The sequence below is a fragment of the Gavia stellata genome, chromosome 7 (assembly GCF_030936135.1).
Source record: "Gavia stellata isolate bGavSte3 chromosome 7, bGavSte3.hap2, whole genome shotgun sequence".
Lineage (NCBI taxonomy): Eukaryota > Metazoa > Chordata > Aves > Gaviiformes > Gaviidae > Gavia > Gavia stellata.
This window is the reverse complement of record NC_082600.1, coordinates 19,348,235-19,492,413: the sequence shown is the minus strand read 5'-3', so window position 1 is coordinate 19,492,413 and position 144,179 is coordinate 19,348,235. Positions and strand designations below refer to the sequence as shown.

The window sequence follows — 144,179 nt, the reverse complement described above, 5'->3', positions numbered from 1 at the left end:
CCTTTAGACTGAAGCGATGACTTGCTGCAGGATGTCAATAACCTGAAGGTAAAACACATGAAATCTTCAGAAGGGATACGATTGTCAAATACGTAGTACAGTTTTCAGTAAGCTGCCTTTTCCTAGCCCTAAATTTTCTTATAGTCTTTGATAGATGATAAAGCCTGTCTGGGAAATCATGATTCATATGAGTCAGTCCTAGTACAGAAAATTTTATGTCCAAGAATTCCAAAGCAATTTACAAACATTTGTCTTTTCAGCTTTATGAGTATCTAAAAGGTGAACAAATACCATCTCTCTTTCACAGATGAGGCACAAAAGTAGTAATCTGATTTGTCCAAGATGGAAAAAATGTCTCTGGCAAACCAGCAGACCACTCAGACTTCCTTAGAGGATGCAGGGTGCACAAAACAGTTCATTTTTAATGTCCATTTCTTAAATTCCCTTTAGATACAAGATACCATGGAATATGTAATTCGACCCATCAGGATGAAAAAAAAATGGAATTTTTAGCAGTCTTACAGTTACTTGTAAGCACAATCCTGAAAGCTGTCTTTCTCTGTCAGAAGGACACTGTAAAAATCTGGTACAATGTATCCCCATGGTCTCAGTCCTACAGGATATGCTATTACAGATTCCATATTTGCCATCGACTCTCAAAAACACTTATTTACTGTTACTATCTATACTTTTCTGTCTTCCCTTTTCATCATTATTGAATATGAGTATAATTGTTTTCACCTGAAGAATCTTCTATAATCCAAGCATATACCCATACAAACCATTCCTATAGTATACTACTACTATTGAAGACACTTATAAAAATAACTGCTGAAAAAGGGTTAGCACTCGGTTCAACTAGGACAAGCATTCAGCCTAGAGCCAGCTCACAGTAATTAAACCCTAGACTAAACGAAGCATTTTATCACTTCATGTGAAATATTCACATTGGCACAAATGCTCAGGACTGGAAAACAGCGGGGCAAACTGTGCCCAGTCTGAAGGGGATGTGTGTTTTACCTGATGATGCAGAACAGCGAGACTGTATTTCTCTCAATCTTCTCCCAGAAAATGCATGGTTGTAGTTAACTTCACAAAAGTGTACACAATTTGTGTACTCTTCCTACAGCTTCAGTTAATATGGATTCAAAAGGAGACAGAACTATCAGGGACAAAGATAAGGCCTTGTTGCTTTTTCCTGTTTACTATTCTAATTTATATTTTTGTCAGAATCATCTGTACTGTCTAGGAACATACAGGTTTTTTCCAAGGTACCTCTTATGAAAACATGACCACACTACAGTAGAATTACTGTCAGCTGCAGCATCGGAGGATGTTACTGTCAAATAATTTTTTTTAATAAATGTTTTTTTAAGTAGTGGTGGGCTTTACTCCCGTAGAAATTTAAAAGCAAATCACTTCCTTTGGGCAAGAAAAGAATTGCCTGGCTGAAACAAGTAACCAAACCTGCAAAGGCTTTCAGTGTTTAGCTTCAACCAATGTAGCACAGTCTCACAGAAATCACAGCAAACTTAAGGACACATGTAAATATTTAAGAATTAGAATGTGTTTTTCATTCCTTTGCTTCTCCTCTTTTTCTTACCAACAGACAGAACATCAGCCCCACTTTTGGTGGAAGTATTCTTGAGGATCTCAGATACCGTCAGTCATGAAACAATAGGCCAACATAGGCTCATCTCTCTCAAAACTTCTAAATTCATTGTCCAATGCAGCTTGCGTGAAAGACCGGTCAAGTCTAGCACAGCGCAAGCTCTGCTCTCCTCCTCTCGCTCTCACACAGCTCCTTTGGGGGTTAAGAGATTCACGCCCTCCGCTGTGGGTGGCACAATAGTTATTACAGATAAATCAAGCACAGCAGGAGAATGCTGCTTAAGGGACCCACTCACAGACACCTATGGTTCAGTTTGCAGTTTTCTCCGAGAGGCTGCCATAACCTTCCCACGGAATAACCATGATAATGTTAGCAGCGCAGATGCGTACAGCAGAAATTAATCACTAAAGTTACGTACAAATTTCCCAAAGGACTGTTACTTAGGGGCTGTTAGCTATCCTGTAACACTATCCAGTTTCTCAATGGCTTCATAACCATCAGGCAGCTCTTCTGTCTACAGGAGACCTGGCTCCACGTCTGCAAGGACAGCGCACAGAATCTTTGCCGAGGCAGGTTTGATAACCTACCTACCCCACCTCACCTATTTCCAGTCCAGAATGCCAAGCCAAGTACAATTGTATTTGAGTTTGTATTTGATACCATTTCATTTCTGTGTAATAATTGGGTGACTTTTACATGTAAGAGTTTGCCTGCGCAGGATGATTAGCACACCTAGTTATAGCCTAAAATGCCTAAAAATCTGGGATCTGTCATCTAGTCTGCCAACTAAAAGTGTCCAGGCAGTGTCCAGGTCCTGTTGATGAGGGCCAAATAGTAATTCAAAAGCTGTCAACAATTTTGAGAAGTCAGAACTCTCTTTATATGTCTAGCATAGTTCAACAGTGCTGACTTTTGCTCAGCGTTACCCAGTGAGTCAATACAGATCACAGTTATGAGAAAAAGCAGATGTACTCTACAGTTGCACTGTTTTTTGAAAATGTTTCTTTTCCTCTAAGAACTCAAAATGTTTTTATTAAATTATGTTTATGTCATGGAGAACATGATCGTAAAAATAATTTCTGTTTAGATTAAAGGCCTTGCCAGAATGCAGAATGTGAAGGAGACAGCAGAAGTCTTACTGATATGACATTATGCTAATATAATATACTTATGTATATTACCATATGTCACTTATGATTACAGCAACATTTCCTGCTCCCGGAGGAAGAGCTGGAGTCTGCTGTTTCGGGGGGCAGGAAGAGAAGGCTGGCTGTTACAAATCACTTTGCCTTGTGCTAACAAACCCTCCCCGATTTCAAAGACGGGGATGAAAAACAAAGGTCCAGATTCTTGCTTGTGCAATAGCTGTCTTACACCGCTCTTCTGGTCAGCAGCAGCAGTGAGCCTGGAAATCCTTTCCTTGGTTCAGTCTCCTCAGTGCAGGGGCTCTGGGACACCTTTGTGCCCTGGGACACCTTTGTGCCCTCTGACCCCTCCTGCCTGGCTAGTGACAGGCTTGGTAGCCAAATGGGAAATATAAAGGGAGTTCACCTTTCTCCCAGCACCAAGTATAGGAAACATAGCTCTGCACCAGCCAGGAAGTGAAACTATGCTTTTTCAACAAACCTGGTATCGAAGTACTGCAATGGCAGTGTTAAACAGATGGGTGCAGAAGAGCCCACCCTGTTATTAAGAACATAATACACAATACCTTACAAGCTGTCTGGAAAAGTGGAAACTGAAGAAAAGGTGATGCAGCGTATGGACAAGAAAAGGCAAATAGCTCCCCCATTACTTAGTGACCTCATCTGGGTAGTAGGAGGAGAAAAATGAAAAACGTTGCTGTATGAAAAACATCTGGGACGCAGATAATCATAAAGCTGAAAGCAGTTACAAATGGGAACACACAGGCATTCTTTTTAGACAGCTTTAATATGGAAATAGTGCAGCTGTGTGATTTTTTAGAGCATAGTTTACGTAATACCTTCAGTATCACGAGTCTGCAGACATTTCCAGGCAATATTTCTCTCTCATATATGCCCATGTCTTTTAGATGATAGTCATCTAAACCCAAGTCTTGGAAACAAATTAGACGAGTCTCACAATCTACAGGAGTTCTAAACAATTCTCTTGTTCACAGAATCACAGAATCAGTACGGTTGGAAAAGACCTGTAAGATCATCGAGTCCAACCTGGGGAGGAAAAAAAAAAAAAAAAAAAACAAACAAACAAACAAAAACAAACAAACAAAAAAAAAACACACACAAAAAAAAAAACCACCACAAAACCCACGCCACACAACAACAATAACAAGCCACAACCCACCCAACACCACACAGCACCATGTCCATCAAGCTACATCCCACAATGCCACATCCACACGCTCCTTGAATACCTCCAGGGAGGGTGACTCTACCACCTCCCTGGGCAGCCTATTCCAGTGTTTCACTACTCTCTCAGTGAAGAACTTTTTCCTAATGTCTAGCCTGAACCTCCCCTGTCGCAACTTGAGGCCATTTCCTCTAGTCCTGTCACTAGTCACTTGGGAGAAGAGACCAACACCCACCGCTCTGCAACCCCCTTTCAGGTAGTTGTAGAGAGCGATAAGGTCTCCCCTCAGCCTCCTCTTCTCCAGGCTAAACAACCCCAGCTCCCTCAGCCGCTCCTCATAAGACTTGTGTTCCAGACCCCTCACCAGCTTCGTCGCCCTTCTCTGGACACACTCCAGCACCTCAATGTCCTTCTTGTAGTGAGGGGCCCAAAACTGAACACAGTATTCGAGGTGCGGCCTCACCAGAGCCGAGTACAGAGGCACGATCACCTCCCTGCTCCTGCTGGCCACACCATTTCTGATACAGGCCAGGATGCCGTTGGCCTTTTTGGCCACCTGGGCACACTGCTGGCTCATATTCAGCCGGCTGTCGATCAACACCCCCAGGTCCTTTTCTGCGGGGGAACTTTCCAGCCACTCATCCCCAAGCCTGTAGCGTTGCCTGGGGTTGTTGTGGCCGAAGTGTAGAACCCGGCACTTGGCCTTATTGAACTTCATCCGGTTGGCCTCAGCCCATCGATCCAGCCTGTCCAGATCCCTGGATGAATCCTGAATGAAAAATAAAGCCAAGGATCACTGGGCTTCAGAGAGCTTCGCTTTTACTTGGTGTAAAAAAGCCAACTTTCGTTACTCACTGGACAGTTCAACAACAGATTCTTTTCTTTCCGAACTCCTTTGTGCCTTAACTGTTGACAAAAACGTGACTCCCCCCTGCACCATGAGCAGCTCATGTGTTAAGCGCTGGCTGCTGGCAACAGCACAGGAAGTATCTCAGAGCCACTTACAACAACAGCCTCTTCAGCTCGGACTGAGTACTAGCATGGAGCCTGGGTGGGCTTTTAGTTTCTATGAACATTGCTACAATTTTCCTCATAAGAAATCTGTCTCCAATTAGACCTACACATTTTTAGCAGAGACAAATGGGACTACACCAAAGGACTTCCTTGTAGGCATTTGCAAAAGTTATGCACACAGCTTGTCTCATCCACAAAGCACTCGTTTCCTTCAACAGGGAGCGTAATGTGGTCGTGTGCCTTTACGTGACAGTAGCTGTCTTGCTGTTTAATCTGTCCCTGCATCTGTCATACACTGCAGATAGGCCTGAGTCACTTGACTGTCATAGCAGGACTTGGACTGCACTGCGTATCTCGGAACCAGAAACCTGAGGTTGTTTCAGTTTAGGATTTAGTTCAGATCATTACCTACACAAACACCAGCCCTTAAATTCACACACTAAGCTTCTCCCGACACTTGAGGGTTTTTCAGCTTGGTTGATCCTGGTTCCCAAAGCCTGGAGGAATACAGTCAGGTAAAGAGGCTGGGAAGCGATGACCAGCAGAAGGGACTAGGGACCAGTCAAACAATATAAAATGGGCAGAAACTGGCTAATATCCTTACAGCAAGTTTAAAAAAAAAAAAAAAAGATGCAGAAGAAAATGGAAATCAGAGTGCATGACTGAGTATCAGGAAATGCCACAATGATGTTTGGATTCAACTGGAAGAATTATGATGTCAAAGAAGGACCTGTTGGAGCAGGTCCAGAGGAGGGCCACAAAAATGGTCAGAGGGATGGAACACCTCTCCTATGAGGAAAGGCTGAGAGAGTTGGGGTGGTTCAGCCTGCAGAAAAGAAGGCGCCGGGGAGACCTTATTACAACCTTTCAATGCTTAAAGGGGGCTTCTAAGAAAGATGGGGACAGACTCTTTAGTAGGGCCGGTTGTGATATGGTAATGGTTTTACACTAAAAGAGGGTAGATTCAGACTAGATATGAAGAAGAAATTTTTTACGATGAGGGTGGTGAAACACCAGAACAAGTTGCCCAGAGAGGTGGTAGATGCCCCATCCCTGGAAACATCCAAGGTCAGGTCGGATGGGGCTCTGAGCAACCTGATCTATTTGAAGGAGTCCCTGCTCATTGTAGGGGGGTTGGACTAGATGACCTTTAAAGGACCCTTCCAACCCAAACTATTCTATGATTCTAAAAGGGTCACAAGCAGAAACAGCCATAAAAGGCAACAAAGGATGTTTCTATTAACACAGAAGAAAAGGAAGGGAAGAGACAGACAAGTACGTAAGAGACACAAGCACAAATTATAGATCTAAACATAGCTGAAATATTTGTTGTTCATTTTTATTTCAACCTTTAGAACCAAAATTGTGAACCAGCATCTAATAAAAGTGTTTTTAACAGTAGGATGGGGGCATAGAAAAATTAGATAAGCAAAGGCTAACAGATATTTTGAAAGCTTCTGTGCACTCCGAGGGACCTAGCTAAAGCAATTTGTGAACTATTGCTGATGATATTTCAGAAATTATGGTGGATTGGGGTAAAACAGACATAACAGCTGTCTTGTGAAGAGAGTAGCTGGAGAATTATACACCAGTCAGCCTAGCTTCAACCAGAACCAGTCATCAGACAATCAATATACATATTTGTGCATTTACAGAAGTGACTCACAGCTGTGGAGACTCACCCCAAGTGAGTCCTGCCATACCTCAGGAGTCGATGAAGTTGGGCTGGGGTTGGCAGCTGCATTTACTTCACACCCTGTCTCGGAAAGATGGGAGAAGCTCTGGCCTCAGTCCGACCTGCTTTCTGCAGAAGGACCAGCGCAGGCATGGATGGGCCCTATTTTCCCTGCAACATGCAGCCTTACCAGGCTGCAGATCATGTTGCTGTTCCAGTGAGCAGAAAGCAAAGGAGAGTTGGAAGGGATGAAAGACAGTAGTGGAAGCTGGTTAATCCATGAACCCATTGCCTCCCCTCCCCTGCCAATGGTCAGTCCTGCCCCACACAGCATCACACCAAAATATCAACCCAGTCATGTCAGTACCCCAGCTACCAGAAGCTGCCTGCCACAGCTCAGTGCCATCCCAGTCCTCACTGCCCTGTCAGCCTGATTTCAGACATGACAGCTTCCTCCTCAACAGCTTTCAGCTCCCGTGATATCCTAACAATTCGTTTCTCACACAGAACCCCCACGCACCAGGGCTATCGATTCACAGGGGGAAGGCAGGACTAGAGAGGGAACAGAGTCAGCAGCTGCATTTCAGGGCTGGTGAAAGCCAGGGAAGGAACAGGGGGAGAAGACGTAGAGGCAGCAAGGGCAGCAGCACTGCAGCCAAACAGCTTGGGAGGCTGCTTTAGAGATGCTGCTGTAATGAGAGACACACGATTCAACAAGAAACAGTAGTGTCAGACCAATCTCATTTCTGTCTTTGATGAGGTATGCGGCTGAAGCAACAACTGTAATACATTTTGATTTTATGAAGACTTTTGACACATCCCAATGTACATTCTCATTAACACCTGGGAAATTGTAAAGGCATGAGGTACTGCCGGATGTGTTACACAACCACACTCAGAAAGAAGCCACCTGTAGTTCACTATTGATCTGGAATGATGGACTGAGTTGAGTGTGCAATAATCTGCCCTTTTCAGGATGCTAGTCAGTATTTTTGTTATTCATAATTTCATAGTTTCTATCCCATTCAGAATGGGATAGAAAATGCACTTACTAAATCAGCAAATGATACTGACTTGGGAAGGCGTATATAACACAAACAGGATTTAAGATGATCTTGGTCTGAAAACAAAACAAAATCCATTGAGGGCAAATGCAAAATTACTGTGCTTGGAAAGAAAAAAAATACCAGATTTTCAGTATGCAATGGGGAATATCTGGCTATGCAGCAGGATGGATAACAATGCACTTAGGTTCACTCTGTTACTGCTGAGAAGAAAAGAATTACAGTGGGATGCAGTACTTAAAGGGCACAAAGTTAGGTGCCCTGTCTACTCAGCACTGGTAAAGTCTCTGGAACCTTTTGCACTGTAAGAGATACACAGGCAAGTTAGAAAAAGTCCAAATATTTTGGGCAACCAAACCGTGCAATCCCCATTTCTCTGTTTTCACAAATTCAAAATTAGGTTCCCTTACAGACAGGAGTTTCCTGAAGGTTAAGTTGGTAGTGCTTGTGAAGCCCTCAAACGTCCTACCAATGACTGCTGTAGATAAAACAAACAAATGGACGATAGGCACATTTATTAGAGGTGGAAACAATTCTAGTAACATATTTTATCCTTGTTCATCACTTGGGATAAGGCAACATATTACACAGCTACCTTTAGGAGCACAATGCAAAGCCAAGGAGATATACTCAAGCTAGCACTGACTGTTATTTCAGGGACCAGAAACAGCAAAGCTGCAGTGGTGTGATACTTGGCCTGGCAGATCAAAGAAAAAGGGTGCAGGAAGAGAACCAAGCTAATTCCAGTCTACTGCATTATGTTTCTACAAGAAAGGTGCTCAGATTTGGCTCAAGCATCTCAGCAGGGCACTGGTTTTATTGAGCTCAGAAAGAGTTGGCATGGCTCATATTGAGACAAAAGTCCAGTAGAAATAACGATTCTACTCATTAAAAATCACAGCCTGGTTTGAATATGCAAGCGGGCTAAAAATTAGGTTGCACTAGAGACCTTAAGATTTCTAATTCCTGACCCCAGTGTACTTGACCTTGATGCTCACTTTCTTTTAGTGCAGCTCGTTTTATGTGCACCATCAACATATCTTTTCAGGGCATGGGATTAATTTCTCAACTGACCATATCATGTATTTTTTAATTGGATCAGTTTCTAAACCATTCTCAGTGAATCTGGAATTAAACATATACCACTTTAAAGACAGATACATGGTCCCTAAGAGTATAAATTATAAGTCACTAACAACAGAAAGTGTGCAGAAATTTTGTTTTTGTCAAACCTCTGCGTGAAGAGCAGTTGGCTGCAAGGACTTTTGTTTCTGTCTTCTGCTGGTTTTGTTGTTTGTAAAGCAAAAAGGCTACCCCTCTGCTATACTTACTTTCCATTTTTTTTTCTGTCTGCTTTTTTGCATTAGAAGAACAAACTCTGTATGTCGTTCTCTTTGCAAGAGAGTCTTACCGGAAGCATACAGTAAAAAAGTGGACTGTATCTTTTTAAACCTCTGAAACCACCTTACGTAAATTGGAAAAAAAAAGCAAAAACTCAATTCCTCCTTAAACTGAATTCCCTTCTAAAGTTAGTTAGGTCTATACACAGCCCGTTCAGTGTTTGTTAACCTGTGAGTGGACCCTTCTAACGTGAACCTCTGTGTATAATAATTATTACTCTGTGTATCTGTTTCAGTGGGAGGAAACCAAAGAAGTATTCTGCAAATTACAAATCACTTTACTTTTGTCATTATTGTATGACTCCATTTATAAACCTATTGTCAAAGAAGGAAGCCAGCAACATTTTTTCAGAACCCACATAAACAAAAGACTAATTAGTCACTTTGATATCCCGGGAATTTGTCCCAACTTCGTCATTTCTGCTTACTAAATTTCTCCGAAGTCTGAAGTAAGCTAGTTACATTAAATACTTCATCACTAAAACTTCAGATGCCATCTGGCCCACAGTGATGGAGTAGCTGAGGGTTTCGTGCCCTCAACTTGTAAATTCGTCATTAGGAATTGATCATGTGGATTTGAGTAGCAGGTTCACGTTAAAATACTTGAATCATTAATCTTTTTTTCCTCATGGTGAATTCGATGCTTGTTGAAAGCAATAGATTGGACATCACCAGAAGCTGAGAAATTATGGCTGTGCAGCCTAACATAAGCAGTGTGGGCTGATGAACGTAATGCAGCTAGAAGCCAATGAAGATAGCCCATGTATATTAGCCACGTAATTAATCCAAAGAATGTCATGACCTCTAAATCTAGTTCCAATGCTCATTTCCCATCAGTAATGACATGGTAGTGTAGTTTAATCTTACAAGTGCCCTGGCCTGGAGATCATGAAGCTCTGTAAGGAACAGCTGAATCAGTATGGATCACAAACCTAAATGTTCTATGTTCAACCCACTTCGTAAGTCAAACTCACTCTCAATTAAGCATGAAGCCACCTAGAAAGCAAGCAGCTGAGCGCTTCTGAATGGCCGTAAGAGAGCTAAGGTACCACACACCAGTAACTTGTAATAACACATTACCCTGTAAGCTACACTGGGAGAGGTCACAGGGAGGACTTGTTGAAACACAGAATTTACATTCCTGGAAAATGTCAATATTTCAGAAAAAAATGCCCTGAATAACCCAGGAGATTATCATCCTAGGCTCACATCTGTCATTTTAATTAGAGCACCAAGTATCCAGCTTCTTTCTTACCTGATGTGCAAACTGCTGTATACAACATATTACATGTTCCATATGATATGAGAAATCAGTAATAAAGCATATCCTATTTTACAGCAGAACACTGGGAAGGATGTGGGGGTTCCGGGGGTCACATACTGAACTGAAGTCAACAACACACTTTTATAGAACAACTACCCCCCCCAGCATATCACGCTGGGATGTCTCAGCAGGCTGTAGGTACCACCTCTCCGTCCTGTGCACCTGAGTAAGGCTCTACAGAGGTGCACGGATCCTCTGGGATCTGCTGGCTGTGGTCAGGAGAAGTCCAGGGGAAAGGTCAGAGGTCTAGTAAAGCCAAAGACTGAGGGAGGCAGACTTGTTTAGTCTAAAGAAGATCTGATTGAGGGCAAATACAGGAACAACCTTCAAACAAGTTAAAGATTGTTGCAAAGATGAGAGAGGCTCAGTTAAACACCATGAAAAACTTTCCACTAACAAAGGCAAGTGGAGCACTGGGATAGATGGTGCATGGGATGTAGGGCTATCATCATGGAAGGTCTTCAAGTTTGGCAGACAACTTGAGAATGGTTCAGTTGATGCCCCTTCAAGGCAAAGAAATGTTTGGGGAGCTCTTAGGACTTTCCCATTCTGTTCTCCACTATTGTTTTCCCAGATGACATGACACAACTCATCCCTCTCAGCGACACGCAATAGCGTGGAAACAAATTGTATAAATCTGACATGAAGTAAAATAATTTCCACAAAGGAATTTTATTTTTAAACAAATCATCATTTTCCAATGATTTTTCATGAAATGTTTTTCATTTTGAAAGTTTTTTCCTAGAAATTAAAGCTATATCAAAGTGAAATCTATATGACTTCACACGCACAAAAACTAATACAAAAAATCCATGTTCTGCTCCTATACCATTTAATTTCAGGTTTTTATGACTTTGGGCTTCTTAGGTGACACCTGCACATATAGAGGACAACTTGACATGAAGGGTAAGGAAGGCAGATAGTATAACAGGCACAGTTAGTCCACTATCACAGACTACTACTTATTCTTTATCTAGGATTAGGGTCTTTTTACCAAATGCAAGGTCTGAACAACTGGCTGAGCACTGGGAAGTGCTGAAAAGAAACTATACTTTGGAAAGTCCCTGTTTATGGTAATAAGAAGTTCATGCAATGTGTAATTCCAGGCAAGCAGTCCAAGTGGTATCAGGGAGGTGAATCACATAACAGGAATTAGTCATGCCATAGTTGCCTCAAAGCTTTTAAAAATGACCCTCATCTGCCCCCTCCTTCCTGCTGTTAAAGATCAGCCAGGTGGATGACACGACCCTCCAAATACTTCACCGCTGAGCTACTGTGACTCGCTCCTACCCACAGGGGACATCTCACTGAGGCTTCGTGGCTGACTTGCTTCAGTACAGGTCAGTGGGTGGAGGAAAACACATCACACCACTTTCTGCAGAAATCTTAAATCTCTCTTTTCCTCAGAGAACAACTCCAAATCTTCCTTTCCACTCAACTAAAGCCTCAGCCAACCCAACCTCCCTCTCCCGCACAATCCTCCTTGACACAAAGCCCAAGCCCTGTCCTGTCTCTATTGCACAGGCAGCAGGCACATAAGTAATGATCAATCACAGACAACAGAACTCCTTATAATCCTAAATCTGTGCGCTGATCCTTATTTAAAACGACAATGCAAGAAAAGCCAAGATTACACAGGTCTTACTGATTAGAAGCCACACAAGCCATGATCAATATGCAATGTTACCAGTAAGGAACAAGGACTGGAACAACTGTGTTGTAGCCTGGGATTGAGAAATAGGAACTTCACCCTTCTGAATTAAATGAGTTCTGATTCATTTTACCATCTACAACCTTGGGGAAAATCACTCTTCTGACTCATTTTCCCAGACTCTGCATTACTGCCTCTTTTGATGCTGCAGCCTGCTCTGACACCAGCACTGTGCTCCATCAGGCAATGCCAGATGTCTTGCATAGAAATCAGTGACTTAAGGTTTAGGTCATATCTGTATTGCATTTCAATGATTTTTTTACTTACTTGGTTTGCCAGTGTGCCCATCTACCCCCAGCACTGCCATACAGCCCCTGCTTCACAGAGCGACTGCCCAAAGAGAGCCGTGGCCCCGTGGGAGTCTCCCTACAGATTTCTCAGCAGCCTGAGCATGGGGACCCAGTTACAGCACATGGGCCATAGGACACTGCTGGCACCCCATACCGGTCAGCATGCATGAACCCAGGTCGGGCAGAGTGAGTCAGATGTTAGCCTGTACCTTTGCCCAAATGCTTATGGCACTATACAGACATAGCCAATGTGTATATTGAGAACAACTTGCTCTCTGTACCCATATGCTCTCACAGAAAGGGGAAGCAGTGCCAACAACATGCAAGGCAGTCCCTTCTGTCGAGCCTCCCCAGCATCATTTACTGGTTACAAGGGAAAAATTGTGTTTGAAAAGCTAAGCAGGGACCAAATTCTCTTTCTGCTTGCATCTTTTATAATGCCACTGCCTCCAGACAGAACAAGGTATAATTAAACTCAAGTATCAGCACATCATGCCCTCCAAACAGAACTATCTCATTAACTGAAAGTAGTTTGGAAAGCAACCAAACATCCATCTGTACAATTTTTTTCTCCTCCTTTATTGATAGTTCAGTGGATAGAACTGATTTTGCAGTACTGCTGACAAGCGGTAGCTTGGGACACCAATAATCAATGTTTGACTAATAACGTTTGACAAATAGCAAAGGCTGTCTGAGAGAAAAATTTTGCTTGCTAGGTCTAACTGAAATGTGGTTGACACTCTGCCATGTCTAAAGAGATTGAGCACATCCTCTGTTCAAGAAGAATGTTAACATTTTCATTATTCCATACATCAGCAAATAATGATACATTCAATAAAGTCATCTCTCTTTTAAATGATATTTTCTGCATATAAGATTCAGTATATGATTCATTTTGTACAGCAAAAGTTTTGAGACACGGTAAAGTGAAAAGCTGTTCGCAATATTTGGATATTTTTCCTTTCCTCCCCTCACTTTTCTTTGACCTCATTCTTTTTCTTCTGTTTGGATTTATCACAGAATCACAGAATCATTAAGGTTGGAAAAGACCTGTAAGATCATAAAGTCCAACCATCAGCCAACATCACCACGCCCATTAAACCATGTCCCACAATGCCTCGTCCACACATTCCTTGAACACCTCCAGTGATGGTGACTCCACCACCTCCCTGGGCAGCTTATTCCAGTGTCTCACCACTCTCTCAGTAAAGAAATTTTTCCTAATATCCCGTCTAAACATCCCCTGGTGCAACTTGAGGCCATTTCCTCTTGTCCTGTCACTAGTCACTTGGGAGAAGAGACCAACACCCACCTCGCTGCAACCCCCTTTCAGGCAATTGTAGAGAGCGAAGATTCAATCAAAGAGATGAAATTCAGCATAGGATAGGAGCCTGTTCAACTGAAGCACCTAACATCACGTGCACTGTCACCATTTAAAACTGGAATAATTCTTTTGTGCCTTTGTACTATGTTTGTGTTTCTGGCTTACACTGATCCCCATTGTGTATTTCAAACATGTTTCTGTTCTAGATCCGATTCTTTCTAGTCTAGCACACCACCCACCCTTCCATGCACTGCTATTTAGCTGTTCTCATTTCCTTTCAGACTCGGTTGAGTCTTTTTTGGCCCCTGTTCTGTATTTCTGTATTTCTTCCTTGGATCCAGCATTGGGGTGGGGGTAGGGGTGTGTGTGCGTGCACATGCATTTGTGCATGTCTTCAAATAGTCCCCTTCTAAGCCTGTAGAGATATAACTCTTCTAAGCTATCCCTTTTTGCTGCCTTTCATTAAGCTTCCTCCTTTTTTGCAGTTTCTGTTTTGGAGATTAACGAAGTTTCCTGTAGATCTAAGTCAATATTTTCATGTAAGGCATGTTCTCCAATGTTATTTCTCAGACTTCTCAGGATTGTGTAGAAGCAGCATGCCTTGCAGAAGGTTTTCCTCTGTGCTCTTTCCCTTGTTGCTGCTCTCACTCCCTAGACGGCTATTGAAAACTTCGGTCCTTTGTGGTTTTTTTTCACTTGAGGATACAGGACTCCAACAACCTAGTCCCCAATAGATAAATCATTCTAAACAAAGTGCTGGCATCTGGATCTGCAGGCTTGCTTACATTTTCACAGAATCACAGAATCAGTACGGTTGGAAAAGACCTGTAAGATCATCGAGTCCAACCTGAAAAAGAAAAAAAAAAAAAAAAGAAAAAAAACCAAAAAAAACAAAAAAACCCAAACAAACAAAAAAAAACCACAAAAAGAAAAACCACAAAACCCACGCCACACAACAACAACAGCAAGCCACAACCCACCCAACACCACACAGCACCATGTCCATCAAGCTACATCCCACAATGCCACATCCACACGCTCCTTGAATACCTCCAGGGAGGGTGATTCTACCACCTCCCTGGGCAGCCTATTCCAATGTTTCACTACTCTCTCAGTAAAGAACTTTTTCCTAATATCCAGCCTGAACCTCCCCTGGTGCAACTTGAGGCCATTTCCTCTAGTCCTGTCACTAGTCACTTGGGAGAAGAGACCAGCACCCACCTCTCTGCAACCCCCTTTCAGGTAGTTGTAGAGAGCGATGAGGTCTCCCCTCAGCCTCCTCTTTTCATTTCCTGTATTTTAATTTCCTCAATTCCTTTAGTTTTAATTTAAAAATCCTTTTAGTACTCACATGATTTTAGGTGCTAGTGTCTCGCTTTCATTAAGTTTAAAGCAAAGTCTGGCCTTCCCATACTCCTCGGTGCCCTCATTTCCCGATGTATATGAGCCCGTCTTCCCTCCTCCATTTTCTTTGTCATACCTTGAAACTGCCTCTCTCTGTCAGGCCTTGCTTATGCTGTGAGAGCCTTCCTCAGCACAGTGCTGCGGAATTCCTGTACTTCAGCATCCTGACTAAGAGCCTAAGTGTTCTTTCCAGCACCTCTCCATCCCACCTTTGGATGACATGGGCATCCGCAGGAGCAGTGACTGCCTGCTTCCCCTGTTACAGACCCCCGTCAGGTTTGCCACCTCTCTGCTGGGAGACAAATCCCAGCATCCTGCCTGGAGGCACAAACTCAGCCATCCATATGCTTGAAAACCAACTGACCCTTCTCTAGTCTTCTTTTAAAGAAAGCTGGGAGGAACAACGTGCCCACATTAATGGTATTACTCTGAATAAAAGAGGTTCAACACAAAAATTGAAAAAAAAGTTGAAGAACCATGACCTTACAGAAATGAAAAACCCCTTCTTTTATGGTATCAGAGAAGCAACTCAGAGCAAAAGTAACAACCTTGCTGTAAACCGTTCATGCTTCCCAACACGCATCTGACTAGAGAAAAGGGAGAGAATCAAACACTTCTTACAGGGAAGTTCTGATGAGCTCTTGGACAGGAGATGGAAAAGCTGGCACAGGAGATGTGGGATTCCAAACTTGAGAGCTGTTCAGAAAAACAGGTCCTGCTCTGGGATGGAGGTGTTAGACCATCTCTGTAATTTGGACACGAGTTCAAATTCCAGATAATAATGTCTTGACATGATAAGTTAAGGGATCTGAGTTTAAGCCTCTTCCTACTTTAAAAGACAATTCTTATTTTGAAAGCTATGTCTGATCATTTCTTAAACGTGGAGCATAAAACAGATACATCCTCTAATTAGATATGCACATAGACACTAAATCATTATCCATCACAGAGTAAAATTTCTCCTTCTTCCTTTGGCAGATGGAAGACAAAATGTTTCCAGATATAAAATGATCAAATTCCAATTGTTACTAAAATATTGAGTTATAAGAAAGCCAAACCAAGATCTCTGTAATAATATTTCCATTCTTCCCTAGTGATGTTGTCTATTTCAGCATTTTATTCAGGTGTCATTGCAGTGACTGAAGTTTGATACTTTGATTGCATTTGCAATCATTTTCATTTGTAATGCATTCATTTTTTATCTCCCCTTCCACTGTTAGCTATCTAACCTCTCTTCAAAGCTCATGCGTCTTTACTGTCGACCCATAGCAAACAATGTGAGAGGAAGGAAGCTTGGAAGCTTGTGGAATAAAGCGATGATGTTCAGAAATGAGAGACTCAGCTCATCCTAGCAGCAATAGCTGTCCGTAGCAATTTCTGAGTGGAGAATGTCAGGACAACATCTCTCGTGGAGCAACAGTAACAGCAGCAGAGTGCCTTCTCCGCTACCTGTAGACCCGATCAGTTTTGCATTTCTATTCGCCTCTGGCACGGTGACAGATCTGAGCCTAAGCAAACTCCAAGACAACCCAGCTGGAAACAAATTTGTTGCCACAGAAACAACTTTTGGCAAGAGGGCTCCATGGAGAGGAACAGAGTATACTTTCAGGTGAGCCCGTTTCTCAACCTCCCTCTAACAGAGTGTTTTAAACCTATTATTTAGTCTTTTTTCTTTTTTAGACAGATTAGCTACAGCGTCCGGATGAAGTGCCTAAAAGGTTCTCCGTTTGCTGCCCGGCAGATTAACAGAGTTCAGAGTGTGGCTGCTAGTGGAGAAAAAGGAATTACAGTGGATACATCCCTCAGGAATAAACTGCAATGTTCTTAGCTGCTGCTGATTACTAATACCTTTACTTAAAATTATTGGCCAGTTTCTTCTAAACATTAAAACTGTTCTGTGTCTTTTCAAAACCAATTTTCATCAGCTGTCAGGGACAGCAGCTCTGCAAATGCTTCAGCTGGCAGAATAATTCATAACAAGCATTAAAAGCCACTCAGAATAAGCTTTATAGGAAAAACAAACCTCTTAGAGGACACATTCAGCTAATTATAAGGTAATGAGCCTCACAAGACCACCATGTCTGCAGTTCTCTTTCCACAGTTCTTCACTTAAAAACAATGTGCATGTTGTGTAAATGTCCTCATGAGTCCAAAATAACTTTTTCTTTGGTTATCACCACACTGACACAAGAACGGTGGGAGTGAAGCCCCAGGGCAACACGAATACACCCTCAGGTCAGGTCCCGAAAAGCGGGCAGGGAAAAAAATTTCTTCTCCATGCGGTGTTCAATGGGCTGCCAAGAAAACTTGCAGTTACAGCATCAGCTGTTTAATCTGGGTGACAACATCCCCAGGGCTGCTCAGGGGAGGAAAACTGACATTGATGCCCACACCTTTGTACACCTGGCCCCGTGCAACTGTCCTCAGCCACAGGGAAGAATTTTCCAGTCTGCCCAGCCTCAGGAACCAGCCATCCCCCAGGCTCACTCTATCTGATTGCATCTAATATGATGACACCTATGTACATCTCTATGACACCTAAATACATCTCACTGCAGATGTCAAGTGAGGTGAGGTTTTTTAATGAGATACTGGAACTGCCACATCTTTCTTCATTTAAAACTGTGATACTCAAAACACAATGCTGTGACATAGATATTGTCACCCTGCCCCAGCTGCACCCCACTGTCACAGAACAGCATACTGGTCTGATCCTATAAACCCAACATTTTCTCGTGGTGTACTCCCCAGACCCTGCAAAGACTCCTAAAACTTTGGGGATGTACCTTCTATGTTATCATCTAAATTACAGCTGCATAGCACTGAGCGTAAAATGAGCTGGAAACAGCTACCTTCTGCCTCTTCCCTCATGGAACAGAAAGACCTTACAATTGCACGTGTAGAAACGGTATGATATGGGGGAACAACAACATACTAGCAATAAGATGGGGAGGCAGGAAGGACAGGGGCGAGGACAGTAAAAAATTTTGTTTCCTCAGAACAGGAATGGTGAAGTGGGTGTTAAATACACAGGATTGACTCACTTCTAACTGGCTCCTTGATGAAAGCAAACTTGAAAGAAGAAGTGGTCAGACTTCTGGAGCCGGTGTGAACACAGGGTGCTAATATGGAAAAAGTCACGGAGGGAGCTGATTAACAGACTGCTCAGAAAGTCCCGTAATGCTCACAATGACAGTGTCATGTCTTATGAGCCTACGTGTAGCTATTTTTCCTTGCTTCACTGTTAAGTTTCCGTAATTTTTAATTAATAAATATCTGCATGTGTTCTGAACAGAAAAGGACAGGACAAGGCTGTTACATTCTTCTAGATTCTCTATTTCTCAGCCCCCCTCCCCATGCACACATAAAGCTGATTGCTCAGTGATCTACTTTTCTCGTCACTTTACAAAGACTGTCAAGAACCAGAAAAATGTACTCATAACACAGGCAACCTACAATAATGAACAAAGGTTTTTAATCCTATTTAAAAAAAAAAAAATAGATTCATTTCTGACCAAATGGATTTCATTTCACTAAACAAACCTTCACATTTCAAGTTTCCCAAGTCAGGTTCTGAACAGCAGCAAAAAAAGTAGCTTAATGTTTGGAAAATATAGTAATGACGTACTTTTGAGATACAAAGACGAAGCTATACAGGTGTACGCAGAGCACCTACACACCAAAGTATGTAGTTCAGCAGTTTCTGTTAGGCATAACTTTTGGCTTTTGTTCTCAGGGGAAATTAAGAATTTAAATCACTTATTACTCATTCAGAATAGCTTATATCTGGTCAACTTGTACAGTCCTACTAAGTTCTCTGAAAATGACTACTGCAATTTATCTACTGGCTATTGCTCTGGTTCCCCCCTGCAAACATGAAACAGTTTCTCGGTTTCTCTTAACAATTCCCTTTCATCAATACAACTTCAACATTCAGCTCTCCTTGCACCTAAGTGGAAAGAAAGTTTTTTTGGAAGAACTTTTATTCAAAGTTCCCACTAGTGGGAACTTGCCAAGCGAATTAATTTTGAAGTTGTGAATTTTTTTTGACACATTGCTTTGGACTTTTTGCTTTTGGACTGCCTCGTTGTTTTGCTTTAACAACCTAGCCAAAAAACTGTCCTGCCACCTTTCCAGGGGCCATAACCTGGCTCAATGATGAAAAATTAACTTGCTTTTAAGAATGAATAGATAAAAATGAAACTCACCAGTGAGTTTATGCGAAGAGGTTTTCCCTGCAGTGTGAAGAGCACAAAACTTCCCTTCTCCCAGCTCCTGCTCAGGTTGCTGGTGAGGCTGTCCTCCTCCCAGCTGTGAGCAAGGCTGTCTGTGAAACAGCGCAGGGAAGGAGGAGGAGGAGATTGTGTTTCAGCTCCTGTGCTCTTTATGGTTCAGCTGCGAAGGAGTCAGCCCAGCCCAGCCCTCTCCTCCCTCACCCACTCATTCACAAATGAAGGAGATGAGAGTGCCAAAAGCAGACACTAAATACGGAGATGACAACGCACGCAGAGTGGTGTTCACACCCATACCTACTGTCATAGACATGAACCAGCAGATAACCGCACTACGATCACAGCAGCTGGTGCAAAGCCCAAATACTGCTGCTTACAGCTTATCTAAACACACACAGATGTTGCCTCATGCAGGCATATTACAAAGTATACAGAGCATTAGCATTGTTATTAGTATTATTTACAGTAGGTTGTTCCTAGAGCTTGCTGAGATCAGACCTTCATTATGTCCAAACACAGCAGAAGCTGATCCCTGCACAAGAGAGCATCTTCTCTGAGTGTGCAAGAGGAAGGGCTGCGAGAGGGGAGTTTTCTTCCTCTCTTGTCTGCACAGCAAGACAGACTGAGGCATAAACAGATCAAAGGGCTTGTCCAAGGTCATTCAGGAAGACCATAGCAGATGTAAAAGCTGACCTCCTGCTAACTCATGCCACTACTCTTATTCCGGCAGGAGCAAAAGCTGCACCATGGGATGTGCATTAAAGTGTCTGTCATTCAAACTGAAATGCACTACTCTTAAAAAACCAAATAGCTATGAATTACAGCACTGAAGCTGGAAACAAAAGCTTACCAGTTCAGGCTCTGGACTGGTACATAACTCACGTGATGTAGCACCCTGCCGTGCTGCTGCAGGAACACCGGTGACCCTGTGTGCTCAGTACAGCGCCCGGTGAGAGTTCCCGTCTGCTCACTGTAATGGGGTGACAGGGCTCCAAGGGCGGCCAGAGACAGTAAGTCTGGAAATAGGAGTCTTCTGTGGGGTACTCCGAGACATGTTGCCCATTTCCAACCTGGTGGAAAGCAGAGTGACATAATCACAGAAAAAAAAAAGGGGGGGGGGGGGGGAAGAACCAACAGGGAGAGGATACAATGACATTTACAAAACTTGGAAATACTCCAGGAGTAGCCGAGGCTAACGTCAGAACCAACATCAAAAATAACTCATTGTTCCAGACACAGGCAAAGGGCTTTTCAGGTATGACAGGCTACCGGATGGCAGAGCCCTTCCTCTGCCAGGGCCTCTGGCAGATCAGAGATCTAAAATTATCTGCAGGGTTAAGGGACCTCTCAGAGTTTCTGAGGAGGGATGCAGCAGAAAAAATAGGAAATTCTTGAACATGGCCAGAAAAGGCTGCAAAAGGCATAGTACGGTCCTCTGCAGGCTCATCGTGCTGCTCCGAGGATGGCAGAGATGCAGACAGCATACCTGGCTGAAGAGGCAAGGCACAGGCTCCTGGGAGCACAGCCAGAGGCTGAACACCCTGTGCAATATTAAAGAAGATCAAGGGTCGGTATCAAATTTATCAGGGCTACTTGGAATGCTCCCTCCTTTTTTTTTTATATTAAGTACTCATTCAGTATTTATTTAGTATTTGTATGTATTTTTATATACATATATAAGAATACATCTATTAAGAAAATCAAACAGACTGAGATCTTTCAGGAAGCAAAGCAAAACATTTGTTCCAGTGCCTTTTAATCCACAGTTATGTACCCTTGGATATTGCAGCTCTTTTATTAGATTTAAAGACTTTCTAAAAGATTATATTAAGCAAATGAAGTGCAGCTACTTCTTTTGTAGTTTGTGCACAACTCTTCAATAAGGAGCAACAGGGGATGATATTGGACTGCTTGCCATCCCCAAGAGCCTGCCGGGGCAGAGATCACTTTGGTATCCAGGTCTCATTGGCTGCTACAGGGAAAGCATTTCCACCTCCTGCAGGGTCCAGGCTGCAGGTGGGGAACAAGTCCTGAGAAGACCCACAGACAGCGATTGCCCCCGTGGGTGCCAGGGAGAGCAAAGGCACTGGTGGAAGTAACATTGTGGGCAGTATCTCTTTCCTAGTTCCCACCTTGGCTGCAATTCTCTGTCATGCTGAACTGCAAACATGCTCAAAGAGGTGTGAGACAGATGTTAGATACAGGTGATCAGAAGATCCAGAAAGCAGAGCCTTGGTCGTCTGACACAATGTATGTCTAGCAGAGTGTGCTAAAAAGGCAGCACTTGACCAGTGCAGCTGGTAAATCAGGCCTTGCAGGTGGAGCAGCAACAGTCACTTCCACAAACAGCCTTTTCCAAAAATTGCAGAGCAAAATGAACTCCAGAAAAATCCCAGTTTGCTTTTCTTTCATCCAGCCATTATATTTTGCTTGTGTCAGCATGCAGATGCTGTGAAGTGGGTCGCTGAAGTATAGGGATTTTGTGGCTTGGGTCACCCCCACTTCGTCACTTCCAAGGGGGCAGAGAACAGTGTCTGTTGCAGACCACAGCCTCTGTCACACACACTCAGCAATCGAATGTCGGGACGTATTTAAAACTCTAAAAATGAAAAGAAATTACAGTTTTTGTAGCCTTTTATCTCCATGAATTATACAGCAGCTATTAAAGCTGACAAATAGCTATTATTTGGTGCAAGTGGCGATTCTTGCTTTTCGTTCGCTTTGGTCAAATCATTTTAATGCGTGTGATGATTAAGTAACTCCACTGAATTGAATAGCTCCTGGCTTGCATATGTAAAAAACAGAAGCAGCAAGCTTCAGAAAGAATGGAGCTAAACTGGTGCTATAAATGTCACAGATGCCACAGAAATGCAGCAGGAAGGAGGTCATCTAGACCATCTCTTTACTTGTGAGACCCAGTAAGGAAAACTAGACTACCACCTCCAGAACTTTAGCTTGTTCTCTTAAACTGCTGTTGAGGAAGATTCGGCCTCTCCTCTGGCAATGACTCCATCCCCTGGCTAGGCTTGTTCTTAAAAAGCTTGCACTAATATAAAAATCTTCATTTTTCCATTTTTCTGATTAATTCAATTTTTTCTTGTCCGTCTGTGAATGGACATGAAAAACAGTCTATTGCTGCCTTTCTCAGTGTTAATCATTTAAATGTCTGAGGATTAATCATGCTGTCCATCTTAGACCTTTCTTTTGGAGACTAAAAACCCCATTTTTTCAAGCCTTCTTCACAGACCATGTTTTCCAGACCTCTGCTCACTCACGTTGGTCTCATTTCCAGTCATCAGCATCCCTCTTTAAGCGTATTCCAGCGGAGGCCCTTTCTGGCAGTGTTGGCTCCATTTAATACCAATTACCTAATCTACGCTTTACGTATAAGGGTCAACTTTCCTATGGAAGTTTGATTTAAATCCTCTCAAGCACCCATTTTTGTGAGAATAGGAGGAAAATAAATAACTTCTCTGTTTCTTTTGCAGTGATAATCCACATGCACATTCCCATTTTGTGTAGCTGAGAAACAAGGACTTGCTGCTGCTCTTCCTTCTGTCCTGGTACCATCTCTAGAGCCCTTGCAGGTCCAGCCCTTACACTGCACCGAGGGCTGGCTATGCAATGCAAGGCTTCACTTGTTTCAGCTGCCAGAGCAAAAGGGAACACTGCCGCAGATTTCACTGCAGCGCAGGCATCTTACTTTCTTTATCTATTCTCCTCTTCTCTTCTCTTGTTTCTATTCTTGTCCCAGTCTTCACTGCATCATGTGTTATTTTTAACCTTTCCCACAGGTCTCCGTTTTCACTCTGCAGGGCACACGCACAGCCCTCAGATCTGCACTCCAGGTGCTTTGGGAAGATGCATGAACCAATGTCCTAGAATTTATGCCCAGAATGTGCCCGAAGTGGTGAGCTTGGCTTCAAGAGTTCCCAGTGGAAAATGTCATTGCCTAACACACATCTCGCAAATAAGCTCAATCACTCAGGCCACCCTTCCACCTCCAGAAGAAACTTCAGGTTTCTGCCCTTGTTGCTGTGCTGGCAGCTGTCAGGTAAGACCCACTCTCCTCCCTCTCAGCGTCTGATTTAATGGGATTTCCCAGCTTCCCTTCAGAGCCTGCAGGGCTCCCATTCCCCCAGGCTCAGTCCAAGACCTACAGCTCAGCTCTGTCTTCCAAGCCAGCAGAAAAGCACCAAGCTTGTATCCCCAAGAAATGAAAGAAAGGAAAAGAGCCAAAGTGCTCACTGAGCAGAGCACCACGTCCATCAGTGTTCTGCCAGCAGCGTGAGAGGGCTTTGGCAAAGCCAGCACCGATGAAAAGCACTGGCTTAGAGAAGTGCTGCTGACACCATGACAATATGCAAGACCTCTGGCTGGGGTCACCTGCAAGCAGCACCTTGATTATCCTCCTGAGGTCTCTCACATCTGATGCTGGCTATTTGGGAGCTTCCATCCTTCAAATAGTGAATCTGTGAAGATGTACCCAATCCTTAACAATTTTGAAGACTTTCTTTTCTGCTAGTAATGTCTGTTGACCAGACTTTTATCCCATTCACTGTCATGCCCAAGAGAGGAAGAGACGGAGTCAGGACACGCACAGGACCCCTTTCACAGCCTCCACTGCCAGTGAGCAGAACCTTTTGGCTGACCTGGTGGGTTAGTGGCTCAGCTCTATCTCACATTGGCTAGCACAACGCTGGCCAAGTACCAGCCAGGCTCTGCGGGGCTAGAAACGCAATCTGGGGCCAGGTAATTTAGCTTGGGGTACTGATGCTTTCATAATTCAACTTACCTTATCCCTTTTCCAGGGATCCTCCTTGTGAGACCATCCTTCAGCAGGTATAAACTCCAAACTGGCTCTAAATTGGCACCTTCAGCAGCTACTTTCTGGAAGGTGGAAAAACAATTGGCAACTCCTTTGGGAACTCAGAAAAACTGAGGATCTTCTGCCACAAATTAAAGCTCAGCATGGTGACACAGGCTTGTCACAGGAGCACGTCCACACCTCGTAACCAGCAGGAAATTCTCTCACTGTCCTCACCATGCTGCTGTTTCCCAAGGTCCTTCAACATGTAAATTCAAAAATGCTCATAATTTCCTACTTCTGTCCACCTCAGCAGAGGTAGGAACCTGGAAGAGCAGTAAAGACTCAGTAAACTAGATGTGGACAACAAGCCATCCCCACAGGTTGTTTTTTTTTTGCCAGATAGCATATACCTCTCTAGCTTCTTCTTGAGGCAGGGAACATGTTTCATTTACACCAAGAGCGTAATTTAACCATCTTTTGCCCTAGACTGCAAACATACGAGACAGGGACTTCATTTCACACACTAGAAATGGGCTTCATGTGGCTGAACTTGGGGCGATACTAAGACTAAACAATGTCTTTGTGTGGATTAGCAGTCATCTGCAGAGGATTAAGGACCTGTAGGGTGAGTTGGCTTGTTCTAGAGTGAGCCCCTGTGGTACAGCTGCAGGTACCTGGTTCTCCCCTTTGCCTAAAAAGGGAGAAAGGCCTCACTCTGTAAGAGTGAAGAGTGAGGCGATATGAATATTACATAGCTGTCCAGGAGCTCTGCCTGTTTCTATTCACAGTACTGAACAACACAAAGACAGACCCAAAGAAAGTTGAGAATGCGGGAATTTCTATGCAGACTATCAGAATGAATAAAAAGTTTTGTCAAAATCTAGGCGACAGGGCCAGTGAAATGATAGTCATCACAGCTACTCCAGAGTCCAGGCTAGAATATCTCTGTTTTTGCTGTCTACAGAACAACAGACTCAATTTACCCTTTCCCCAGTTATTATGCCACTAAAGAGACACTGGCTTTGATGTGTGGCCTTGCAACTACTGGTTGTGTGAAGGACCCATGGATGACTGCGGATGTATTGGGAGTAACCAGCTGGACCCACTACGAATGCATGCATGAACTTCCATTCAGATATGGAAAAAAAAAAAAGTTGGTCACAGGTAAGTGGAGTTCTTCAAGATGGATACCCATCTGGACTTGAACTCCTGTGCTGCTGCTCTTCCCCCTATTAGCATGGATCTGGGAATTTTAGTTTGAGAAGAACTGTGGTCATAAGGTGGTCCATACACCAGTGCCCCGATGCAGTGGGGAAGGTGGGGTCTAAATGCCCTTTAACCAATGCTACAAGGGCAAAAAAATCCCTGGTCTTCAGTAACTGCAGTAGATGGTCAGTCAAAGTATGAATGTACATAGTTCTCCAGATACTGGTGTTTCCCAGAAAACATTGCTACAAAGACATTGTGCTAAAAACAATAGGCTGGGGTTACTGAGTTAGTTCACTTTTTGCTTTTCTTCTCACTTTCAGGTTTAGATTCGCTTGTAAGTATATTCTTCTTTTCCCAGTAAACGCTGTCTCTTAAACAGATACAACCTGTTAGAGTTTAACACATGAAGGGAACATTTCTTCTGATTTTGGTTACAAAACTTTATGTGGGTGAAATTTGATCCAATAAAGTCTTGTTAGTATCTGTTTTCATTCATTTGGCTGATTACATAAGAAGAAAACAAGCACGTGATCGTATAGGATAGGGTGGGAGACTGAAGGGAATTCAGGATCTGCCAAGTGTGACACTGTTACCATTGATATGGCTGATTAAATAAACAAGGAAAAAGATCTGTGTTTGTGGGAGCTGCACGTGGGTAACAGGACTGGGCTTCAGGAATTCAAGTTTTTTCAATTAAAGAAGCCAAAATAAACAAGGAAGGAAATTCTAAAACAATGAAAGTGATGTGGAAACTCATATTGTTAAAAATACTTAAGACTAAATAGAAACAATATTGCCTCAATATGCACAAAGTAATACAGACCTTCTTAGATGCATCTATCATTGTATCAGCATTTTTAAGCGCTAACAGATTCTCACAGAACTTTAATCATCAAAGATATCTGCTGGGCCTAAAACGTATAAAAAGCTTAGAAATTGTTATAAGATCATGCATTAAAATCCTGCTAGGAATGATAGAATTCTGTATTTATTGTGATGAATAAATGTTTGAAAGACATCCCAATAACTAATAAGTAGATTCTGAAATTTGAAAGCAAGACTATCACTAGACTTCATGCAAACGCGCATCTTCTGCACTACAAACCCCCTCAGTGGTTTGTAGCACAGGGCGTATTTTCCGCTTCAGGGCTTGATCATCACTTGTCACAAACACAGAGTCAAATGGAGCAACACAAATGAGCTAAAGGAGGATGTGGGGAAGACACACGATGAGAAGACAGTGACTGTGGTGTACGCTATGGAGGGATGTGAGGGAGGAAAGGCCCCTTGATCTGATGGCACTGGTGTATTTGGGCAAAATGTTCGAGCAGGACGAACAAGAATGAGGCAAGGGAGTGTGGGGAATGTTTGAGACAACAGTGGATGAAGAGCTAAGGAAGCATCAGGAAGCACTGAGAACAGATACTGAGATCAGGACTACCAACTGATCTCAAGACTTGAGAATGTGACTGCATAACAGAGAGTCTGGCAAGGGCAGAGATGTACAAAGAGATGACAACAGCAAGAAAAAATGGCAAAAAGGTGAGAGCTCGCTCATAGATGACTAAAACCTTTAGCAATGGAAGCAGGCATGGGGAGAGTAGAGAAAGCTGGAACTAGATCTGGAGGGAAACAGGGTACAAAAAGTGAACTCAAGGGCAGGAAATAGTTAAAGACAACACTCTGGGTTGAAGAACAGAAAGGTCTCTAGCGCTGGAAAGGAGAAGTTGTGAAGGAAGGAGAGTTGCTGGAGATAAGGTGGGCTTGGCCAGACCGCGGTAGCTGGTTGCGCTGTTTGAACTGTAGGACAGGGTCTAGTGAGAAGGCTCCTTTGTTTGCATGTTTCATGCAAAGAGCTTTCTGCTAATATACCATGTGGTTGCTCTTGGAAGAAGTGGTTTTAAGGGCGTACCGAAACTTAAAAAATACACTGTTCTCCATCAAACATACATTACCCACCTCCTTTAAGCCTCAGCTATCCAGGAGCAAGATACTACTGTGTGGAAACGTAAGTAAGGGAAAGTAGCAACAGCAGAAGGTATGAAGTATGAAGGTATGAAGAAGGTATCAATGAAGGTACCAAAGCTGCATTCTGGAGTGTACATACTGGTGCCCTCATCAGATGCTGATTTAAACCTTTTGTGCCCTAACTGATCTAAAATTAGTCTACATGGAGGAGGAACAACTTTACCAGACAGCTGGGAGGTCTGATGGAAATGGAGTACATAAGATGTACGGTCCTTCTGTTTATACAATGCTGTTAATAAAGCTCTCTGAAGCATTCTACCCCTTCAACTCATCTACTTATGGACCAAAAAATCTGTGAGCAAGCTCAAGATACTGAGGAAATTGAAGGTTACCAACTTTAGCTTAATTGTAGTTAAATCTCAACTAAATTGATACAAGGTCTACTCCACACAGCTTGTGCCTGCCTGTTTTCTCCATTAGCCTGTTCATAGAATCAAGAATATCTTCGGTTGGAAGGGACCTGTAAGGATGATTGAGTCAAACTCCCTGCTCCTCGCAGGACTACCTAATGCTAAACCGTATGATGAAGAGTGTCATCCAGATGCTGCTTGAACTCTGACAGGCTTTTGCACTGCTATGAGCAAGCAGTCCTTGTTCAGAGGATCACTGTTCTAGAAAAAGTTCCCAAGATTTTCCCTTCACAGACATTTCCCTGATTCTCAGTATTTCTTCTGCTTTCACTCACAAATAGCCAAAAGAGTCCTACAGCAGCACTCTCAAACTGATTGGGAGTTTTCCATCTTTGTAGAAGGCTGAGATGCTACAGCTGAACATCCCCAGGTAACCAGCGGCTCTGAAACACACACATCCATGGATTCAGTATTTTATGGGCTCACAGTGCACACACATGCAAATACCAAGTTTTGGATAACTAGAGAAAAAATTCCTCTTGCAAACATGCAGGGAAGCATTTTCCTTGGTTTTTACAAGAATGGGATAATTTTAGCCAGAGATATTTAAAGCAGCAAGGGAACATAGACTTCCACATCCCATAACCTTCAAAACACCCTGCTGAATGGTAAAACAATCAGACTAGAAGCACTACAAAATGCTCACTTCGGTCCTTCGCAGGCATGCTTTCATACTTACTTCTTGCAGAACACTCCCTCTTCCCTCCAATGCAAGTCGCTAGAGATGCCTCAGCAGTCCACTGGGGAGTTGTGCTTCTCCAGCTGGAATATCCTTCTCAAACTCTCGTGTTCTTCCTTAGCGGCGTGTTCCCAAACACAAACTGTGCTTTACTTGCCATTAATGTGGCTCACATTTCCAGAGCATGCCAACTGCTGAAAAAGTGAGTGAGGTGACCTTTGACTTGCAAATTTCAGGGGTTTTCACATGGAGGTGCCCACTGTCCCTAGTGTGCTAGCCCAGCTCCATACTGAACCTGAAGGCAGCCGGCACCTGATGTTGGAGAGGAAGGGGAGCCTCTTGTATTTTACCTGATGTTTTCTCAAAGCAGAGGCTGTTTAGTTCTCCCATAAACTATCTCAAACCATAAATCAAAAGCATTAAAACACTAAGATATATTATTAATCTATTTGATTCCATACAAGCCTGGTGCAATGAGTCTCACCAATAGTTTTTCCCTTCCTAAGCACTTTCCTTTAGCATGACTTTCAGATCACACCATAGGGTGTCACTCACTGAAGAGAGAGCTGGGCTGCTTCTGTTTTCCCTTTGTGCAATACATGCTTTTCACAGGCTAATGCCAATGCTTAGATCTATTGCTACCTCCTATTCTGGTATGCAACGCACATATTACGTACTTTGTCATAGCCTCACCATTAGAGCCACATAATCCTCAGTTATGATAATCTTGGGTTAAAAACATGCAAGTATTTTAACTAGAGCTGATCAGAATAGCATCTGGGAATGATAGAGAGCTGACATTAGTTTCCATGGCATTCTGTGTTTTGTTTTGGACATGTTTTAGGTTCCTAGTTTCTGTGGAACAACCGCATTTTCATTGTCACGTTCTCAGTAAAAACCAATTTTGCTCCCCCACCACTACCCCCCCAAAAAACCCCACGAGTCAATAAACTGTCCCTTCCACAGCTTCAGCAGGGGTAGGCACAGGTAGTCTGCCACTAGGTTGCCGTTACTCTTTAATAGGATTCTTCACAATCCTCCAAATCTGAATTAACCTCAACTTTGTGTCACACTTTGTCAACTCACATCTCACCGTCTTTAGGACCCAACTTAGCCTTTTAAAGACTTTCCCATTTGAGAAGCTTTTAAACAGGAGCTCTCTGTTGTCTATTGTTCTCTTCATATTTTTGAAGAAATCCTTGTGACTGGAAAAACACCATTTAGTTTTGCAAAACTTGCCATAGCTTCTCCCAGTCACCTTAAACTCCTGCCAGTATTCTCTAAATGATAATTTTTTTCACCACTTTCCAGCTGATGCCATTCTCTCTTGGTTCTTACGACAGCCTCTAGTACCAGCTTTGAAGATAGACCTTCACAGCCCAGCCTATTTCTCCAGTCTAGCAACCCTTCATAATGATAACTTCATTTGTTATTTTTCGTAACTAAACTATTTTACTTTGCACTGTTAGGTCAGGTTAATTCTGCCTGGTACTGGTGATCTGTAAGAACATTCCCAAGTTTTCCACCTTGCCTTGAACGTCTTCAGTGCTGCCAGGATCTGATATTCCACGACTCTGATAGGCAGAGAAGCAATTGTTACAATAAAATTTTTTGGTGAAGCTTACCAAAACCAATTTCCCCCTCCCCCCTTTCATCTAAAAATGCAAAACCACAATTCAAATGCTCTCAGCACAGCTGGTTTCACATTTAAAAAAAAAAAAAAAAAGCATTTCTCTCTTTACATCCATTTAACATCCAGGTTATAGTCATTTCACATGAACTAACGATTTCTGAAGCATTTCTTCCACATTCTGTCTTAAAGTCATTTCCCTTTGGCTGAACTTCTAATATGCCCCCAAACATCTGGATGATCAGAAATAATTTCCAACCACATGGTGTTCCTTGATGCGTCATTTTTGTAAGCTAAGTGCTAGCAATTTTTACAATGCACTTACACTTGGAACTTCCGTTGTTACAGGAAAAAGTAAATTCTATTTTTTTAATTCTTCTTCTGGAGTTTTTATGTTCTGAATTCAATTAACTGAAATCAGAAAAGGTCTTTTCATGATCAGCTCCCAAGTTTGAGGAACAGTGGGAGAATATATAACAGGAAAAAGGTTTCCATGACATGGTGTCTCTGTAAAGGACCTGGGCTTCAGATTTCTTGGTAAGGAGATACTCTGTCACTGTAGAGCACACAACTCCGTAGAAGCAATTTCCAGAGCAGCCATTTCTTCTACTTCAAGCAAATACCATCATCATGCAGTGCATGCAATTTTAAGCAAAATTTGTTTCCTCATGTTAAACAATTTCACTGACTTCAGAGCTTGAGCATGCTGCAGGGAGTGGGTGTTGCCAAAGGCACAGCCCCTTGGTTTTCTCAGAAACTTAGCAGCTACTTAGCTGCCTCCTTGGGATGGGATCCCCTTCAAAAATCTGTCCTTTAATAGAAAAGATGATCTAGAGAATTAAAGTTTAACAAACTGAGGCACTCCATTACTGAACGACGTTACTTCACAGAATCACAGAATCACTAAGGTTGGAAAAGACCTGTAAGATCATGAAGTCCCACCATCAACCAACACCACCATGCCCATTAAACCATGTCCCACAATGCCTCGTCCACACGTTCCTTGGACATCTCCAGTGATGGTGACTCCACCACTTCCCTGGGCAGCCTGTTCCAGTGTTTAACCACTCTCTCAGTAAAGAAATTTTCCTAATATCCCGTCTAAACATCCCCTGGCGCAACTTGAGGCCATTTCCTCTTGTCCCGTCACTAGTCACTTGGGAGAAGAGACCAACACCCACCTCTCTGCAACCCCCTTTCAGGTAATTGTAGAGAGCGATGAGGTCTCCCCTCAACCTCCTCTTCTCCAGACTGAACAACCCCAGTTCCCTCAGCAGCTCCTCATAAGACTTGTGCTCCAGACCCCTCACCAGCTTTGTCGCCCTTCTCTGGACACGCTCCAGCACCTCAATGTCCTTCTTGTAGTGAGAGGCCCTTGAAGCGTTACGCCCAGAACCATGCACAGCATTATTTAGCACACACAATTAGCAATCTCCAGAGAGCACATGCTCCCCCGCGTGTCAGGAAATACCAGCGTCCTACAGCCCTTTGCCAGGCAGAGCTGGAAAAGCCCGTGTGCTGAAGCCTGGGGCTCCCAGAGAGAGAGGTCCCTTTTCCCCAGGGCTCAACACGTACCTGTGCACGGCTGCAGCTGGCGGCTCGCCAGATTGCTACTGGTACTCCCAACGGCCGGGCCCAGCTGCCTGCCCACACACAGCAGGTCTCAGCAGCCTCTGAAGTTGTGCAAATTGAAACAGCTGCTGTTTCATCGTAGTTCCCCTTTTCTTCTTGGAATCGAGAAGCCCGAAATGGTCCGGCAGCTCCGCCTGCTCCACTTTTCCCTCACAGCAAAACCTCTCCTGGCAGCTGCTGCCGCCTCACGCAAGCCGGCGCCTCACGGCAGCTCCACCTGCCCAGCTCCACCAGCACGAAGGTGGGAGGGTTTGCTGATTATTCTCTCTCTAAACACAACCGACTTCTCTCCCGGTGTTAGCTTCGACACACAGAAACACGCATTTGTCCTACCGACGACTGCTCTGGGCACCCCAGAAAGGCAAAGAGCAACAGCACCTTAGCTGCAGGAAAGCTTTGTTCTCCCACCCACCCTGTCTATCACCACATCCATCAAAGAATAGTTGAAAACAATTAATTAATTGAGCAGACTGCAAAATGACAGCACCTGCCACAGCAGGACACACACCTACACCAAAATTTTCCTTAATGTTCTCAGGAAGGCCCAAGCACCACAGCATTGTGTGCTTCAACAGTTGTTCCAGGTTATAACATCTGTATTTAAAATTATCCCATACTTGAAAGGTACTATGTAAGTATTAAGTACATTTCTATTCAAACTCACTAGAACTGAGAAAGTAAATAATTGTAAGTAACTCGGAAAATGACAACTAAGGTGTAAGTGACTGGGCATGTATTTATAGCAAAAGCAGATCTACAGTAACTGACAACTCACAGATCAATTCCTCAGCAGTCCAGCCTGCAGAGCAATTGAGCATATGCCTCCAAAAAGGAGCTGAAACAAGGGAGAAACACCAGCCTTTCACCTTTAGTGGTCTGGCCAAGAATCAATGCTGAGAGGGAATTTCTGGAAGAAGAATTTCAGTTTACGAAAACAACTCAGTATGTTCTAAAATTGCAGTATAGCACATAATTTCAAAATTGTTGCAAAACCATGGTTTGCAATTAAAGTAGCAAAGAAGGCAGAAAGTTCCTTTTGCCATTCTCTTCATGTTCAAAGACGAATAATTTCTCACTTCTGTAAAGCATCCTGAGAGTGAAGCATGAAACATTATACAAAATGCAAGCTTGGTCAAAACTGACAGCATGCTTGGCATTGTCTGAAGTGGTCAGAGAAGCATAAAAATCTAATGGCCTGATTCCACAGTGACCTGGAAGTCACTTAATTTGCATGATCAATCCTCCTGAAGTCTTCAGTGAGAAGGTTACAATAAAAGAAAGATTTCTGATACGTCTTTTGTGGCAGCATTATAAAAACAAACACAACTCTGCCACACAGAGATGCCAATCAATACTGAGGCTTACACAAAGCTATTGCAGACAGATCTCAATCCTGCACCATGAACTGTGGTGGTGTTCTTCTTTTCCCCTGAGGAAAAAAAAAAGTAAAACCACCATCTATTTTATTTTAATCTTTATTATAAACAATTTTGTAGTTTCCAGAATGGGATTACTACATACTAGATAACAAAAACATCCTCAGCTGAATCAGTTTTAGCTTTTACTAGATTAAATCAGAACCAGCAAAACGAGTATTATTTTTTTAAGGATTAAGGCTATTGCAGGAAAACCAGCTTTACAAACATGGAACAGAATTCAAGACACACATTTGATCATATATACATAAGTAGCTGATGACACTCTAGACAGAAACATACAAGGAACTTCTTTGCACATAAATAGATTTTTAAAAGTATATTTCTTTCACATGTATACAAAATTATTTTGCTTTCTATACTGAGTAAGGTTCTTGGAGACATAAACAAGGATTTCTAAGAGACAAGATCCCATATATCGCTTCGGATATGGGCTGCCATGCACACAAGGATGTAATAATACAATTTACACAGCATTCCTATACAATACTTGAGCTTCTTATATACATACTTACAAGACACTTTTGTACATGAGATGCCACCTTTGCAATTGAAATGGCATCTCCCCTGAAAGGCTGCATTAGTTCCAGTGTTTGTATAAAAGATAAAACAAGTTTCAAAAGGCAGCACCACTTGGCTTGCAGCGTCAAGGATCCACTGAGCTGCAGCTATAGTGAAGGCAGTGGGGTAATTACACTGGCCTCTCTGTGTCTACACAGTACCAGAGGGGAAGGTTGAGATGTGACCCTTGAAGTCTACACATTACCTCTGTAAAATGTGGCTGTGTCAAGAAGAATTGATTTTAACTGATCCATGGCTAAAGCCACACACTTTTGCTCTTCAGCTTTGTCTTTAAGCTACTTAAGCCAAATACCTGATTCTGTCTTTGGGGGAGAAGTTTGGGTTTTATACGACCTTTTCAGTATGGTTAAGTTATTTATCAATGGTGGGGCTGGGTTCAGCACACACACATGACCTGTGAAACTCTTCTTTAATGCAGGTAGAAGGGGTGCCCAGTGCAGCAATGAGAGAGGACCCTGCTAAGCTTCTCCTGGAGTGGGGAATGCTCAGCACCTGTGAGAATCAGGTGCCAAGCCTGCTGTGAGATTAGGTCAGGCTTCCACTTTGTTTTAGGCACAACAGTGTCAAAAGAAGGGCTGGGGTTTTGCTCCTTGTTTCTCTTAATCATACTTTGTCCAACTAGAAAACAGTACCCAGAGAACACTCAGAACAGCATGCAGGTGATGCCTTTTAAAACCTGGCACAGTGTCTAGACAAATGCTACCCAGATGTCAGCAACGCCAAACACAGATACTACGAGCTGCCTCCGTGGGTTACACACACCCATACTCATACCAAACTGTCTGCTGATCGCCCTGGGAGTCCGGAGACCCAGGAGTGCTGTTGGAGCTGCTTCCTCTCATGGGCTCCTCCACAGTCCCAGCGCTGCCTTCTGGCAGCTTACCCTGGCACTTGGTAAGTAGGGCATCGCCCTGGCCTTGCCCTAGGGAAATATTTCCCTCAGTGCTGGTGGAAACAGCTCTGGCAGCAGCCACTGTGGCCACCTCCCCAGTACGAGGGGCTGGCTTGGTTTTGACTTTGGCGGGAGTGTGCGATGCGGGTGAGTAGTGCTGCCCAGGGTTCACGTGCTCTTGTTGCTGCATGTTCAGATTGCTGGTGGATGCAGTGGGCGAGGCAGAGAACTGATGGAAGGAGAGTGGCCTCTCATCTTTTGGTGGGGCCAGGGAAAGGCGCCTGGCATCAGGCTGCCGACAGCGGGAATCGACAGCTTGCAAGGAACCTGCCACCTTTGCAGACTGTGGCCTCTCTCTTAAGGTTGCCTGGGAGGTCATTGGTGCAGAAGCCCTAGTCGTCTGACTGACAGCTTCCTTGCCCCCACGCAGATCTGCTGCTGACTTCTGAGGGCTCTCCTGTCTGTACGTGTCCGGGCCGGTGGCTCTGAGGAGGTCTGCAGAGGCTAAGCTAAAGGCCCTGCTCAGTGATGTACTCCTCCTGCTCGCGGTTCCGGGCTGCTGAGGCTGTGCAACCTGTCGCATCCCACTGGCAGGCTGGTGCTGTGGTGTGTGAGGAAGCTTAAGGGACCCCTGGGAGTTTGCCAGAGGCTCAGGTTCGACTTGTCTGAGGTTTGGCTTCATGTAATTTCCAGGCTTAGCTGTTCTTCCTTCTTCGTTGGCGATAGCCATCTTTACAGCTGGAGCAACAGGACTAGTGAGCATCTTAGCAGCCTCCTTTCTGGACAGCCGAACCGGCAGGTTCCCAGTAGCTGAAGGTTCATTTGCTTTCCTAAAATAATCGCTGAGCAAGTCATCTCTGTTACTGGAAGTCTCCTGGTGTGAGAAAACATACACGTGCCACGTTAACACTTTTTGTTTAAAGAATCATGCAGAGCTTTGTGTTCAGATAATCTTCCTTCCCACTTAATTAAACCCAAACACAACCATAGATTTTATATTTACAGTGGGGAACAGCAGATACAAATGTTTACAACGGGTATAAATCCAAATCAAGGAGTAACATGCTCATCACAAATAGATCATGACAGCCTTCTTTGCCAGATTAATTATCATAAATTTTAAAAGTCTCATTTCACTTGCAACCTGGGCAGCAGCTCTTTTGCTTCCTTTCACATCAGCCACTGCCACTGTAACATCAATATCATATTAATGACATCAGCCATTGGTACCAGCGGATATCAATGATGGTCTGTCATCTTCCAGAATACAGTTCATCTGGATAACACTCTGCTGTAACTTCAAGGATGTAACAGGAGAGAATACCCTGGGGAGATGCGCTAGCATTACAGGAATGTTTCATTGCTTCTCCATCGATTCCCTTCACCTCTCCCAGTCAATATATGTTAAAAGCTGCGTGTACAATATAATGAAATGTACAAAAAATCATTACAAAAATGGAGATATGATTGCTTGCCCAAAATTAACTTGCAAATGTCAAGTCAGACAATTAACCTGGCAGTAAAAGAAAATATACAATGAATATTTCATGGGGACGGTCCATGCAATCCAAAAATGGTGATGTCTCATCAGCTGTCATTGGACTATTAGTACGAGGCATGCTCAGAATAGTTAAGGGGCATGCTGTCTTCACAAAAAACGTGCTGAAACAAGCTCCTGGAATTTATTTCTTTACTTTTCTCTAGGCAGTATGTTAAAGCTTAATATATTAATTTCACTAAAGTTCCAAACGTTTCTTCCAATCACAAAACTCGTTTGCTAGAAGTGAAAACCACCAATGGTAATAGTGCATCAGGAAGATTTCTATGCTCAACTAAAAGTTAAAGTGTTAGAGTTATTTTTAACTTCACTCTAAACTGCTGTTACGCACATTAACATTACAGAAGGACTAGTCCTCCAATAACACGCAATTTTATGATCAAGCACTGGAAATACTTTACAAGCAATTAATGCAAGTGATCTGGCAGCCTTTAAAGTAAGAGCTAAGAGTTACAGTATGCTTCTATAGGTATTAATATGCTAGCAAAAGCTGTGGTAAGTTGGGAGTTGTTGCCTTCATAGCAAGAACAACGGATACCGTGGGGATATACAGTGAAGCAGATCTCCTATTTCCCCTGCCTGTTCTGTGCCTCATGCTGTCAGGACACGAATGACTGAGGACCGATTCGAGTGACTGCCAAGGTTCCTGACGGAGGGAAGTAGTACATAGGGAGTAGCAAGAGGGATACAGTGCATCAGCTTCTAACAGAAATTGGTGCAATGAAATAATTTCATTCTCATTTAAACTGCGCCGACGCTGAAAAGGAACAAGGATGACAGAAAGAATGAAAATGGAGACATGGTCAGGTAGTTACACACACTCACAAAAAAATTTTAGACATCTCTAAAAGCTAAGAATTGTATTTAGGATAATGAGGGAATAGAAGGTGTATTTAAATATTGCTCTGAAAATTCAAGGACCAGAATTTACTGATGCCATAAAATGGTATAGCTCTGTCGATTTCAATACTGTTACCAAGGCATTCATGAAACAGAAACATCCGTTCACTTACACTATCAATGAATTGTTCTTAAGATATTAACATGCTCAATACTGCACTGCCTCACTCCTGTACAGTATATCTGAGCAGTAAAAGACCAATGCCATCTAGAAAACAAACATTTGTGACAAAGCACTTCAGCATGCGACATATTCTTGCAGTCACTGAACCAACAGCACAGTGCCAGTCAGAACGCAAACATGCAGCATGGTGAAAGAATCGAGACCTTCCTTTGTCCAGAAAAATATTCTCTCTCAAATGCAATGATGGTATTTTCAGATCAGGAGATGGTTTTAACAACTGCATATTTTGCACTTCAATTGAAAACTACTGTTAGGTTTCATTTCTAATTACTTGCCGTAGCTGCTACACCAAAATAAATTAGCAGAGTGCTGTGCGAAAGTTAATCTTGCCTTAATTGTTGGAACTGTTTCATTCATTTTGCAAGATTCAATAGTTCTCTGCAAGTTCCACACGTATGAACAAGGATCTTCTTGTCTTTCCTTGTTTCTCTATGCCCTCATCTCCCTGAATCAGGTTTGAACAGTTTTTTGACATCTGAGATGGGCCATCTAGCTCTATTTACTTACACTTGGTGGAGACAGCCTGTTGCTCTCTTCCAAGAACTCTTCCAAGGTTACCATCTCACTGCCAGGTGAGGCAGATCGTTGCCTGCCTGTGTAAGACTGGGATGGAGTACTCCTCTGAGGTATATCATAAGAGATCAAACCATTCCTGTGGGAGGACGACTCATGCCTGCTGCTAGGGCTTAAGATGGCAGAAGCAGAGTGAAAGGGATAGGTGTCTCGGAGTAAGGCTGGTGCTTCTCTGCTTGGCACCGTATCTTCACTGCTGAGGCTCTCAGTTCTACCATGGATATAATCTAAGGAACCTGAGGAGAAGCATAAGTATTATTAAAGACACTGTTCTTCCCTTCTTTCAGTAGTTTTGTCACTGAGGTACAAACTTAATCATCCAGGGCCACTTCCACACAGACTAGGTGGCATTTTTGACCTTACTTTCTTCTCCCACAGAACTCAAGGCAGTCAAAACTTCGAAAAACCAGGACTAGTAAATGTCTTACAGCACATACTTTGAGCCCCTGTGTTAAACAATTACAACTATTTGTCCAAAGAACGGGAATAAGACAGGTAGTAAGGAGGCCTCTTTATGACCTCTCTGCCACTAGAAGATCTCCCAGTCTTGGTTGTACGCGATCTGAGAGCCAGAACCTGCCAGTGGGAAAGCAGAAAGTGGATTTTTCCACAGTGTCAGGTCTCCTGGCATCCTTCAAGGATGCACAATTTCAACAAAAGTAAATCTCCAGAGCACACTGATTCCATACACAAGCTGTGTACAGAATAAGAACAGCAGAGACCTGTTGTTCTGTTGTTGTAGAAGTCTAAGAACGGCTGATACTTCCCCACAATATGATGCCAGTCAAACTGAAGCAAAACTAGACTGCCTGCCTTAAAAGCCACCCCTTGCCAGAATCAATCTTAGAAAAATACTTCTTGCCAGCAGTTTTGATTCCCAAGACAGCCATGTCCAGATTGCATAATCATTACAATTTCAAAACAACTGTCTTCAAATTTAATTGGAAGGAAAGCAGCATTTTTCACACAGTTTCATGGAATTTCACTTCCTGTTTGTCAGAACTCAGCTGGAAAAGCTTTACCTTTCAAATTGAGAGGTGAACTACTGCTGGAAGCATTTCTACTGCTCTCTAAACTGTTTGGCCTGGACACTGAAAAACACAAAACAAGTATTGAACAAACAGATCTTAAGTGTCTCTGATTCTCTAAAAGGCTTGGCTACAGTCTGCCTTCTGAAAATAGGACCTGTGCAACTAAGTCACTCTGAAAACATCAACAACATCATATACACAGGATGCCAAAGTCTGGACAGAGTAGAAGCCATTTTCATTTTTCAAGTCAAGTTGTTCAGGATCCATCTTGTTTTTCTCACTTATTTTTTGCACAAAGAAATATATTCCGGGTTTTGCTTTTACAGCAACTATAAACAAAGTAATGTAAATACTGAAGAAGTTCAACAATAAGTTGCTGTCTCTTTCTCAGTTTGTTTCTTTGAAAGGAGCTAGTAACCAGCCTGCAAATTAAGTCTTCCACAAATCTCTAAGCAGGCAGTGCTCCTGCTGCACCAGTGTTCCCGCCGTGCACCCACACGCCTCACCCTGAATTTCTTTTCTTGCTGATTCACTCCCTTAAGGAAGGAATTGAACATTGTCCAGAAAAATCATCAACAAATCTGTAGGACATGCATTAAAGAGTCTGTTGCTGGGGCAAGGCAACTTGTCTCAATGTCAGCATTGTTTTTGAAAATTTATTTTGGGAAAACATTCATTAAAAGCTTCTCAATAGAAAAACTGAAGTACTTAGACCCACATTCCCAAAACGGTGTTGCATTACTACATCTCATTCTATTACATTAATTTAACTAAAATGCTCCAGGAAAGTTCACGTGGATGCAATGAAACAAGTTTTAATGTAGAGGTTTAAAGCATTCGTATATGCTACAAGCTTACCATGCTGTCTAGTGCTTGCAAACTCCACCTCAGGGGACTGTTCACATAGATTATCTTCTGAATTATACCCTGAAAAGAACGAAAAAACTTAAAAGGTAATATTAAACACAGGAAGGTTAATCCTTCAGGTCAGTCTCCAATGCATTCTAGCAGTGTAGAAGACTGAGGTGATCAAGAGCGTTTTATAGAGCCAACATTGTAAGAGCAGCCATCTTCTAACCACTGCTGTGAACCTCTGGGCAGGGAACCACGGGAGAACTGACATCCGAATGTGGTCTGTCAAGTTGATGACATTACAAGAGTAAGGAAACCCTGTATCCGATCAATTAAACCATTAAGCAGATAAAGTAGGAGTGAAAATACTAGTGCTCTGTTTTTGTACTTGAATGCCACTAGAAGCCATGTTTCACCCAAGCAGGAACTACAAAGTAGCCTGACTTGTACTAACAGCTGGTACATCAAATGCACCGCACACCTTTTGGTCTGCTCTGGAGCCTGGAGATGGGGGTGGAAGCGTGCAGATGAATAGCTGAGGTCGAGTAAGTCCTAGGACCCAGTTCCACACAGCAGTGTTTTGTCTCAGAGTCTGCTGAGATTTCAACATTATCATTGCTGCCTCCGTGATGGGAATTCCTCTTTTGCTTTACGTCCAGTAGCACTGAGGGGGAGAGAGGTAAATAAATACAAGTCAATGAAAAATAGCATTAGGAGATTTGTCCATACAAACAAGGCAAGCAGGCACAAAGAAACTGCACAACAGAAGTGCTAGTTTTGCAAGCTTTTCCATAAACAGTTCAATATTGGATAGCAAATTTCTGCCACCAGTTTTTCAATCATGTGTGCTCTATGTAAAGTGTGGGAGTGACAAGGGCTGCTTAGTGCCAGTGGGAGGGTTGATATTATACATGCAACAATTACTGTGAAAGGAGGAAGAAAAGGAGCAAAGACATGAATGCAGAAAAGATAAGTGAGGTGTGAAATTCCCGTAACATTATTCCTTGCAGGTATGTTTTATAAGCAGTAATACTTCAGTAATAAAATAGAATAAGGAAAGAGTGACAGTAGTCACGCTCTTATTCAAAAAGAAATAATGCTGATTTGGAAATTATCTAGCATGATCTGCACACTAAGCTAATCGCTTTCAGGTTTAGATCTTTGCTGTGGGGTAAGAGCTCAGTCTCTACAAGGTTAAAACTGATGCTCTTAGGACGCTCTGGTGCAATGATTTTTAAGTGGAATTCCCAGGATCTTAGCATGACAACAACAAAAACCACCTGCTAGAGTATTATTTAGATTCAGAAAGCTGAAGACATCTTTCCTAGTGACGAGGTAGGTTAATTGATTTCTTGTAATGTGAATGTAATGCTTTAAGGCACACAGAAAATAGGACAAAATTTAAAGAATTTACTATAGGAAACACCCTTAATGAGATCCAAGATTCTAGTTTTCTACATATTTCTATGGAGTACTTGCTTAGCTAATAGTAACTAAATGTTGAAAACACAGCAGGGTGCAGTGGTCAAAATAAACAACTTGCAGAGACAATGGACAGACAGTTAGTTCAAAGCACAGAGCCGCAGCAAAGCTGTATTAGAGAAATGGAGTGAGTTACTGTCATCTTAGATGACTCCTGGAAGCTGACTTCAGAAACTATGTTTTCTCCCACAGTCTGCGTGGGCTCTATAGCACAGGGCTGGCACTTTCTCTCAGAATTGAGGTTTATGACACGCCTGTAGGGGCAATTACTGGCCAAAGCTTGCCATGCAAATCTGTATGTCTAATTGACTTTGTAGATGCACTTAACACCTTCCACAGATGCCAGAATTATTAATTGCCCTAGAGACAAATGTTCTGTACAAATCCCAAAATGAGCATCAAGAGGCTGCTGTGCCAGTGTGCCTGGTTGTGCCACATGGGGCCAATTCTCAGAGTGAGAAGGGAGATGAGATCTTTTGGCCTCTCTGCTGAGCTCCCTGTAGCATATTGCCTGTGCTGCATATGCTTCCCTAACACAGAGTGGGGACTGGACCCACACATTCATTTCAGAAGCCACCAGGTCGTGACTATCAGGCAGTAAGAATTCTGGGCAATGGATCCATGATGAACGTTATTCCCAGTCTTAAAAAAAAAAAAAAAAAAAAGAAATCTGTCAAAACTAAAGCAGCAGAAACTGAAACTAACTCAATTCAAGAGGAATTTTCATACCTGGAAGTGTAAAACCTTGCTACACAGCAGGTTTGAATACAAACGTCAAGACACTTTGTGGAGAAAAAATGTCCCCATAGCTTCCACTCTATATTCAAAGCTAGGTTACTTAAAAGCAGACAAAGACGTTAAAAAAACCTGCCATTTTAAACTTTTAGTGGCACAGAATATTGGAAAAATCTCCAGGGTTTGAGACTGCTTATATATTAGATTTCTATTTTAGTAGGAAAACATTGTAGAAAGCATAGCAAAAGCAAATCAGTTCACACTTTAACTGGACACGATGCAATTATGTGATCGCAAGAAAATGTTGAAACATATAGCAACTTCACTTACTTATAACATGCACCACAGCCAATATACATACGCAAACTGTATGCCATGAGGTCCCCTAAAAATGTGCTGCATTGAAGAAATGTTCCACAGTGTGCAATAGTGATTCATCTTCTACAGGAAAACTTAAGTCCATGTGCACTAATCTGTGCTTGTATTTAGAGTATTGTAAAGACATGCTGAGTGTTTCTATCAAGGTGTGTGTTCTTTTAAGGCATGTAGGATTTTTATTTTTTTTTTTTTCCAAAATATTTGTCAGAAATAAATGAAGATAAATGCTAAAGAGAAGGTGTTAGAAATCTCCCAATTCCGGGAAAGAAAGAGGTTCATTAGGAGAGGATGGGATGTCGGAAGAAGACCAGAACCGGAGCCGATTAGAGAGAGACTGATGATTCGATGGAGACTTAGGAGACTTTTCTTTATCCTTGATTTTGCTTCTCAAAAAGGCAATCTTTTTGCGCTGCGCAGCTAAATTGTTATCACCCAGGTATCCCAAAAAGAAGAAGAAAAAAAAAGTAAAAAAAAACCCCTCGTAAATAAAACTTAAGTGTCTTAAAACAGACTAAAGACTACACAACCAGTAAAAACAAAAAAGGCTAAACAAAGACTAACACATATATTTGGAGGACTGATTAACGCATAGTTAATCATAGTTAATCTGACTCAGATTAATGCTTATACATAAAATACAAACAAGTCGATTAAGAAATTACTGTCAGATCACCCAAAATGTTTTTTACTTAGTAAAGTAAAATCAAATAGGTGTGCATGTTACTTGGTGATAATATACTCAAATTCCTATGTCTTCTAGGCTTTAATACTGACACTTATCATCTCAACATAAGCATGTTTCATATAACATCAAAAAGAATGAAGCCCCAGAGACTTTCTGTTATCTCTGGCACTCCACGAGGGCCTTGTTCTGCGGAAACCCAAGCCCAAATTCCCAGGTTGAACTTTGGATGCATGTTAAACACTTAACATCTCCTGGAATCACATGGGTGATCTGAGATACGCATTTTTATTTTAAGTAATTCAACAACCTTGAAGAATTAGAATGGAGAAAGGGAAATATAAACCCCAATCAAAACAAAAACTTCAGCTAGACAGACACTTGTAGTAGTTTATAACAACAGTTCTACCCTCCTCAGTTGCCTCCCTTCTGTTTCCCACACTGCCCAGTAGGAAGACAGGAATTATTATTTAAGGATTAATTTCAAAACTGCTTCTTGAAAAGTATTCCTGGAGGACAACGATCTAGATATAGAAGCTGACAGAAGTGATCTCAATAGAATAAGCAAAGCTTGAGATATCGATTACCTTTAATAAAAATCAGAGAGTATTTATTTTGAGGAGCTTTCTTTTAAATTTCCCGTAATTAGGAACACCTGATTTACTGTATGAAATAACTAAACAGAAAAAGAAATCATTCCATCTTCCTTACGTTTGCCTTAGAGTGCTCAAAAAAAATGATTTAATCATTTTACGTTAAGAAATTCTTAGCTTGATTCAAAGTCAAAACATGGTATCATCCTCCAAAACAATTAGATTACAATAAATTAGCATTTTCTGTTATTTCTTTTGCATGTGCGCCATCTCCTGGCAGTGGCTATAAGACCAGCTATTACCTATTTGAAGAAAATAGTTGCTAATATTATACGGTCCAACTTTAAACTGCTTTGTTGCAAAACCCCAGTAAATGAAGTGTTTCCACCAACTTACTCAATAACACACAATACATTCAGGCAAACCAAGAAACCATATACAAAAGCTGAAGGGAGAAGTAGTAGATAAAAGGAACAAACCAAACTAAAAACAAAACAAAAAAACCCCCACCTTTTAGTTTATTCTGCTTTTTAATTTAGGGTTTTTTTGCTTATTGAAAGTTTTAGTTTACTAAAAAAGGGGATATAAAACATAACGTGATGGAGTATTAACATATCCTATATATTAAATCTTTTCAAAAAACACTGTTCAGCCCATGAATTTAGTCTGGGCATTCCTTACCTTTGTTTGAAGAACCACCAGGGTTGTCTCTCTCTTCCACAGAGTTTGACCCTTGAGAGGTATTATCCTGAGTCTCTTGTTGATGTTTTGGTTTTTGGGAGGCAGATGGAGAGTTTACCACCTCTGGGGATTCAGAGTGCCATGGAGGGCTTTCTGCCGCTGGTTTCAACCGCTCCCTTGTAGTCTCCTTCTTTGGCTTGATTAGTTTGACTAAGGCTCTGGCTCCAATCCAGTGGTTTTTCCTGAAAAAGCAGGTTTTGTGAATAGGATTAATAAAACACTACAAGAAATATTCCCCAAAGAAGTTTACAGCTGTGCTAAAGGCATCAAGCCATCCTGCATTCTTATTTGTTTACTGTCATGAATTGGTTGGAAAGATGCAGCATGAATTTCACAGAGCTTGAGATCCATTTCTCTCCCAAAGTCAAAATTATTTTACAGAAATATTTCTTCAGCATGAGAGATGTGATAAAGACAACCATTCCCTCTGCTAGAAATCTAAACTACACATATGGATGCATATAAAACATTTTAACAGTGTGAAAAGCTCTACTACAGGAACAGACTGAAAGAAGCAAAGAAATGAAAACTGCTTTAAAGATTAATCCCTCTCTTTGCTAAGGCTATCAGGCAGAACTATGTGTGATGGAATTAGCTTGGCTCTTTTTTATTGTTCTTAAAACAATTTTTTAAAGTCCTTTGATGGACTGCTTATCCCCTTTGAAAGAGCAGCTCTGGAAGCTCCTACTGCTGCTTAGTCACCATATTGGGGGTCCCTCCCCCCTCTTAGGGATGATATTCCTTAGGGCAAAGTGGCTCTTTTCCAATTAATACTGTTTCAGATTCCAGTAGTAAAACAGAGGGCCCCACATGAGGTTCTGTGTTCTATATTAACACAACCTGCTGCTTCAGGGAATGGCTTGCGGAGTGAGAGTGAAGATGACACTGTCCTTACTGCAGATGAAATTTCTGTTATCTCCAGTTACGGAGAGCTCTTTCTCACCCTCACAAATCTACCATAGCAGAACTGAACCCAAATGGGACTTACTTTTTTGGAGTAGGATCATAAAACTTGTACTGATCCATTATCTTCTCTTCAAGTTTTTCCTTGTGTCTCCTTAAGGCATTCAATTTATCACTGTGAGGGGGGAAAAGCACATTCTGAACCATCTGTACGAAATTAAGCATAATCAAAAAATTGAAGACGAAAAGCCACCACGAGAGGAAACAGACTGAAATATCTTCCTATCGCATAACCTTCAGAATCCTACTGAGCTCATTCACTGTCTTTTTAGAGAGGGCAAATGCAAAAACCTACCAAACTTGCTAATGGGTGATTTTTGTGCAATAAGCATGAAAGGTGAAAGAACAGTAGCTTTGTGCTAGATTACTCACTAATAACTCAGGTAGAGTTTGTTTGGTGGGTGTCAAGATTAATCTTATTTTGTTTTTTGAAAATTCGTTTGCTGATTGTTCAGTCTTATTCACAGACACTGACAATTACTCAAGGTTTAAGATCCTTACATAGTTCGAACTTCTTGTCTATGTGATAACCGGGTATTTTATTTCTGTTCTGCTTATTCTGTTGTAACTACAGAAATAAATAATGTTTGATCTTTTTAAGACTACTTTGGTATTCTGTGAGCAGTGTCAAAGCACTTTCAGCAGTGCCATGTAATCTTACTATTTTTTTTACTCATTATTTTTAACCTGCACAGCGGATGTTAGCAAATCTTTTTTCATTCAAGTAGTAGGTCTAATGTACCTCCATCACAGAACTGTCAAACACCTGGATAAATACGCTTAGAGTACATTTGAACTGTATTCAGCCAATTTCAGCAAACAATTTCTACCATTTCAACCATATAATTCAGTACTGAAATAAAACTCAGTCAGTAACTCCCGCATCACCCCGAGATGCTTAGACTAAAATTCTTGGGAACACTTTTCTTCCTTCTTTCATAGCTATAAGAGAAATTCACTGCAGTGAGAACAGGATTCTTTATAAAATGTACAATATATTTAAACAGAGTATCTCACTTAAGTGTGTCACCCCGTGCATGGGGGACACAGTGATGTATGTTGACAACCACATCCTTAAAAACAACATTAAAGGCAGTATTTCTTATAATGCAAATGACAAAAACTACAGGAGTATGAATATTTGCTATTCCTCAGGAATCTAAACATAAAAATGACTTTCATAAAACTAAATTTTTGTTGCAACTCAGCTGTTTTCCCAGCTCTTCAGAAACCTTTGAGAAGTACCACTGGGTTTAGCATTACATCTTTTATAACTAAGTTTTCCACATGGGTTCATGTACATTACTTGAAAAGAGCTGTGCTTGTCCAGGTGTTTCCTGAACACTCCTATGTGGTAAGGCAATGTGAAGAAATTTTGTAGCTTCTCCCCATTACATATCTCCTCCTAAACATCTACTTCTCTAGCCAGATATCAAGTAGACCTATCACTCGCCTGCCTGTCCTACTCCTGATAGATGATTTGTATTCTGTGTTTGTCTAGATGACTTTTTTAGATTTCACAATTCAAATCTCTAGTTTCTTACATGTACTGTTTCTGTTCTTCATGATACTGCTCCTTGTTCTCCATGTTCTGCTCCAGTAACATTTGATTCTGCTGGCTCAGCATCTGAATCTGACTCAGGAGATGATGGTTTTCTTCTTCCAGGTTTCCCTTTAGACGTGACAGCAGCTATTAAACAAAATAGATTAATCTCTCCTCTGCATCTGCCTTCCCTGGAAGTGCACCATAATCAAGCTAACACAATAGTATAGCAATCTAGGATACGAATCGATAAACTTCAAAATATATGGGGGTGTTATGACCACATAGCTTGACCTTTGGCATACTGTGCCAAAAACTTCACACAATGAATGTTAGCACTAACGAACCCAGCAGTATACCTGCCTATAGCTACTCACCTCACAGTGGTTATCCAGCTTGGTCAGAGAAATATCCATGGACTGATGCTGTTCTTTCAGCTCATCATAGCGAGCCTGCCAACGATTCAGCTCCAGCTGAGAGTTGTTCAAGGAAGTTTTCAGCTCTTTAGTGTGTGAATGCAGCCCTTCATACTCTGCCTTTAGTTGGTTGTGCAAGAAATTCACCCTAAACACAAAGATGCCAGCAGGCTTATGAAGGACACTTCATAGAAAGTACCTCACATTAAAAGACCACACCATCAGTGTGCAGCTGTCACTAAATCAAACATTAAGTTCCAAAGACTAACTCCTAAAGACATTTTTATTCTAAGCATATAATAAAATTTTATTATGAAAGTAGTAATAGCATTATAAAATATTTCAAATCTACAAAAGAACTGAAAGGAAAATAGATTAAACATAAAACTGCTATTTCCTCAATGTGTAAGAAGCACACCACAAATTTCTGAGGCACAATGTATTTAAGAGCGTTTGGATATAAAGGTAGCTCTATTTGGCACAAATAAAGAACAGTCACATAATTTTTTCCTGATGCATGAAATATGAGCATTAAAGTGTCCTCAACTGTGAGACATTGTAATGTTGTAAGATGATACTGTGGCATTCTTTTATAGCTTTTGGTAAATCTAAAAATGTCTACAAATCATGAAGGCATAAAATTCAATAAATAGATACATGAAAAAGTTCTGTATCTGCTGACAGATCAGTTAAGCCTTGCTCTCTGCCAGCATTGCAATCAACAGTTTGCAACATCTTCCTTTGTCCCTAGAGAAACTGAGTTGAAAACAGCAAGCTTGAGGAAACCTCCTTTGCAGAGCTCTGCAGTGTTCTCAAGTACATTACAACTGGGACAGCACATGAAACTTTTGTGACTGAACGTAACATGTGATTTTAAAATACGATTCAATCTGACATTGCTTTAACTTTGGTACAAATAAGGGGCCAATGTCATACAAACTATTTCTCAATAGTAGCACTGAACTGGTTATAGCGGAGAGAGCCCCAGTAGCGATACAGGTTGGAGGGGCGTGTATGTTTTACTGCTGCATTATGTGAAGTTTGGATGCTAGCTCACAAAAGGGGTTTTGACATGAGTTAACAGTTACCCAGTGATTATACGAATCACTAAGCCCACTTTTAATAACAAGAATCAAGTCTCTTTCGAGTATTAACAAACAGCAGCTTTCTCTGGGCAGCAGAAAATAAAGAGCAATGGTAACTCCTAGAACTAAATCATATTGTCTAAAAAACATAATACAGTTCTCCTTAAGGGAAAAGAGAAGTGTAGGAACCATTTCACACAACTCTAGATATTATTGGGAGCTTTGGGTATTTGTAGTTCTACTTAAAGACAAGCACTTGGAAACAATTCATTACAGAAACACTTGTGAACTGAACCACACGTGGAAGCTTATTTTGAATGAGCAAAAGTCCCAGGATCAGACCATGTTTGAAGCACTGAACAATGGTATTTGTTGACCATGTCCATGAAGCTGATAATCTTAAATGAGTTAACAAAAATGATCAAATTAACAAGACAGAAATTGAGAAAAATTAATAGACACATTAATGAAGGTATTCTGGAGCTACAGTTAACACAGCAAAAGAACTGTGTGTTTTGCATAGTTGACTTTTTAATGATATATACAAGAATTTAGCAAGGGAACCATACCTGTCCAGTTCCTCCCTCAGCTTCTGATTTTCCCCAGTGGTTATTGCATTTGATCTCCTCTCTTGTTGCAGAACCTCTCTCTCAGTTTTTAAAACTATTTCCAACTCTTCCAATTCTGCCTTGTGTTTCATTAAACTGTTATATCTGCAAAAAGAGTAGCACACTCTCAGCTTTCATTTACACATTTTTCTTCCTCTAGTTTAAGATTTTTAATAGGTAATACTACAATGACTAGAAAGGATTTTTTTTCCCCTGCCTGCCTAGTTTCATACACATTTGTGTGGTCAAACATCTACCAAGGCTGAAGAATTCCACACTATGCATGGAAATTCAGCTTAGTCTATACGTCAGCAGGGAGGCTTTTAGAAAACAAATGCATTTTTAAAGCAAACTGGAATGCAATTGCCAGAACCTTATTTCAATTTCAGATTCTGATCGTTCAGTAAAAAGCCTGTGAGTCTCCAGTGTGAGTGGAAACCGCACCATTAAACTGGAATCCCGTTCACAAATAATTGTCAGTGGCAGGTTTCAAAACCCTGACTAAAGAGCAGAAAGCAGCAGCCAAAAAGCAACAAGAAAGCAGTGAAATGAGAAACAGTTTATTAGGTAACAACCTAATGCATATTAGGTTATATACATAGGTAATAGCATCCTGCATAGGTAATAATCTCCTCCATGTTCCAGACAGATGATGAGGCTAGTATCAGTGAGCTGACAGCAAAACACCTTTAAGCAGGGGCTGACCCACCTGCCTGAGTGGCTCTACTTGTTCACCAGTGAGAAACCCAAGAGCAACACTGATGTTCACATCCAGGTTTCCACTATTACTTGGTTTATACAATTTGTGCATAAATCATTCAGGACAGGGAGACAGGCAGAGACAGAGGGCAGATGCCATCAACTATGTCTTTAATTTCAATCTCTCGAATGCTAAAATAACAGGAGGTGTGGAAGAACTCCCCTCATACTTGGCACAGGCATCAATTAGGCAGGCTCACTGCCTGCATTTGGAAAATGCTGCAAAGAACGAGGTGGCTTGAGACCACTTCTCAAAACAGCACGCTGTTCTCAGAAGATTTTTTTAACTTTGGTGGCCTCTGCCAGGGTCTGTGCCCATACACAGACACCAGAGAAGCCACTGGGGACACTGGTGTAGTGAACGTCAAAAGTCATCAGCACATTTTTCTGTGACTGATAAAAGGATATTGCCCCAAAATATCCCTGGGCAGATACACCTGTGCAGGTCATGGAGAAACATCCTCTACCCAATTTTAAAACAGCAACTAGGTGGAAGATGCAGCATTGCTTGAAAAAGCTAGAGTGAACAAGCATCATCTATCTGTGACCCTCATCCCAGGAGAGATGAATGCAGAGCACAGTTACTCTGCAGTCATGAAAACTTCAAAACAAAAACAAAAGCAGCAGACAGCACCAAAACCACTGATTCCTGCCAACTTGTTTTTCTTTCAAGCTACCATTCCCTTCATCCCAGCGTCAAATTACAGCCTGTCCCAAATTCCAGTCCATTGAAAGCCCACACAGAAAAGTACCTGTCTCCCAGACAAAAGCTGCTTTTTGCTATTCATTCCCAGTAACAGCAGTGGAGTTTAATTAACCTTATTTATTTGTTTTCTTCCTCCATTCAGCTCCAGGACATTTCAAATTCAATGTCCGTACAACAAATGGAAGAACCTGAAAGCAGAGGAAGGTTTCACATCCAGCTCCAAGAAGGATCTAAGACTGCATGCCAATCCAGAGTCTGAGAAGACAAACTCCACAGTCAGTCCCTTGGCAGAGATTACAATGGCTGCCTCTGCAGAAACTGCGTTGTGAATTGTTTTGCCATTTCTGTATGATAGGGCTTACTCCGTTCATTTTTATCCAAGCCCTCAATTTTTTAAAGAGGGCTACTTAGAAGGAAGCAGTAAACTGGTCCAGTTTTACCTGCTTGGCCCAGCTCCACATGCTGCCTTTGAGCACGAGAACCCCTGAGGTAGACCACAGCTGCTCCCCTAGATATTAGGTGAAAGGTAAGAAAGTAGAGACTGTCTGCAAAAATCAAGTGATTCTGCATCTCTGGAGTCTTAAAGAAATCCCCAGGCAAAATTTTCTTGTAGTCCAGATTCAGCATGGAGCCTACCAACTGAGCAGGATTTGTGCAACCTGACAAGCTCTACCACCAGCGACAAGGTTAACCATCCTGTAGGCTATTCAATACCCACGTTCACTCTACTTTAAGCATCAGGCACTTGGACAGAGGGGTTTTAAAAAGATTTTCTTATACATGCAAATAAAATCCACTTTGGCTCTGACACAATCCATTCCTGGGACTGAAGAATCATATTCCTCTTTACTCTTTCTGCTGCTTTGTTAGGAGAAATACTGTGGGTAGGTATTTGTGACTGAGAGAACTTTAAAAATGTTCAGCTATGATAAAAAGCATGCGGCAGAAGGAACCCAGCACTGGTAACATAATAATACAAGTCCCTGCAATATGTAACCCTCCAGGGATTGTGTTTTTCCAGCGAGGTGAGTTCTTCCAGTGTCTCTGCAGGATTAGAATTCTCCAGAGTAAGCCACAAAGAAATGCTCAAGGATCTGCTAATCAACTGTAGCTATTAAGTTATTACCTCTCCTTGGTAATGTGCAATATGTAAAGCAATTTAAAAATATGCAGCAAAAGAGTCCAGCCTTTCTGTGTTCACTGAGACGGTCAGCCAAACACCGCAAAGTCAAGAAACTGCTATTAATGGTAAATGGCCCCAACATACCAAGTCCCCTTTTCTTGCTAAGTCAAGCCCACATGTCTGTGGTTTGCTGCGCTGTGATAGGCCATTTCACTGCAGTTACACACAACCCATCATTAAATCCCCACTGCAGTGCTAATACTGTGCAGATAGAGCTGAGGGAGGTTTAATGAAGTTTGCTCAGGTGCAGAAAATATTCTGTGGTTAGAATACATCAGAGTGAACTACACAAACCTTGGGGACCTTGGCTGTACACGGTGCTAGGAGTCTACAAGCTAACTAAAGTTGCTGTGGATTTTTCTAGATGAGCTGCAGCCAGAGGTTTGTGCAGGAGTGCAATCCTGCCTTAGGCAACAGAACTATGATTACAGTGCTGTCACCAACTGAGAAAAAACAATTACCTTGAAGCTGGGACAAGCAAAACCCGTCTTAGACACTGCACAAGCAAATTTCTTGCCTGCACTGAGCTGCCCTGGGAAAATTTAGCAGGTGGTACATTCTAGCTGAAATTAAAAGTGAGATACTTCACTTTAGCAGTTAAATGCCTCAGAATGGCAGAAGAAAACAGTTTTCTTACAGCTGTTTTTCTAACTTTCTCCCCTCTGCTCCCTCAGCCAGCTGAACTACACATAGCACACGATGGAGGAAAACCAAAAAAAGTGGCTTCTCTCTTTTTTTCTGACAGCCAAATGGAGACACAGGCTGTCCTTGGACAAATCACCTTGATAAGTACCTTTTGAGACTGGTCTGCTGAGGAGGACACTGCACTCTTAAAACTGTTAAAATCAACCTGCTTTGAGTATAGAAAAGGCCACCATCTGCTCCCCTGCAACATCTCTCACTGGCAGTCAGATCTCTGTAACAGACAGTCCAAACTGTTAATGTTTACAATGGTGATCTGAGCACTTATCACTAGAGATAACCTATTTTTAGAAAACCACTTTTTCCTTAGGCTAGAACTGTTTAATCATCAAGAAAAGAAAGAACCCAGAAAACTGCCTCAAAACACCGCAGTGTGATAATCTCAAGCAAAGCCTGAATCAATGAAAACCATTAATCAGTCTGAGAGAGTCTCGGTAAGAAGGAACAGTGGCTGTGTAATCACTTACAGCTCATTTAGTTGACAGCCAAGCAGCTGTCTTGTCACACAGCCCTGGTGGGTATTTTAATCACAATAGGTTTATTTCTGTATTTTATCAAAATCTACCACACGTTGTATTGCCAGCTCCTTGGTCTTTGGGAAAGAAAAGTTTAGCACCAGTTTGTAGTCCACCCTCAAAGATCACCACTGAGTTGCTCTAAACCCAACTTGTGGTCTCACACAGAAACTGAACCTAAATACAGGTATTTTGAGGAAAATCACTGAATTGTCTAAGAGAATTTTTGAGGGGTGGCATTTTTGTAGTAGCACATTATATACATTGTTCGATCCATGCACAATTGTCAGAAAATGACAGTGACTCCAGACTAAACAATAAACAGGTAACTCTGATTTCACAATTCAATTGAAGGGCCTGAAGCAAAATTAATTTGATTTAAATTACGAGAATTAGGAGAAAATAAATAATACAACAGTGTCTCATAGCTAGCTCAATACGGCTTCCTTCAGAGAGCCTCCTTTGACATGAGGTTGATGCCACACACAATCTTCCATGATTTAAATTTCTCAAGATACCTACTAGTCAGAAATAGGTAATTTCTAGGTGACTTGCAGACCTTACTGTATGACTATAAAGAAACCCCACACAGTAGAACTGATAGAATCTTTTTAAGGCTGTATGTTATTATAACACAGATCCTTAAATATAGCAAAGACATTTAAGCTACTTCTGACAAAGCATTCCCAAGACCCAAGCCCATGTTTGCTAAGTATCACCAGAGTCATCTGTGGTCTGCCACCTTTAGAGGTCTAAAATCTGCAACGTGCGTACCTCTCACCCAGACCTTTGTGCTCCAGATCCAGGTTTTTGTGTAATGTTTTCAGGCAGCTGTGCTGGTTTATTAGCATTTCATATTCTGCGGACTGCCGTTCATGCAGTGAAGCAAGGTGTTCATGGTCCTGAAGCAATGACTCATACTCAGCTTTCAGCTGCTCGTTCTTTTTCAGTAGATTTTCATTCTCATTCTCCTTGGCTGTCTGCTGATTTTGGAGTAAAGCATTCTGGGCCATCAGTGAAGCACCCTGGGAGCTGAGGGTTGAATTTTCTACCTAAAGTTTCTCAAATAAAAAGCAAGCATTATTTATTTACACCTACTGGTACATACAACAAACATGCAGTACCAGCTTATATCTGTATGGAGTTAATGAAGAATGCATCCACTGCTTTGTAAAATTAAGACATTTATGGACAATTTGGCATCATTTTGGTACTGCTGGTAGTATGCACCATATAAAGCCATGCTATCAGCAGTCTGAAAAGTATCAGGATAACCTCCAAAATGAAGCAACGCTGTTTTACTAGCAGAAGCTCTTGAGCCTGAAGACCAAGATGAAGTGGAATACTCGCAACTCAACTGCATGTCTGACAATCATGTCCAAACCCACAGTTACCCCATGTTTGTGTACAAGTAATGAAAACTTAATTTCACCCAAACTCAACAAAATTAACTGCACCACTATGTACGGGGGCAGCACTCCTAACAAGTCTGATTTCAGTAGATAGGTAGTGCGCTGATTTTATATGTTGCTTATATGCTTCAATTGCAGGTGAGAAATAAGTGAACAAAAAAAAAAATAATCTGTGAATATGCAAGAGGAAAAGCTTGAAAAGGGAAACTCCCATCAAAAAAATTAGAGCTAATCCAATGTTGTCCTTTAAAACTGTTCTCTTTCTCAAGCTAAGTTTATTTTTTCAAAATTAAAGTAACGTTTAAGAGTATCTGTTTTCCACTGGCAACTTTGACATTTTGCCTGAAAGTGTGAAAATTGTGATTGGAACCCATTGCTACAATGCCTCTTGGGAGCTGACTTGTGTCCTCTTCCCATTTCTTCCAAGCTCTTTCACAGGTATGGCATTAACAGAAAAAAGAGCAAAGATCTTTTATTCCAGAAGTGTAGCTTCTGGAATAACACATCTGGATTTTGCTGTGTTGATTTTACAAACGTCTCTCTAAATAACTACCTTCTTAACGAAGATAGCTATCAGACATTAGCTACAGACCCCATTTCCCTCCTAGCTTGGAGAAATTCAGACCTCAAAATAAGCTCCACCTTATGGGCCTCATCTTTACATCACTACATTGGCCTAACAATACAAACATTTTCTTATTAGTTGTCATCATCTCCACACTACTATAACCAAATCCAGCCTTCTGGCACAGAGGTGCAAGGCTGTCCTGACCTGCAGTTTGGCCATCTGTGTCTGCAGAGCAGTGTTGTGCTCCTGAAGGAAGACGTTTTGCTTCTGTAGTGTCAGGATCTGATTGTTGAAGGACACATTCTGTGTTTCCAAATGCTTCAGCTGTTCTTTAAGCAGCTGCTTCTCAGTATGCAGGGCTGCATTCTGAAAGAGAGATGGCATTGAAGGGGTGACAGGAAGAAATGAAACAGCTGTCCTGATCATTTGGAGTCCTATCAAAGATGAGAACCAATTAGTGACAATCATTCTGCAACAAATGTGCAAAAGCAAACTCTTCCCAGCATTAAATGAAGGTAGGACAGATACACAGGATTAATCCCTGCAATGATGTCATACAAGACACATACAGCATTGAAGTCTCATGCAGTCCTAAGAGATACCTGAGGAATTTGGTAGACTTATGTGCTCCAGAAAACCCACTAGATTCCTGTAAGCTCAAAAATCCAGTTCCCAGCAACTCACTCATGATCATAAGGGAACTTTGAGGGTTAACAGGAAATAGAAGGGGAAGGGCTTACATTCCTTTCCAGTTCAATTGCTCTGTCCTTCAGTTTCAGCAGTTCCATGGTCGCTTCTCGGTGTCCCGTTTCCAATTTCTCATTCATTTGGTGGTTAGGAATGAGTTTCTCTGCAGAATACATCTGTGACTTCTGAGTATACTGCCCGTCTTGCTGAGTCTGCTTAAGTGCATCAAAGTCCTTCTTTACCTACAAAGCAGCAAGCAACAACCTTCAACACTGATTTAAAAGTGGGATTTTCTATTAATAATGGGATATGCAGTTCCTCTCTTGCACTGTAGGGACTTTAAGGGATTCAAGAACCATTACCCTCACTTTGCAGATGGGGAAGCTGAGACACAGACAGGTGGAGGAATCCATGTCTCTTGGCCTCCAGTCAGGTGCCCTTTGGCTCAAGCTCACTGTCACCTAACAAACAGGCTGTTCTTAGGTGACATGTTCCAACTGCACTCTTCCTCAGCCTATGCTTACATTAAACAAGGCAGAAAAACAACACCATAGCAATGAAAGAAACATGGGAAAATAGAGATTACAAATAGTGGTTATGTAAAAAAAACTCTTGCCATGCCCCCAGCCCAACAATTTTGCTGAAATTGGTGCCATTATATAGAAAGGGACAAGAGAAAGCAAGCCAGTCAAAAAAAGGTTTTTTGGGAAGTATGTGTATGTGGTGGTGATGGGTGAAAAGTAGAGATAATCTGTTCTTGCTGAGTAAAAGAAAAAAAAAAGAAAACCCCACCTCCCCCCCAAAAAACCAACCAAAAAACCCCAACCAAAACCAAAAAAACACCCCTCCACATATAAATGTGCAGAACTGCATTGTTAAGAATGAAAATTCAGTTAATCTCTTACCATATTTAGATCATTCTGTAACTGCTGGTTCAAGTTCAGAGAATCTTTCACTTGAGCTTCCAGCATTGCAATCTTTTCCTCTTTCACAGCTAGTGTTGTTTTTAGTGCTGATTCAGTTTTGCCCTCCAGAATCTTGTACTTTCTGAAAGACATGAGAATAGCTTTCCAATGTCTGCCACTAGGATATGAGCCACCATCTATAGAGACTTCACCTTTACCCGTTCTGAATCTCACTACATGTTACATTACATGTGTTTGCTTCTTCAGGAAAATTATTTCCTCTACTACTGCAGATTGCTACTGATACATTATAGCTGGGAAACCTGCTTTTGGAAAATCCAATCAATTTTACTAGAGGTAATGCCAGCATGGTTCTACAGAAATATCTAAGAGCTACATAACTTAAAATAAGTTTTTCTAATTTTCACCTAATTACACTACAGAAATTTCTTCTTCTCATGGCTCTTTAGTACATTCTTGACAAGGAGAAAAATCTACTGTAGATTCTAAAGACTCCTGCGAGATGGGTATGTTTCTCTAATTAGGTCTTACCAAGAGGCCTATATACACGAGTTGTGGGTGTTTCTTTGTTCATTACTATAGGACTTACAAAGGAATTCCTTGCAATCAGGAATTTCTTAGGCAACATCTATGTTTATATTAACAGGTGGTTGGATCACCAATTACATGGAGTAATGACAGACACTGTCTATTAAATAGACACTCTTCTTACTTGTAAAGAGAATATGAGGAGGAATACACACTGAAATACCTACCCAGCTACTCTGCTGGTGAGTAGAGGGGGGCTGTAGTAACACTGGCTAGCATGGAAAGAGAAAAGTAGCATTTCTTCCATCCATCCAAGAAAAAGTTTTGCGAAACCTGCAGTATACTGCCAAGCTCGCTACAGAAAAATATGCTTTCTATCCAAAATTTGTAAGGGTAATTGGAGTGAGACAGATGAGAACCAAAAAGAAAGGCAAAGGGCTTGAGTTAGGCTAAGGAAATGCCTGCAAAGACAAAAGAATGACTAAGAGAGCTCAGTTTCCTTACCTGTCGTCATTGCCGTTGTCATCCTGTAGCAGCAGCTCTTTGTTCAAGCCTATCTTCTCCAGTTCCTGGCTCAGTTTGTCCAGGTCACTAGACAACTGTTGACTCTTCAGCTTCTCCAGGACCAAATCCTGTAACAGCACTAACATGATTAGTTGCTGTGCAAAGGGTGGTGATAATTATCCGACACTATGGATTTTTTTTTTTAAAGTATTGAAAAAGTCATTGGATAAAGTCCTAGTTCTAAGAAGGTCAGCTAAAATTCTTCATCAATGACAACCGAGTTCAAAATTAAACTGATTGCTTTTATTTTTAGTTTACTTGGAATAAATCTGAAGAATGCTTCTTTTGGCCTTGGTCTTGCTCACTGTACTGAATTACTTCTGCCAACACTGGCATCCTGCCTGACTGCCTAAAGAGGGAACGTGTGCGGGCCAGGAGACATCCTGCCCTTGTGCCACAGAAGGGATGTGTGCAGGTCAGGGGACACCAGCAGAGGGAGTTCCCACCTCTCAGCTAGGACAAAAAGCCCTGCTGAAAAGCCAAGCCAACACTGGCACACACACAGAGGAGTGACAGGACTTCAATATGAAAGTTTCCTGAGATTATATGGTTAAGATGTTATTACCAAGCGCCTTGGTAATAGTGCATTTTCATTATTGACTCTGAGTTTCTGAGACATGAAAAATTACTGCCAAAATTAAATAAAAGCATAATTACACTGTCATGCAAGACACAGGACAGCTTCGGATACTACAGAGCTTGGTCACTTATTCTGGTACCTACTGGCCCATTCTGGTTTCATTTAGGTTTCTTTGGAAGAAACTTAAGCAGAACCAGACAAGGAAGTCATATAAGGAGGACATTTGATAGACTTGTACCAGAAGGTATACTGGGACAATGCTTTGCTGTTATGGCAGTAAAGTGCTCCGTGTGGAAATGACCTGAGAAGACATAATACCAGCCTACATGTTTAAAAAGGACAAATCATTTTTGGTGCATAGCCAAGTTCAAAGATTTCTACCATTCAAAATTCTCTGAAATGCAAATGTACTATAGAGAACTACATTGCTCATGTTTCTGCTCAAAAGTTTTCTTAAATAAGGCATGAGGAAAGAAAAAAGTTACTGAAACACTTCAAGTAAGAAAAAAACCTATCCTGAATATCAAACAGAAACAAGAATAAAACTTAAAAAAAAAAACTTTGTTAAACATAAACTGTAGGTATTCAATGAGTCCTTTGATAGCAAAAATTTAGCCACACATTCTTTCACATGGCAAGGTAAAAAAAAAAAAAGGTAAGGTTAAGGTCAGTGACAGTCCATGGTCTGTAAACAGGTCCCTTCAACATCCATGAACTCCTTCTGTGGAATCTATAGAAAGTAACTAAGGAAAAGAAGATACGCTTCTGTATGGGTCTGCACCACTGGAAATTTGCCAAAGTCTGAGAAGGGAAAGATTAAAAAGGTGCCTTCTCAGAAATGCTATTATTTTATTTATTTATAAGGAAAGTTGGATAGAAACACAAGTTGGGACTGTTTAAAATGTTACTGATAAACTCTTTCTCCTCCTCAAAATTACACTAATGCTTCAAAAACTAAAAAAAACCCTAAATCTTCTACATTAGCCTTACTTAACTTACTTATTTCACTGAGCTACAGCAGCATTTGACCATTTTCCTTTGAATGTACTTTCACTGGAAACCCTGTTTCCAGCAGGACAAGAGCAGCTGAGGCAGGCAATGAGAGCAAGTTGCAATAACCTGAATCTGCTCATAGGCCACTTACAAGAGCGTCAGGTTCTGGCACACACATCATCAGTTTGCCAACGTCCTAATGCTAATTGTGTATTTTTAAAAGATGACTATGAGGAAAAGTGCGATTACTGCATTCTGCACTGGAGAGGGATGTTGGAAGAGATTGCTGCTGCTTAACAACAGAGCTGCTTAGCATGCTCTCAACTCTGCATGGAAGCTTTTGGGGAAAAACGCTGTAGGTAGATGTAAAGCAAAAACTTGGAGCAGCTGTTTTTTAAAGTGTTAGATTGGTCATCTGGGATGGTTCTTGTCTTAGCTACGTCTGCTTTAGAACAAGGATGTTAATGTGTCCTCAACAAGTGCTCTAATTTCTAGGCTTAACAGTCAATCTCCCCTGCCGCAGCTCTCATGTTAGTAAACAATTTTGTGCTCACAGGATTAGAGAAAGTATCAAAGTCTTTCGTTTACAGCTACCGTATGGGAGCTGTGTTAAAACCCTATCCTGCATGAAAAAAGATGTCATTTGGAGACAGTGTGTTTGTGGACACAAAGTGGTGCACTACAGTTTTTGGCAGGTTCCACTTTCCAAGGCAACACTATCCAGTGATGGCTGTTAAGGCTGTGAAGATCTCTGAGCTCGTGTATTAAATAGTTATGGGACAGCTGTCTCCCTTTGGAACTTCACAGAGCTGAAACAAAAAATAGCATTGTATTGAAACCAGTAGTATTACTTTGCTTACCTCTCTCAACGTAGCTAGTGTTCTTTTATCAATTGTAACTTGCTTTATGAGATCTTTATTGTCCTTTTCAAATTCTTTCAGCTTATTAGATGAATCTCTGAATCGAGCAATTTCCTTTTCTAGTGTCTTGTTTTCTTTCTCAGCAACTGCCAACTTTACTGTACTATCATCCAAAATAGCATCTTTCAGCTCCACTTGCTGCCAAAGCCGTTTTGTTTCTTTCTCTAGCATTTTTTTGTCTTTCTCAAGCTGAGACATTTCTTGTTCTAGGGCTTTGTTCTCCTTTTCTAACCTCTCTAGCCGTTTGGCAGATATCTTTAGCTCCTCAAGGTTTCTCTGGAGGACCTGATTTTCACTCTCCATTCCCTGTACTTCTTTTTCTAGCTCCTGGATCTTTTTGCTGCTGTTCTCCAAGATTTGCTGAAGTCTCTGGTTTTCAGAGTTGACACTCTGATAGCTTAACTCCAGCCTCTCCGATTTCTTGCTCATTGCTTTTAGCATTTCCACAGTCTTCCTTAAGTCCTCTTTCTCCCTCTCCAAATCTTTATTTTCTGCTTCTATTTGTGCCATTTTTGTGCTGGTAAACCTCATTGTCTCCACCACTCTCCTAAGCTCCAGATTTTCTTCATCCAATTGCTTATTGTCCCTTTCCAGGTCCCCTAGCCGGATGGAAATATTCTGCAGTGTGTCCAGGGATTTTCTTAGCTTCCTGTTTTCCACTTCCAGATCCCCATTCTCCTGCTCAAGAACTTCAACTTTTTCTGTCACTATTTTCATTGCTGCTGCTTTCTTTGTGAGCTGTTCATTCTCCCTCTCCAGTCGATGGAGTTCTTTTTCCATTTCTTCCACTCTTTCCACTTTTTCTTTAACATGGTCAAAATCCTTTTGCAATTGTTTCTTCTCAAATTCCAGCTTGCTCAGTTTGCTACTAGTCTCTGTAACAGTTTCATGAAGGATCTTGTTCTCTTTTTCAATATCTTTTACTCTTGCCTCACTGCTCACTTGAGATCTTTGTCTCAGGGATGAGACCACTTGATTAAGGTGATCATTTTCTTGTTTAAGGTCCTTTATCTACATAAACAATAACAAATTCATGCAAATGTTACTCATCTACCTTACAATGTGCTGTATAAATTAGTTCTGAAGCAGGACAAAACCATGTCCATTTAATGCAAGACAAATTCATCAACCGTTTTTCCTGACTAAAATCAACAACATAAATATATGAAAAAAATTGTTACCTCTGGTAACACAGGACTCTAACAAATGACAAATGGTGCTATATTCCTCCTACCAGCTGAGAAGGTCGAGGCAGAGGGAGAAAGTGGACAAGTGACCTTCAGAGGACACCTTGGAGAGGATGCTTTCTTAAGAATTATTCCTAATAAAGGGTATCTTTCTGTCTAGGTTTACATTCACATCTTTGGGATCTGAAGATACACGTTCTTGCTGATAAGGCGTCAGAAACTGCATAACATTTGAAAATTTGTATTAGTTATAGTTCTCATCAGGGACACACTTTCTGTAAAAACAGTACACTTACCCCTCTGGCCAAATTTCAGCTGAAGCAATTGTGATTTTTATCTAGACAACATCCACAGAAATCAAAAAGGACTTATACCTGAAAAAAATCAGAATCTGCGCTTTTCTGATGATTGACGATACTTCCATTTTTACTTCCTGCCGTGCCTGTGAAGCATTCGTTAATTCTTACCACAAAGAGTCTGTGTTCTAACAGAAATGTAGGACTTAAAAATATATAGACGAGCCTCCAATGATCTGTGTCTGTATTTTCCTCACTAGTCAAATTAATACAGATGATACCTTGCACAATCCTGTAATAGGATAGTTTCAAGGCACTGCAAGCTGAAGGGCATTTAAAATATCAATCCAGAAGACATAAATGCTTTCCCAGCATCTTTTTAAAATAGAGCAAAAAAGGTTGGTTGTCTAAAAAAACCCAAACAAACCAAACAGGACACACAGCTGGCAGAAGACCAATCTTGTGCAATAAAATAGGGTTTTATTTGCACATCCTAAAACCAGTTGGTATCCTATTTAGCAAGATCCAGGGCTTTTTTCCCCAAAGAGGGATGGTCTGTCCTTACAACAGCCTGAAGATTTCCCCTATGGTTACATACTGGGCTTTTTTGCTCAAAGAAACCTTTTACCTACATTTGAACAAGTTCAACCTGCACTTAATAGCTCCCAAATTGCCCTTAGAGAACCAGATGCTCTAAACAGCATCAGTAAACTACTCTTACTGAGCATATACTTTTATATTACATTTGTGAAGTTTGCACCTGTCTGTCTTTGTCAGCTTTTAGAGTCTCCATGACAACTTGCAGCTGTTCCTTATCTTTTATCAGCTCCTCACTCAAGGTCTCCAGATCTTGATTACTTTGCTTCTCTTTTTCAATTTGATTTTGCAACTTCTCAATCTGTGTGGAGAGAACACACCAAAACACATCAGCCACAGCTTGACCCTATGACTGTTTGCACTTTAAGTTATTTTGAAGACCAGAGAGGAATGAGATGGAGACTATGGCTGAAAGATGTAATCCTTCCCTTCTGTAGCTTGCCAGTCTCAGAGGAGGAAATGGACTGTTTTGTTTTTCTCACAGTGCCAAGAATCTCCTTCATGCCTGTTAAGATCAGAGCATATAAGGTACAAAGGTACAACAGTAAGAAATGCTTCACCTGCCTGCCTGAATGCCCCGCTGTGCTCCTGTCGTCAGTGATTAAGTTTCTGATGCTCACCTTTCTGAGGGACTTGCCTCCTTCCTAGTCTCTCCATCACTGATGGCCTTAATCTATCAGTGAATGCGAAGAAAGTTATTAAGTCAATTCAGTGAGCAACAGAGAAAAAAAAAAGTCAGGAACAGAGGAAAAGCACTGGAGTTTCCAAGTTTACCTTCCCTCTCCCTGTGCCCTGTTGGCCCTCTGTTTTCCACAGCAGGTAACAATACTGGATTTGAAAGATTTGTGAATAAGGTCCCAGTCCTACAGTGAACAACGTCTTCTTACTCCCTCTCTTTGCAAGTTGTACTCATAATGCACTAAGCACTGAAAAGCAGTAGCTCTTCAGTATTTAGAAGCAAGAGGTTCAGAGATTGAGGCTCCCCAAGTCAGGAAGTATTCCTTTTTATGCTTGCAAATTACTGTGAACACCTACAGCTCTGCACAAGTATCAACTCATTTTTTTGTGTTCATATTATGAACTTTGCCAACAGTGAAAATGTCAATGAAAAAGGTATTAACAATAATTCTTACAAGTGGGAAATAGCTGGAGGCTGGGCTCTGCCTATGTCAACATGTGCCTCATTACAGGAAGAGTTTAAACAAGCAGGGGCTGCCCAGATCAGAGATAAGAAGGGCTTAACAGTTAGAAATGTAACCATGTTAAGGTTCATTGGTCTCAAAGGAGCTGTTCAGAGAAAGCTGGAACATAAACTCAGTAATTCAAAAATAGCTGGTCTTCATTAGCATCTCCCAGAAAACTGGAGGCAAGGAAGAAACTACTCTTTACAGCTTGTTTCAGTCCAAGAAGTTAAGAATGCAGAGAAAACAGATAGGTACTTGGACTGCTACTACTTGACTGTGCCTAAAAGGAGCGGTTTCTATTATTAGCTCCTCTGAAAACCTTGCAAGAAGGGAAAAAAACGTGTACGTGACTTTTCTTTTGTATCATCTCCTCTTGTACTACCTGAATAATCCTGTTCTGGCTACATGATCCTTCCAAGCACTAGATCAGTAGACAGCCAAGCATACTCGGACAGTTTTTTGAAAGTCTCAGACAGTGGATGAAATCTGAATCCAGTTAACTGACTTCAAGGAGGCAAGATTTTACTATGGGTATCTCAGGAAAGAAAAAAACACAGGTATACAACATTGGAGAAAAACACTTCATCTCTTGCCCTATGTCTTTATATGTGCTTGTCTTTAACAGTCCTTAAGAACTGTTACTCTCTCCTCTGTCTACTGTAGAAACCATTCTGCAATGAACCAGAGACTTCCCCTATTATCCCCCTTCCCCTAGCACACCCCCTTGTGGACACGTAGACCCTCTAATTAGGGGGACACATGTGTGAGAGAAATACAAAAGCATGTTCGAGGAAGAGAAGATTTAAAAAAACAATTTCAAACATTTCAAACCTAATGGCCTTCTATGATGGAGGGACTACATCAGTGGACAAGGGAAGAGCTACAGATGTTCTCTATCTGGACTTCTGTAAGACCTCTGACATGGTCCCGCACAACATCCTTCTCTCTAAATTAGAGAGATATGGATTTGATGGGTGGATGGTTCGGTGGACGAGGAATTGGTTGGATGGTCGCATCCAGAGGGTAGTGGTCAACGGCTCAATGTCCAGATGGAAATCAGTGACAAGTGGTGTCCCTCAGGGATCCATGCTGGGACAAGTACTGTTTAGTATCTTCATCCATGATACAGACAGTGGGGCCAAGCGCACCCTGAGCAAGTTTGCAGGCGACACCAAGCTGAGTGCTGTGGTTGACACACCTCAGGGACAGGATGCCATCCAGAGGGATGCCTGGACAAGTGCGAGAAGTGGGCCCATGTGAATCTCATGAGGTTCACCAAGGCCAAGTGCAAGGTCCTGCACCTGGATTGGGGGAACCTCTGTTATCAATACAGGCTATTGAAGGGATGAAGGGATTGAGAGCAGCCCTGCTGAGAAGGACTTGGGGGTACCGGTGGATTAAAAGCTGGACATGAGCTGGCAATGTGCGCTCGCAGCCCAGAAAGCCAACCATATCCTGGGCTGCATCAAAAGAAGCGTGGCCAGCAGGTCCGAGGGAGGTGATTCTGCCCCTCTACTCCGCTCTGGTGAGACCCCACCTGGGGTACTGCATCCAGCTCTGGAGTCCTCAGCACAGGAAAGACATGGAGCTGTTGGAGCAGGTCCAGAGGAGGGCCACAAAAATGATCAGAGGGATGGAACACCTCTCCTATGAGGAAAGGTTGAGAGAGTTGGGGTGGTTCAGCGTGGAGAAGAGGAGGTGCCGGGGAGACCTTATTACAACCTTTCAATGCTTAAAGGGGGCTTCTAAGAAAGATGGGGACAGACTCTTTAGTAGGGCCTGTAGTGATAGTACAAGGGGTAATAGTATTAAACTAAAAGAGGGTAGATTCAGACTAGATATGAAGAAGAAATTTTTTTACAATGAGGGTGGTGAAACACTGGAACAGGTTGCCCAGAGAGGTGGTAGATACCTCATCCCTGGAAACATCCAAGGTCAGGTTGGAGTGGGCTCTGAGCAACCTGATCTGGTTAAAGATGTCCCTGCTCATTGCAGGGGGGTTGGACTAGATGATCTTTGGAGGTCCCTTCCAACCCAAACTATTCTACGAAATCAAGACTATTTTACATATCATGTATCAGGTCTCTGTACACTGAGAGACAACTGTATGTCTCACACAGACTACAGAATACTATCTACTACCTTTTTTTCCCAAATCTCCATGAATGGGAGATGAAGTCCATCAACAACTTGACCGGCCTGTGGGAATTCAATCAACAGCTCCCATCATATTCTGTGTTTCTCTGGTGAAGAGTTCATGCATTTCAACCGCTCTTAATAGTATTTTTAACTGCCGTTTTGTTCTCATTAGTCTGATGCATACAGTGCGCCCCTTTCCCCACACAGGCATTCCCCACTTTATATAACTACCAGACCTGTAGGTAACCCCACCATGTCAATGCATTCATCATCAAAAACATCAGATCAATTCTGGAATCACAACTGTTGGCACCAATACAGTGCCATAACAAGAGGTGCCCACAGGAATGTGCCTGGGGCAGAGCCAAAGGTTGACCACAGTTGTTCAAGTGACTTAAATTGCAGATACACCACAGGTATCTGCTGAGTGCTTTATATGCCTTGACCTCAAATTTTAAGCATGTAAATCAGAGCTGGAGTGAATTACTCATACACAACAGGTCATAAATGGGAGTGTGGAAGGAGGAGTACAGTGAACTGGATTTCTGCAATTTTCCTTGTTCACAGATGAAAGCCAAGAAGCAGAACTGGTCTCTCAACTTGGCAAAAGAATCTCTCCAGAAGACGGAGTGATCCAGTGATGGATACCTGTTTTCCTCGGCAGAGAAACTGGCACTCTGCTAGTTACAACCTGGTAGTCCATGACCAGCATTTCATATCCAGATTCTTTCTCCCCTTGTCCTTTAAAGCATTCAGTTAGCCCAAAAGCACACCAGCGAGGACTGAAATCTCTGTATCAATCCCTCACACACAGAGGTTACAGCAGTAATGGGAAAAGGAGAAATGTGCCTTATATTCTGAATAATTTAGCGAAGGTACAAATGTGGAAAAAACTGACATGGGAATTTTTTATACTCAGACTAGCAAGCAGCCTCTTTCCCCACTGGCACTTGGCTCAATTAATCAGAGTTCAGGATGCATGTTACTAGCCAGACAAAAATAAAGCTAGTGGTTGGAGGTGAATTGAGCACTGTATTTCACAAGGACAAGCACTGAGTTGGCATTTGAGCTAAATGTAGTCACAGTTTAATAATAGAGTGCAACACACGTATATATAAAAATAAATTCAAAAAGTGATGACCTGCATGTAGATTAAAAGAACCCAAATCTTTGCGGAAAGGGATACACTAGAAAACGTCTAATAGTCAAAAGGACAAGACAAAGAGAAAGAGCTGCTCCAGGACTATGGACAGCAAAAAAGACTTACTTAAAAATACACTGACCTGAATTCACCTGTGTGATTTATTTGACTTACATTGAAACAACATTAAAACTCTGAAACAAACAAAATAGTTCAATGGGGCCATGGCTTCCTTGCCTAGTAGTGACTACCATTAAGAAAACAAAAAGCGACACGACAGTATAATCTGACAGGGGCAAATGAGCACAGAAAGACAGCTTTTATGAAACAGGAACAGTCGCTTTTGCTTACAATGATGCACCTAAGTAGGCAGTGAAGTAGAAGGCAATAGAATACACCAATGATAGAATGTAATTAAACAGACAGGCCCAAAACCATGCCCAGTCTTCTGGGGAACATGGGTAAATTCCCTGCAATCCCTTATCGTTCAGGAATGCCGTACAGCCCTGTGCGCACTGTGTTTAAAAACCAAAGAGCTCTGTTCCTGTGAGCAAATTACCTTTTTGCTAAGTTGTTGATTTTCCTTTTCCAGTTCCACAAACTTTAGGCTGCTCTCTCTGGAGGTCAAGGAGGCATCTCTCAGCTCTTGGATTGTGTTCTGTAAGCTCTGATTATCCTTCTCTAGCTTCAGTATGCGACTCGAAGCACATTCATTCAACTCAAACACAAAGGACTTTCTGGCTGTTGAAACATGAGAATCAGGTGGTGGCACTAATCAGGTCACAAACATCTCCCTTTCTAGATCCTTAAGATTCACTTGTATGAAGATAATTGCAGTCAGATCCTTATCATTTCAGCTTGACTGCTAAGTAAAAACTTTAAGAACAGAACCTATTTTCACAGGTAACAATTGAGACCTTTAAGAAATAGGGAATATCTGAACAAATAACCATCTTAAAAGTTATTTACTTTCCTAACTCTTCTTAAAGTTGCTTTAGCCATGTTAGTAGCAAAATATACTTTGATACCCTCTCATACTTCTATCAGAGGAAATAAATTAAGGCAGAAAGTAAACCACTGCGAAGCATTTGCTAAAACAGCAAGATGGTGCACTTCCAAAAGCTAGTGAATACTTAGGTATTCAATCATATTTAATCATGGAAAAAATTCTTACAAAAATGAGTTCCAGTGCTTATCTTCACAGCTACTTCATCAAGCATATGCTGAATCAGGGAGGATATTTTACTACTAGGTACCCAGGCACAGGACATCCATCAGAATGTTGATCATAGAGAACTGTCTGAAGTTGACATCTCAGAACTAACAAAACTTATGCAGGTTTTACAACAGAGATGTTATTATACTCTAAATGTTTATAGACTAAAAGTCTCACCACCTCTCAGCCTTAACTCCCAGCACCAAAGCCTCATTGTTCTGTTCATTTCTCTGCTCAGCACCTCAATAATTGTAAAAGCAACCCTTTGTTTCACATGGAATAATTGCTACCCTTCACCTAAAACCCACATGGTAAAATCCCATTTGCCTTTTTTATGGAGCACCACCCAGACAGTTTTGGTCAAATGAAGACTCAAATAGTAAACGTTAACTAAATACTCCAGTTGAGTTCTGTCCTGAACCAAAGCCATCTAAATGACTTTTTCCCCATGCTTATTTTTTAAATGATTTTGAATAAAATATTCTAAACTAGGAGGTAAAATCTGCTATCTGCCACCCTTGCAGACTCAACCTGAAATCCAGGAACAGGAGGTTTTCCAGAAGAGCTTTGCAGACTGACTCTATCTGTACAAACAGGCTGTATTCAGAATAGCAACATGCACGGAAATGGAACTTCCTAAAGAGAACTACTGCAAAAGTAGGACAGCACTTCTGTGAAATAATTTAAAGTTTCAATGTTTAATGTTCTTAGTTTGTTTTTTTTTTTTTTTTTTTTTTTTTAAATCAGGCTTCCTTCACTATTTTTTTTTCCCTACTGAATACAAAAGATTACTCATGTTCTCAGTTCCTCTCTCTTTTTCTTTGGTTAATCAGAAAGGTTCTGGAGCTCCAGTGCTGAAATGCTAAGCATCAGTGCAGTGAAGGAATTTCACCTTTTTTAATTTGTTTTAAACCACTCTGTGGAGCAAATTTTGAAAGTTATGTTTGACAGAAATGAATAAATAAGAGATAACAAAATAAAACAAGCATCCGTCCTTTTATTACATGAAACCAAATCAAGAATGGGGCAAAACTTGCTATTTGAAACAAGCCAGAAAATTAGATAGCTTTACATTTTCCTGAAATACTCAAAATTTATAAGTTTTGAGAACTGCGTTTTTTCCCCACTGACTAATATAATAAGCAGTATACTTGATTACACATGAGGAGGAATAGAGTGCCATTCACTTCTCAGGCTAAGGAAAACATGCTTTGCAAGATTATTAATTAAAAGTAACAATTAATTAGCCATTAATCTTAGTAAAGAGAACTCAGATCCTAGACAGCAGGTAGATTTGAGAATTGGTGTCAGGCACACATTCAGTTATTTTACAAAACAAACCTATTCTTCTAAGCAGATGTTGTTTTCAGTAAAGCTGTCTACTCTAATTTATTTCTTTGTCTTCAAGTTAAACTGTTCCTGGTATATGAAGCCAAACATGCAAGTCTTAGAAGAATCAGGTGAGTAGTCAATAAAAGCTGCACACTGAACTGGACGAAATGGCTTATATTTCCCAAGTTCCATGTAGCATTGTTATTTAGGCTGGTATTATAGACAGAATGAATGTTAGCCACAGAAACCAATGCTAAAACCTGACTAGTGAAGGAAGCATTATTTACGTTTGTGATAGTTACGGAAATCAAATCAACCATTCAAAAAAAATAACCAGCCAGTTATTTTAACTGTACACATTTTTCAGTATCTAGTAAAAATAAATTACTTCAGCATACACTACTTCCTGGGACTTAAAGACCAGCTAATTGTCTGTACTAATTGTACTAAAGAATACTAAAGATCACAGACTCCTCTGAGACATTCAGTTAGAAATATCCAGTGTTCAGTGTGACATTTCTGCTGTGTCATTTACAAAGCTTTCTGAATTTTTAATTTTTATCATTTTATTTACAAGTCACTCTCTCAGTGATGAACAAAATAAAAGGAAAACATTTTAATGCTTTCAAAAGAGACTAGCAGGAATACATTTTAGAAGTTCCAAAAAACTAAGTTCAAAGTCAAGTGGCTGAATGAGAGAAGTTCTCCAAGCTTGGACTCAACTTCTGTTCCTGTCTCAGTCAACCAACCTGTCTACTCTGAAGAGACCAAACACAACAGCTACCCCAGCTGATACTCACTATCTGCAAGATCTGTGCTTTTAGACAGTTGTTCTAGTTCCCAGCCTAGGTGTGCAGACTCGTTCATGCTTTGTTTCTGTGCAATCTCCAAGACCATGTTCTCCTCCAGCAGCTCTTCAATTCTCTTCTTGTCTGTGTCCCGGTCCTGTGCAAGACACATAAATGAAAATGCATACTCAGCTTATCTGTAAGATTGTTCTGTTAGTTGAACTGCTACAAGCACAACACACATTGAAGGCAGAAGAATCTCCTTAAACACTGTGGGCTTTTATATTGAAATACACGTAGGGCATTAAATGTTTGCTGTAAGCTACCATACATGCCACAGAATGCAGTGCAGAGACACACAGCTGGCCCTGTTTAGAGTCAGCTCAGGTCCATGATACACTTGGAGGGAGGGTGATTGGAGTGAGAACATACTGGGTGGTGACAGGGCCAGTACAAGCCAGGGCTAGTAAGGCAGGCTGGATTCAAGCTGTCTCCAGAGCTAATCTCTTCAAAAACATGTAGCATCATGCACTGACACACTGGAGACTCTGCAGGTACAACCTTGAATTCTGCTGTGCTTCTTAAACTCATCATGTCAAATTTAGATCCAGTCATATGGATCGGCAAGTAGCATCTGCGTCATAATTTGGCTTCTAAAATATCGAGAAAACAGATCTGGAGAATGAATCTACCGTTGCTTCTTGTGATTATTTTGGCCATTTGCATTTGTGGGAGCTAAAGTGGTGCCTCAGAGGGTCCCAAATTTTCAGAAAGCATTACCCAAAAATTCATCAAGACACCCAGAAAAGTATCATTCAAAATCACCAGTCACTTTGGAAAAGCTGGAGCATGACGTGACCCTTATAATGCCCTGAATCAGTCATTAAACATGACTCCACTCAGCACCCTCAACATCTTTGCTTCCAACAGACCCTGTTGGAAACCCTATACAGTTAAACCCACAAGAATTCAAAACACAGAGGATAAGAGGAGATTGTTAAGTAAAATACAAGAGATGAAAGAGTATTATTTCTAGTGGGATTATAAAATCCGATGTTGCTTTTTGTTTGTAGACAATAATCTGCCACTTCTTACGTTTCCTTGTTGATGAAGCAGTAAGCCGTGTCTCTGATTTACACAGAAATAAATTTTGGAATTTTGTGTCTTTTACAGTGGTAATGGATTCTTAAAGTCACTGTAATGGCTGGGGACTTTGTTTCCAACATGAAAGATCAGTTACTACACTAGATTTAATTTCCTATATCTAAGAGATTTCTATTTAACTGACAGATTTTAACATCTCCGTTATCAATATGTATGAAAGCAATCTGTATTTTAAAACTGTGATATACCTTCTTGCATAAAATTAAATTAATCAGTCTCACACAAAGTAGCATCAGCAATATTTACACTATTAACATTATAATATATCAAGAATTCCTGTACACAAAGTTCAAACTGAAGACCTCTTTAAAAGCACTGTTGATTTATTTGCCTGTCTCCACTGGTTTCTTTGACATGAATCTGTGACCTAGCATAAAAACAGAAGTTCAAAAAATTAGCATAATGAAAAGAGAGGGCATACCAGTTCTACATCATGAAGTTTGGATTTCAACTGCAAATTTTCCTTCTCTAATTCATGGAGTTTATCACCACGAGCTCTTGCAATTGTTAGCTGTTCTTCTAGCATGGCCTTTGTTTCAATTAATATGATGTTGTCCTCTCTTAACTCCTAAGGAGAAAAAGTAACAATGTTAATCTCTTTACATAAACTGAGTTTTCAAAGACCAGGTGACTTTCATAAACTGACACCGCAAAACACAAGAAAGAAGTGTGACATGTTTCTCTGTTTCATAAAAAAGTTTTTACCTGATATTTTAATGGGAGATTATACTATGTTTAATTACATGTGTCATTAATGCAAGTAAATCTAGTATTTCTTATTGATTTTCCTGAATTTTAGAAGTTTAATGGAGCTCCTTTTGCTTTTCATGAGGCTAGATCAAAAGGTGTACCAAAGAGACTCAAGACACAGAAGGGCAACTGTTCAATTCCAATTCCACTGTTACAATACCATTTCCTTAGCCAACTCACTGTAGTCCCCAGTTTCAAAATAGATTATATTTACTTACTTTCAAGGGATGTTATAGTGTATTCAAAGCATGTTTGGAGAGCACTATCCATCAAGATATACTATGTCCATATCCCTGTTTCCGTACACTTACATGTTAATGTCTGTTTAATAAAGTTTCTCTCTCATGAACAGAATTTTAATTCACTTAAGAGAAGTTGTTTTATACTTAGCACTTAACACACACCCCGCCCCATCCCCAATAAACACATGAGCATTTAATGCACAAGCCATGTTGCTTATCCATTACAGCTTTTGGATCTGTTTTTACTCAGTAAAAGTTTAACTAATTTTTCTGCTGTAGTCACAGTATTAGAAAAAAGTGAATTACAGTGCACTCCAAACGTTCCTTGCAAAGCAACAAATGCATGCTGTGCATTCAAGTATCTTATCTCCAGAAACATGAAACGTCCAAAGCATAAAATCTGGCCGTGTATTCTTGGTCACGTTTTAAACACATTTATTAAATTATGTCTTATTTCATACCTCACTGCTAGCTTTTACTCTTATTGATCCTCAGGTAAGTCTTGAGTCAGAGACAGAATTTTCTATGGCAGGAATCTAACAGCATTTAAAAGATGTAAATGGATACAGGACGGATTTTTGCCCAGAAGAGTTACATGGGGCAAGAAGCAGATTATTTGATTCTCTAAAGAAATTGTCTTTTGTCTTTGCTTTCCTCCCTCCTCCCCCCATCCCTTCCCCTGCTCCAATGAAATATGCAAAACCAGAAAATTTGCACACAGGGAGGATAAAATGCTTATGGCTTGACAAGTTTATTCCTGAACAACCGTCTTCAAAATGTGAAATCTCTGCTGACATTAGTGTTCATGTCTACCCTCTCAGACCACAAACATCTAAACCAAGTAGATTCCCGAAAGATCACTAGGCATGAGCAAATCACTTTCACTGCTTAATCAGCAATTACCTTCTCATTTTTGGAGGTAGAATCAAACTTAAGAAACCTTGTGTGGCCCAGTTATTTAAAAAACAGAAAGAAAAAACAAGATAGCTGTAAAGCACAAGTTAAGAGTGTCTGATGACAGCCACTCCTCTTGCCTTTTGGTACTATGGGGGCCATGATTTAATAGCCACATACAGCAAGTAATCTTAGTTGTTTGCTGTATCTTGACTGTAGATGGCATAATATGGAAAGTCTACCTTATGCAGTACCATATTGCCTTTGATCTTGTCAGTGGGTCAGCTACCAACTTGCAAAGTATGATAGGAAAAATTTCCCTACTACAGTAGCATTAAAAGGACAAGTATGTTAGGGCTTGTGAAGTGGTTCCACTACTGCACTTAAAATGTCTGAGTATGCAAGTAACTATAATAATAACAATGAAACACTAATTTTATAGAACCAGCATTTTGGGCCAAGTCTGATCTAACAGGGTCACTTCAGGGTGGGCAAACTAAAAAGGCTGACACTAAACAGATGACAGACCAGGGGAAGCACATGACACAAAATGTGCTGGGTGTCATGAAAGCTGCCAGAATACCTGTAATGAAACAGCAACATGGCAAGAGTTTACTTTGCTAGATCATCACACTTAATCTGGACCACAGCCCTAAGAAGTAAGGTGGTGTCTGACCTCAAAAACATGGCCTCAGAACTATCTCCAAAACTGCCTACCAAGCAGGAACTAGTTATTTTAGAGTCTCATGAAGAATCAAGCTATGTGCCAAGTACATACACATACCCAGGCTCTGGTACAAACCACACATCACTGAGAGCTGCAATATATGGAAGACTGAAGCACTTTCCACTGAGTGCCCAGGGCGGGCGGACGGACATGTCAGTTCAAAGCAGTTCTGATGAAATCTTAAATTAATAACCTGGTGGAAATGCCTGCTATGGCAAGGTCAACATTGCTCACTGGTATACCCATGATCTGAGGTTGTCTTAATATTGAGAAGTTCATATAATTTAAATAATTACTCCATGGGAGCTTTGTAGAGTTACATCTCACGGCCTGGAAGGTAAAACCGTCCTAACTAAAACACGTCAGCACTAACATCTCCCAGAAATCGCTGGGATAACATAGGTGACCCAAAAATGTGTCTGGCTACAAATCACACTTGAGAAACAATCAGTAGGTGGTGGTCATGGGGTGGTGGGGCTTCCACTGGAATTAAGGTTTATTTTTTCTTTAATTAACAAACCCACCAACACAATTTTGTAACTGCATTTATTTTTAAATCAACAGCACAAATAGTTGGCTGCAGATTTTTTTTTTTTTTTTTAATACACTGAATTTACTAGGCAAGGGATTAAAAAACCTCTGGTTTATATCGGATTAAAAAGCCTCTGTTTTATATCACTTAAATTGTGATGGTTTAATATCCAACTTATATAATTCTGCTTTTGTAATTTCTAAAATAAATTACATATTGTGGTTTGATCCTGTAACACTGTGCCTTGAAATAGCTTTAAGAATGTGCATTGTGTACTCATATGGTTACAATTAACTCTGGGAGTAAGTGGTTGCACAATCAGGATGTGTTGCTACTGGAAAACATTTTCAGAAACTAAAGTAGCAATCAGATCGTTTAAATCTGAAACTAGAGAATTTGCACATGCATCCAGACCTAGTTATTAAACAGAATTCAAATCCCTCCCTTCTGGCAGTTCAGAAGCTGCCCCTACTGAGCCATGACACAGTTAACGTCTTGTGAGAATCAAACATTGCCTTGGACAGCTATATGAAAACATACAAGAGGTGCTTTTGCTTTTTTTAACATTCACAGAAATTCCTCCTGTCATCCCACAAGGAAATGTGATTGCAGTGAGAAGGAGGAAGAATGGGCAAGGCAGACTCCTTGGCCTCAGAAAATAATCTGATTTCCTGGAGCAGCACAAGGTTCAATGGAGAGGAATGCCGGAGGGAAGCTTTACATTGGAGAGAAGCACCTCCTTGGAGGAAGCCCTGCATTAAGCCTGCTCCTCCGCATTCACAGTTACGACCTCATTAAGCAACCCCAGCAGGAAGGTCTCCAGAGCATATTCATCTCCATGTCCCTTGAACGATGGTGAAAATTAAAATGTCATTTCTGAATAACTTTGTCAAGACATACAAAGAAGGAAAACAACACACATGCCTATATGTGTTACATTCACATAAAGAAAGACTTGCTCCTTTTGCACTCCTCCTGCAATAGCTCCTTAAATCTTTTCCTGCTGCCACTGGTGATTTGTATTATGTGCTTTCAGAAACTACTTGTAAGCTTGCTCGCAATTCCTAAAGCTTGTCACTGTATCATACTCAGAGCACATTCTGTATTTTTTGCTCAAACTACCAAATGTGTATGTGAACTACAAGAAGGAAAAGATTTGCAAGTGCTTGTTTAATAGCTTTCTGCATTGATGCTCAAAGGTAAACCCACTTTTTCTTCTCACTTACTGATTTGGCACTGCTTATTAACAACCCTGTCAAGACCCCATGAGCCTTAAAGTATCACATTACCATAGAGAAGTGGCTTACAGCTGTACTTTATGCACCTACATTTGCATTACTGTGCCTCTAAGATTTGTTCAGGTCTTAACACTTACAGCTTAGGAAGCCAGCCGCAACCAGTAAATGCCATGAGATGAATCAGCACTGTACTGTCTAGTGGTAAAAATCTCTACCATGTCACATCCCTGCACAAATTTTACAACTAGGACTTGTAAGTCAAACAGTTTTTGAGGGAGTGGGAGGAATCTGAGCAGACACTGAACCGACTCCAGCCATTAACCCTTCTTCTGGAGAGGCAGAGGACTTGAGACAGGTAAGACAGAAAACTGAGGGACCATGGAAAGTTGGATACTGGCTACTATGCAGAGCCTTTGTGCTACTCCATGATCATAAAAAAAGACAGAATAGTGCCCTGTGGAATCCTCTGAATGTATCAGGATGAAACCAGTGGAGTTTGCCTGATGCTGCCACTGCTCAACACTCGCAGTCCACGGCCGTGCCAAGACTTGATCAATGATGAAAGAGGGAGTGGTGAGAATGTGAAACTCCGGCTATTCTAGACCACAGACCAGCCTGCAGACAGCTGCGCAATCCTGCCACATATTAAAACAGCTCAGCCTCTACAGCAGTGACAACTTTTGCTAGAGACCACACTGCGGCCTGGAATTAGAAAAGTGCCATATTGATGGGAAATATTCTTTGTCCCACTACTGTATTTCAGGGAGGTATCCTTGGAAAGCCAACACTCATCTCTGATGTTCAATACTTTCACCAAAAACTGGTAGGGTGGAAGAGGGAGCTAGGAAAGTCAGAACAAATTTGAAACTGAAGTGGAGGTCTCTTTACTGAATGGTATGTTAAGCAAGATCAGCATGCAAACGGCAGAGCAGGAAAACTGCTGGCTCTAGGACAAGCAAGGAAGCTGAGAACTCAAGAAGAGAAATAGCTACTCCCTTGATATGAGATGAAGACAAGACTAAAAAAACCACTCTCCTAGCTCTGGCTAAACTATCTGAGCAGCAGGTAGAAGCTAGCGACTCCAGTGCACAGCCAAAAGGGAAATGCCAGGATGCCGTGCTGATAGCTAGTGTGCCAGATTAATGCACGACTGATTTGCCAGCTTGAGGGAGGAAAACAGAGACAGCCAGAGCTTCATACTTCCTAATGTAAACTGGGAATTACTGAAAGGGAAGACAGGGCTTTGTAGTTTATTGCTACATTTAATAACCATCCATTTTAGTGAACCTATTCATAAGAAGCAGCAGCTAGTTGGCCCCTTAGGTTAGAAAGTGGGGGGGGGGGGGAAAAAAATCACCTACGAAGTAGAGTTTATAGAGCAGAAATAAAGTCTGTGTTCTCAGCCAGAAGCCTGGCAAATGCGAGTTTCAACATCACTCTCCTACCTCAGACCTGGAATTTTATCTAATTATAGTAAGGTTGTCAATTACTGAACCTCCATGTGTTCAGCAAGACTGGATATTTATTTGACTTCGGCTGAAGTGTTACATATGTGGATTATTGAGAGTTTAGGTGAGAATGGCTTAAAGAACTGAAAGGACAGAAAATAAGAGCAGTCTGACCTAAATTTAAGGTCACCCATGCTGTAAGCAATGAGTTTGTCTAGATGATCTCCGAGGTCCTTTCCAACCTAAGTTAATTAATAATAGCAGGATGGGCATAGCTGCAGGTGACTAAGCTGAGTAACTGGCATTACTACTGGAACAAAACTATATATCTCTCAATGACATACCCTACTCAGGGCACTAGGGAAGATCCAAATTTTCTCTCCTTTCTACTACAAGCAACAGTTGCAAGAAGGGGTGGCTAGAATTTGTCATCTGAGGTCATGCTTAAAAATGCCCAGACATTTTAACAACAGTTACATCTGCTATGAACCCCTAAGGGAAAACACCCAGACATTCATTTAGCTAATTTATACATGACATTTAAAATGTTGGTCAAAGGAACAACTCTGAAACATAGGCATTTTACCTAAGAGTAAATTTTCAAGGCTAGATTAAAAGGTCTGGATTCTCTAGAAGAAGCAACCAGAAAAGGTCTGTCCTGTTTAGCCACGTAACACTGAACTAGGCAGAGTTTATTAAAACTAATGGGTGTTTAATTTTTGCATGCAACAAGCCCTTCTTGCCACTGAAAGAAGTTTTAATGTTGCTAAGTCAATAACTATGACGTATGTTATGAAATTTCCACTTGCTCTGATGTTTTGCTACAGTCAGCTCAATGACAAATGATACATGCACTGGTAACACAACAAAAGCCAAACATTAAGAATTACTCAGCAAATCTTTCTCCCAGTTGTCACTTGCCTCCATGCGAGCTTTGTAAAAATCCACATCATGAAGTTTCTCTTTGCACCGAACAAGTTCCATCTCAAGTCTCTCCACACGGTTTGCCCTCTCTCTCAGAGAGTCAAGCTCATCTCTGTATGCTCGGGCAGAGCGAGCGTCTGAGGCCAGGTGGTTATTCTGTGAGAAGTGAGGAATAAGCAGGGAAAAAAAAAATCTTAGTTAATACTTGAAAGCATGTTCTTTAAACTTTATTTTTATTTATTTACTTATTTCAAGTGTAGGCAAATAGCATTCCCCTGGTTCAGGAGTAAGAGAATTCTCTTAACTAGCCAGTAAATTCTCTACAAAACAGAGAGGTTCTTCAGCCTGTTGGGACTGATATTTCTAATGCCTGATATGCTGCGTAAGCTTCAGGCATTACTAGGCTATTTGCAAGCTAAACAGATGAGACTGTTCTCACCAGTTAAGTGGAAAGCGTAGCATTGCTATGCCATAACCATAATTGTCAAACAGCTTGCTGGAGTCACTTGATTTCTTCATTAAAAAAATAGGCATAGTAGTATTTTTAGCTTCACGCTGAAAGAGGCTTTTTTAAACAGAAAAGACTGTCACAGTAAAACAAGCCCATCTTACCTCTTGTTTTATTTTTTGCAGCTCTAGGGTGAGCTGCTCAACTTCATGTTTAGAATCTACAAGCTGCTCAGACTTCTCTTCCCTGAAAAGAATTAGAAAAATCTTAGTAAGAATTTTTCTGTCTTGAAACAGTATTGATTATATGGACACTGCTGGGAATCTGGAAAGGAAGACAGAAATCTCCTAGCATATTCTGAACATAGAGCCTCTTTGTCATGACAGTTTCATAAAAGTGACAGGTTTTTTCTTATGATACCATACACATATCATGGATCTGACTTTGCAACTGTTTTTACACTAAGTACCTCTGTTTAAATCTCATTGGTGCTACTGCTGTCATAGCTAGCTTCACTGGCCTCTGGACTTCCCACTAATAATTAAAAAGTGCAGCTAGCAGTTGGCGTTTTGAAGAGGGGAAGAGAGAGATAAGACACAAAAGGAAAAATGGAAGTAGCCATCACTCTCTGTTTAAAGACCAGTTAAGAAAGAAGAAAGATGGAACACCCATACTAGCTTACTATTGCTATGAATAAAAAATTTGAAAGATGTGATTCTGAGAGCTCCCATGGAGGCCAGTGTACTGAAGCCGACAGGCAATTGCATTTTCAGTATGCACAAGACTTAATATACAAGTCTCTCTAGAAGCACAAATCACTGGTGACTCACAGCTCCTGCCGGATTCTTCTCAATTTAGCCTTCGTGTCTGCCAGCTCAACTGAAAGGTGCTGCTTGTCTTCATTAGAAAGAGGGTTGGCTGGATTTGGTGAAGAATCTGGACTTGGTGATTTCAGAGGACTTGGTGGTTGCTGAGACTGGAGATAATCTCTCTCTTGAGTGAGATCTACAATGACCTGGAAATACAGAGAACTATGTAGTGTCAAGAGATAAACAGTATCATTATCCATTGTTTTTCAAGTATCCAAAAATGATTTATAGATGTAGAAAATTACTAGCCTGGCATTATGCAGAATTCAAGTGCTAGACAGGAGGGAAGGTTACACAGAGGAGGCAAGGAATCTCCACTATGCTCAGACCACTAAAACATCCCACTTCCAATGCTCAAAATAAGCAGTCTATTTTGCGTGGAGAATTCATAAAAACCTGTAACAACTAACAGTTTCAACTAACACAATCACAGTCAAAAGCATGATAGAAAATAACAGGTTAAAGAAGGGGAGAGGCCTCCTCCAGAGATCTGAACGGAAAGGAACTCATGAGTTAGCAACAGATAGGGCCATCTTCACACACAAAAAAACCCAACCTGAGCAGACACTGGAACCCATGATGGTAGATACCAATGGAGAGACAGGTAAGCAATCACTCAAAGATTGAGCAGACATGCAGAGACAAAAATCTCAAGACGAAGTCACAACTTCAAATATTTTGAAGGAATATCTCTCCATGAAGTGGAGAGACCACTCCACTCCTCTTTACCAATCATTTCACCACACCTTAGTGTTTACACAAGAATCAATGCAAAAGTCAAAATCTTTCTACAGATTTTCAGAGGTGTAGTAGAAAGGTGCAGAAGAAACAGAAACACAGTGCACAAACAAGACACAACAGAAGGAATGGAGCCTGCATCTGCTACTTCACATGAGCTCTATATGGGAGAGATAAGTCATCGTACTTCTGTGCATTCATCTCTCTCATCAATGAGTCTCTTGAGGTGGAAAACCATATTCCTGGAGAGAGTCTCTAGTTCTTCTGGGGCCATATCTGGGAGCTCCAGCCACTGCAAGTCAAAGACATTCTCCTGATTGTGAGTCACCTAGGAACAGGAACAAAAAAATTATCTTTCCACTGGTTGATTTGTAAATTTGTTTGCTGTTTATGCTGCATCCCCCAGGTTCTCCTACTGATCCAATTAAAAAACATAATACATTTCACCAAAAACACCTTGTAAATAATCAACACAACTACCTTAACTGTAACACTACCCAGCAATTTCTGGTATTTAGATGTTTTTATAATCATTAAGGCTGATTTTTAAAAGTGATCAGATACATATTATGATCAATAGCACTTGGGCCTGCATATTGGAATCATAGAATGGTTTGGATTGGAAGGGACCTTAAAGATCATCTAATTCCAACCCCCCTGCCACGGGCACAGACACCTTCCACTGGACCAGGTTGCTCAAAACCCCGTCCAGCCTGGCCTTGAACACTTCCAGGGTTGGGGCATCCACAGCTTCTCTGGGCAGCCTGTTCCAGTGCCTCACCACCCTCATGGTGAAAAATTTCTTCCTAATAGCTAATCTAAACCTACCCACTTTCACCTTAAAGCCATTACCCCTTGTCCTATCACTACATGCCCTTGTACAAAGTCCCTCTCCAGCTTTCATGTAGGCTGCCTTCAGGTACTGGAAGACTGCTGCTGTAAGGTTCTCCCCAGAGCCTTCTCTTCTCCAGTCTGAACAACCCCAACTTTCTCTGCCTTTCCTCATAGGAGAGGTGTTTCAGCCCTCTGATCATCTTCATGGCCCTCCTCTGGACTCGCTCCAACAGGTCCCTGTCCTTCTTATGTTGGGGGCTCCAGAGCTGGACGCAGTACTCCAGGTGGAGTCCCACCAGAGCAGAGCAGAGGGGGAGAATCACCTCCCTTGGACCTGCTGGTCACACTTCTTCTGATGCAGCCCAGGATGTGGCTGGCTTTCTGTGCTGCAAGCACACACTGCCAGCTCACATTGAGCTTCTTGTCAATCAATAGCCCTAAGCCCTTCTCCTCAGGGCTTCTCTCAATCCATTCTCTGCCCAGCCTGTATTTGTGCTTGGGATTGCCCTGACCCACGTGCAGGACCTTGCACTTGGCCTTGTTGAACTTCATGAGGTTCGCACAGGCCCACCTCTCGAGCCTGTCATGGTCCCTCTGGATGGCATCCCTTCCCTCCAGTGTGTCAACCGCACCACACAGCTTGGTGTTGTTGGCAAACTTGCTGAGGGTGCACTCAATCCCACTGTCCATATCGATGACAAAGACGTTAAACAGTGCCAGTCCCAATACCGATCCCTCAGGAATGCTGCTCATCACTAGCTGTCACTTGGATATTGAGCCGCTGACCACAATTCTTTGAGTGCAACCATCCAGCCAACTCCTTACCACCGTCCACCCGTCAAATCCATGTCTCTCCAATTTAGAGACAAGGATGCTGTGCAACGTTATGCAATTGTCTTATTGCAAGAACTGAGGTGATCACCACAGGGATCTGAAGGGACTGATCCCACACTGAACAGTTAGGCTTGTGTCTCACTGAGTAGAAGCCCCACTTTCAATGCATTTGCAATTTGCAGCTGATACAGCTGGGAGGAGCTGCCTTTAGCAGAAATGTCTCTGGTTGCTGCTAGCAGCATACCTTTCAACTGCTATCTTACCCAAACTGATTTCCTCTGAATCATTTAGTAGAAAGGTCAGGCAAGTCTCTCAAGCATAGTTAAAGACTGTTCCTGATTTTGCCAGAACCATGTGCTTAGTTCATCACGATTTTTTTTTTTTAAAGTAGAACTATTTTTTTTAAGTGTTAAGAAAAAAGTTCCTGCCTTAGACTTTCACAATTTTGCCCCTCAAATCTGAGCGTACTGGGCTTTCTACACCTGCACCCACCACCGCCTGGCTGCAGCCAGTGCCCGCTCCCTGCAATGTGCACCCAAAAGGGACCATTTCCACATGGCTCTCCTTTGGGTCTCCAAAGCAAGCTGGCTCTTAATGTGTGCCTGTATTCCTTCCTTCTACAGAAACCTCAGAAGTCCAAGAATACTCGTCATGGGGTCAAACTTCTCTTTAAAAACAGAGTATATTGTCTAATTTCAGCTGCAGAGTACACTTTTCAAGACCATCTGAGCTCAGAGGCCACTGTCTGAAGCAAGCCACTGGGGAGCCTGTGTTTCACCTACCACAGGACTTCGGGACTAAGTGTCTACACCATTGCTGCAAGAGGCACTGCAGCTCCTATGCCATACATGCCTTTTGGAAATATTACACATGTATCCTTACAACAACTCCTTCTACATAGCCTATAACTGGCAAGCAAGGCATTTACCACTGCATCTCTTTTAAAGACCACTGAGCTAAGTAATGTTCCCAGTACCTATCATTTTCATCTTATAATTTGATTGCACTGACATATTAAAATTTGTTTTGTGAAGTTCATGAATCTGTTATGAAATTCCAAGCATTAATATTTCATAACAAAAAGACCCTGTTAAGTCAAGGAAGGGAGAGAGAAAAAAGTCAAAATAGAGAATTCTGAGAGTCCCACCTCCTGAATGTGTGACACAATGGCAGCTTGGGTTTCAATATCCAATTGTTTTATTCTTTCAATAAACTCTTCTTTTCTTTCACACTGTTAAAAGAAAACACACCCTGAAACAGTGCTACATATCCTAAAACTTACTGCACCATTTTTCATTTAAATAATAACCCCCACACACACATTGCTGACAAAATGTTCAAGATCTACACTTTGTCACACTAGAAGGTATAACACTTCATTGCTCCATATGGAGCATGAACGAAATTATGCATTAAATTATTTAAACTTTTTACAGTCAGTACAATTAAGGCTAAGTTAAATGGCTAGTTTTGCTCTTTAAAAACAAGTTCAACACGCAGTGAGATTAAAAGGTGGGGCAACAGACGGAGGAAATCATCACAGCTTCATTAATGGAACTGCACAAATGTAAACCTACATTTACATTGCATCATTTAACCTGTCAGCTTTGCTGTTTGCATTTAACTTGGTTTTGGCAATGAAGAGAGATGCATCACTTTAGATACTATTCACATCAATGCATAATGTTGCTTGTTGACTAAATCTGCATGTGCTTTAGATAAAAAATGGGATTGGGAAACATTCTGGATAAAAATGAGTGACATTTCAGACAAACAGATTTTAGTAAATCTTTTACTTAAGGCTTTAAAGAGGCAGACATCTGCTATCTGTATATCTGTGATTGTACACTAACATCATTATTTCCTTCTTGTAACAACTCTGCATTGTAGAGAAGTGAAGCATTACTTAAAGTTTTTTTTAAACTCATTTACAGTGTCCTTTTGGGGGCTGGTTCTGCGTCTCAACCATTCATTTCACTGGGCAGAACCTCAGACCCATAAATGGGGACTGAGGATGCACAGCAGCTTGCCAAATCAGACCTTTATTCTTTGGGCTGCAAAACAACACTGAGATAGTTCAGAGCAGCCATATGTAGACTGCTTTACCCTGACATAATTGACTTGACATAGCTGGGCAGGGTAAATGTCCTAAGGCATGACAAAAATTCTAGACAGACCTACAAACAAGGTCAATTATAAGCAAAGGCTAGCCTGCAACACATCTATTGTTTGCCACCACAGAGGTTTGGTGGGCAGAACACTGATTTCTTTATCTGGTAACTGTTGTGCATTTCTGGGGAGTTTCCCATATACATTGCCTGTCTAATTATTTTAACAAATGCTGCATAAAAATCCCCACATGAATATACAAAGTATCTTATTAATTTCAGATTTTCTACACATAATATTCAACCAAAAGATTATGCAAATAAAATCAGGATTCATTGAACAAATGTTTAGACTGTTAGCTTATCTATTTGTTTGGCATTAATAAGTACCGTTCCAGTCCATACTTTAAAACAGTAAGAAAATAAACCAACAACAATCTTGATATCAAGAATACTGTTCAAAGCTTATCTCTTCCCACTTTGTTATCAAAATGGACTACTTAGATGCAAGAGTACATATCCTATGGCTGATTAAGCATTGGCAACAAATTGAGGCTACTGCTACCACAAAGTATGCTTCCTTTTCCCTGCATTTCTTTCATTTATCTATTGTGTCTTCTCATAATTTCAGCTCAGAAGCTGTCCTGAGCTGGAAATTTGTTCATATAGCACTGATCTTTGGGTGGATTTTCTCAGTCCAGAAAAAAAAAAAACATTAAAAAAAAATCTTATTTTTAAGCCTTTAATGAATGTTCACCTGCACAGCACATCCCAGAACCAACAGCAGCAGCTTCTTAATTTCATCCATACTTTTACCTAGAGAGGAAAAAAGGGAATCAGTACATATGTACAACAAATTAAGTACTTGCAAGTGATCCAAAATATCCACCTGAAAAGAGAAATAAGACCTTTGAACAAGTGCCTGAACAATATATATGCGCCCATTATAATGTTGCCATACTTTCCATGTAACAATACAGTTCTTATGGATTAGTTTAAAATCCCAAATCCAGCAAGACCTTTTTTCCCCTCGATGTGCCGTCCTCACCTACGTTTTCTGAGGCTTTTCTGATCAATGCAGGGGGAAAAAAACTAAATCCTTTAAATAGTTCAACACATGTGCCCAATGCTTGTCCCTTGTTTTGTGATTAACAAGGGTGCAGAAAAACCCCACCAAACCACCACCTCTTCCCCCCCTCCAAAAAAACCCCACCAAAACAAAACAAAAACCACCCTGGGCAGAAGCGAAGGAGGGTTACTCTCTCTCTGTACTCTAAATTCTCTGTCTGAAAAATAGTTGCCACTCAGACTTCCCAAAGCTGAATGCCATCCTCTGCACATAAATTCTCTCCAAGAGATGTTTCAGCAAATAAATTCTGCCTCTGTTCTGCATCAAAGCCTGTTCACACTTTGAAGCGCAAACCCCATGTGCTAAAAGGGATTAAAAAAAGAGTGATGTAGAAGGGAGAATATGCAGCTAACCATATGCTCGGGGAGCTGTGGTGGGGAGGAGACACACGCAGGTTGTTACTGCAGGGAATCCTGCTGCGAACAACAGCCCTGCCCACCGCCTCCTAAGGTTAGGAGAGAGAAAGCCACACAAGGGGAACTGGGGTGGCTTTGAGCCAACTCCAGATCTTGTTTCAACAAAATTAATGCAGGGATTAATTAATACTGGCCAAGAAGGCCAACGGCATCCTGGCCTGTATCAGAAACAGTGTGGCCAGCAGGAGCAGGGAGGTGATCGTGCCTCTGTACTCGGCCCTGGTGAGGCCACACCTCGAATACTGTGTTCAGTTTTGGGCCCCTCACTACAAGAAGGACATTGAGGTGCTGGAGCATGTCCAGAGAAGGGCAACAAAGCTGGTGAGGGGTCTGGAGCACAAGCCTTATGAGGAGCGGCTGAGGGAGTTGGGGTTGGTTAGTCTGGAGAAGAGGAGGCTGAGGGGAGACCTTACCGCTCTCTACAATTACCTGAAAGGGGGTTGCAGAGAGGTGGGTGTTGGTCTCTTCTCCCAAGTGACTAGCGACAGGACAAGAGGAAATGGCCTCAAGTTGCACCAGGGGAGGTTTAGACTGGATATTAGGAAAAACTTCTTTACTGAGAAAGGGGTGAAACACTGGAACAGGCTGTCCAGGGAGGTGGTGGAGTCACCATCCCTGGAGGTGTTCAAGGAACATGTGGATGTGGCATTGTGGGACACAGTTTAGTGAGCACGGTGGTGTTGGGTTGATGGTTGGACCTGATGATCTTACAGGTCTTTTCCAACCTTAATGATACTGTAATTGTTGAGTGGTAAAGAAAATTACGTATATCAAAGTTAGACAAAGGGAGATGGAAGGCAAGGAGCTTCAATGAGGAAATAAAAAATCATTACGGAGTTAGGTTCAGGAAAAGCCTCTCTGGGGGAAGAGAAGGAGAGAGAAACAAGCCACGTATAGTTTTCTCTCACCCCTATACATCTGCTTGCTTCCTGACACAGAGTGTATAACTGGGATAAACGCTTTCATTTTATACCCTGCTTTACTTGGGTGTTCATTTGCTCGTATCACTAAATAGATAGTAATTTCTGAGTGCAATTGTATTCCTCCACCAACACCATGCCCTTGTAAGGCTGCACTGGCAGAAAGTTAGAGGCATGTGCAGGACCCAAGGCTGGGAAACTGGAGTTTAACTGACTCATCAACTAAGCTGCCACAGCCCTGCAGATGCGCAAAGGCACAATGACCTAAATTACCACAAGGGTTACTTCCATTCTCAGAACTTGCAAGCCAGCGCGGCCACGTGCAGGCAGCTTAGGAAGTAACTTGTTTTCCGATTTCCTGATTTTAGGGCACAAAATGCCCTAAACCAGTCTTTAAATCTACCTTACTTGTTAAACAATTTTTCAATAACTTTTAGGAATGTTGATCTTTAAAACATTTTAAGAATGCCCTACAGAAATTATCAGTATACTGTATGAATCAACACTAGAATTCTCAATATCCAAGTCCCACATTACTAATCATTAAGATTTTGCAAGCAGGAATTCTCTTCTGCAGAGACAGACATATTTAGAACATGCTAGTTCACACTTCATCCTGTAAATACAATATTGTTTATTTCCCTGCAGAATATTTAAAAACTGTTTTTGAAAGACATACAATCATTCTTACTTTTCTCCCCATATCTAGCAGAGTACATGGCTTGCTCTTTTCTGAAAAATTACAATTTAATATACAAATAACACTTCAGTCTGTGAAAGTCTGATTGTTCTGTATGATTCTGAATACCACAACCTTAAACAGTGTCACAAAAAAACTGCTCAGCACCACCAACAAAAAATATCTCTTACTTCATAAGCAGTTCCTTTGAGGGCACTACTAGGCCAAGGAGATACTTAGTTTGGTCAGAAGACATTTTTTCACAAAACTGAGTTCTCATTAGAGTTTTATTCTGCATCAGCTTCAGAGCAGATCCAGACCAGGGATTAAATGCAGAGCATGCCTGTGGGACACGAGAGCAAGTTACTTGAGTGTGCGTCTCTCATTCTCCCAAACTTAGTCAGGGCAGAACATCATCTCTGTGAGAGACTGAAGGAGTAGCCACCAGGCTGCATGCTCTGGGTCACACCAGACAAGTGGTCTAACGCTTGCGTCCTCTGGGCACCTCCATGTCCTGACCATAAATTCCAATCTGTACACCATGGCATCACAGCTATCCTCAGGGCGAGCCTAGTGGCTTGAAATCACTCATTTTAGAAAACATCAGGGTTATTTTCCAACAGTGAGAGCCTCTATACCATCCTGAAGACATGCGAGCTACTTAAACCATTCAAACCACACTCTACCTCCCTGCACCAGAGGTAGTAGGCTTCGCTACTCTCTCCATGAGATTAACAGGCGGGCATCGGTGATGCTTCATGACCATGTGAGATGAAACACCTTCAGCTATTACTGCAGAGTAACTTAGCAAGGTCAATCCTGTTCTCCCACCAGGGACTGACCCTGCCTGGAAATACCACTCCAAGACCCTGTCCCCACTCAGGCCCTCCCATCAGGAAGAGAATCTGAGGCAGACACAGCAAACCCCTTTGGCCGGGAAGGCCAAGCTAGAGTTTATAGAAAGGAGTGAGAAATTAAAAGACTTAAGGTAATAATGAGATTATTAGTTTGCTGCTGTTTTAAAGGTAACATTTGGCAGTTTGCTCTCCCCACTGGCTGCTTTCACAGAAAACTTAACTGTCAGGATTTTTCCAAGATTTCTTTTTCAATAGATTATTTTATGCTTGCAGACATGCTATGCGCATGTAATGAAAATGAGATTGTTCTACCCACTAGAAACACTTCTAAGATTGAAAGGTCTACTTAACAGATCTACTCCGCCAGCCACACAAGTGTTTCAGAATCACAGAATCACTAAGGTTCGAAAAGACCTGTAAGATCATCAAGTCCAACCATCAACCAAAAAACACCACCATGCCCACTAAACCATGCCCCACAATGCCTCGTCCACATGTTCCTTGAATACCTCCAGGGAGGGTGACTCCATCACCTCCCTGGGCAGTCTATTCCAGTGTCTCATCACTCTCTCAGTAAAGAAATTTTTCCTAATATCCAGCCTGAACCTCCCCTGGCGCAACTTGAGGCCGTGAAGATCACGTGTGACTGTTTTGAAGAGTTAAATTCCTTGGGCTTTCATTCAGAAGTTGTTTCCCATGGGGTGGAGACAGTTTGTTGGCATTAAGGCACTCCGAGATCACTCATACTCAAGCTAGGTTTGAGTAACATTTTAAAGCCTTGTAGAATAACATTATTTACAGGAGATATTTAGAAGAAATAGGGTATGAGTATGAAAAAACCCTCTCTACCAATCTAAAGTGCTTTAGAGAGAGCATTTTCAATTAAACCTCAGAATGAGCCAGGAAGGGATTAATTACCCCTATCCCCTTTCATCTCACCCACAGGACACCTGAGATACCACACACTTAAGTGAAGTGCCCAATGTTACTAAGTGAATTGGAAGCACATCTAGGATTATTACACAGTACAGCAGCTAAGTTCTACACTCAGGACAGTGCATTTATCCTGTAATGCATGTTGAACATGATTGCATGAAAGCAAGTGATCTTTATCCCCAATTCAGTCATACCTCCTGAACAGTGAATGATTCTGTGCGTTTTTCAAAAGGCTTGATTTGTGCTAATTTAATAAGGTGGTAAAGTTCCTTGTGCAACTGCATAAGTAGGAATGTGCAGGCTTCCCTATGCTGGCTCATTGGGATGACACAAGTCCTTCCTAGACAGCTGGGAAGAAAGTCTGCGGGGCCCACCCAGGTTTATTAGCTGACCTTACCAAGACAGTGTCCTCCTATGACCTAGGATGCAAACACTTAGGTCTGGGGCAGCTCCTGACAGACAGGTACCCACAAGCTGAAATGAATGGACAGGATTCAAACTAGCACTTAAACAGAAAGGTGCTAATTAAAAAAAACAACACACACACAAAAAAACTAACCCACAAAAAACCTCAACCAACGAACTCTCTTCTTTTACACCTTTTTGAAAATTCCAGGGCAGCTGCTCTCAGGCCGCATGTTTGTGCCTGCAAGGGAGCCAGCCACCTGGGGGATTTGCAGAAAGACCATCTGCTCCCGACCATGAGAGCAGGCCAGCGGGTTTTCTGGAAAATAAAGGGAGGGAAAGCCCGAGCACCACCTGTGCATCCTGGGAGCCTCCCTGTGCCAGAGCCAGGAGACTCCTCTGCTCTCACAGGGGACGGAGGGTGGGAAACAGATGGCAGGACTCAGGGAGAAGGTGGGCAGAGGGATTAAGAGACACAACAACAAAAAAAAGAGGATCAAGGTACAGAGAGAATACAGACAATGAAAAAAAAAAGGGGGGGGGGTAGGAAAGATGTCAGAGAAAATGGAAATGAGAGCGCCCAAGCATGTGAAATCTTGAGCTCATGCCGCTTCTTTCTGCACATTTTTACTTTGACGTTCCTCCAGCGGAGGAGAGGGAGTGCCAGCGCATGTAGTGCTACACGCAGCGGCCGGTGGATGTGCAGAGAAGGTGGGAAGGGGTGAAACACACAAGTGCCATTTTTCCCAACTGTAGGAACATCCTAAGTGAGAAAAGCTTGAATGCTAAATTTACACTATTGAAGCAGTGTTGTTATTAACTTTATATTTTATGAACCTTTGTGCCTCTGGAGGATTGTGAAACAAAATGAGGAAGGAAACCAGACATGAAAAAATATCCCAGTGAGAGTAGACGTCTTATGATTTTAATGAAAAACAGTCTCTATAGACTTGGGACTTTGGGCTCTCTCATTCAATCAGACTTACTATGTAATTTGAAAAGGGCATCTAAATAGCAATGTTTTTTGAAGAGACAGAAATGAGCCTACTTCAGGCAAATAAAACCTCATTCCATTCTTGGTCTGAAAGAAGTTAAAATCCACCTGCCCCAAATTAACTATGACTGCTTCAAAGGATTAATTATCATCAGTTTCCAAGTATACTCACTAGCTGCGTTAAACTAAGCACGTCTAGAAACTAAGAAATTAAACCATGCCTCTAAATAGAGGTTCAGGACCAGCACTGTACACTGATATTCCTTGTGTGGGCACATGAATGAGTGGTCATTTATAAGGCATGCCAAAACCAGAGGTAATTATAAAAGGTGATTGCACAGTGACATGTATAGATAATAAATACGCTGATGATTGTCATACTGAGCACAGGGGGATTTGTGGTGCAGTAATGAACTGAAAAAGCTGTTCAGCAAGAAAAAATATGGTGGGAGACAAAAACAGAGAGGAAATTTAATGGTAGTAGCTGGCTGCTGTACACCAAAGAGAGTAAATTCTGCAATGTCAGCTGCATCATTCTGCAAGTCAGATTCCTGGGAAAATTTTCTAAATCCTTTAATTAAAAACTTTCAAGTTTCTTTTCAGCTTCCTATATTCTAGAAAACAGTCAAAGCCTTCATCTTCTTACAAATACTTTTGCAACTTTTTTGCCCATGGCCAAGTGAACTGAAGTAGGCAAGATTGTCATGGCCTGGAACAAAACGATTTAGAGGACATGAAAGCAAGTAAAGCTCCTAAACCCAGCAGACATATGCCTTCTATGCAAAAGACCAACTGCTACTGCAGCTCTGTTTTTCCAATAGTCTCACGTTCAAAGCAGAGCTGCAGAAGCCTTCAATAGTCCCAACTGTTGAGAGCTAAATGGGAGCTAAATAGCAAGAATAGCATTGTCAGCTTTAGAGCGGTTCATTTTATAATTTAATACATGTAACACCACTTTTGGCTGTGTTTTAGAAGGAAAAAGTAAAATTTACAGATAGCACTGGTGAATAGACAGCTCTGAAAAACATGCTTAACAAAACATCATGTGGGCTTGTTAAAAGGAGTAAGTCACTGAAATTGTTACACAGTGAATCATATTGAATGATCTAACATCTCTCTGGACCTATGGAGTCAATACAGTCATTAGGAGCCTTCCCAGCATTAACAGTACAAAGCAACACTGTACTTGTTCCAGGAATGTGATCATGGGATCAGGTTTTCTTCCTCTAGTCAAGAGGGACCTTTCACTCAGAAAACTTACCTACAGGACAGGGAAGGCAAAACTGGGATTTCATCACTGCCTCTCAGATCCACCCCAGCCCTGCAGACTGCCTGCACTTCGGTCTCCATCTCCTACTCCTCCCCACATCACCCAGCATTGTGTCTGCAGATGCGCCCTCCAGGACTCTCCTCCTTCCCTCTCAGTCTCTGTCCTGGACTGGATCACTAACACAGAGAAAGAAGTTTCTCCTCTACCATTCCTGCCAGTTTTAAACACTTCCCCCAAATAACCATCTCCATCATCTCTTTTCCCCATACTGCTGTCACACCCAGCCTCCTGGCTTCTCTGTTAGCTTTCCCTGGGGCTTCTCTGTATTCATGCCAGAAGCACTGCTTCCCATGCGGATGACTACTTTGTCCTCACATCTCTATTCAGTCTGCAGCCCTCCTTTAGCTCTCTCACTGACAGAGAGAGTGTCTCATTTCGCTTGGTTTTCCCTTCCCAAGTGCCCCTGCCTTCCTCTCATTCCTCTCTGCAAGCCACTCAGTAACAAAGACATCAACCTGACAGTCACCTGGTCATTGCTAACCATAGCCTATTCCTTCATTCAGCTTTTTGTATTGGTTTTACTAACTTCTCCTCAGCCTTCTCCGCCCTGTTCCTTCTTTCCAAGCTTCCTGTCAGCGCTCAGCCAGGTTCCTCTTCCTGAAGGAAGTTCTAGTTCTCCACTTCTCTAACCTTTTCTTCAGCCCATCTTACCAGTGGTAATCTACCTAAGGGTAAGATTAAGATGAGCTTCTCTTAAAATCCTATCCCTCAGTCATCCTCCTCCTTGAATACATTCTTTGGAGCAAATACATCTCAAGTCTTTCTTTGTTCATCACCTTCCTCTGCAGTGTTTAAGCTGGAACTGGTTCTCAAAACCATTATACAATATGGCTAAACAAGAACTTCGTATTTTTTATACACACATAGCCCATCATTTTCAGACATCCAGAAGTTATATTTTCGCATTCTTTATCCTCTCTTCCCATGTTCTGAATAATGCCAATGATAAGTCAGCAATGGATGAAATAAATTTTAAAAAGCCATATTAAAAAAACAAACAAACAAAACCAAACCACCACATTTTAAAAGATGTCAGAAAGTAAAGCAAAAATTCTGGTTGTAATTAAAGGAGCTGGAAGACGGGAACACATGGTTGAACAGTATCTTTCCTACAAGAGACGCATCAGCTATTTTCTTCAAAGAAAGAAAGATCTAAGGTGCTGACAAAAACCAGCAATTCAATGATGGGATATTATAGCTAAATACAGAACAGCTTTTTCAAGTGTGCAGCTTCCCCGGGAACCAACACTGTGGTTACTGCATTACGAGTCTCCTGCCAGCTGTCGCTCAAGAATGGCCATGACAAGAAACAAGCCAGCCTTTTCCACTGACACTTAGCCAGCTGAGACACTGCCTTGTTGACCCAGACATCTCTAGTCACTAGCATTCCTGATGCTAGCAGCCCAGACTCTGTCCATTGCCTACATGGATGAGAAAAGCAACAGCTCTTGTATTTCTTTTTCCTTCTTTACGCATTACAGTAGCCTGTACAGGAGAATTAAGACTGGCATCGCAGATTTTAATTTGCTTGCTGAAGAAGTACATGCCTTACCCTCAGCTTGATTTTACTGCAGAAGTGCCAAGACTATGAGTTTCAGTGATCCAACATCTGTAAGTTAATATTCTTTTCTGCTATAAACCCTTTTTTGTACACACACTACTGCTGCTAAGAGCAGCAAAATAACAGCTGCTGCCAAGCTTTCTGCCATTTGTTTGTTCTGGAGATGCTGATTACTGTGTCATTCCCCATCACTACTGACAGGGTTCGTCCAGTTTTCCTTCTTTGGTAAAAACAAATACATTGTCCTTGGCACTGGCACGGGGCTAAGGCAGAGATAGAATGGGCATGCAAAAGAAAAAAAAAAGTAAAAGCCACAGCAACAAAACCTTTCATTTCAGAATGTGGGTCTAAGGAGAAGTCAACTTCATTTTCAGACTAAACAGCTTTCATTTTGTCTCACCAAAGACACTGCACTCTCAACATGAGCTCATTGGCTTCCAGGTCACTTTTGATGTGATACCTCATGTGACAGATGTCCTTGCCTAGACAACATGGCCAGACAGATGTTTTTCTCCTTGTCCATTCTCTTCCTCACTTTTTTAATTTGTCATATACATATTTTTCTCTCCATCCTCATGCATTTTTCTTCCCACACTTCATTTGCAACAGTTCCTTCACACTTTAGGGCAATTCTACAAGACTCTTCTGGTGTGCACATATTACCACAACAGAACTGATTACACAGGCACACAGGACAAAAAACTTGGAGGACAAATGATTCTCCTATGGCAGGCTGTATCCCAGGCCACTTGCAGCAAGGAGTAAAGAGACATGACTTTCAAGCAAACAGCTGCTGCTCTGGCTTTGGCAAGAACTAACTCACTATCATATGTGTATGTGTATGACGTACAAACACACACGTATCATTATATTTGTATGTAAAGGTATGTAAATATAAGCATTACATACTAAATACATTAAACTGTGAGACTCAGAGGTACTCAAAATATTTGTAGCCAAACTACAAATATGTACAGTTTTTTTAAAAGCATGTTTGTTATTTAAGAAAATAAAATATTTAAGAAAATAAAAATACAAATTTTATTCAGCAGGAACCCAACATACTACTCACCAGAAAGAGGATCTTTGCCAATCATCAAAACATTTGGTAAATTCATTACGATCAGCTGCTGGAGGACCTCCTAAACAGAAGAGAGCAACAGGCAAAGTTCAGTGTGAAGGAATTCCAATCAATCACACCACAAAGAATACAGAGCTTCATCAATTACAAAGCTTTTAACATACTGGCAGGTCAGAGGTCACAAGAAGCAGCCCCAGTTGAGAGAGAAATCACTATTTGAAGATGGCATCAGGTTGCACAGCTAACATACACTAATCGCCTCTTTTAACAATAGTTAATATAGAACTTAAAGGGTCCCATAGCACTAATCAGGATAAATGCATGGCCATGCCAGGTACACATATCAGTCATGCCTTTACCCCAGGCATGACCTGTATTCATTTGATGTTCAACACACAGCTGCTGTCATGTTCCAGGGCATACAAACGCAGTGGGTTCATCAAAGGTACCTAAGCCATTCTGTGAAGTTTGAGTAACTCAAATAATTGGTCAAATTATTTTGCGGGTCCAAGATTTTAATGATGGGGTGAGGAAGTGGGTGTCGGGGAAAGCTATTGAACAGGCATCTTGCACTGCTCAGAGAAACTAGATTTAAAGTTCTAGATTTGTTTGCATTGTTTTTAATGGGGAGTAAACCAGATTTAAGTATGTCATGAACCTTGTTTAAAGGTCATTTTATTTTGGGGGAGACAAGGTAAGGGAGGTGCATTGCTTGGTCAGGTTCAATATTTAAATATCAGCTGCCTAAAGCTACTCTGAAATGACAAAATGGGCTTAAGGGACAGGAAAGGCTACAAGCCCTGGGGTAGGCAAATGCTTAAAGATGGACAAATAAATACATTGCAAAGGGGACTCTACATGGTAATACGTTCAGCCATGTACCCCAGTAACATACAGAGCACAGGAGTAGAGTTGTTAGCCTCAATCTGCAGTTACCAGCACTCACTTGTGATGATGCGAATAAAACATTTTGCAGGCAAGTATTTATTTCACAGAAAAAGCCTGGGAGGAAGATGGTTGTGTGATTAAAGCACTGTGCTGGGATTCAGGAAACAAAGGTTAACACGTACAAGTCTACCAAATGTTTGGCAGGCGCCTTTTCCCCACTTGTATCCATTTCCCAGCCTACCTCTAGGCCACTGGGAGGGCACATGCATTGATACTTGCAGAGCATTTAGAGCCAGGGGAAGAAGTACTGCAGCCGAGCACAGAAACACATTTCCTGAAACAATCACCCATTCACCCAAACGCTTCCCCTTCCAAGTTACCCCATTGTTATTTCTCTGCTTTCAAAGTTACCATAGGAGGAAAATTAAGCCTGATTGAAAGAGGAAATATTTCAGCGAGCCTGCAGCATTTGATAAGTACTCACAGTAGATATTCTAAAAAATTTTTTTGGACATAACACATTTCATTTTTTTTCCTCTGATCCATACCCAAAACATACTATCAGCAGTTTCTCTTTTGGATAAATTAGAAATATCTCAGTGTCACAGCTGATGGGTTTTTTTGGTGCTGTTAAGAAAGCAAGCTCTACAGACCTTTATGCAATGTGAAGTTTGGCTAATGCAGATCAAGCATTCGCTGAGTCATTAGCCAAACTCATTTTATAGTTTGTGCATTTGAGACACATTAAACAAAAGTTTGTTTGCACCTGTTACCAAAACAGGTGCAAAACCTATTGGATTTAACAGCACATGGCTGGACTGCAATATCTGCTATGACAATACAGTGTGGCACTGAGGCTTTAAACAAACAAACAAAAAATCAGAATTTGCATATACCAAAATATAGAGCTTTAACCAGCAATTTCCATGGCAAAAAAGAGAAAGAACTGTGCTTCCAGTCACCCAGCATGTGGAGCGGCACTGAGGCAGGAATGCATAAGGAATTTGCGTCGTCTTTGTGTAATGATCAGATCGCTAGCTATTTAACTGGCAGACACAAAAGACATTACAGCTAACCTTTATGCTGTTACCATTCCCATGAGCTCCTTCTATAAAATTATTTGAGTATACCATCCAACATAACCATAACTGAACGCCCTCATAGCTGTTTGAACTTAGTATTTTCTGGCAAGAATCCGACAGTCACTGAATACAAGCAGAAATGGCCCCGAGCCTGCGAAGAGTGATTTCTTAATTCAGATTGAAAGATTCAAATTGTTGCACAAGGTGATACTCTGACCTGTTTATTTTTAAAATGAATTATTTAAACAGATAACTATACTGTTCTAAACACCTTCACCTTCAGATTAGTGCTTGTGAAGATTATTCATACCTAGCCGTCACGCAGTGCAGCTCACCAGTAGATCTCAACACTGTATAAAGGAAGGTCAATGTCATTGCCCTCCTTTTTCAAGATAAGGGAAGTGAGTCACGGAATCAAAGTTACTTCAGTTCAATAAACTATCCTTTGTTAACAGAGATGTACCAATGAACCATTCACTCACACAGCTACAAGTGTGATATAAAACGTGTTAACGGAAAGCTCTTCCACTGACACTGATGAATTTAGCTGAGATTTTGCCCAAGCTAAAAAACACAGAAAGTTAGTAAGGCTCAGCTGACACCCAGTGACTGACTCAGTAGCTGGGATAATGTGACCGTGCCTCAGGTCCATTGCTTAAAACCCCACATCTGGAAATAAAACCAAAGTCCCCTCCCCTAACAGCAAATCAGGAATTCTTCAACTTCTATCCACTTATCAATATTCTCTTGCTTTCCTTATCTGAAGCAGCAATAACACAGGCTGACAAGTAAAATGCTGTGCGTCAGTCTGGCCTCCCTGGTCCCCTCACGTCTTACCATCCCACCCTGAAGACCCTGCAAAGTCAAACTTGGGCTTCAGGCTGGGAGCTGTGCTGTTAGAGCCTGTGAACTGGCACTGAGGATCAAAGGGTTCCACGGACCCAACTGCCTCCCAGGGTACACCTACACTAGACGCTGGGTTAACCTGGACACGCTGCTGAAGCCCAGCCAGCAAAACAAAATGGTAGATAAAATGCAAGATGTCCCCACAAGGGCAGCAAGTTATTGTATTCTATAAAAGGCTTGAAATCAAACATAGCTGCGGGACACCGCAGTGGAGACAGAGATGGCATGTATGTGTCCTTCTGCCTCAGGCGACCGGTGTGGCTAGGGGCAGCACACCCAGGCAGGAGCTGCTGGAGGGCAAAGTGGGGTTTTCAAAACACTTTAAGTAGGCCACAAAAACCCACAGCAGAGAGCAACTGTGCAAGCCAAAAAATCTAATTCCTCCTGTGAGAAACCTTTTAATCATTTTTACAGCACAACTGAAGTTTGGTTAAAACAGTAAAGGTTACAGCAACAACATACGGGAACAATTCCGTGATTATTAGAACAATTACAGTCTGAGCTGCCAGCTTTACACCTAGATCATTAACCAACTCAGAGGCCAGCTACTGCAAAAGTCAGGAATCACCTCCCTCAGGCTACTGTTGGCCCTTTTTTTTTTTTTTAAATTGTTGCTAATGAGCTTTCCATGAAAAAATAATGCTGGAATCTAAGTGTTTTTTAAGGAATCCAAATCAAAACAAATCCCTACCTGGCCTTAGCGCAGCATCTGTAGGTGCCTGAAATGCTCCTCTGCCAAAGATCAGGCTATTTTAAGCTTGAAGAGATTTGTCCAAAATCTCAGGTCTTTTGACAGCAGTGATGGTTGCAAGAATGGATGCTTCTAGTTAGCAGGTCCACACTACTATCGCAAAATACAAACATAAGCAGCCAAGTCTTACACTACTTGAGCCAGACCCCCAAACTCAGTAGGCAAAGCCCACAAAGGTTTCTGTGTGCAGAGGTATGTGACCCCGTACCAAGGAAGGGCTTTCTAAGCGATGGTCAAACTGGCTGTTCAGTCCCTGCTCCCTCCCTCTGCTGTGCTTGCCTGCGGAGGTGCAGAGCGTGAAGCAGGCGGAGACGACCAGCGCATCTGAGGAACAAGAAGGGTACTGCCTAAGCCAGAGGTAAGTTTTGCTGAAAGCAGCTAGGCGCTGCGGGACAGGTATCTCAAGGATTCAAAAACATTATTAAGTTACCTAGAAATCATGAGGTTAAACGTAAATAAATAAATGCTGTGTTCTCATTAGCAGCCTTCTGGCATCTAAGCCCTTGCTGCGCACTTGCTTCACATTTGCAAGCTCTTTGCAATCACTTTGCTAAGAAAGCAGCTTAAAAAAAAAAAAGCCAAAATTCCCCCACATTGATTCTAGCAGTAAAGGGCTTTAGGAAAAATCAAGACATGTACGAGATTCAGGATAAAATTCTAAGCACCAAGTCAAGCACTTAGGCTTAGTAAGAACATGAATAAACACATTCATTCCCTCCATCTAAAACTTTCTAATTTGTTTCTGAGTACTGAGGCACATTTTACTCACTCATTTTATCATTCCAAGATCACACACACCAGACGTTTGCTCTCTGCCTCAGATCATCAGAAGACATGCAGTGGCAGCTCTCACTCAAGTCACCATGGTCACATATTAACGTTTTATTTACCAGCAACAGGGTAAGTGGGCCCCTTGTGATTTTGGAGGAACAAAGTCTCCTTGGTCCATACAACACTTCAATACACATTTGCTTCTTAAAAATGCATATACAACAGCATGGAATAAAATGGTCTTAAAGTATTATTCTTGGCTGCATTTTTAAATGCCAATGTAAGCGTGCCAACAGCTCTTGCAAAGAATGCATTGCTAGGAAAGGAGTAGGTAAAATTGTCCTTTCCATGGCTGAGAGACCAGGCAAATACAAGCTCTACACAAAAACTTTCCCCTCTGCTGCAGTACAGCCCCAGCATTAATGTAAACTACTAGCTTCTCATGCAGAATGAAATTAACCTCTGCCTGAATCCTGAAGAAGCTAGTCCTAAATAAATTATATAAGAGCAACAGTCTACCAGCCATTGTAATTCAATGCTCAAGCCAAGCAATTCCATTTAAGTATATTGCTTGGCTATAAAATGCTAATTGCCCAGCTGACTGGAAGCCAAATGGTGCTTTTCTACTTAAAATGCCTATGAGGAAAAAAAAAAAAATCAGGGGCTTTATTTACACCAGCAAGAGCAAACACTACCTAGCCACAGAATCTGGCTTACATTTCAGCTGCAACTCAGGCCTAGGGAGCACGAAAGTTCAGCAGGGTCCTATCTGTGCGGCACAACCAACATCCTTCTGATAACCTCAGCATGGATCTGATCTCACAAACATCCTTGGAGTGGGAAACATTTGGTGAAGGAGACACTACATGCTTAGATAAGGTCTCAGCAGGAGTCAGTGGCCATCTGCACCAGCTCAGAGCCGCCCAGCAGCAGGATGGGGTGGCACCTTTGCCCCTACACGTCTTAAGGTCCCTTTGGATGCTACCACAAAGACAGGCTGGGAGCTCCATTTTCTAGGCGAGGTGCACTCCAAGTCCAAGGGACAACCAAACTCAAGCTTTTCTGGAATCCAAGGAAGAATGAACACTCAGGCTAATGAACAAGTTTTAACATTAAAACATATTTTAAACAGCAAACTGAGACACGAGGGTTGCTTTTTAAATATGGTTTTTCAAAGTTTCCAGTTTTGTTTTAATGTAATAATGAAAACAAGTTATTCTGCAGCCTACAACAAGGAGGTTATGTTTTAAAAGAAAAAAAATAATTGTTTTCCAATATACAGAAACTATTTTAAGGGGTTTTTTTATTTCACTATAATTATCTGAGGTGTTATTAACGGTGTCAGGTAAATAATTTCTAGCAAGGTTCTGCAAACTGTACAACAGGGTCCCACAAAAGATTAGACAAGATGAAACAAGTTGTTGCAGGGTAATGACAAGGAAGTGAAACACAAACAGATCTTTTATTGAGATGTTTTCCGTGTACATCTTACCATGCGAGCACACCTGATGACACTATGTGTGTGACTCAGTACTCACTGTTTCCCTGCCAACACATTATATACCTGACAAAATTTGATTAAGAACTTTGTTCATCTCTGCAACAATTGTATTCGTTATGCGATGGACTAGAGGATTAGCGGTCTTTAAAGGGATTTTTTTTTTTTCTGAAAACCAGAAAATTACAAAGCACGCTTCTAAAGACCCTTCAAGTGGAAACGCAAAAGCCACTAAAATAACTGTTGCCTCATCTGCTGAAAATAATTAGTTCTGACAATCGTAGACTGGAATCTCAGTGGGAGGGGATGTGAAGGAATCGTACGTAGTCTTAGCCATGCTCAGCCTGTGCGGGGTAGAGAACCTACACTGAGTATATTTCTGTCATTTGGTGGAAGCATACCATATAGGATCAGGTTTTATTAAAAAAAAAAATAAAACCACACATATGCAATCTGGATGGCACATAATAGAGTATCATATAAAAAAAACGTTGAAAGGACCTAGGCACAATCATCCACCCAATTAACTGTTATGGCTCAGATTTTGTTATTTGTATTAAAGTAGTGCAGAGGTCCCAGCCAGGAGGAAAACCTCATCTGCTGCAAGCTGTATAAATACATAGTGAGACACCCCTTGAATAAAGAGCTTGTCATCATGCAAGGCCGATGAAAAAAACAGTAACAAGCAATGCAGGAAGGAAATGAAAATAAGATTCCGTGGTTATAATGTGATGCATTGAGTGCACTCTCGCTGCTTTATGAACTGGTTAAATCAACTGTTCCAGGCTGGCACAGAACTAAACCACTCCAGACATCAGAGGGCAAGGTGAGCAAGATAAGTTCTGATAAAAATATTTGCTTTAAGATCAATTCAAATCGTTTACAGTGCATACTGTTTACATGACATAACAAAAATTTTATGTTTTTTAAATTTAAATTTAAAAATTTAAATAAAGCTACTTCTAGATGTGTATTTTAGGACACAATTAGTTTTACTTCCAATCCCGTGGAATAAATAATGGAGAAGCCGCCACCACCACACACATCAGTTGCAGAGGAAATATTTTTTTAATCAAACCAAATACAAAAATATAGATTCATTTCAAAAATATGAAATTAAATGTTCAATGGCTATTTAGCAGCAGATTTCCTACCCTAGGTTTTGTTTTTTTTTTCTTACCCTAGTTTTTTGGTTGAACTTGATGATCTTACAGGTCTTTTCCAACCTTAGTGATTCTGTGATTCTGATTCTGTGAATCACTTCTGTTAATACAACATACAGCTCTATAGTTGTGCCTAGTGGCAATATTGATTTGACCCAGAGAGCAGAAAATCCAATTGTGGAACACTGTGTTGTCCTGCTTTTATTGCCAGCAGCACCCTTGCCTAATTTACCTGCTTTGCTGAAAATAAAAAGCCTATTGATTTATCCTCAACTTCTCTCTTCAAATCATGTGCAAGCAACTTCACATGTTTATAACAGTATACAGACAAACCACTCTCAACTTCTATTTTATTCCACCTTAGATTTGTCCTGGGGTGGTTTATGCAGTAACAGGGAATATGAAAAGTGCTGTGTTAAAGGCCTGTCACTTGACATTACAAATATAACCAGCTAAAATGCAATCCATCTGTTCAACATGCTTCCAGCTAATCTATGGTGGTCTCTAAGGTCCATAATAATTTAGCCTAATACACATTAAAAAGAAACACAACAGGCCATCAGAACAGACTTGAAGCACTTCTGAATTCTCTGAAACTCAGCACCAAGCACACTCACTTGTTTTAAAAGGAAGTCAGTTTTCCCATACACAGTTTCAGCATATTTTGCTGGGACAATAAAGTCAAAAGTTTTCACAACGAATTCTAAAAATGAGCAAGTATATTTCAGCTTTTAACACTGAAGCCAGATAGTAAAGTATATTAGCCATGGAGAGCTCCGAGGTACAAACTCTGCTCCACTGTCCTTATTCACTGGAGTGAAAAAATTTACAATATTAAAATACAGCTTGCCATCAAGAAACAAACACAAACCCAATAAAAGCATTTCTAGGAAGATTATGTATAAGACGTGTTTTCTACCATTTCTCTTATTACAAGTATTTCTAAAACTTGGGGCTTTATATGTTTATATGGAACAGACACAGTACTAACTGGGCACATGATACTACTAAAATGCACAGATTTCATTAATACAGTTTCTATACTGCCATGAAGAAGTGCAAAAATAATTAAACCAAGGCAAGCATACAGTGACTTGCGGGGCTTACTTAGAGGTTCAGAGCTAGAGATCTGCATTGCAACTTCAACACTGCAATATGAGTCCCACGCTCTGAAAAAGCACCAAGAACTCCAAAGCAGCAGCCGACCCCTGGAGTGACAATCATAATGCAATGCCTGAAAAAGCAGCAGCCAAAAGTACAGGAATACAAAGGAGTTAGAGGCAGGAAGATGTAGGAATACCAGTTACACATCATAGCAATATCGCTTTCCTAAAGATGAATAATGAGCAGAAGCTATGTAGCATAAATGTACACACATTTTGCACTTTTGCCAGTATCATCAAATCATTTATCAGTACAAATGTTGCTTGAAAGAGAATGATGCATCTCGGGGAAAACTCTGTAAAATAAACTGTTAATCCCAGAAGGGCACAGAGGCATGTGTGACAACAACCATTTTGAGGTTCTCTAGTACAAATATTGAAAAGTCAAATCAAAGCCATCGAAGTTTAAATAAGAAAACAAATCTGTGAAACCAGAAAAGAAATTAATAAAGCAGGGAGGGGATGCACACAAGAATGGGATTCTTTCAGGATTTTTGATTAATTCCTTGTTATGAATGGCATTTTAGTAGCAAACAGAAGGCGTAACAGATGCGATGGAGTTTAATGTGAATGTATGAGTCAAATTTCATCAGTGACTAGGGGTAATAAAAGCAAACCAAACATATCCAGGTTGGCTGTTACTAATCTGATACTCTTCCATCCTGTTCCAAGCAGGAACTCACTAGTAATTTCCAATCTACCCCTCAGTCCCCAAAAGAAACTAACTGCTTTACCCTGCCACTCTTAATGCTGAGTAACATCCTACCGTCTCAGTAGCCCTCTTGATTGCCATGGGGGGTCAGCTCACAGAGAAAAGTATTTCTCATTGTTAGCAAAAGGTGCCATGCCTCGCCTTCACTACATCCAAACATCCTCGCAGTTGCTCAAATATAAGGTAGTTAAATGCTTAGAAACAAGCACAAACGTGCTCGGTCTTTCTACAATAATACTCCCTGAACAAACAAGATTTAATTCATGTTACACTGGTAAACTATTTTGAGAAACCTGAATGCGTGGTACTGGAGAAATGCAGAAAACGACACCTAGAAAATGAGGAACAGTAAATACACGGACAGCATTCAGGCAGTGATGACCAACAGGGATTTTATGGGATAAAACACATAGGTTATTAGTTAACATTGCTTGCTTTGAAATGCATGAAAACTTTTCAGTCTGTAACTCAGGAAAAACAGTAATCTAAAGACCATTTTTTTCTCAGTGAAGAAAAGGGTTGTGACAGAGAGAACCGAGCAACCAGTCTGCTAGCACTCGTCCTACTCTCCCCCCTGCCCCCAGCCCTCCTAACATGTGTATAAATGTGAAGAAAAAATCCCAAAAATCAATTAAGTTTAAATTAAACTGACTAATTTCCAAAAGCTTATTTAAAGATTTTTAACCATGAGTTTCCAACAAGCTTAAACCTTCTTGTTCTTAGGCAGCTTATGGGCAACCTCATATTGAACAACAAATTAGTGTTTCAGAAAGCATGCAAACAGTCACTATACCATCGGTTTATTATCTAACTTCAGCAGAGGACAGCAGCACGGGCAAGAGAGGTCCTTGCAGCATTTGCAGACAACTGTGCAAAAATCCATGTTCGATTTACAGAAAAGGGAAGCTTTCAGCTGGTCTGAAGGGAAGACAGAGAGGGTACAGGGACAAGCTATTCCACCCTGCTAGGATGCCTGACCAGATAGTAAGATATTATGGGACAAACGAGGTGGTTGGGGAAGTACAGGGAGGGAAAGGTGTTACTGATAATGTCTGTAGGTTACTACAAAAACAAAGGCGCTCACACACGCTACTCATCTGATTATGTTAGCAGCTTTCTCATTCATCTCCTGCAACAACCTGACCTTCTCATCACTGAGAGCTTTCTCTTGCAGGCAGACTCCTGTTACCAACCAGTTACCAGGGGCACTAAAAACTCAAATACCAGTAATGTAGAGAGACAGTCCTCGCAGTTCAGGCATGCCCCTGTCAAATACTCCTAGAAGACTTTAAGGGGTACCATTGCAGGCTAATGTTATGAGCTTTCCAATTATTCTGAAGCAGAATTTATATCCAACATCAGTACCTCAACGTATCACTGCATTAACAGTATCATCTAATTTACCCAATATCAACAAGTTCAACAAACACCCAGACAGTCCCTAGCCAGGAGATTTGCCACTGTAGCAAGTCTGCAAATTTTTTCTTGAGGTGGGTAAAGAGAGAAGCTTCAAGTCAGACCAGATGGTTCTTCCATGCACAAATGTACAGTGGTGTTTCCCTTCATAGCCAGCAGATTGCCCCAGGCAGGTAACATGCAAGAGATTTCGAAGGCCATCAATGCTTCTTGCACTGTACAGGTGGAGAAGCTGCAGTAAATTTCAAGTAGCTTTCCCAAAGTACCCCAAGCACCCTTGTGAAAGAAAACACTCCCAGTATTTACTGTGTCAATCACCAGTTTTACCATTAGCACTGTGCTGCAGTTATAATAGGAGAAAAAAAAAAAAAGAAAAAAGGAAGAAAAAAAGAGAGACCACGGGAACTAGCAGTGGTAAAAACTAATAGTGAATAAAATGGGAGAAGGCAGGGAGAGGAAATGGGGGCCATGCTTTCAAAATAGCCTTTGGGCCTCTCATCATTCCCTTTCTGGGTTTTCTATGCTCACTGGTTTTCAACAGCAAGCAACCTTTCTATCTGCAGAGTTACTGTGACCTCCTTGGAGGAGGGAACAGTTACCTACAGGGAGGAGACAGTAATTTGCAGCTGACACTTGACTATTCACAGAATTTACTGCCAATAACTTGCACCTCAGCAAAGCCAAGCCAGGCATAACCCACAGGCAATTACCAGGTCAGGCTGCCAGGAACAGCCTCCCCAGTTTTCCCAACGTGTTGCCACCAAGGAGGTGACAGAAGAGCCGCCTCCTCGGTCCCACCCCAAGGAGACCTTTCACTGGCATCTGATCCCTCTGTGAACTGCCAGCCGCATGCTACCATGACAAAAAGGGACGGTGCTTCATGATGCTTAGCCCTTAGCAGCCACCCCAGGCAAGCGGGTCAAGCTCAGTATATCCTCAGCCCCAGGACACTGGGGCTCAGATCCCATCCCCATCTCAGCTGAGTTCACTTGTTGCCTCTGCCTTTTGGGCATCACATAGCAACAAAAACACTATGCTCTAGAAGAAATGGATATACATGTATGCATCTATATACATATACACACACACACATATATGTTTCCACTACTTCTCCCCACTATTACTATGGAATTACTACACCTGCTCAAACCCGGGACAAGCAAAATATTTCTGGAAACACTATTAGATTTGCTATATGTAAGACTGTCCCATGTTTAAGCATTGAGAGTCCCATGGCTCAGCAACGAGAGCATTAGGAGTTTTACCCTACAACACACAGCAACCAAGCTGGCTTCTGAAAAGTCTGACACTGAAAAGTCTGCAAAAGTGATAAAGTGTGCCACTTTGTATACTTGATAAAATTTAAGGTTGGTCTTTTAGGGTCAGGAAAATTCAGTTATTCTGAGTCTGAGAAATTACACAAAAAATTAGTTGCTCCAACACATCCTTTTAAAAAAAAGAGAAAGTGAAAACTGAAACATTTTGAACAAGTATGGAAAACCACAACACAAGGTGCTGTGATACATTAAGATTTTAAATCTGCAATCATTAAATCCTCCCTTATGACAGATTCATCCTCTACACACTTACAAAACCCAGTCACCTTCCACATTCTATTTAACACATGTGGAAGAGAAAGCCATTAAAAATTAATGGTGAAAACCCTCCAAGCCACAATGAGTCCACAATTCAAGTAGCAGTTAATATCACAGGATAACAAAGATCACCTTACTGTTGCAACTGCACAGCAGGGGAAATATCTCATATTCAAGAAGAAAGAGAGTTATGGGGGAAAAAAAAAAATACAAACACGGAAATGTCACTTCCAACAGCTGCCACAATTCCACCTATACACAGAACAGGAAATAGCCAATGTCCCTGTGTGGTAGCTGCTAGGCAAAATTTACTTATCAATGGTAATGCAGGCTGTGCATTCACACACATATGCATACTTGCACATGCAAACACTCTCTCAAGAAGAATTTTCAGTCTTGCTTGTTCTTAACAGTGCTCCTTTAAGTATCTGAAACGACTGATTAACCCCGCTTAATACAATCTGTGTAATCTACAGCGAATCTTGCAGATAACTCATAACTGTTAATGTTAATTAACTCAGCAGAGCTTTACCCTTCTTGCTCCCCCACCAGCCTCATACCACAGACCTCAGTTTAAGAGTTCTCTTTCATGACAGCCCTAGCAGACAGCTTGGAGTTAAGCAGCAATGGCGAGCTTCTGTGTAGAAAATCCAGTTAAATAATTAATGTGCATTTTTAAAGATGACTTTCTCTCCCTATTTTACACTTTTCTTCATCAGTACTTGCCAGTAGTCACAGCACACTTAATGCATACAACACCCTGGGAATACCCATGATATCATAAGAAAAAAGGTGAAGAGTGCAGTTGCATTGTAGAAGATCCTTTCTTTATGCCATCTGTCACAGATACAGAGGCAAGCTGTGTCACTATGTTATTATTAACATTCACAAAAGATTAACTTCTAATACTCCTGCTATGCCAGTTTTAAGGCTTCTGACCACTGCATTTTCTATCTCAACAAAATACAATTTCCTCTTAAGCTGTGATGTTTAGTGTTTTCCTGAAAGTGAATCTCATCTATCATGTGCTCATACAACAGCCTTACCTATAACTGAAAGAAAAAGTGACTTTCAAGGCCTTGTATTTACTGAGGAAAACCTTAAAAATGGTCACAAAGTTTCAAAACCAGCAAGAGCCCCCAAACATAAGGAGCTGCTCTGGCTACAGGCAGAAAAAACAGAACTATGCACACTACCAAAAAACTTTCGTATTACTAGTATCATTTTTCAATTATACTTCTTAATCTTCAGTGTCCTTTAACAGTGCACGAAGGTGGCGGGCACGTATGTTTCTAGGCAACTTCCAAGCTGCCTCACACGTGGATACTATCCCTTACCGACCTCAGCAGAGCTCAGGTTTACTACTTAAGCAATGTAATCGAGGGAAACTTAATATGATGTATTGAGTGACTTGTGCTCCCTATCAACCAGATCACAAAACAACAGCAGTGCCACCGCGACGGGCTGGCCTCTCCTCTCAGCTAGCTGAAAGCAGAGGAGGGGAGGGTAAATCCCAAAAAAGATTGCTCCAGGCAAGAGCAATTCAAGCCTCAGGCTGCACAGAGCAACACCACCTCCTCCGGTCTAGCACATTTGGGCTGCGCTGCTCTGTAGATGTAAGTATTACTAGAATTTTAAAAGATACAGGTTACACAAAAGTTTATATTGTTGTTGCAACTACTGAGTAGCAGATCTAAGCCCAGCAGCGTTCAAAGCATGCCAAACCTCCTTGGTGGCCTGGAAGAAGTCTGAATCCTAGAAGCAGCCTCAAGACGAAATTTTAAGGGGCACTACAGTCAGAAAAAAGTAGCACAAGCAACATTTTATCAGCAGAGTGTTTACGCCCCTCACCTCAGAGAAACACAAAACCTTGGCCAGGAGATCCAGCGGCACAACAGGGAAAGGAGCAATGCTAGGTCTACTACAAGCTCCAACACACTAACAATGTTAAGTGCTGGAGTAAGGACTCTTTTGTTCTGGTTTACACACAGCTTTACACATAACTTATTAAAATGGCTCTGCATCATTGTTTAAACATACTTTGGTGGAGGCATTGAGTTACTTTGAAAAACCTGTTTTTTGCTGAGAGCATCATGAATTGGTCGAGTGATGAATGGCCGATCAGAAATCGGAGCTCTATAGAAATTAGCGCAGTCACTCGCCAAAAGAAATGCTGCAGGAAAACAATTTGTGCTCTTCAAACCTACAGTAATAGTTTGCATTTTTAAGCTGGGCATCTGAACTAATGGTCTTCTCAGTTTCCAGAAAACATGCAGCTCCCCCTAATTTTAGAGGGAGAAACAAATGCTTGCTATCTGGAGGAAATAATCACAGAAAAACCAGCAGTTATAATACAGTACCCGAATGCAAGTCTAGATGCTCTGGCACCTCAGTAGCACTGCCTGAATTCACCATTCCTCTAAATCTCAGCGTAAGCTAATGTTTGTATCTCCACAGCATTAAGACATATGGTAAATACAGGGTGCTAAAATCAGGCATTTAAATTTGAATCTTCAAGCTAAGCAATTTCTATTGACAGTGTAAATATGCAGAAGATCTGCTAGGTCTCCAAAATTTACTACTGAACATTAACACACAGTAGTAAAAAACAGAATTTCCCCTGAGCTAATCTGCAGTCACTGATGTAGCTTTCTAAGCAGCAATACAGAAACAGGCACAACCGAAACTGAAAATAAAAAGAGCATTTGCTACATCTCAGATGAGCAGATACATGATTCCTTGTGAATTTTGACTGAAAGTCATTCTCACGAGGCAGAGGCACCAGCCCCTTTGAAATTGGCTCAGCACAATGCAGGCAGGAACTAAGCAAACTTCTTCAAACAGCTCTGCCAACACAATCCAGCTCCAAGCTGCAAAACTCCTGCTGTTTCAAACTCAGGGCCTCCTGTGAACAGACTGCTGATTACATCAGGTCGTATGGCAGGTTTTTGGTATGTGCAGAGGGCAGAAGACTGAGAATGAAACCTGCCCACTAGTCATGTTAAATATAAGATTTCACACCCCACTAAAAGAAAAGGACATGTTGCCATCTGTTCATTCCCTTGCCCCCCATTAAAGAGAAATATATTGTAGTACACTATACACAAACTCTGCTCAGTGTGTACATACAAGCGTTATGGGACATCCTACTATCATGAAAGAGAAATGGGAGCCAGCACAATGCAAACATTGTCTCTCCAAAGCAGAAGAGATACGCACAGTCAAAAAAGCCAGAGTAAAAAAGCCAGACTGCTGAAATGCAGTGCTGCAGCACAGTTAATCAGGCTCTTTATTTCCAGTTACACTTGTACGTTGGAGAAGATTTGGAGCAGCCAAGGAAAGGGAATGAAAGCAACTCAACAGGCATTTTTCATCCTGATTTTTATGAGAGGGAGCCAGAGGAATCAAACTTTTACAAGTTTCTGTGAAATTCTGACAGGGGAGACCCTTGAGTATCTCTCCCAGCAAGGGAAGAGCAAGGGCTACCATACCAGGTAGCAGTCAGGTCAGCATACATCTCGCTCCACACGCACCTCAGCACGTGCCTACTGTCAGGTGCAAGCCATGGGAAAAAAAAGCAGGGTTTGTGGAGGACAGAGGAGCTCCAGAAAGCTCTCCCCTGTTCCCAAAATAGTTGGTTTTATTTATGAATTTGAGCAAAGAGGTCTTTGCTGCCTAATCAAGTGCAGTCCCCTTGTTGTCTTGTAGATCACAGCTGTGAATGTCCTAATTGCATCTTTGCTATGCAGAAGGTAAGAAATCTTCATGAAAAGATGACACAAAAGGCTTCGCTGGTTGGTCATAAACATGGACGTCAGTCTTTCCTCAGGGAATGGCCAGTACAGAAATCAGATGTTCAGAATATATTTCTGCTCATATGGTTCAAAGTGATGAATAATGCACTTTGGAAAAGAAGGATGACAAAAATAATGCAACACTGCAGTAAAGCACCCATCGTATTAAACAAATAACAGGTGGTGACTAAAAATGCATTTTTAATGAGCGCCTCTTTATGAATGCACACAATGCAAAGTGGTTTCCACTGCTTTGTGACACACCACTCCTCATTAAGGATTAAAAATATCTCAGTTATATAGAGCTAGATGTGCAAGCTCTTTACTTTCTTCTTTGGACATCTCATGGAATTTTATTTTTTTTTAAAGATTTAGCTGCCAAACAACATGAACTTTAAATTCTGAACTCACAGATTCTTTAATTAACAGTAACTTTTTTCCTTAGGTAAATTTGTAATTAAATGTTAAAACATACTTTGATGTGTGTTTTCAATGCGTCTGCCTCATCAAATGTGCTGTTCTTCACATGTATTCAATCAACTGAGGAAGAGGGCAGTCCAGTGGTTAATGCAGAAGACAGTGTTTGAATTCCTGGGTCCAGACAGGCATGAAACACAGATCCACAGCAGTTCTTTAAGTGAATTACTGTGTTCCCAAGCTCTTCCCAAACCCGTCTGCATGAAATCTTAGTTATCTAAGATATTTAGAAAGCAAGACTTGTTTAAATGGACTGTTTCTGCAATGGAAAAAGTCTCGAAAAGAAACCTCATGCAGTTAATACAGTCAGGAAATGAGACTTTGCACTATTAGAGCTACAGCGTAATAAAGTATGTTCAGCTAAACCTGTACCCTGCTCTGTCTCAGCAGAACCGTATTATCTCAGGGATTGTGGCAACAGTTTAAGCAGTTACTCAAGTCTGAATCTTCTTGTATAAAGGTCAGTGTTACATTTATTTTCACGTTCTGTATTTCTCTTCTCTCAAGTGCAGCTGTCTTGTTAATCTCAAAGAAGACATATTCCTCGTATATCAGTCACCACTTTAAAGCCCTGATTCATACAGAGAGAGACTTAGGAGCACATAGCAGGTTATTACTTCAGCAGGTTGCTTATTTCTATGAAGCATAATACTCCTTGTAATTCTTAACTGCTTTCCCCCTTGAGGGCATACAGCATATGTCTTGGGAACTGGAACAGGCTTGCTCTGAATATCAAAGGAAAATTAATGACTTGTCATTAAAAAAGGTCAGAGGCAGTAGTTAAACTCTACCCTCTCCTCGTTGGTTCCAAAGAAGGACAATAATTTTTGAAAATGTTATTTTTCTCTGCTTAGTAATTGTTTAGGTGATATGTTAAAAAAAGAAACAAAAAAAGCCTTGTCCCTGCAAACAGACATTTTAGGCTGCTGCTTATTTAATATTGTATTACATTAGTCAGCCTGGTTGTTCTGGTAAGCACAAACTTTGATGGCTTCCCAAGTGCCAGGAAACCAGTTCACTCCATTCATAATTTCTCTTTCATACAGCAGCAGTGTGTGCCAAAGATGTGAAACTCAAAAGGGTCCATATCACATGGAGCGGATGATGATTAAACAAACTGGGAGTGCCTGAACTGACACAAAACCCTCCCCCTCTCCCCATCCTCACAATAGTAAATGCAGTGAGCAGATCTCAATGTTAAGAGCTAAATTCTGCCGTTTTATGAACATGCAACTTCCCTGAAGCCTTGAGATTTGCATCACCAAGTACAAAAATCTTTCACATCCTTTTCTAATTTAAGACTACTAGAAGGGTATTCTCGGCTCCTCCTGCTAGACTTTTCAGAGCACCCAGCAAAAAGCACTGCACTGCACTTCCAGCATGGCATTTGAACACTTCCTTGCATATACAGAGTAATTAAATGACATGTCTTATGCTAGCCAGCTAGATACCGACAGTACATATTAAGACACACTAGTGTAATAAGCCTCGGAGCTAATGTGGGGAGCAGCTGCCTTGTTGAAGCAGCTGACCATGACTGCAGTTCCCAACCACCATAGCTGGGGGGAAAAAAAAAAAAATAGTTTCTGTCACTGTGGATGGCCCTATTAACTGTAGAAATTCAAGCCATTAAGTGCAAGAGTACCACAGGAGCTTTCTTTTCTATTGCAAAACAGCAAGACTCCAGAACAGGTAGTAAACACTCCTCCACAAAGCTCTGGTCTCTTGAGGAAGTCCTGGGTGTAAGCACTAGCAAGGGATCAAACTGAGTTTACTGTATCTGATGTGGGGGTCACTGGTCCTGAAGGCGGATTCTCTGTTGTCTTGGGTCATACGTCCTACACGGCATGAACTGACTTGGAAACACTTTGTGCCCATCGCAGTTGTGGCATATCCAACAGATGGAGAGAACCAGTTCTTAGAACCCAGCACCCATCTGATGAAAGGCTTGTGCTGCACATTCCAGAAATTTGGGAAGCTGAATGTTTTAGCTCACATGGATTCATGCTTTAGGTAAGTCAAAGTCACTGTCAGTATCAACAAATCTACCTGGCAACAAAGCAGAAATTTCGAAGTTCTTGGTCCAATAACTACCATGAACCCAGCAAATAAGATCATATCTCAGATGTTCACCTTCTCCCAAGTAAATCAACATCTAGAATGCAGGTAATTCTGGGGTCAGGGCATTCCCAGTCTTTTCCTCTGACAATTGTTTCATTTAATTTATTTCATATTCTGAACCTATTTCATATAAGACATGCTTTGATATCACTCTCCCTTGTTTTGTAAAACTAGCTTTTCCTCTGCTTTTTTTAACAAGTGCCCCAAACAAAATATTTCAGGCCAAGTTAAACATTTCACCTGGTGGCTGGGAAGGTAGGAAAGGGGAAGAAGGATTTAAAAAAAAAAATCATAGTCCTAGTTGAAAGTGGAATAAGACAACAGGTCAAAACAAAATTATTACAGTGCATGAGAGTTAAAAAATCCATACTATTTATTCATATCTGGTTTTGTTACTGTAGAATCAAATGGTTGTTTGAAATATTAAACAACTGTTGCATTAAACGCTTTGGAAACATCTTACATCTGAACTGACCAGTATGAAATATTTAGCAGTATTTTTTGCAGTTTCAGCTCTCCTCCTTTACACTCAAGTACACTTAATTATAACTCACTAACTTGACAGTACAACAAATCTCCATAGTGAGAAAGGAGTTCCAGGTATTTCCAGACTTGTACACTTACTCCTTTTGCAATTTGTTGGTCCTGTATCAGGCAGGAACCATTCCTTATTATCCCAGCAAAGAAAAAAACCTATGGTTGTACATAACTTAGCAGAAGAATACCATAGTGGTCAACCACTCCCCATCATTGGTACCAGCAGACAGAGAAGATAAGCAGGGAAGCAACTGTAAAGTCACAGCATATACCTTTACAGTGCATTTACTTTTAAAGGAAAAAACCCACAATGAGACATACAGTTCAGAAAAGTAGTCTTTGATGCAATTTTTTTAATATAAGGGTTTGTGTTTGTTTGTTTTTTTAAATATGCCTTTTTTGGGGATGAAAAACACACCGATTGAGTATTTCCCCCGCCTTTTCTCTGCTTATGCAGATGTGTCTTTCAGCAGCACCTCTCTACCAATTACACAAACACAAAAATCAAACAGAGAAGTGCAACACTATATACACTCGAAAAAAGACTACAATGACTTAAATCTAGGGCTAACCTGATAACCTTCTTTGGCACGCTGGTCAGATAGCTGCTTTAGAATCTCAGATTCACCTATGCAAAAGTATCACACACACAACTGGTAAGCTATAGCCTCTGTATTCATGGTGCTGCAAAGGTATATTAAAAACTGCCATATAAAAAGGTTATTTACAACAAATGTGCTGAATGCATCTGCTTGTCACCTCCTTTGCATATTAAATATGGTTGGTGGAAGCACCAAGACTCCGGTGTATACTAAAGTTGGGAATTGTATGCTACCTGTTACAGAAAGCAGAACAAATCAAAAACTTGTTTGTTTTAAGCATCATTCAGCAGTGTTTAGCCAACTAAAAAAAAAAATTACTACTACTAACTTTCTTGACCTACAAAAGACTCCGGGGCCCCAAACATAAGAAGGACAGGGACCTGTTGGAGCGAGTCCAGAGGAGGGCCATGAAGATGATCAGAGGGCTGAAACACCTCTCCTATGAGGAAAGGCAGAGAAAGTTGGGGTTGTTCAGACTGGAGAAGAGAAGGCTCTGGGGAGAACCTTACAGCAGCAGTCTTCCAGTACCTGAAAGCAGCCTACATGAAAGCTGGAGAGGGACTTTGTACAAGGGCATGTAGTGATAGGACAAGGGGTAATGGCTTTAAGGTAAAACTGGGTAGGTTTAGATTAGCTATTAGGAAGAAATTCTTCACCATGAGGGTGGTGAGGCACTGGAACAGGCTGCCCAGAGAAGCTGTGGATGCCCCAACCCTGGAAGTGTTCAAGGCCAGGCTGGACGGGGCTTTGAGCAACCTGGTCCAGTGGAAGGTGTCTGTGCCCGTGGCAGGGGGGTTGGAATTAGATGATCTTTAAGGTCCCTTCCAACCCAAACCATTCTATGATTCTATGAATTAAGAGTAATGCAGCCTGATGGGAAAGACTTGCATGCGTATCAGTAATATCAAGGTAGTCTGCTTTGATTGTGGTTTTTTTTGGCAGGGGAAATTTTTTTTGTTTGTGAGCATTTTTTAAATGTATTTAATACTTAAGATAACCTCTTGAGACTCTAAAGAGGCAAAGTCATTGGTCACAAGTGTATTTCTACTTGTTTATAAGCAAACTGAAAAGAAACTTCAAATGATCTGTCCTTTATAAACAGGTGACAGAGTACAGGCCTGACTGCAAAATCAGTGTGCTGGAAGAGTAGAGCAGTTCAGATTGTTATAAAAACAACTGCTTTTTACTCTGTCATGTCAACTCAGCTCTCTCATTCAAATGCATCTCTCTTACTAGGAGGTTGGGCAGAGCACTCAAAGCCTCCAAAACTAGGTGCCCTGCTAAGCTCAAGACTGGGAAGGCAAGTCAGGATGAGGCCTTCTGCAGATATTCAAAGGTTGCCATAAACACTGCGAAATCGCCAAGTACTGATAAAGTGTGATAAATACCTTGACATTGGTAAAGGCTGCAATATGCTGTCAAGGAGAAGAGTCAAAACAAACCATGATCTGGCAGACAGCTCTGGTTTCACCATATCCAAGAGTATCAAAGCAAAACTGCTTAAAGATCCCACTATGCAAGATGCTCGGCATGTCAAGTTGCATCAAGTCAGTCCGAGAAAGTCAGCGTCACTTAAAATCAGGTCCTATGCCATACAAAGAAAGTGCAATTGCAAGTTAACTGAGATGCTTTAAGAAACAAGAGGCCAAACTGCGGCTGTTTCTTAGAGACAAGTCTTCAAGCAATAACAAATGATTTGAAATTTGATCCCTCAATTGCAGAGGATTCGGACCCAGCAATTTATAAAGACAAATGGCCAAGTGAAAAAGGGAGATCAAGATCACCTTTCCAATCAAGATTTTAGCTCAGGCTACAAAGGAAATGCATACTGGAAGAAACACAGGGCAGCTCAACCAAGTTTGAGAATTAAAACGGAGCGCTCTGGTTTAGTTTCTTCCGCATGACTGGAAGCTGGGAGCTAGATTAAGCACCAGAGCACTGAAGTGTAAGCAAGGCTTCTAATCTAATAATGGCAGCTTTTGTGGTTCTCTACTACAGACTCATTCCTTCTGCACGTAAAACTGTAAAGATACGTCCACGTGCTGTTCAGAGAAGCATTTTCCACAAACCTTGAAAACAACAAAGCCTTCAATAATGACACACAGCTTTTTCATATTCAGGAAAACAGAGAACACACAGTGTGGGGTTTTTCGTTTGGTTTGGTTGCTGGGGTTTTTTCCCCACTTTTTGAAAGACCAAAATTGAGTCAATGACTTAAGACATTTATTACATTAAAAGTCAACTCCTTGTAGTTAAATTGTAGTTCTGCTTTGAAGTAACTACACAGTCTTGAGAGACTCCAAGTAACAAACAGGTAACTAGTCAAATTAGAAGGGTTTTGTGGTTTGGTTTTTTTTTTTGCTGTTTGTTTAGGGGGGTTTTTTTGTGTTTTGTTTTGGGTTGTTTTTTTTTTTTTTAAAGTTAAGCATGCTTTACTTTTAAGGTAACTACTTCTCAGGACTGATTCTGTTTCTTTGGAACCTGCATCCTGAGAAATGAGCCTTTTAACGTACATAGTAATTCTTCATTTAAGATCAAAACTTAAAAAGAAATTCACCTCCTTCGAGTTTACAGCAGTAAATGCTTATGCCTCCTGTGGGACTCGGGCCACTTAGCTTTACTGTAACACAGCTGCTCCAAAATAAACCAGGCATTAACCTCAGTACCACCATCCCCTTTTCTTCTAATACACTGCATGCCAAACAGGTATTTCTGCGATACAAATTTGATGTTGCACTCCCTTACAAATACCCTTCCAGTGTATGTATTACGAGATCACCATTTAAAAAAAACCAACCTCTTTAAAGTGACACAGGGAACTTATCTTTCTTCTTTTGCTTCTCAACCTTACGGCAAACAAGTTAGATGTTTTTGAAATTAGTTCTTTAACATCAGGTAAATAAAGGTGACTTTTTCTAGAGGAAGAACACGTCTATTGTAGTTTAAAAGTTTTAAAAATATTAATAACCCAACTAAATAATCATTTTCACAGGACAGGAAGATATTTAAATTGAATTCATACAATAATTTTCCTTTGTGCAAAGGCCACAAGTCTTTCCTACCACGCCCCAAAGGAGCAGATGTCTATCACAGTTATTTTGATCACCTAATGGGCGCTAAAGATGTCATTCTAAGTCTAAAAAACATCTAGAGACTTTTAATAATGCTAATTATGAAAGCGGACAGTGACAGCTCCACAGGGGCCATTTCAGTCTGCTGAGCAGATTTTTATTTAGACACTTTTACTGGCCATATGAGGACCCAGCAGAATCTAAACCACTTAACTCCCCTTCAGCTCCATCTCTTAATCATAACGGGAAACAGGAGAGGCACCACCTTACACACAGCTTATATTCAAACAGCCCTTCTAACCAGCTGTAAAAAAGTCATTCTGCTTACTTAAAATACAGTGCACACACACATTAATTTGCTGCTTTATTTGCTCTTTAGAATTTGCTTTTTTTTGCAAATGGGAGATGTATGCATGCATCAGCAAGTGACAGCATTTCAATTTCTGTGCGTTCATGAGCACGTGCCTTCTGCAATTTGTGCTGGTGTAAAGCCCATACACCATGTAAAGTAAGAAATACACCCTTTTCTGGGGGTTGTCTTCAGCAAAGAAACTAGCACACTAAAACTTCCTCCTGTCACCAGGTCTGTTGCCTCCTCAGGTCCAGAGACCAGCTCAGAAGGGTAAATCCCGTAATTCTTAACCAAGGTAGGTAACTCCACAAACTCCACACCCATTTCTTGCCCCAAGAGCATTCGCGTTTGCCACAAGTACTGCCATAAGCTCAAGCAGATCTTTACAATACAAACCACATTTTGTTTTCAGAAGTAAATACAACTCTGCATTTGGATATGATGCTCTATCCAAGATCTCCCACACATTTCTGAAACTGATAATCATGCCTTCAAAAGGACAGATAAGCACTGCTTTAAAAGAAATCCCAAATATCCATCTCAAATAAAAACACACTGTGGAAGTATTATTTACAGTTGTTTAAAAAAAAGCAGCATACAAAAAGGTGAGAGTTCATCACAGACCTTTGTAACAAAAGCTAATTACAAAGCTATTGGAGCAGAAAGCCTAGGCCAGTAAGTTAGAGGCACAAAGAGACACCTTTGCGTACTCCATGCCTCAGGGTCACAGATGTCACTGGAACTGATGGGAACAAGCCTTGACACCAAACTTTAATCCAGAGTCAGAGTTGTGTAAGAGCAAGACTGTGGACTGAATCCAGTGTGCCACAATATAACACGTGACAATATCCTCAGTAAAAGCCACACTGGATTAAACAATATTTTCACAGACAGAACATGCAAATAAAATAATAAAATAAATCACCTTCATTTGCTACCTGCCATTAAAAAGCAGAAATTATTTACTTCAGGAACTGCTATGCAATTACGGGGTTTGTTTTGCAATCATGCTTTATACATTTGTGGAATTCATCATCTTGTCTCTTTAAAGACTTTTTAATGAAAAGGACTGAACTACATGAAATCCATTACAGAAACACAAGCAATAAAGCAATCTTTAACTTCTATTTTTGATAGAAGATAATAAATAAATCTCAAAGCTATTTTTAGCTACAAGTGGCATGCAGGCTATTTTCTAACTTCCCTGAAATTTGTAGGCTCCATGAAACTCAGTTCCCTCCTTCACAAAGTTTCAGCTGATAAAAATGAGACATTTTCCTGAAATTTAGGCAGCAGGACTGACCATGGCTGTCTGGTTAGACTGTCTGAACAGTGACTTATGCCTTAAACGTTACATCCAAAAACATACATGTAGTAGAAGAATGAAATACTGAAATACCCTGTGGTTTTAGCATTGGTAATCACAGCAATAGTCTAGGAGATTAACATTAGGCCTTGGTTTTCATTAAGAAAAGCCACACACACATTACCCTTTTTAAGCCATATAAATGACACAGTGTATGCGTTCTGTGATTCAGACATCCCAAGAATTGTTTTCAATTAACATGTCAGAGGTTAAATAAATACTGCTGTGTGGGAACCAAACAGCTATTCCATACTGTAAAATTTTTACACATCACCTCTGTTTGCCTCCCTGTTTTAGGATGCTGCTCCTCTCTTTTCTTGGATCAGTTTCTTCACTTGTCTGCACAATGAATTCACACTCCTCTAGCTTATTAAGCAAAACAAAGACAAGACACACAGACACATGCCAGCCTATTCTGCACTTTCCCATATTCTAGCTCCAGGAAATTGCAGGCAATAAAATAGTTTAAAAGCCAACCTATTCTCTTCCATCTGTTTGAGGTCACTATTTCATTCCGTTTTAAAATCCGTGTGGAGCCTCAGGGGAAAAAAATATGTCTCTTCAAGCTCTGTCCTCCATTAAGCTTCCAGACATAATTCAATATATCAGTTGAAATGCATCCTAGAATCACAGCCAGTAATATCAATCAGGTGTTCAACAGGATGCTACTAGCCACCTGAAATGGTAGCTCTCACCAACCTGGGAACACTTTTCAAACTGACTTCCACAGAAGCTTATTTCAACTCTGGGGCAGAAATGTTTGTTTTGTCTAGTTCTGGAAACAAGCAAGACAATTCTCACTAAAAAGGCATCAGACAGTCTGGCTAGTAGTGAGGAGTCAATTGTCTCCACCTCTTTCTCACTGAAATACTGGGTAACAGGACCTATACAAAACAATCATGATCTTTGTGATTCTTCTGCTTGCAGCACAGTGGAACCACTACTTTCAGGCAAAGGACTAAATCAGTGACTAACATGACTGGTTCAGCATTTCCCAGAATGTCTGTGCCAAGGCCAGTCATTCCCTTGCCCTGCACGTACCACCACAATAACTGAATGTCTTCACAATACCAGTCTTACACACAACCTTCATGTCTCATGATCATGCTACTGCAGAACAGAAAACCTAACTCAAAACATTTTTGTCACTGCAGAAGAATGTCTCGTTAAGCAAAGTACTGCATAAATACATACAGGCAGTCTGTGCCTGTAGCAAGTTTAAACTAACTAGAGAAGTCAAATGAAGAATAGGAGCGGAAACAAGCACAGAGCTAATAAGGTCCTACTCCAGGTTGTGCCAGTGGCAGAATCTCCTGAGTCCCAGCTCACTGCCTTACTAAACACAGAGCATCTCTACAGTAGTACCTTAGTACTAACTTACTTTGTCATACTAACTTACATATTGTATACTTGTGAAAAAGACAGGGAGACTCAGTGGCGGCTCACCGTTGTTTCTTTGTGCAGCTGTAACTTAAGACCACGAGAACACACATGCTACCTTTGGTAGGTGCAACAATACAATTGCCAATGTGAAAACAATTCATAGAACTGTATGCATGTAGCTTGCTCAACTGCACAGAAAAGGGAGAGAACATACACTTAAGAGCGCATGAGATCAGCAAAGTATTTGAATTAGAAAGAGCTGATCTGTTGAAGCTGCTGATATCTTGCTGTTGAGAAAGCTGACATTCTCGGTTAATAATCTCGGAATTTAAAACTCAAGACAAGGAAAGGTTCCCCCCAAGCCAAGTTCCTAAATTAAGATTTCTAGGGAACAGGAATCAAAGGAAAACAGTCACCCAAGCATACTGTAGTTTAAACACACCAAATGGACAAGGTTAGCAAAAAACGTTTAGTTTTATCTAATTCAGTAGGCCATTGTGAGTATAAACTCTCTCCCTCAGAACAGAGGAATGCTTTTTGACTTCAGGGTGTGCGCATCTATGTTCGTTTCTAGCATTTTTTACTCTGCTAAGGACTGGATTACTAGCCCACTAGAACTAGCCTGCCTGGTAGTGAAAGATTTCAACTCACAGAGGAGGACATTGCTACTTCCAGAACTTTATTTATAGCCTGAGTACAGTTGCCAGTTCGTAACTTGTGCCCAAATCTGGAGCTCCAAGTTTGAATTCCCCTTTGCTCTCCAGCCAAGAGCTCTAAACCTGACTCAATGCTTCAACTACAGAAGCAGTAACTGTTTATTGATCTGGAAGCTACTGGTATTGCAAGACCTTCACTGACCCACCAGGAGAACCGACTTTTGCCCCAGCCTTACAACAAAATGGTCTCTCTTTTCCAGAGGTTAGAAACACAGCCCCAGCACCAAACCACTCACAGCAACAGCCAAACTCACAGGCAGCTAACTCCCTTTAATGTGCCTGATGAAAACCCAGCTGCTTGTGCTTGTTTTACACAAATATAGAGCAGCTAAGTAAAAGGAGAAGGACACAGGTCTGAAGAAACATGCCTTAAAAGTAAGGCATCCTTGCTCACCATTTATGTCTGAGCCCAGCTAAGTGAGTTTAGGTGGGGAGGGTAGGATTTGGGGTGATACAGTCTCTAAAAATTCAGCGAATGGTTTCATCTTTACTCCCTCACACCCTCAATTTAATAGAAATGCTAAGGGTTATGAGTTTCTTATTGAAGCTGCATGAGCCATACAGTCACAACTTGTTTCAGAACTGTCTCTCAGTACGTTGGGGTTTTTTTTAATGAAGAGATATTTCCAACCTATTTAGAAACATGAAGCAATCTCGTAGGTATTTAGTGGCCACAATGGCAGGGAATACAGGCAACAAAAACAAAGCCATGACCACATTGCAGCATTTCTTCCAACAGCATTTCTCATCCACATACTCCAGATGTGGCCATAATACCCATGCAGGGACTAGCCAAGGGATGATCACATTCTTTTTTCCTTCTTCTCTCCATCAACCTCAAGTTTTACATGTAAATGGTAGGAATTTTGCTTGAGAGTGCAGTATATACTGTTGGAGTGATTACTGGCATTTTTGAAGGTTAGGAAACTAGCTGACATCAAAACAGATCCTTTCATAAATTTATTTTTTTATAAACTGCTATCTAGCCACCACTTCAAGCTCCCCCTGCCAGCCTGCCTTAGGCCTCTTCGAAAACTCTATAGGTCTGAGCATGTTCTCCAACTGTTACGTACACCAGGGCAACTGTTAACAAGGACACTTCAAGTACCAGCACCTACAGGATCTAAACATTCTTTACAGCAAAGGGACAGGCCAACACCCCTCAGATTGTCTAGCTTTCTTCTTCCATCATCACAAGTGACAGACCAGCAACAATAATAGCTCTTGCACAGGTTGTTGCAGCTTAAGGGGGTTTTTGTTCCTTTTTTTTTTTTAAAAAACATTGCACACAAACTCTACCAGAAACAGGGACAGTGCCACACCACTAAGAAGATAGTTGCCACAGCTGGGATTAATCACCATTTAAAAGAAGCACAAGGCCTTGGAGAACTAAGGCCATAACAACCCACTGTTTACAAGGGTCAAGAGCACTTATTTCAGTGAAGCCAAACATAGTTCAGGTGTGAGTACTGCAAGACTGAACTATTTTCAAGCCAATTTAATTGGACCAGTAGATAATCCTTAGCGGAGCTCACAACAGAAGCATTTCAAAGTGAAGGCGGAGCTCAGGAATAGCAAGATAATTTCATGTGTGTTGCACTGGGCTAGCCAGTGTCAGCTTAAGGACCAACATTCCCTTATCAACACAAGGCCGCAGACAACAGCTGGAGGTCAATCTGTTCCATATCCCTGGTTAGCTGTAGTACCGTGGTAAAGACTTCACCCTTTGACCAGGATGCACAACACCTGCACCAGTGAGAAAGTGGATAAGCATTTCTCCTCCAATACACTGAGTTCTCTATTGACCCCTTTAATCAACATCCTCACTGCAGCTACAGTCAGTAACCTGTAATTCTCTGTACTAAACTACTGCCTACAAAACCATTTTGAATTTCAGTTTAACAACAGACAAGTGTCTGAATTCAGTGAGAGCAAGAAGAGACACATAAAACTCACACTATGAGCAATGAACACGTTCTGCCTTGCTCAGCCCTTTTCCAAGATATGGCACCAATTCCAGAAGTTTTATGACCAGCTGTTTCTCCAGTAAACCAGTGCTGTAACAGTTATTAAAGGCAGTTAATGACAGATTCTCTTGAATGCTCATGAAATCCCACAGCAAAATGAGTCATTTGCCTGGTTTCAAAAGAAGGGACTCTCAGGCCAATTAACAGAACTGCAAAGGTGCAACTGCTCAGAGAGCAGGAAATGGAGATGTTGCCTGCTACCACCAGTAACAAGTATTACATACCCAATTAAAAAAAAAACCACCGAAGCCTGCAGCAATCAATGTTGTCCCCCATTTTAAGAGTCTTGACACTATGTTGTTCCTAGTACCCATCAGCAATCCAGTTTTACGCAGCTGAAAGTTGTAAGAAGGCAACTCTTCAAAAAGTTGTTAATGAACAAATTCAGTTAGCAAATTTCTAAAAATGAGAGGTTATTTGAACTGGAAAAAGGCTTCTTCATTGCATTTATGCCTCCCAAGTTATGCCTGCTGAAGCACAGATAGGAACTGATCTTTATGGCTCAAATCAAAACCAAATTGCACCAATAACCTGGCTTGTTCATAGTCATTGCCAGCACAGACCCTCAGCCTAAGAGATAAAGAAAGCCCCAAGACTGTGGGGAATACCTGGATTAGACCTGTCCTTGTTTTCTGAAGTACTATTATTGGTATTAATGAGAATTTTCTTTAACAAAGAGGTTAGCTATACAAATATACGAGAAATGTGGTATGAGATACAGATACACTAGGCAATTATATGACCTGAAATGTCAACTAACTTCTGAACATCAGAGTTAATTTTAGTAACCACTTATGTCACCCTCCTCAGATACAGTTTACAGTACCATGAATTCACATCACATCATATTCTTGATTGCTCCTGCCCAGTGCAGAGAGGGGCAAGTATTGAAGGACATTGGTAGGTATGAAAGAATAAAGCATGAGGTGGCATTTTCTTCATTCTAGGAGACCTGGTCTACCAAATTCGGTAACTAAGCCGTAAACCTGACTTGGGTCCATTAAGTGAAAGGCAACGTAAAACATCAAGGCCAACACTTTATTTTTAGAGCTTTTGTTTCTCTGGAGGAAGCAGCAAATTTGTGTTCCTATTGTTTGTGAGGAACTTCTCCCTCCCACTTCCAGTCTGCAACGAAACTTGATTGTATATTTTCAGTCAGTAAGACGCTACCCTCATTTTAACTTAAACTTATGTATTAATACTACTTCAAACAATGCTCACAACTTCAATCTATTTTAAAAAAATCACTAACATTCAGGAGAGAAGAGGCCTAAAAATATTTAATAGATTCCAAAGCATCCCTTTGGTTGCATGTTGAAAAACCTAGTGAAAGCTACTTAGATCCTAAAACACAAGAAACCCTCCAAATATCTAACAGAGACGTTAGTACAGACACGACGTTATACTCTGCGTCAATCACACACAAAGCTCAGTGACAGCATAGGTGGCCTTAACTCCTCCCAGACTATGGAGAGTTCAAGGCTGATGACCACTACATAAAATGGAATCTCCCATTAGCATCAAGACCTCGGATTTGCCCTGAAGATGTGATTGTGACAAGGACAAATAAGTTTCTTATATAATGTTATTATCACAAAAAATGTGATTTTATTTTAAACATTGTTGTAATTGCATTTGGTCCTGAAAATGTTTTAAAAATTATGAGCTCTCAAGACTGCTTTGTTTACATACAGTACACATAGTCTTCAAGCAACAAGATTCATAGTACTTATTTCGGGACTACAACAGGAACATCACTTATGGCTGCTACTGCAAGCCTCGACTACTGTTTCCTATTGAAATCTCTGCATCTTAACCTATTTTAGTTGTTGCTAGCTTTATTGGATTATGATTACACAGCTCAACAGATAGGTCAACAAGACACGAAGCAACATATCACATGATTCTGAATCACTTTTCTTTTTTCCTGAATCTGATCTCTCTTCAGGTACTCTTAAATGAGGTCAGATTATCAGCTCCAAGACAAAGAACTCCCATGAATAAAAAGCTTTAGAGTTTCAACACCTGAAGGACCAGACTCACAGACTGTAAATCTTGTGGGGGTAAGGAGAGAGGGAGAAAAACTAGTCCTATCCCTGTCCTTAAACATGGTCCTTTTTCCTTATAGAATCCATATACGTTTACACTGTTCAGTGGGTAACAGAGAAACAAAAAACAACCTTCAGCCTCCAGTTATGACCAAATGGAATTTCCCCTTAGAAATCACCAGTCTCAGGAATGACATCACATTGCATCAGCATCTCCAGTTCTCAACAATCAAGACGCAGAACAGCTGTCTTCAGAAATACATGATAACCTCCTACACCATCTCAAACCTGAGTTAATACACTTCACTTTTCTAGCAGGCTGCTGGAACTTGCACGGATGAGTCATTCACCCCATATGACTTTGTCAGAAGTCCCTCTCTCTTTTAGGCTTCCCTAAGCAACTCCAGAAGCAAAGTAGTGGCAGTAACATGGAATAGCAGTAGGCAAGCTCTGGAAGAGAACACCTTCAAAAGGCACAACTGTAGTTAAGCATTACAGCTCTTCTGTATTTTGAAGACAAAGCCAATACACAGTCTCTTCTATATGTAAAGAAAAGAGGAAGCATCCAAGATGAGCACACTGACATCAACTCCTACAGTTTAGTCGTTTTGTACATTATATGATTGAGACATATGCAGAGTAGCATTTTAACAGTCCTCAGTGGTTTCAGCCTGGTTTATACCGCGCAGCATTCAAATCTGGCAAAAGATGTGTAAAAGGAAACAGTAGAACAGTTACCCCTCTCACTAAGGAGTCTAAATATACACACAACAGTGTGTATACAGAAATTCTATTTAGAGTAACTGAATTCACTCCTGTGGCTTTCCAGCAGCACCCAACATGTATCCAAGTCTGCAAAAGTACTCAGTTGTCACCACCCTGGTTTTGGGGGAGCGCTATTACAGCAGAGGAACACTGACGGTCAGTTCAAGGATGACACCTAAGAAGTGCACGATTTGTGAGAGTATGCAGTCATTCATGCACTTAAGTTTCTTAGAGAAGGAGTTCAGAACAAACAACTGCTTTAACACCTAAGAACAGGTACACAACATAAGAAGTCTACCTTCAAGATAAGCACAAATTTATTTTTCCTAATTAATAGTATACTAATTTGAGGTTTATATTCTAGCATGAAAGACATTTATTCATAAAAATTTAATTGCTGGCAGCACCTTTAGGAGAAGGTTACTTGTTTTAAAAAGTTTTATACCCAAAATCACAATTCCACTTTCAGCAAACCCCTTCACATTCACATCCCACAACCTCACCACAAAACAGCCTTTTTACTACATGGTATTTCCAAGCGCTATCACAGCCTTCGAGCACAATTTCTTCTTTCAAAAAAAAAAAAAGGGGGGGGGGGGCAGGGAAGCAGCCTCTGGCCATGAGGGATAGAGAAGGTAGCCGCATTGTCATTTCATAAGGAAAGCATGGCTGAAAGTACTTTTACACAAACACAATTTCCTCTCAACTTCCTGCAGCAAGCTTCTTTTTGAGCCACCAGCCCCTGCACTAGCTGAAACATTATAGCAATCACCACAGATCAATGAGCAGAAATCTCACCTGATAGTAAGTCTTTATGTTTCTGACTAAGATGGTCAGGTTTTGAACCCGAAGATAGGTGTCATTATTTACATGCTTGTTGACACGTTGGTTGGATGGTCGAGGATCTCTATTAAAACAGGAGAAAGAAAATAAGGTATTACTAGTTTACTCAGTGCTAAGACTTAATATCTCAGTAATGCATCATTAGAAAAACCCTTCAAAATGTACCCATTAAATGAGCTGACATAATTATACAGGATACATATACATTAATTCATGATAGAATAAATTCATTACTTTTGCACCTACGTATAACTTGGAAATCTTCTTGCGCGCCACAAAGCAACCTTCTTTAGGTTAGCCCACACAGCAATTCAGGGCAGCTTCCCTCCTTATTTATATTTCTCTGCAGCAAAGAGCATTATTTAATTTGTGCACACTACATCAAAGCAGTCTCTGATAATAAGGGGTTTATCTTATTCAAATAAAGGGAAGCCTAGGAAAGACTACCATGCCTTCCTTGGCTTTGGAGTTTTATGACAAGAGGAGGGTGTTAACACTTGATCAATGATCACTGTGCAGACTGCAAAACCCAGATATATTATACACTGAAGTGAAGGGAAAAAAGGAGCACCACACTTTCATTATAGCCATATCATCTAACTAGATCTCTCTCATATACCCACTGTGTCACAAAAAACACAGCTCTACTGGGCTCTAATTCCACTGGGCTTCAAGTTATGAACAAAATATAAACACAGGTAGAGATCTAAGCAAGACAGGAAAAAAGTTGGTGGAAAGATTTTAGGGAAAGAAGCCTAAAGTTTTTGTTTGATTTTAAAGGAAGCAAATCAAAATTGTACCTGAAGATATTTTACTTCTAAAATAAAAAATAAAACACAGGAAAAAAAGCTGCAAATAATTTAATATGAATGCGCACCTTCAGATTATCTGTGTACACCGTAACGTGTTGCAAAAAAAAAAAAGGAACCTGAAAACCTTTATCTGCCAATAGCACAGATCAAAGCCTTGCATTCCCTGGCTAAGACTCTTATCAGCAAACTCCTACACAATCCAAACACCTGCCTCCCAGAGCTCTGCTTTGGCTGTTAATTAAGCCATTCACAGCTCTTCCAGGGCCAAATATTGAACTCAGGTGTTGACAAGGAAATAAAAGAGGAACTGATCCAATATTTATTTTTAAAATATACCTGCCAAAGTTTACCTAAGTATGTCAAAGAGCTTTTCCTTTCTTTTTTTTTTTTTAAATGCACAACCATCCCAAAGCACCTCTCTAGTAAAAGCAGTGCTATATGTATAAATATGACAGAATACATAGATATTCCAAAGATGAGAGAAAACTGCTTGGCAGCAGATAACATCAGACGCAGTATTATATACCAGGGTTCAAGCAAACTGAAGTACAGATGACCAAAACCACCACTGATATAAACTAGCAAGACCCTACACAGCCTTTACAACAGCAAAGGATTTTGTATACTGATTGGCACTGTAATAAATTATGAAAAAAAGAGAACAGAGGCAACTGTAACAAGCTTTTAAAGTAAAATCTGTAGTAAGTATTCCATTTTACTGATGCTCAGATACAGCAGTGCAGAAGCCATACCCATACACAGTTTGACAGTATGGGTCTTCAGCAACACAGCAAGTTGGAGAAGTGTAAATAGCACCTGGGCTTGAACTCAGAGAGTACCTCGCCTTCAGTACTCTCAGAGCAGATGCTGTAACCTGAAGGAAGCTGGATGCTTAGCCTTTTTAGGCGAGGTCATGACAACAAACCAGGAAGCTAAAAGGGAAGAAACATACAGTAAAGAGAAGCTGGCCAAACAGAAGGGTCAGCCTACAGTTCTCATTTGCACGTGAAAGCTCATGTAGGCAGCACGCTACCATGCCACTGTCTGGCAGTGACCCAGTTCTATGGCCAGGAAGAGAACGCTCCGACTGTATAGCAGAGCAATACTCCAGGACCTTTCCCAAAGCTGCACAAAAGGGGGCAAAAAGCCACAAAACGCACCCACCAGCCACAGCAAAGGAGAGGCAATTTCTTCAGCAGCTGTAGGCAGTGTAACTGCAGGACTTGGATGAGGTTTTCAAAAGCACGTAAGACACAGAACAACTCCTCCTTCCAAAACAAGACCTGCTCATCTTTTGGCACGGTGGCTAGTCGTCTGTTACAAAAACACAAGCATTGGCAGGACCAGGCCCTCAGAAGCAATTCTGGAGCTTTTATCCTATCATCTTTGTTAAGGGTAATTGGTTGCCCAAGAGCTCTTAATGCCACTGACCTCAGGGTCCTCTTAACCTGGAGCCAAGATGCAGCACATAGTGTCACTCTGGCAGTCCTGCCGCCTCCTCCTCACAGACAAGGAAGTTAAACGCTTTTCTGAAAACTGAAGGTAGCTCGAAAAAACGATGGTTTGGATTTCTTAATATGTTGTGTAACCAACTTCATCCAGCACCTCAGCTCACTCCAGAGAGGACCCTTTACACAAGATGTGAAAGGCAAGCACAGCCTACACTTCAAACTACCAAAGGGCTTATTGTCTCCACAGGGAAAACTAAATTCCTCCTCAACAAGCAGTATCCCATTTCTTCTTCATTTGTTACCATATTTTTTCTTAATCCTGGTCCAGATAAGCTCGAGTACTGACTACAGCTGTCCTAGCTCCACAGTCAAGAATTTGGAGGAACTGCACAAAGTTGCTCTTGGAGGCAGTGGGAGATTCCCAAAAAGACAGATTTATCCTTTTCCATTTACCAGGTAAGCTCAGCTTTATCCAGTCGAACTGCCAAAACATCTTTTGACCTAACAAGCATGGAGGTGAACACTTATAAGAATCAAGGGTTCCAGGCATGTGTTTATTTAGAGAATAAAGAATATATTTATTGCATTCTTCAAGCATTTTCTGCATCACACCTCCTGCCTACAACAACCGTGTCGCACTATGCAAGGCCAGCTGGATCCCTCCTGCTGTTGCTGCCTCCTCCATGTCATTCATATCTGGCTCCTGAGACATCTCGGGGGACGTGGAAGGGGCGAGATGGAGGAGCCAGGAGAAGCAGCAAATGGGCCTCCTGCTGCGGGAGCAGACCCAGACCCACCTGCTGCCTCCCCCCAAAAGGGGAGCGGAGAGCGGCCCAGAAGCAGGCAGCCCTTGCTGCAGGGGAACGGGGCAACACCCTGAGAGTGCGCAGGCCTGAGGCTGCCTGCGCTCAGGGAAGGAGTGCGCTGCCAGAAAACCCACAGCCACAGGCACTTACCAGTCTCAAGAGAAGTGAAAGAAAAAGGCTAAAAACCTAGAGAGAAAAGGTACTCAAAACACCACAACCTGAACAGCCTGCTCTACGGCAGGGAAAAGCAGGAAGGGGAAGCAGAGTCCTCAAGTAAAATTACACTGTCAGAGGCAAATTCTGCGTTGAAAGATGCTTCTACCCTAAAGACAAGAGAGCTGTTGGTACCACACTCTGCACATTATAGCACCTGTTTGGTTGGTGAAACTTGTTTATGAAGAATTTTACAGAATGAAACTCCTTCCAAGGAGCATACTGAAAATTAAAAAGATTTTTTTGCAACACTAACCAGGTAACCCAAACAAATTCCTGCCTGAATCTATTTGAAGAATCCCTGAACACAACCTCAATGAGATGCTTTTTCAGTCCTTTGATGTTTGGTCTTTCCCTTACACACAAATATAATGAAAACTACAATTCTGTTTTTTTTAAAAACCACCTACTCCTCAAGAACAAAAAAGTTATCTAAATAAGACTGAGGTGGCGTGACTGAGGTGTGACTAAGGGAGGTACTTCGCAAACCAGTAAAAAACACCCAAGCCAAATAAACAGAAGGAAAGCCTCAAACCTCACTATATACAGAAACATTTTAAAGTCATCCTCTGGTTTGTCCACCTTCACGACTTCACAAAAGCACAGAGGAAAGGAAGGGCCAGGAGACAGAGGCCAAGTGACGAGTTCAACAGGCAAAGGACTAGCAGCACAAGTGCTTCAAGATGCAACCCCTTAAGCCACCAATTAATAAAAGTAACAAAAGAAATTTCATTTTTCAAATTCAAAAAGGCAATCCCATTCGAGCAGTTTATGACAGGTAATTTTGATGAATAAGGGGGAAGCCCACAAGGTGGGCCCAAGGATTACGAGACACTAGAAGGAACCAGCTGTGCCCAGCTTCCTGCGGCCCTTCGCTCTGCAGGTAACTTGCTAAATGAAAATACACCACTCTTGGACCAGTCTAGCTCTCCTGTCATCCAACTTCTTCCTCTATCATCAAGTGGGATGACACCAGCTAGTAGGGTTTCTAAATTGCCTGGAAAATGGTAGAAAAATGCACCTCTAAATGAGATGTTAAATTAAACGAATGCACCTCTCTAACTTTCCGGTTTTCATGCCATTTGCTACAAACCACAAGAAGTGGGCACGCACAACGTGGTTGTTCCTGTCACATGGTCTAAATTAAAGACGACAGATTGACAGTACCACAAACCATGACAGCTGCAACTGAAATGGAAAAACTATTACTGTGCATTTTTATTACACTGTTTTAATACAAGTAGTTTTATCAGCTGTATTCCTAACATACATTCCTCTTCACTAAATGTTTTAACAGAAAAGCAGAGTCTACTATCAACTAGAAGAATTAGAATAAGTCAATATGAAAACACTTATGTGCTTACACACCTGCATGTGTAAATCTCCACACCATTTACCAAATAACACTTTCTGTAAGAAGTTAAACAGGTCAAATATTTGCTTATGCTTGTAGGTATTATGCCACAGCTGCAACTGCAATAGTGGAGGCAGTCTATGCAGTGTTACCACGTGCTAGTTTCATACCAGGAAGTGACACACAACCATCTGAAAAAAGTTCTTTAAAATTTGTCCACAGGGAAGCTCATTAACCTGATACACATAAATCCACCAGAAACACAGAAGCTCAGGACACGGCAGTTCCACTTTGAAGATTAACAAGTATTTTTGTATGCAGAGTATCCAGCCAGTACTGCAAGTCTGCAAAAATCAACATGTCCTTCATGCATGATCAGGTTGGGGTATACACTTGGACAGAACACAGGAAAAGGAAACCACTCATTTACAGCAAAACTACTTGAAAAAACATTTTTCTTGTTTTAAAATATAAGTGGGGAAACCAAACACTGCTGTCTGTCTCTTCCTGTTAGATTTTACTCGTTAAGCAGCTAGGCACCACTATTGAGAACTAAGCAATCCCCAACTCTCTTTATAAAGGGTCTTGCTTTGTTAGGGATCACCAGTAAGCAAAGGGATCACCAGCAAAGCCCAACAGCTGGCTATCTACTGACCATGTTGTGGCCAGAATCTGCCTAAGCCCAGGCTGGGTTGCCTTCCTCTGTGGCTACATTTGGTGTACCTGAGCAAACTACATTTTACTCAGGGCTAGCATTCCTGGGGGCAGTTCATTTCTGAAGAGGATGGAGCAAAGGCACAGCCCTATTTTCACCTCCTGTTACGCAGTCACGGCAGAGACCTGGCAGGCAGGAAAAGTGATAGATGTCACTTATCTCTCTGGTGACACAGCTGCCTTGCCGATATGAACCCACTGCCCAAGAAAACGTTGACATCACAACATCAAGCAGTTGGGATCTTCTCCACCCACTCCAAGTTGCCAGACAGCATTTGAGCAAAATCTAACCTATTACAACAGAAACTAGAGACTGACTGAACTCGTACAGCCCACTCACGCCCCAACAGCTAAACCCTTACTTTCACTCAGCAATCCCCACTCAACAGGTATATTTGGATTTCTTCACAGATCCACCTGGTTTTTTTGGCCATGGATTAAACTTAAAATCTGCTTAGCTGCAGGACAAAAAAGTTTTATTTTTAATAATGAAAATCCCAAGAATTTGGCTTTTGACATCTTCACTGAAAAAAACCTGTTGATCTGCAGCAAAGTACTGCATCACACCTGGTGTTTAGATGCAAGCTCACAGTGCCTGTGTTATTTGTGTTCCAGTAAGCAAGCAAACAGGATATTTAACTTAAAAAACTAAAAGTGAAATAACATACAAGTGAGACGACAGCTATCCATATCAGGAGCCCAGCTCTTTCACTCTGCTACCCCCTGCTTTCTGCATGTGTGTGCATGCATGCATCTGTGTTTTCAGGCAATCAACACTATCACGGCATGGCATATCAAATTCTAGCAGATTTATCAAAGCCCCTCATTAATACAATTTCAGCAGGACAAAATCTCAAGCCAAGCACTGAAAATCTTCAGGGACCACGGTGTGAAAAACTGATGAGCAAGCATTTAAAAAAAAAAAAAAACCACCACACATTTATTTTCCTATTCTGAAAGCTTTGTGGGGCAGAAACACGCCTTGCAAGGCTTTCCTGATTTACAGGCAAGCAGTAATTGCATTGCAATTTCTAAAGGTTAAGTCAGGAAAAAATGAAGGTCATAGTCAGCACCTCTCCTGAGTGCTTTGCCAGGTTGGGATACATAAATACAACCGTGATCCTTCCTAAGTAAAACAGTCTTGGGCTCTTGGTAGAAAGCTCTTGGTTTCAAGCTCCTTAGACGCCATTAGAAGCACTGCCAAAGCTGCCTAAAAAGGGGAAAAAAAGCCCTGATTGTGTCTAATGGGACAGTTTCCTACTCCACACTGCTCGTGCTTCCGCCACTTACACTTTCTGAGACTCTGCTGGCAGAGATGCTTTTTGGAAAAAACGAACTTATTTTCTGCTTAAGGCAAGTAAACATCCCAGGGCATTTCTCACAAACGCATGATATCTGACAGACAAAATGCCAACTAGTGTCACTGCATTCAGTCAGCCTATATGCTTATCTTCCTATTTCAATGAGATCTTATCATTCACTCCTTGGCCCCAGAGCACTGTTAAGTTGCTCCATAGCCTTTAACAGTTTTATGTCTCCTTAGACATATTTCAATGGCCAGCTACAAAATATGTAAGTTTGCATACACCACCTGATAAAGCACTTCTAAAATACATCACTCATAAGAATCCCACAGTCACTCAAAAGCCACATAACTTCAGCCTATTTAATAACAAAATTCAAGAGTGACTAAGCATTAAGTTAATTTCTCTTGTTTTGAAATAATAAGATTCTTTCACATATTAGGAAAGAGTGATAGTTTAGTTAAACCTGCAGCAGACTCAACTGCCGCTGTTCCTTGATAGTTTGGTTGGTCATTTCCGTGCCAAACACAATGGTCATAAATCAAAATCCAATTTCCCGCATCTTGGAAAGCTACAAGTCTGGACCTGAACACTCATAGTCAAGGCTCTAATTTGCAGAAAGTTCTCTTTTTGAAGTGTAATTACTCCTTGAGAAATGCTGGAAATTATGTCTTCTCTTTACATCAGGTTTCCATCCCGACTAACATTTTACACCACTAGTTTGTTATACTCAAGTGGGCTGATTGATCTGGATTCTGTTCTGAATCATGAATCTTCACCAGCTTCACTAAGTTCCAGTTCACAGTTTCCACTGTTAATAACATCAAACTGAAAGAAAATTTTATTACCTTTTCAGATGGACCAGCCAGGTACCAGAAGATAACAAAACTTGCCAATTTGAGTAGGTGGGGCAGGGGTTGTCAGACGTCTTTTTTAAGTTACTTTTCAAGAACTTCACTTAAAGATTCTAACATGAGTTCTTCATTTAAGTGTTTGGACTTGGCCTAACGTTGCAAATCACTGGCCGAGCTTCAATTGATTTCATTCACTTAAGACCGCAGTGCCAAAACTGAGTGATTTCCAAAGTCTCCTCCCCTGAAAGTCAAATACTTCTCCCTACAAACTCTTTATCAGACACATTTCAGAATATTTAAAAGCAAATACAGAGATGATAGAAAACAGTTAGGATCTGCATGCAGCACACCAGCAACAGGAAAGGATGTGGTTAAAAAAACCTACAAGTTCTACCAACAATTCACTTCAACTTCATCATATTTTCAGTGTTTGCTCTTTTAACCTATTTATGAGTTTCCTCAAGACATATATATCCCCACAAGTGCTGCCCGAAAGAGATATTACTTAAGCTGGGGTTTTGTTTTCTAAATTATGTATTTAATATCGAAGTTTACACAAGAGTAGACACACTTCAGATTAAATCCTCCCAGTAAAGCTTCGTATGATAAAGTACTTTCATTTCCTTATTTGTACTGCCAGATACCTTCCCCTAAAGCATATCTGAACAACTAAGAAACTGGAAAAAAAAAAACCAAAAAAGCAAGAAACGCATACCACCCGAAAAACACTAGAAAAATGTTCAAGCAGATTGGGGGTTTTTTTTCCCTTTGTTTTTGTTAATTTCAGAGAGCAACCAAAAGGAAAAAACGCAAACCCGGTGCTCTCGCCCTACCCCCGGTCCCTCCAGCCTGTCCGCTGCGAAAGCTTTCCGAGCCGAGTCAGGCAGACGCTGCCCCATGACGGAGCGACACGCTCCATTTGAAGAGGCGACCTCTCCCTCCGCAGCGCCGGTGCCCCCCGCGGGTGCGGAGCCGAGGCGTGCTGGGCGCTGCCGCCCCCCGGGCAGGCCGGGCCCGCTCAGCGCGGGGCCACCATCCCTCCCTCGGGAGCCCACTCACATTTGCAGCATGATTTTGTTCAGGACGACGCCATCCACCAGGTCCATGTAGACGCCGAGGTTGTCCTCCTCCCCGCTCCCCAGCGCTCCGAAGGTTTTCACCTGCCGGGAGGAAGGACAGCGGGTCTGAGGGGACGTCGGGAGGGCCCAGCCGCCCCCCGTGCCCCCCCTGGGCCAGGGCCGCCCCGCGGCAGCCTCCCCGCTCCCCGCCTGCGCTCACCCAGGTCACCAAGGGGCTCTGCAGGAAGAGCTCCAGGAGCTCGGAGACGGTCACGTCCATGTCGCCGGAGCCCGGCTGGCGGCGGCGGGAGGTTGTGGGAGCGGGGCCGGCTCACTCGGGAGACAAAGGCGCGGAGCCCATGGCCCGCCGCCCCGCTGCCCGCCGGGCGCTGCCTACAGGGGAAACAATGCGCGGCTCATCGCTCCCCCGCCCCCGCGCCGGGGGGAGACGCGGGGCCGCTCGCCGCCGCTGCGGTCCCTCCTCCCGGCAGCAACAGGCCGGCCTTCCCCCGCCGAGCTCGCCCCGCAGCCGCAGGAGGGGCTGTCCGGGCAGAAGCAAGCCGCGCCGGGAGAAGGGGGGCGAGCGGCCGCCCGCGGCGGACTCTCCCGAGCCCGGGAGCAGAGGCGCGAAGCTCGCGCGGGGCGGCTCCGGACAGCTCCGAGAGGCGGCGCAGTCCCCAGCCCCGCTCGGCCGCCGCCGCGACGCTACCTGCGGCGGGGCGCGCCCTTGCCCCGGCAATTAGACCCGAGCCGCGGCAGCGCCGTGACGGGCACGGCCCGCCACGAATGAGAGGCGCGGAGAGGGTCGGTGCCGGCCAATGGGCGGTGCCTCTGGGCGGCCGCGGGGGAGGGGGCGGCCGCGGGGGCGGGACGCGGTGCGAAGCTGGGGGCAGCTGCTGGCGGTGGCCGTGGCGCGGGCGCTGCCTGTCCCAGCTTCGCCCGCCTCTTGAGCCTCCCGGGAGCGGCCGCGCCCCCTCCGCAGCAGCGAGATCCCTCGGCCGAGAGCTTGCGAGAGGGGCGCCGGCGGCGTCTGTCCGCCCCTCTGCGGCCGGCCCCGGCGGGGCGCGGCGCCGCGGAGGCGGGAGGCAGGAGGTGGGGATGGCCCCGCTCCCCGCCCCGAGGCTACGCCTCGTTCCCTCCGTCGAACCAAGGTGGTGCGGGGCCCCGCGGCGAGGTTCCCCGCCACTTGGGCGGCTTTGGGACCGTGCCCTGGGCGGCCGTGCCTGCGCCCCCGCCTGCGCCCGTTGCTCGCACCTGCGAGGCGCTGCCCCCCTTCTGCTGGGAAACGACGCAAGTGCCGGACGCCAGCGCGCAGTTTCGGAGTTTCTGCTTTGAAAAGTGTGAAACTACCCATAAAGTGCCTCAGCAGGCAAGGACAGCTTTTTTGGGGATGCTTCAGGACGTGCGGCACAAAAACCTGAAAAGGAAGACTTTGAGAAAAACGAGCGCACCCCCTGTTGCGTGCACGTTTGGAATAAAAGGCACGAAGGTGCGAACGGCGTTCCTCGTCGCCGCTTTCCCCAGGCGCGGTAGCGTTACGGATTTGGTTGTGGGCTGGCGGCGCCGAGATGTGCGGTGTCGGCCCGTGGCAGGGGGAGGCCGCTTGTGCTGGGCTGGGGCAGCTCTGGGCACGGCGGGTGCGCGGTCGGTAGCCCGCGGTCCTGCCAGCGCTCCCGCAGCCCCAACTGAACAGTCTCGCCACCGAGGATGTGAATTATTTTCCTGCGGGGAAATGTAGTCCATCTTTAGTTCAAACCAACCAACCAACCAACCCCCAGGTAATCTGCACGATTACTGCTTTATTTATCCCAGTCTCGGATTTGAAGGAAATACACTGTCATAAAGTTGAACCATTACATGCGTGGTGTTACATAGCGAGGCTTGGCTTTGCTAGGAATCACGTTTGATAGTTTGCTCTATTTTTCACAGATGCAGTCTTTTCTCTCTGGCATTTATCGGTCTTTGCATCAGCCACTTCGTGATGCATTTTGCCTATTTCTTCTTTGATCATACTGAACCCCCAAAATATAATTTGAATCTTACACAGTCAGGCAACCCTTACCTGCAACTGTGTTGATGATTAACCACGTAAGCTTCCACACGTATTTTTGGAAAGGGAGGTGGGTACACGTGTGTTTGTGTATCGGCTGAGGGAGGGACATCTGTTGTTTTGCCCGAGGGACCCGAGCAGCTTGCAAGCGATCTGTTCCTAAATGACAGACACCGGTGTTCGTTGCAGGGGCCCGTTTGTCCCACTAAAGATGGGGTTTAACGATACGCTTCGTGAGGATCCTTATTTTAGGCAGCCCTCCACGTACCGAGGCCCCCTGCACTTTTTGGCAGCATCAGCCACCGATACATTAGTGAGGTCAGACTTTGTGTTTGCTTCCCCCCGGCTTCAGCCGAGCAGGAAGGGAAACCTGCCGCCGTGCCGGGCTAAGGCCGGGTCCACCCCGCTCCCTCACCGTCGGTGCGGGGCTGGGCCGGGCCGGCTGCGGGGAGGACCCCCGTTCCCACCGCCCGTGCTGTCGGTGCGCTCCCCTCCGTCAGCCCCGCGGGGGAACGGTCGGGGTTCTCATTAAAGAAATCAAGAGCAGCCCAAGCCTCAGGCTTCGGATTTGCATTGGGCTGGATCCCAGTATTACACCGGGATGGCCCCACTCGAGCTGGTGAAGGTGCTGCTTAAGGCATCGATTTACCTTTGATCCTCGAACCTGCAGACCTGGGAAGGGTGACTCCTGGTTGCTAGCTGGACCTGGCCCATGTGAGCAAGCCAGTACAGCCGTTCCGCTCTAAGTTTCTAGAGAGGATGTACCAGGAGGGTACAAATAGTTAAATTAACCCTTTGTTGCGTGAGTCATGTGCTCTAAGCGTTTCTGAACCTGGAAAGAAGGAAGGTTTGCAAGGAAACGATCTGTTGTAGTTAGAAGGAGAAATAGGGATATGTTTGAGTGTAACAGCTGCTGCTCAGGCGTGGAGAGAAAAAGAAGAATGGTTAATAATTTCTCAACACTTAAGAGAGATGGACTGCTATACTTCTTGCAGCCTTATGATCTCCTGTTTTGTGAACAGATTTCATCAAATAAAATTTTAAAGCTGTGACTGCAGTATTACAACAGGGGTCAGGTGCGTTAATCAATAGAGTTGGAAGAAAAAGAACTTAATATTTGAAAAACATATAGTCCCCTTCAGAGAAGACAGAACACAAATGCGAGAACACTTTCCTACTTTTCACAACTTGGATGGGACTCGTTTGTCGGAGTACGCCTCTCCAAACTCCTGAAGTGAAGCACGGGTTGCATGGTTCAATTTAGGCGCTGCCAGCAGCCAGATGACTGAAAGGGAGGGCGCATCACGGAGCACAGTAATGAAAACCAAAGTTACCCAGGAAGTCTTCCTGGGGATGCTGTTAGGTGCCAGACGCTCACTCGTTATTCAAGGTACTGCGTGTGTTACGGAAAATACGTGGCCTCCGCAGTAGCACAGCCGCAGCAGCGGGACGGGAGGGGGACGGGGCCGCCGCAGCCTTGGCCGCGGGGGCCGGGCGCCCTCTGCCGGTCGCGGCCGGTGGCGCAGGCGGCGCGTCCCGGGGCGTCGGAGCGGAGGCCGAGGGCGGGAGCGGGGGGCGCCGGCTGCGTTCTGACCTCTGGTGCCGAAAGCAAAACAACAGTAGGAAATAGCGGTTTTCTTCTTTTGAAAAGCGGTACGGCTGATGTAGCATGTAAAATACTGTTAAACGCCTTCAACACGCGTGACGAGGGGGAACCGAAGTGCTGCGAGGGTCTACAGCCTCAGCCGAAGAGCTGAAGGGCGGTGGGAGACACGCTGAGAAACGCTGAGCCGTGAGTCTTCTCAGCTGCCCGAGTCCAACGGCTCTCCTGAGCCGCAGACTTCCAGCTGCCCACACAAAAGCACTGTGTGTTCGTAAAAGCCTGCTGAAGAGGAACAAGACCAGTCTTGCCCCGGAGTCCTGCGACGTTCAGTCTTGGGTAGGCAGTGCAGGACTCGGGCAAAAACCAGACCCTGGCTGTTAGACCCCCAAACTGCTGATGGTGGGTTTTTTCTCCTCGGTAGTTCTGTGTCATACCTCTCAGCCCCAGCTAGGTGTGCACCACTTCCTCTATGTTCCCCCCAAACTGTGACTTAGCATTTATAGTATGAGCACTTTTATTTACCCACCTTGTGTTTCACCAGAGACATAGCTTGTAAAACCTCATCTACCTACTACAGGTCAAGTTCTCATTTCTGGTGGTACCTGAAGCTGCCGCCTTCCCACAGCAGACAAAATAAATAAAATAAATGCCTGTGAATATATCCAAGAAAGTTCAGATTCAGACACGTACATGCAATTGCGTTTGGAAATTATGCTTCTTACAGTAAATAAATGATGAACATTTGTAGTATTTAATTTTGATGTGATTTGCAACAACTTTCTTCTCATACCATTTGCACATGGTCAGCTTTTAACTAAAAACACCGTTATCAAAGAAGAAGCACCAGAATGATTTAAAACACATACAAAGGTACAAGCAACTAAAGACACCAGGATGTTTAATGCCTCCGTTATCATCGTGTATTTCTAAAGCACTCTTCACAGCCACAAAGCACTCGACTCTCAGCAACACAGACCACAGAAGGAAATTTCTAAGCTCAAGCATTTCCAAATGTTCCTTTAGGCTGACTGTAAATGGCATGATTCACCTCCCTCAGACTGTCCCCTAGCAACGATTACAACCATCAACAAAGCTCCACCATTCATCTGCTGTCTGAAGCGTAAGTTGACGGGAATAACAGAATTCACGAGGTTACAATACAAGAGTTAAACTCATGGTAATCAGGAAAGGGCTTTTTCTCCTCCCTCGCTTGGGACTGTCGTTAAGCTCCTTTCTTGTAGGTATGACTCTACTGTTCATCAACCAACTTCTCAGCTATGAAACAAGTTTACTTTAAATAGACTCCAGAGCTGTAAAGAACGGGTGCCAGGAAAAACAGAAAGCGGTCAGAAGATGGCTTTGCTCCTTGCAATATCCAATTCTGAAATGCTTTTTTCAATATTGTTCATTTTGTTTCGACAAAGGTGGTAAAGAAACTGTGTTAGAGAAATTTAAATGAAAATAAAAAGAAACAAAACTGTATGTGCTACCAAAACACAAACAAAACCCCAGAATTACTTGCTTATGTGCCTTAGATCAATCTGAATGCAGGGTGGGCGCTGGTGATTTACAGAGTCTCTGTGGCTGTTATCTGAAAGAAAACATGCAGAGAGAAACTCCCAGAAAACCCAGCATTAACCTTTGATACAGGGTGGGATGTTCATTCAGTGCTAAAATTTAAGCCAGCTGCATAGGCTCCTGACAAGATTAACGTAATACAGGACCTAAAATACAAGGAGAGAGAGTTTGGGCGGGATATCTCATAAATGTCTGAGTCCATAGAGTATAAATAGAGAGTCAAATACAGGAGGCAAACAATAAAGTTAATACTGATCAAAAGATATGGGGAGAAGATGAAGGAACAGCAGTAGTTTATAGCTCTTTGCATTATCTTGAAACTGAGGGCAGAGTACTCTCATCCCAGGCAAACACAGGAACGATGGAATAACCTCCTTGACTTGAACCCTTCAGAGAAGCAACGAGTGCCACAGCAGCGGAGGAGTGCTCATGAGCCTGAAAGAAAACAGAACGACTTAAATTAAGTTCGACTCATAAGCTAAAGAGGTGCTAGAAACAAAGGCTGGTTGTGGTGATCTGAAGTGGTGAGCTCAGATACAGGAGTGTGGGAACTACATCTCCAGCGAATTGGAAAAGATGTCATTTGAAGCAGCAGCAGAGAGTGGAAGATGTCTTGTAGTTTTTAAAGGCATGATAGGGCCTGGTCTGTTGAGAGGGTGATTACTGAAGAGGCAAGGACCAAAACAATTCTGTAAAGGCTTGGGGATGTTATCCAAAAGCTTGGGTCCTCATCAAAGCACAGAACATAACCAAGGCAGATGACTGCCATGTATGTTCCTCAGTTTCTCTCTCTTTGGCAGGAGTTAAAAGAGGAACTACGCCAGCAGCGTTAACTGGGAATGATGAGATAAGTAGAAGAACCAATAGGAGCACACTAGGGACTGTTACTGGCCACTCTAAATGGATAAAGGGAAGTATAGAAAGAACTAAAATATATCAAATGGAACATCTTTTGATTACATTAAATATTTAATTATTTTCAAACCATCAGCATCAACTCCTATCAATCATCACCAGCAAATGTCCTTATAAAAACAGAACATGATTTTGAAGATCCAATGCTTTAGGCAATTTTTCATTCTTCAGACTGCTGTTTCGGCATTTTAGTTATACAAGGGTATATCAGTATCTGTATTGATAACGTTGTGGGGTAGGTAAAAATAACAGGCAAGCACAACCAAAGATTTTATAAGTGGCTTTAGAAAGTACTTAGGCTGGCTAGAACTGAAGAAAAGTGTAAATTCACGTCCAAAGGAAACACTCCAAGGAGAAGTTAACAAAGCCTTGGCAGGGAGGTAGACGATAGTAGGGCTGGGACCACTACCACAGATACCCACCAAGAGGAGAGCTGTTTCTTGGAACAGTGAACAGTGTGGGGAATGGGGCAATTTGTGTCCGTGCTACCTGCTCAAACAGCACTCCAAATTCACTTCTGCGTGCGAGTCAGACAGACGTGGGAAGAATTTTAAGAATTTGAGGAACTAATGAAATTAAAGACTCCAGTTTTGAGGTGTTGTGACAGAAGGCACTAAACTAAGGTTGTCTAGTGATAACCCTAAAGAAGGGGTTATAGATAGCTGTTTTATATGAATATGGTAAAAATTGGTGATCAGTGGTTTATGTATCATGTGCAGTGACAATGTGCTGAAACACAGAAGGTGGCTTTGATTCTAGTTGAATTATGCAAAAGTTTAGTCTTATTTAGAGAAGGTCAATGTGAACAGAAACTGACTTTAAATTGGCTCAGTCTTTCAGAATTGAGATTATTTTTCAATTACAGATGCTTGAAAGAATTGTTATTTGCATTATAACATGTGTTTCACAGATGCGGTAGTGACTGTAAATGCACTGCAGAGCATGCAAGGACTCGACTTTGGTGAGATTACTGTTCCAAAGCCATTCTCTTCCTTGGCTATACATGCCCCTTGCCTGTCTTCATATTCTGAATACAAGATCTGTAGGCAGATTATAAATCAGCATAACTCTGGTCTCTCACTATTTGATGTAGCAGTAGGTGGAGTGTCCAAAAAGCACAGAGAGAAGATCAGACACGTTGTAGTGATTGTATTCACTACACTGTACACAGTTGTACCTGATCTACATCAACCATCTAGCCATACTTTGCTAATATTTTACAAAGGCCTGTAGAATACTGCAAGCTGTCAGACACATTTTGATATCAGCAGCACCCTAAAACAGCCATAGTGTTTTATTACTGCAGTAGAGGAAGCCTTGATGCTCAGTGGGAAAGGTTTATCAACCAACCAGTTAAGAGGTGGGCTGTGTTGTGATGTGGTAGACTACCTTGCAAATGTCTGGATAATGGCTAGAAATAGATGAGGTGGTGAGGTGAATAGTTTAGCTATCGACATCACACACCTAGCTTGCAAAGTTCCTCTAATCGCTAGGTATGGCTCTGGAGAAGGACAGGCAAGCTGAAGCTTCCTTTTACATCTGGAGCAGGTAACTGTAAGGACTCCCCAAAGATGTCAGTGAAGTACAAATTCAGGTCTTGTGGAGTGAGATGCTTTGCTGTTCTGGTGAGCAGTTTCATGCCCTCAGTTATGATATGCTGAATGTGGCATCTCCTGTCTTGGGTGTCTTTTGGGATTCTGGATTTTAATAGCCATCACAGCCATCTGTAGCTGGCTGTTTTCAGAGCTCTACAAGAGGCTTCCAAGGGCACTCTGGCAACCACCTGGCTTTCTTTGGCTAGCTTTTATTCATCACCAGCAGCCTGCTGATCCTTTCCATAAAGAAAAAGGAGTTAATTTTCCACAGTCTATGGAAATTTGTCACTACACTTGCAGTACTTTAAGTAGATAGCCTTCATTCCTGAAATAACTGATCCCATTAAGAGGATCCATATATTTAGGCATGTATTTATTTTTCCTTAAAATTATGTATTAACAGCAATCCTGAGTTTGAGTAATATTGCTTCACTGTGAAGGTAGGTTGCAAGATGAATGAGATTTGTAAGAATCCACTGAGGAGTAATTGTAGTAATCTTGTTAGGTATGATATGATAAAAATAAACACACATAAACAAGCCTCTGTAGAATTTCTGCCATTGTTCTGATGTTTATGATAAGAACCAAGAGATCTTGCAGTCTATTACAAAATTGTCAGCACATGGCATAGGGGCTAGCATAATTGCCTGATGATACAAAGGTGATTTGATTTTTGATGGAGATGCTGTAACTAGCCTGCTGTTCTCAGGTCTAGCATGCAAAACATGATGCTTTGTTATTCCTACCTTTGATAGCGGCATTGGGAAAAGGTCCGTCCTGTTCTTGGATACCAGAAGATATGGCTGAAGGTATCAAAATGACTCACCTCTTGCAGCTGGATAACCAAAGACTGGCACCTTGCTTCTCCCTTACACTAGTGCCCTGCAAGTGGTCTCCCTCCCATCTTGACCTCTTTGAGTCTGTCTCAAAAGGTAAAAGAGCAATACAGGTATTAGGTGTCAAAAAAAAGGATACTTGGGCAGTGACTCGGGTAGAACCTGACCCAAGTTGTGCTCAGGGATGAGGGGCTTAAGTGTGTTCCTTGTAAATCGTTTCATCAGGCACATAGTGTTGCCAGGTTGTGAGGCAGGAATTTATTTTTCCCTAGGGTCACAATCAAGCATCCTTACATTAGCAATAGGCTGCAAAAGACGGCTCACAGCTCCAAAACAAACTACACAACTACAACAGCCATTTCCTTCAGATATCACATCCCATATGATGTAGCCACAGTCACATATCTCTCAGCTGAAGAGTTGTCTAGATTTGCATGCAAACATGTCATGCAAATGTAGCTCTTCCTTACTACAAAATTAACATGAATTAGATACCATTCAATCAGGAAAATTAAACATACTAAATGTGTGGAGTTCAGATCCTAGAAGCTTGAGTCTGGCTTAGGTCACTGGTGTCAGGCACCTCACTCTACAGGGAGAAGGTCTTTTGAATGTCCAAATGCAGAGAGCGCATCTTATTCACCAAACTGAGCAAGAGGAAAGTCTGAAGGTCAGCTAGTTGGGTACTCGAGGGGTTCCACCTGTTGTCCTGTTCGTAACAGTGAACAGTGAGGACGGTGGTCATTCGCACTCTGCAGTGCAGAACATCTACATGGCCCTAATGGACAACTCTATCAGAAAATAAATTCCACAACACAACTGGTCTAACAAAATACATGCATCTCCATACTTGGTTCCAAAGGAACACATGCTCTAAAGATGAAATAGTGCCTATATATTCAGATAAAGATATGGCAAGCTATATAAATACTAAGAAAATTTGGAAGGTGCTTTATAAAAGAGCATGCACATATGAAAGCTTCTGAAGACAGAGA

The 144,179-nt window shown here is 41.8% G+C and overlaps 1 protein-coding gene across 1 annotated transcript; it reads right to left on the bottom strand.

Moving 5' to 3' along the window:
* Nucleotides 1-33,244: 33,244 nt before the first annotated feature.
* Nucleotides 33,245-134,954, bottom strand: CCDC88C (coiled-coil domain containing 88C). Its single transcript, XM_059819512.1, has 32 exons — nucleotides 134,828-134,954; nucleotides 134,609-134,709; nucleotides 125,997-126,105; nucleotides 93,986-94,055; nucleotides 84,444-84,502; nucleotides 82,726-82,809; nucleotides 80,098-80,238; nucleotides 79,134-79,318; nucleotides 78,468-78,549; nucleotides 77,853-78,011; nucleotides 71,522-71,668; nucleotides 69,949-70,093; nucleotides 67,160-67,341; nucleotides 62,300-62,437; nucleotides 59,997-61,067; nucleotides 57,504-57,631; nucleotides 56,451-56,592; nucleotides 55,599-55,787; nucleotides 55,063-55,224; nucleotides 53,653-53,930; nucleotides 48,975-49,118; nucleotides 47,282-47,468; nucleotides 46,906-47,051; nucleotides 45,387-45,476; nucleotides 44,339-44,580; nucleotides 42,627-42,799; nucleotides 42,366-42,435; nucleotides 40,269-40,451; nucleotides 39,794-39,862; nucleotides 38,927-38,995; nucleotides 37,839-38,140; nucleotides 33,245-35,563 (listed from the first exon to the last, which is right to left on the bottom strand). The coding sequence occupies exons 1-32, from the start codon at nucleotides 134,885-134,887 to the stop codon at nucleotides 34,550-34,552; spliced, it is 6,321 nt and encodes a 2,106-aa protein (XP_059675495.1). The 5' UTR covers nucleotides 134,888-134,954; the 3' UTR covers nucleotides 33,245-34,549.
* Between the last annotated feature and the right edge of the window lie 9,225 nt (nucleotides 134,955-144,179).

What these genes read in the sequence shown, in the direction of transcription:
- CCDC88C (XM_059819512.1), bottom strand. Translation starts at nt 134,887, where the DNA reads ATGGACGTGACCGTCTCCGAGCTCCTGGAGCTCTTCCTGCAGAGCCCC. An exon ending in CTGAGGGAGGAACTGGACAG is followed by an intron (nt 47,469 to 48,974) that starts GTATGGTTCCCT and finishes CTTTGTGTTTAG; the next exon opens with GGTGAATTTCTTGCACAACC. An exon ending in GAAGAACAGAAACAGTACAT is followed by an intron (nt 45,477 to 46,905) that starts GTAAGAAACTAG and finishes CCCCCCTCACAG; the next exon opens with TGATAAATTGAATGCCTTAA.